General features: G+C 34.0%; 3 protein-coding genes, 1 long non-coding RNA gene and 1 pseudogene across 9 annotated transcripts in view; 3 read left to right on the top strand and 2 right to left on the bottom strand.

Moving 5' to 3' along the window:
- The window catches only part of Dad1 (dolichyl-diphosphooligosaccharide--protein glycosyltransferase subunit), a 10,541-nt gene extending 4,496 nt beyond the window's left edge, over positions 1-6,045 (top strand). For both annotated transcript variants that reach the window (XM_076476961.1, XM_076476959.1), the window contains exon 3: positions 5,899-6,045. The gene's annotated coding sequence lies outside the window, so the exon portion shown is untranslated. The remainder of the gene's footprint in view (positions 1-5,898) is intronic.
- Positions 6,046-21,791: 15,746 nt separating this feature from the next.
- On the bottom strand, positions 21,792-41,121 carry LOC143241064 (transmembrane protein 208). The gene is made up of 6 exons (XM_076484544.1): positions 40,832-41,121; positions 39,022-39,120; positions 36,746-36,805; positions 35,483-35,619; positions 33,946-34,030; positions 21,792-22,040 (listed from the first exon to the last, which is right to left on the bottom strand). Exons 1-6 carry the CDS (start codon positions 40,835-40,837, stop codon positions 21,918-21,920), a joined length of 510 nt encoding a protein of 169 aa, XP_076340659.1. The 5' UTR covers positions 40,838-41,121; the 3' UTR covers positions 21,792-21,917.
- A 1,711-nt stretch (positions 41,122-42,832) lies between these two features.
- Positions 42,833-49,220, top strand: Clp (Cleavage and polyadenylation specificity factor subunit 4). 4 transcript variants are annotated; one of them, XM_076484542.1, is made up of 2 exons: positions 42,833-42,938; positions 48,027-49,220. In XM_076484542.1, the coding sequence occupies exon 2, from the start codon at positions 48,059-48,061 to the stop codon at positions 48,896-48,898; it is 840 nt and encodes a 279-aa protein (XP_076340657.1). In that variant the 5' UTR covers positions 42,833-42,938; positions 48,027-48,058; the 3' UTR covers positions 48,899-49,220. The 4 variants fall into 4 exon arrangements, with proteins under 4 accessions (XP_076340657.1, XP_076340655.1, XP_076340656.1 ...); XM_076484540.1 differs by having other exon boundaries at positions 42,836-42,938; positions 48,047-49,220; XM_076484541.1 differs by lacking the exon at positions 42,833-42,938 and adding an exon at positions 43,067-43,314 and having other exon boundaries at positions 48,047-49,220.
- Positions 49,221-75,128: 25,908 nt separating this feature from the next.
- LOC143238460 (uncharacterized) lies at positions 75,129-92,168 on the bottom strand. The gene is made up of 2 exons (XR_013020587.1): positions 92,077-92,168; positions 75,129-76,353 (listed from the first exon to the last, which is right to left on the bottom strand). It is a non-coding gene; the product is annotated as an uncharacterized LOC143238460 (long non-coding RNA).
- LOC143238459 (uncharacterized) lies at positions 90,410-116,500 on the top strand (annotated as a pseudogene). Its single transcript, XR_013020586.1, has 2 exons — positions 90,410-90,941; positions 110,741-116,500. The product of XR_013020586.1 is annotated as an uncharacterized LOC143238459 (transcript).
- Positions 116,501-144,179: the final 27,679 nt, after the last annotated feature.

Genomic DNA, 144,179 nt, shown 5'->3' with positions numbered 1-144,179 from the left:
ACCAAAGACATGGTTCAACTTAACTAATATAATTAGCACAAACTAGCTTGCTAAACGTTGTGGTCTAAAGTGGTTAGTTTTATTGAGTTGGTGGTCCCATAGTAACTTGTATACTTAACATTTCTAATCTTAGTGGTACGTACTGTAAAAGTTAGATTCTAATGTCACAAGTTGTGTGGTCAGTTAACATTGTAATCTTCCTACTTTTGTTTATATTTTGTTATTACAGTTTATTTCGTAACATAATTTTTTTCTTAATGTCACCAATTGCCCATTTTGTGAAAAAAAAAAGTTTTACTACAAGGTTTTTGGAAAATGAGTAGGATATCTTCTATTAGGCAGATGAATACTTATGCTAACTAAATACCACAGTGCAATACCACAGTGCAGTCACTGTTGTTTTGCTGTATATATTATATTTGGTAGTCAGTCTCACACTTATCTTGTGTAAATATAATAAATTTGTAATTAAATAACTAAAACAAGCTTTACTATCACTTGTAAGGATAATAATGTTTTCCTTTACAGCATATCATGACTAAAATTCCAAGTAAATAAGTGGACATTTAGCCAGTTTACTTTTTTACATTGTTTGAATAAGATAAACATGAGATACCAGTCACCAGAGTATTTTCTAGTACACTACTGTACTTACTAAACTCTAACCTTAAAATCCTAGCAAATTGGATAGATTTAGTTATTTTATTTGAAAAACATAATAAAAACATTTCATGTTTACAAGTATTTCAAATGTTTCATTGCTGTATATATATATTTGTGAATCTAGAAAACTAATTCTACCTTATGATGGCAAAATATTCTCCAAACCTGGTACTTAGTACTGTAATAAACTTTTAAGAAAGTATTTTACCCATTTAAACCATCTCTTAAGTTTTATAAGCTTATCTTATCTCAAGCTGTCTGAAGAAAATTTCTGTAACTTTGAAACAAATATAATTTAGCAGACAAATACTTTCACAGTTCACAAATGAAAGAAATGTTTACAGAAACTATTTAAAAAAACAACTCTTAAACCTATATAATTACTATTACACAATAGTCTATGTTTTGCTCTATTCAGTCATTTGTAAAACTTCCTTTACAGCTGTTTCATTAGTAAATGATCAAACCAACAGATGTGGCACCATAACAATATTTCAGTCAAGGTCTGTACAAAAGTTTAGATAAAAGTTAGAAAATCAAGCAAGAAGTGAACAAAATATCATTGTGATGGGTTCTTAGCAAAAATAGTTAGAATGGGCAGAAAAATTGTTAAAAAAAATTGACAAGTGGATTTTGTTTACATGCAAAACTCTTGGCAGCTGTGTAGAAATAAACTTTACAATAGTTGCAATATTGTTTCATTTTTACAATGATGGATGATACCAATTAAGTTTTTAAAGTTATCTGTGTAACACTATAACCATATTTTCAGTATTTTCTACATGAAAGAAGACATTTCCTGTGTAATAATGTACTATTTTATATTAATCGTATAGTCCTTAAGTAACATAAATAGATCAAATTTAAAATGTTATGTTCTGTAAATGAGCAGATCAAAAGGTTATAATTCAGGTTTGAAGCTTGTCTTTTTCTAGTACTATAATTAATATAAAATTAAAAGAATGTTAAAAACAAATATTTCATAATTTTAATTACAGTTAAATAGTTAATTATGTTTAGGAAAATTTATAACATCGGTAAACAGAATGCCAGTTTCCAAAATCTTCTTTTAAAGGTGTTATTTATATGGTCATACTACTTCCATTTTTACTTGTTATAGATATCATAAGATACAAAAATATCTTCCTTATCGAAATTACAACTTTTTGACAATGAGAAACTGATTCTATAACAAGTTTGTTTTTAAGCAGTTGTCTTAAAGAACTCTTTGATGAAAACAAGTCTCTTTTTTTTTTTTTTAAGTCTAGTCACATTGTTAATGTAAAAAAAAATTACTGTTGCAATGTTTAATTGACATTCATATTGTATTAGTTTGGATATAATCAGTTATTGGCTGAAACCTTAATTGGATTGCTGTAGACTCCAGCAATGTTGATTTCAGTAAACATGAAAAAAAAGTTTATAGTAGTTAATAGTCCAGTGAGGTAATTGATAGTGTAAAGACAGGATGAGCTAGTTTGGTAGAAATGGAAATAAAATCTCAAATTATGTAACTTTGCACTTAACAACTAACAAACATGATGGCAATATTTTGGTTGGGTAGTTGGAATAATTGAAAACAGTAATTATCAGAAATCCTAATTTCAATTAGGTGGTCATTTACACATAATTGATTTAACCAACTTCAATAAATCTAGTAGTTTACATGACTCTAAGTGATTGTAACTCATACTTGATTGAATATATTAATTAAATTGTCCAGCTGAAGGAATCTGAAACTGACTAAATTTCATCCATTTGTGATCATAGCTGGTGTATCAATAATGGGTAAAACTTCATCTGTGAATGATTATAGCCAATGCTTATAAATCCTTCAACTGTAGCAAGTAGTTTTGCAAGTTGGTATCTAGTAATAACAAAGTTCTGCCAGCTTCAACTGTAGCATGATTAATATCCTGTAGTTTTGCAAGCTGGTGTGGTATCTAGTAATAACCAAGTTCTGCCAGCACCTATCGTAGTTAAGATTAAATTGACTAAGAAAGAACTTGTTTCTTTTTGCATGTAATTATCCCCCCCCCTCCTACCCTCCAACAAATATCACTATGGAGTAATGATATTCTTGTCATTCTATTGATGAAATAATCAACAGAAATAATTTTTTTTCCATAAATGAGTTGTAAGCTACAGTTATTTGAAGAACTTGGAAAAAACAGCAATGAAGTGTCATTGGTGTCTTTGTTTTCATGTACTCTACTTACATCTTTATAGAATTAGAAAACACTCTTTCATTACAACTGAAACAATATTTTATCATAACTAGAAAAAGATGTGTGGTAATATTTGGATTAATAATAAGAAAAGTAACACTTTTCAAAAAGACTTAGTTCTGAGCTCTGCATTTTTAATAGTGAAGTGCTTAAAAATCTAAAATGTTTATTGATCATTAGTTTGCTTTGGTTACTTGGTTTGGCCAGTGGACATCCTGGAGGGGTTGTTCAGCGTATCACAAATCCTCTCTGCCTTGACTCTTCCTGTCAACAGGAGGTCAAGTGTACTTCTGCTAATGTTGCCAGTGATCAACTGATTCCTGTGGCATCTGTCTGGGCCTTTGTTGTGACTGTCACGAGAGATGTCAAAAGGGGTCCTGAGGCTGAGAATTCTATCTCCCTCTTCTGAGTACATGAGGGACTCTCTGATGCTCTGGCATGCTGATTGCTGGCACAAGAGTGTTATATCTTGAGGAAAGAGTGACGTCTGGTCTGTTGGTTCTGTTGCTGCTGCAAGTTGGTCAGCCTTCTCATTGTACTTGACACCAGCATAACCTGGGACATAAACAAAGGTGGGAGATTTATCATGGAGATAAGGTGCAGCCTCTCTTCACCCATCAGGTAGCCAGCTACTCTAGATTCTCTGCAACACTGCCATGGAGTCTGTGGCAAACACAACTGTGGTGACATCGGGGGATTCTCAAACAAGCCATCCAAGGGCTTGCTTGACAGCCTCAAGTTCAATCCTGGTGCTACTTGTGTACAGGGTGCATGCTCCAGACTTCTCAGTTATAGATGTGCCATCCAGAAATGCAGCAAATCCCCAACCTGCTCTCATGATGTCTGGTGTGAATGAGCTGTCTGTTGCAATGATGAGATTTCCCTTGTTTTTGGAACATCTGGTATGCTGCTTCTGCTGCACCTTGAGGCCACTCTTTACAATCTCTGTTGAACTTGACAATAACTGCAGGTTAGCATGGCCATTTCTCTTCTGCAGACCAAAGCCATGGAGCTTGGTTGGAAAGGGAATATGAATTGCAGATCTTCTTACAAGCCAGTACATCTACTTCAAGTCACGACTTCCTCTATATATGAGACCTAGGTGCTACTTCAAGTCTTGGGTGGCATAGAGAACGTCTTTGTTAGTTGGATAGTTCAGCAGTGAAAAAGTACTTCCCTGTAAGGATGTGAAGTCCATGCCTTGGATTTTGTCAAGCCTTAGCAAACAGTAGGGCTATTTGTGATGTTTACCTGTCCTTGATACTTGGGGATCCAATGAGGTGATGGAGTACTAGCACTGGAGTAGATTTGATGCAACCTGTGATGATCCTGAGACATGCATTCTGCAGTCATTCTAGCCTTCCAAGTTGGTTGTTGCTGAGTTGTGCCAGGGGCAGTGCATAATCAACCACTGAAAGCACAAGGCTTCTGTACAGCATGCTCATGTGACATTCTTCAGCATGCCTGCCTACTGCAGCACAGGGCATTCATTACATTTGTGGCCCTGAGAATGAACTCATCCCACATGTTTGGAGAAGTTCAGTTGCCTCTCAAACACAATGTTCAGATAGCACAATGAGCCCTCCTGTGTTATTCCTGTGCCTCTGAAGGTTGGAATAGGAATATCTGATATGTCAGCACAGTTGTTGAGAGTAAGGAACAGTGCTTTGGCCTTCTGGATTTATCAGCATGCCATTATCTTTACACCAGTCTCTTATGTTGTCCAGCCTGGGTTGAATCCTACTTGTGATCATTTCTGTAGATGCCCCACTGGTATGAACCAAGATGTCATCAGCAAAGGTTTTGATTCTGATATCAGGTCTATCTAGCCTTGCTAGATCAAGGATGTAAATGTTGAATAGTACAGGTGATGGAGGTGAACCCTGTGGGAGGCCAGTGCTTATGGTTGATCAGTCTGACCTCCATTCACCAGGTTTCATGATGATATGGCACTGGCTGAAGGTTGGCATAACTCATCTGATACACAAAGTTGGGAGTCCCAAGTGCAACATCTTGTCAGCAATGAGAGGAAGTCATACCCTATTGTAGGCATCTTCAAGATCAAAATTAGCTTGCCTTAAAGAACTTACATTAGTACTTTTACTTAGACAAGGTTTTTCTTCTATTAGTTCATCCTTTTTGTGCAGTGACCAAAGACATGGTTCAATTTAACTAATATAATGAGCACAAACTAGCTTGCTAAACGTTGTGGTCTAAAGTGGTTAGTTTTATTGAGTTGATGATCCCATAGTAACTTGTATACTTGATAATGTTTCTAATCTTAGTGGTACGTACTGTAAAAGTTAGATTCTAATGTTACAAGTTGTGTGTTGGTTAGTTAATATTGTGTACAGTTTATCTTTCAAAACACCAAAAGTAAGATTATTTTCTTGTATTCACTTTGTTTTTTTATGCATTTGAAGTATAAGTGGACTTGTGATGTTTTTTATCAGAAGAGATAAAAATCTGTTTATTTATTTCATGTATATAACCACAAGAACTGAATATAGGAATGTTGACAACTCCTAGTGAGTTTCTTTATGAATTTCAAACATCCTGCTGCTTAACAGTTATTTAGTCTCAAGGCTAGATGTAACTGGGTATTGTTTACCTGTCATAGCTTGAACATCTGAGAAGAATAAATGCAATTTTACTAAAGCACAGACTTGATCAGAAAGGAATGATTTATGAGTATGGAGTTTATTTTACAGTCACTGTCTTGTCTTTTGATGTCATTAAAATAAACTTGATACATCAGGGGGGAAAAGTTTAGTACAGATAGTGTGCAAGATTTTCAGTAGTTAGAGGAATCTCAAATATGGGTAAGTTTTGGTTTTTTTAAAAAAAAGACATAGGTGATAAAGAAAGTGGATTTTAGGGAGATGTGGGTAAATTATTTTTATGTACTGTTAATTGTTAAACAAAGCAATTATTTATTATTATTTGTTTATCTTAAATAGAAAAATTAGTACAGTCTCTTGTAAGAATCTTTTTTTTTTCTCTACAGTTCACTGTCACCAGGAAGTGTCCGAGATGTATTCCGTTTTGCCTTTTAGGATGGTTTTCATTTTTCTGTATCTATAACCAGAGTTTAAAAAAAGTTTATCTTAAAAAGCAAATGAGAAAATTTCAATAAAAGTGATTTTGTATAGTAGATATTGAGTATCTTTCCTACTTATAGTAACTAACTATTATTGTCATCTGCATGAAGAGTTTACTTTGTAACCCTGATATTTACAATATAATTTGTAAACAAAGAAAAGAAACTGGTGTGTACTTTGATCGGTAGAAGTATTGTAAAAATTGCTGGTTCATCAACAGTAGTTTCTTATTTGTGGCAATTCTAATAACTAACTATAATAGTCTTACTCCCTCTGTTGAGAATTCCTTGATGATGCTTTTTTGCTCAGAAACAAAACTATCACTTCGTTGTTCGTATGCCAATTATGGTGTTTATACACAATGTTCATGTTGATTTCTTAAAAAGATTTGTTTTTTGTTCTTTATTTTTTTATAACTTTACTGATACAAAAATAAAATAGTTCAATTTAGAAGTTTCAGCAAAAAGCAAAATAAAATGTACTTAGTTGTGTTTCAACTATGACTTATATTATGTTTATGTATCAAATTAGACTGCAAATTGGCTGACCATTGCTAACATCATAGTCAGTATTCTTTGATAGATTGTTTAGGCAGAGTATTCATGATGAAACTTTGTAGTATGGATGGCAACTGCCTGTTGTGGAGACACAAGCGTAGAAAAGGATGTATTGAAAGTCTTCCACCATCAAGACGAAACACTTTCGAAATGTTGTCCTCTACACTTGTATCTCCACAACAGGCAGTTGCCATCCATTCTACAAAGTTTCATCATAGTCAGTGTTTATAAAAGTGTAAAGTGGTAAAGAAATATTAATTAATAAACATTCTTTTAGTATTTTAACCTGTTATCTAATTGGCCTTAAAACATTAATAAAAATAAACATTTAATACTAATAAATATGTTTTATCTTTGTACAGTTGAATGACTTGAAAATTTGGGTTGGCACATCCAAACTATGTTTTTTTTAATTCCTGACCCAGGATAGTGAAAAAAGCTCAAGAGTGCTATCTAAGTCTCTTTCAGAGAGCACACATGCTTTTGTTCACAATAGCATCTGATTTTTCTTTGTAGTTTTTACTAAAATCTGTGGTGATTGAAGACTTCAAGACTGATGAAATAACTGAAGAGTTGATGCATTTTGGAAGTTCAGACAAACTTTAGTTAAATTCTATAATTTTTGTTAATTATTCAGCAGTTACTTTCCAACATTCTTGATGGGCTTTTCATACTAATAATTAGTAATAATAAGGTAGAAGTTAAAGTGTTTGCTGCTGGCCTGTTGCCTTGTGGTCATTGGTTCAGATTGGGGATGGCTGAATATTAATATAACTGTGCACCAACAAATGTGGTGTTACAGGACTTAGTAACTGGGGAAAGGAGAGTTAGTGCTAAACTCTAACATTTAAATAAGTTAAAATTACTCTTATTGTTTATTTTTTTAATACAGTTTGCTATCCAAGTTAACTACATTACTAAATATTGAAATATTACATTCTAACATTCACAAGGAACTTAGCTTTCCTCAAGGAATTTCATCTTTTCAGTTAGCTTTCCCAATTTGGAATGCATGGTCCATACATATAGTATCTATTAGTTATGACCAACATAGGTGAACGTATTGCATGAATTAAATTTGAAAAATAAATCCAGAAAGAAATTCAACTTAATTTTCCTGATAGCTTTCCATTGAGTGAATGTTATTTTTTTCATTATTTCTGTCTCTGATTACTTAGTACATTTATCAAACATAGTCTGCATCCAAACTAGAATTATAAGGGTAGATAATTTAAAGCATAAAACACTGCACATGTCAATCCATTTTTCATTTCCATTCATTAAATAGTTGTAATAATCAGCATATGTAATTGCAAAGTTTTTGTACACAAAAAACGTTTTGCTACAACCTTGACAATGTTTGTTAACATTAAATAATATGGAGAATTACATCTACAGAAGTTACTACCATGACCACATGAGTCATGAAAACTATTGTTTGATGTTTTGATAAAACCACAATATGGTTAAAATGAACTGCTTTGATTGAACACCTTATACAGTAAACTAAATTTGTTGATAAAATGAACTAAATTTATAATAATGTCCAGTTCAGTTTCTCCTTATTTAAACATTATTGCCAGTAATAGCTTGTTTTTATCACTACTTCATTATTACAGGACTGTTCTCAAACTGTTTTATATCTTTTAATTGAAAACACCAATCAACTGTTGGATTATTCTAGCAGTTAAACTAACTAAAAACTTAAGAGCATTCATACTTTTTATGCTGATTTTATCTTCCGTGATTCAACAGTTTATATTATCATTTAACAACATCTCTACTGAGTCTTCAACTAAATTCATACTTAAATGAAACTGTCACAGCCAAGAATTTAAGACTGTCCAATTTTTTTAAAGAAATAAAGCATTAAAAGTACAACAGATGTGAGCTTTCTGACAGTTTTGACATCTTTGCTCCAAGATGAACTCTGGTACATTTCTGATAAGTACCTGTTTTTGTTCTACCATTGGCTCAGTATTTAAACAAAACAGTGAGACATAAGTTCCAAAATAATTAGAAACAAAGTGTGACAATTGAACTGTGCTTTTGTATTTGACTGGAGAGAGAGATCATCATTTATAATCTTGCCAATGTACTTCTGGAAAAATCTATCTTGTGAGAATATATCAGTATCTAGCAATCCCTATGAAGCCCTGTGATGGACCACTGTGATATAAATTTTTTTTGAGAAATGAACAAAACTAGTTGTGATAAAATTGATATAAACTTTGTGATAGAATGCAACAGTAATAGTATTTGTGATGTGATGCAGCAAGAATAATTTGTAATCAATGATTACTAGAAAATACCAGTTAGCTTTGCAATCTTATGTTAGATTTTACAACAGAAAGAGTAACCTGTGGTCATGCACACTAATGCACCCAGCACAAGTTTTTATAGTTTTTACTAAAATAACTTTTCTATTGTATGATCTTGTTTTGCTACTACACATTAAAGTTAATCCCCAATGGTAAACAGCAAAATGCCTTTCTGGGCAGTCGAAGACAACTACCATATTAAGAATAGTCAAAGATCACCAATTCCAGTCATTTCAATTATCTGTGAAAATTTCAACTTAAGACCTATTTGCTGATATTCTAGTGAAATGAAGCTTTCATAGATGTTTGTGCTCAGCTTGTGGGAAGTCTTGCTGTTACTTGAGAAGGCAAAAGGTTCATATATAGATAAATGTATACTTCATGAATTATACCCATTCTTCCGTGTCAAGTTAATTGACTATGTTAGCATGTCAGTTTTTATTTCCTGTATAAGATCATTTGTACCAGCCAATAAGTTAAACCAGTTACATATAATACTGTAGTGCCATACCATCTTTGCTTATTAGTTGTGTTTGCTTCTGTGCTCTTTTATCAGTATTTACATATTAAGCCATTTTTTTTTTTCCATATAATATTGAGCAAACATGTTTCATCAGTCAAGAAGGCACAAGTTCTTAAGGAGTCTATACTGATTGGCTAAGATAAACATGGCAATGACATATGGTTTTGGTGCATCAGATCCTCAAGAAAAGTGTATGCTAGCCATCCTATAGTTTGTGAAATTACAGGTCACGAGTTGTTGTTTTGACACTCAGAAAATAAATCACGTACCTCAGGTGTTGAAAGCTAATGTGATAAAAAAACAAATTTGAAACAGCTTAAAACTTCTCAAACTAACATTGTGGACTTCTCATGCACAGGTTGCCAAAAGTAGTTATTAGATACTATTAATTTCTGAACAGCATGTCATCTGTTTGTCACTGTTTGTGATAAAGTTCCAGTAAAGTTTCAGGTTCAAAACTTGCTTCTGTTATAGAATGTAAGTGTATTAAAGAAAGCATGATATTTTCTGAGAGACTTAGGCCTCATTTTCAAAATATTATTGAAAATGACATATGCAACTTGGCTCTAACATATACATTGGAGATTCACAAAACTACAAGTGTTAAAGATTGGCAATATTTGAACATTTTAGTTCCATATTACACGGATCAATGCCAACACAGTTTTTCATTTGGTATCAGTTACACTTGATAGAGCTCAGGCTGCAGTTTCTCTGGAAAAGATTGCCATTGTTGCTACTTCTCTTTATAATCAAAATTGTTACATGTGTAGGATTACAGGCCAAATGTAATAAAGGCTTTAGACAGAGATGTAAAGGAAGCCTAAACCAAATCTTGTTCAAGTTAGCACCTGCAATATCCATAAGGTTCACAATGCTTTTTTCTTCTTGTTGAATCTCTTTAGTATCAGTAACTACTTTAGTTATTCAAAGCATTGCTTGTGCAAAGGAGAGATTTTGATAATGTTCAGGACAAGTTCAATATTGCAAACCATGTTTTCCTTCAACATATCCCGAGTATATGGCTTACCCTTGATGTTGCAGGTCTTATAGAATAGTATCCTGCAGTTAAGCACTACACTACATTTTGTACTCAAATATTCTTTCAGTTGCTGATGGGCAGGATGAAAAAAACTTGTATATGTCACAAAGTTCTTCTCATGGAAATGCAATTCTTAAATCAATTATGCCCATTTTTACAAAGCTGTCTAGGTTGTTTCAGTGTGAAACTCTTTTTATTCATATTTTGTGTGATGATTTAATGTTGGTCATCACGTTAATCATCATTTTGTGAAACAATTTTATATAAGAAATGGAGTTATACAATATTTTTGTTATTACTGAAAACTATCTGAAAATTCTAGGCATTGGGCACTTTTTTTTAAGACAGCAAAACCACACATCATGAATATTCTTTCTTTCTTGAGAACTAAGACATTTTTCAAGAAAGCTGTTTCAGCCATACTAAAAACACCATCTTGACAGACATACAAATTTTGAATTCAATATTGAGAGGAGATTGGTTAGCTGAAGCTATTCGAATATTATATATTATTACATTTTTTTCTCTGATATAAGGTTGACTGCATGAAAAGCATTCTTAATGAAGATTTGCTTCACATTCTCATGCAGAGGGCGAGTGCTCTTTCAGTGAAAATAAACTGATAATAGCTTCAGGATGAACTTGTACATATGATAAGGCTTTGAATAGTTACAAAGCCACCATGTTATTCATGCACAAGTACAATAGGAGGCCTTAAACATTTCAATAAATACTTTGACCCTGAGAGCTGTTAGAAATGCCAGAGCTAATTACTTACAATGCCTTGAAACTCAGAAACAAACTGTTTATAAAATAATGCATCCACTATTGATGAGGAAGTCAGTGAGAAGAAAAGAATGCAGATGCTGAATGTTGGATATGCTGCCAAAGACTTCAATCAAGTAAATGCAGTAAATGTTATTCCAGAACAAGGGGAGGATTTAAAGCTATCAGCTGAGATACAAATGAGGAATGGTTGCAAATAAGTTGAAGTTTAACAATCAATTCACTTAGTATTTACCTCATGAAACCAAACAATCACATTATTCTGTATCACCCTTTATTATCTGTAGAGTCATTCATCTGTTTTTTATATGACGTTAAATGTAATGAGTACTTTGTCAGATTTTAAGTTTCATAAAAATCTAACTCAATTTGTATAATGTAATCATTTGGCTCTCTTCATTGGTACATATTTTATGGAGATAAATTTGTTTCAATTATTTTATAAAATAAAATATCAGTACAAAATATTTAACTTTTATCTTCATTTGAAATTTAAATACTGATATAATATGTAAGCTGTATTCATAAAATGATCCAATTTACCTCCTAAAGCATTTAAATAGATGGCAGCCAGTTCAACAGTGCTCGATTCACTGATATTCTCTAAGTTTTTTGTTCTCGTAAATTCACTACATCTGAAAGTTTTGTATAAGGACTTCATGATCTATTTGACATAAATTTGGGAAATTGCTCATACTGGTTTGATTTGACACTAATGCTTAAAATGTATTAAAAATTCAACATTTTAATAATGTGACAAAACATTAAATGAAGCAGATCATTCCTTGGAGTCTTTATAAGCATCATTAAGTCTAGTGATATCTCTACATCTTGTGGTTTATCTTAAAACAAAATAGAACAACATAAAGTTCTATCTGTTTTGACCAGAAACCAGTCTCATGAATAAAATGCATCACACCCTTGGGCTGTGTCAGAGCAGATCACTATTTATGTATAGACTTTTTTGATGATAACATACTCCCCTAATAGAGAGTACAAGATGCCCTTGGTGACTTGTACAGTCTCATGAATAACCAAAACAAGAGATACTTAATAGTTCTCTTGACCAGCATTCTATTAAAACAAAACCTGAAATACAATGGCAATTTAGAATCTAAGGGAATAAAAAATACATGACGTTCTCACCTATAATACTATTTTCCCCCTTTATTTTGAGATGATTCTCTATTTTATAAACTAAACCCATTTCAAATTTAACTTACACATCAATCAAAAGGTCAAAGTAATTTCATCTCCTCATAAAAGAACTTGTTTTTTCCCCTATTGTTATACTTCATAATAAAAACTACACATTTAAACAATTTAATCATAACATAAAAATAAAGGCCCTTTAACACTGATAAAGTCAGTGGCAGAACACAACTAAAACTTTCCTAGTCAAAAGTAATATTTATACTTTAAGTACCATATACATGATTCACTATCATAACTTTAACTACTTGCACTTATCTACAATAAAGCAAGTTTTTTTTATGTCATGGATTGCTGCTAATATCAGAAGCTTAAACAACAATATAGTATTGCCACAGATACAAATTGATCCACTTGTTACACTCACTATTACAAAGAAATAACTATACTATTCCATTCAAATTCACAATGACTTGCATTGTGTACTGACCAAGAGTACAACTCCTACCGGCTACAAATGGAGATATTACACCCATTCAAATACTTCATGGGTGATTATACAACTAAGATTGATTGTATTTCTCTTGAAGTGATGCTTAGAAAGTACAGGCCACAACACTATTTTAGCTGAATATTTTTAGTTTCTAGCAAAACATTTATTTGTGCAAACTGGTGAAATTCTAAGTATTGCATTTACTAACACCAACCATCTTAAATGTGCATTAATTGAGCAGCAATTAGCCAATATTGCTTGAACTATTTTTATAGCTGAGAAAGCAAGGATTCACAAGCAGTTTTGGCCCACTCAATTTTACGATCAACAACCATCCTAACTTACTGACAATACCACAAGATAGTTCAAAAAGCAACAGTGCAATGCATTTTCAGTAATTTTTTTTGAATTTTGAACAAAGTTGCATGCAGCCTTTTTCAAATGCTGATGTGCAAACTGGTACACATAATAACCATTGCATATATTCCATTGGATGCTGCAGTGCACTTATGGTTGGGGACTGACTGTAAATCATATATACAGGGAGTATTATTTCTCTATCAAATATATTTGTTGAACAACTTTTGAAACTGTGTTCATTTGTGCCTTATAACATTATCATGTGTGACAAGTGATTATACAAATCAAACTTTTGTTACTAAGAGACTCTTCAAGCATACACTTAATAGTTTCCATCAATGGCTTTGCCAAACTAGGAGTTATAAATATTTATTTACATTTTGCATGTGATTTTTCTGGTGTTTTGAATCTGGCTGTTCGTTGCTCTGTGAACACATTAACCATGAATAAGCTTTGGCTTGTGAAGTACTTAAAAATGACCAGATATATCACTTACCTAATTGTTCCTTGGAAAGGTCCAATAATATTTAGACCAATGCTTGCTAAAGGAACCCAATTATTTGTTGGGGTTTACTCCTAAGTCAGCTTTTCCCTTGGTAGTACACACTGTACAGTGCCAACACCTGTGCTTAATATCTGCAGTTCATTAAACCTGCTGTTGCATGCTAGCACAAGTATTTGTTATACCTTGATGGCCTCCAGTCCTTTTTCATGTAAGGTTTGAAGAATCAGCAGCCCCAAATTCTTAGGAACCACTAGTTGCAGTATAGTTAGTGTAGCACATGTTCAAGCACTAGTAACAGTTTGTACAAAGTGCCACAACCTGCATGTATCTGTACCACTTTCTCGATCTTTGGTAGTCATTTTTGTTTAGCCTTTTTACATGGCAAGAAGCATCTATGCTAATTTGGGGTCTCACTGTTACTAAATTTGGAGCTCTTCAGGTGTTAGTCATCATATTTGAGTAATAGTAGAATTCACTATCTGTAGGGTTGAAATGGCTTTCACTACCACATAGCTACAAGGATCATGTTATTTTCCTAAAACATTGTGATCCAACATGCTACTATCTTTTCTAGGTCCTTAAAGTTTAAAATCTATTTAAAAACATAATCTACATAAAGAATAAACGTTCTACCATACAGATAGTGACTGAAGTGCTTCAGAAATACTACAACTGTAAATAGTTCTTTCTTTATAATGAAGTATCTTGCATTTTGGAACTGTAAGCATTTAAATTCTGTAAGCTACTATATGTTCTACACCATCTTTCAAATGAGAAGACTGCTTTGAATTCCACTATCACTGATATTAGTATTTAATAACCCACAGCACTGGAGCTTCCCCTAAAACATGCTAAAGGGTGATGCTTGATTCAGACCCCCTTAAAACAATGGTGAGGCAATCTTACAAAAACTGGCCATAAAGTAGTGGTAATGTGAAGTAAAATAAAAAATTTCATAGTTCTTGCTGTGATCATAGGTTGAGGTGTAGGTCCATTTAGATGCAGTTTCTCCATACAAACTGGCTACTTGTATCCATTGCACACCATAGACAGTTTCAGAACAGCATATGGTCACATTAAAGAGTAACAACACACCTGATGTTATTCTAAGTAAATCACAGAACACAAATTACCAATGTACACAAAATGTGCTCTAGTTCCCTCTGTTACACATATCAGGTCATCCCTTAAGTAATCCCAATTTTAGGTTCAGAAAAAAAAGAGAAAAGATTTCAAATGCTTTTAATGTTATTTAATCAATAATGTGTATACCATTATTATTTATTACTTCCTGCCAATTATTCACAAACTTATGAATGCCACTTCTATAAAATTCTTGGGGTTTGGAGGAAAAGAATGCAGAGAGGGTAGTTTTGACATCTTCATGTGTTGCAAGCTCTTTTCCATCAAAATAGTTCTACAAACTTTGGAATAAATGATAATCAGATGGGGCAAGGTCTGGAGAATAAGGAGGATGTGGAAATTTTTTTCCAGTCTAGCTCTTCAATCTTTACAGATGTGATCCTTGTTGTGTGGGGCTGTGCATTATCCTGGTGTAACACAACACCTTTACAATTGATCAAAGCAGGCCTTTTTTACTTCAGTGCAACATTCAAGTGCTCTAACTGTTGACAACAGAAGTCTGATGTAATTGTTACATTGAGTGGCAGTAACTCAAAGTGGATCACACCAACAATATCCCACCAAATGCTTAACAAGACTCCTAGGGTGGAGGTCCATTTTGGGATGTGCTTTAGCCAAATTACCTGCACTGAGCCATTGTCTGCAGTAGTTAACATTTTTATATAACATCCATTTTTCATCTCCAGTTACTAACCTGTCCAAAAAAGGTGAGTTACGTTCACGAGAGTGCAGAGAAGTGCAAATGTCCACTCTTGCTCTAAGATTGGCTTGTGTGTAATCATGGGGGACCCATTTTCCAAGTTTTGACACCTTTCAAAGCTGTTGCAGATGATGGTGAACTGTTGAATGGTTTGAATTAAGCTTCTGTGTTAGTCCTTCAACTGTTACAGCACAATCTTCATCAAGTGCAGCCAGCAACAAATTATCATTAAACTCGACAGGACGACCTGAACATGGCGCATCACTTACACTGTAGTCACCTGATCTGAACTTCTGAAACCACCTTCAACATTTTCTTTCATTGAGAGTCTCCACATCATAAACACCTTGAATGTTTCGTGTAGTTTCTGTTGCATGTTACTTTTTTTAAACTCATAAAGCATTATATGCCTAATGTGCTCCTCAGACACATCCATCTTCATAAGGGTTTATTTGATTAATGATTTGAAAAAGTTGAGTTGGGTTCTTTTATTTGTCTGAACATTTTTATACATGTCCTAATAAATATTTTAGTCATTAAAGCTTTCTACAAAGACAGAAATGATGATGCACATTCTGTATTAAATTTGTGGACATTACTTGTGGGATGACCTGATACATTCATGCTACCTACTGTTCTTGGATCTATTCTAATTAAAACTGAATGGTTCTCAAATGGAAGAGAACACATAGTAGATAAAAACTGTCTACCATCCCCTGCAAAATGTCCATTCCAAGAATTCCTATACCAGAACATAGGTTAGCAATGGCTGTTTTTGTTCCATGCTTTGCATGACCTAGAAGCAATCAAAGACAAGCTTCTTCAGTAACATTTAACTGATTGTCATAACCATAATTAACTCAGTGTTAACATATTAAGATGCTAGCTTCATTTGATAGTCATCCACTAAGTTTCACCCAGCCTTGCTAACCATCACACCCTGCATAGCTAGTTGCATGATGCACTTTCTCAAGTTGCTAGCTAACCACAACTCTCTGAAGTAAGAGAGTAGAAAAAGCAGTAGCTATAGCATATTGTTGGTCCTTCTGCATCTGCTGTGTGATGAATCTGGTTACTTTGCTTATCTTGCTATATAGTAGTTGACCATAAACCAACAGTTACCCAAAGTATATGCATCAATTTTCCTTTTCAGTTGAAAGCACCATTGCCACAGGCTACAGCACAAGCATCATGTGAGAACCACAGTAACCCCATCCATTCACTGGGTACCAGTAATTGAATGCTGAGATGTATTTGAGGCTGGGGTTTTTCAAGATCTTTAACTTATTGCAGGGTGCCCACTTAAACAGAATGATCTGTTTTAAAGATAGATACTGCTTCAATGAAGGTGATAGTATCCCTCACTGTCAAAAAATACCTCATCATTTTACTGAGTAGATCTTCTAAGGACTTGTCAATAAGGATGTCTTTATAATTCACAGAGGCTATTGACAGGTAGTTTTTCCCATCTAACCAGCACATATCATCCAAGTAGGCATCCTCCTTCAAGCCTTGAAAATGACACAATAGAATACTTGGTTTTCTACTGTGTAAAAGCTAAGATACAACTCATTAGTAACTTTTTTCCAGTCTCTAAATTATGCCTGACTAAAGTGTTCAATGATTGAAGAATCTAAACTCAGGGTCATTGCATCACCTGGTCCAGACAGTGGCCTACTTGAATTGCTCTAGGAATAGTTGAAATCCTTCTTTGTCATTCCATTACATATTAGAGGCGAGATCTGTGTTCCTTTCCTTGCATGTGTCTTTGGTCTTCTCATATATTTCCCAACTTCCAAAAGGCTGACCAATCATGACTATTGGAAATATAGGGGAAATGAGTATAATATTCCAGCTCCCAGGTTGTGGAACAGCAAGATATCTGTAGTATCTCACCCTATAGTTCAATATGATACATGGCTCCTCTATGACTTGTAATCCCTCTGATTCAATATTTCCCCAAGGAATATCACTTTTACCTATTTAAATTTGTCTTTCACATGCTTCTGAAACAGTTCCTGCAGTTCAACTTTGTCTATCATTGTAACTCCAGTTGATCATTGGTAGTACTAGCCACAGCCATGGTGGTTCTGTTCAGGGGCCCTGTAGGAGCCACTCTGAACAGTCTTAGACCCACCAGACTATACAGCATCAGTCATTAAGAAAAAAACTTCCTTAGCTGGTTTGAATTCACAAGATGGTGGTAACTGTCCTACTTAGCTGGCAGCAGGGAGAAGTTGACAATCTTCACAGCATGGGCAAAGTCAGATGTGCAGAAGAGAACTTTTCCTAAACCTGAAAGTTCTTTCCAACACCTCCCCCCAAAGACCTCCTTGTCTATAATTTCTTCATTTTGTGGAAAATGCCATTTAAAGCAAAGTTTCAACTGAATGGTACAAGGGCTTTGAGGATCAAAAAAGAAGACATTTGTCAAAAAAAAAGGAGAGACCTCTGAAATAAACTGTTAAAATTCTGATCATGGCACCAAACTTCTCCTTCCTATCCCATGATATTTTCAGATTTCTCTCAGAGCAATCTGAAAGACCTGCAAAATAAGAGGAGGATTTGATGGATATTATTTCATGGAGGAATGACTATATATGCTTTACCTTTGACTGAGTCTTTACATCAAGGAAATATACTGAACACAAATCTTTATTAGAAAAAAAATCAAGTTTGTCATTTGCACAATTGCTTTTTTTGTTCCACTGGAAAAAGACAGGAAGAGAACTTTCTATGTGCTCTCCACTAGCTTACAACTGCTAGGAAGAATCTTGTGTCTCATTGTATATTTGTTTTGAATTCTCCATAAAGCTACACAAAGGATAGCTGCATTAGCTATCCCTAATTTAGTAGTGAAAGACTAGAGGAAAGACAGCTTGTCATCACCAACCATTACCAACTCTTGGGCTACTCTTTACCAATGAATTGTGGGAATTATCATAACATTATATCACCTCCATAACTGAAAGGGCAAGCATATTTGGTGGGATAGAGATTTGAACCTGCCTAACTCTTGTTTTATAAGAATTGCTCAATATCTAGCAATATGTATAGTGCTTTGACAAGCTTTAATAACTAGAAATCTGTGTTAACTAAAGAATATACAACAGTATATACAAAGTTCTCTTCAGACTCGTGCTCCATCCATGTAACCGAGAGCCATTTTCATGTCAATGTAGGATGTTACACCTTTGGTCAAATACATTTACCATCACAGTATATATCATTATTTCTATATAGAGCATCTTTCATATTATAGTTACCTCCATTAAAGGAGAACATGCACTGTCCTTGGTGACTCATGTTGTCCTGTGAATAATAAAGACAAGAAAAACTGATTAGTTTTCTTGAATGATATTTCATCTTAAGAGAGAACCTGAAATACATTAAGATTTTGAAAAATGTTACTACACTTACATTATTAACATGAATGTTTATTCTAATCAACTGTACAATAGGCAACGGTAAAATTTTCTGATTACTCTACTGCATATTTATTTAATATTGTTTTTAAGTTTATCATAGAAAAACAATATACATAAATAGATTAGCTTATAATTTATTGAAAAGAAACTATTTTGTTAGATATAAATCTAAATGGTCTCAACCAAGAATTTTATTAGCAGAAACAGTTACCTCTCCTGGTGACATCATTTTGAAATGTGACATTTAGGGCCACCAATAAATCCTTGTCAGTTTTGGCCATGTTTTTTAATGATTTATAATAGAAGCAATCATTAATGTAACTGCCAAAATGAAACATAATAATAAGTATGTTAATAGATATCAGCTTGGTTGAGAATGACAGGATATATATATATATATATATATATATATATATATAAAAGGAACATTTTGAACAATGATACACAAAAGTCACAGATATTTTTCAAAACAATGTATCCCAACAAAAATTAAACAATATAAAAAAATGATGAAAATATTTAATCAAAGTATGTGCATTTTTCAAGCCAAAACTAGATACTATTTAGGAGGTTTGTGTGGAGTTTCACGCAATTTGGTTAAGTATGACAACTGTAAGAAAAAAAAAGGGGATATTACTGATATTCCCACAGTCTGGACAGCATTAAAGTTCTCACTCACAACCATTCAAGAAGTGAAGGTTAATTTCAGTTCAGTTTTTGAAACTAGAGTTTAAATCAATCATGGTCAGAACACTGAAACACAATAGTCAAAGAACTGATTGACATTTGATGCTTTTGTACAATACCCGAGGAAAGAACAGAAGGAAATAAATAATTTACTAAATGTAAAAAGACAACGATAATTCCCATTTTCTGTGTTGTAGAAAAATATATTTTAACTGTACCAAAGTTAATTTAACACTTTTTCCTTGACACTCAAGTTTTTGCCCATCCAAGAGTTGTAGATCAGTTATCTGGCTACAAGCCTGGGTCATAGTATATACAAATAAAATCAACCACACAATAAAATATGAAAAATGTTACAAGCAAATTATAACAACTCATTAAATAAAAAATTTGTAGAGTTAAATATGTACTTGAAGGCATATTTGTGATATGCCATTCACAACTAATCCTCACATGTTTAAATACTGGATTCTTTAATGTATAAAATGTAAGGACACGTGACAATGAATAGAAAAACTTTTGAAAAAGGATTACATATATCTCAGTCAAGGAGATATCAGAGGGAAAGGGCCTATAAAGAAAAGAAAAAATGACACAATACCTACAGTTTAAAAGTCGTTTACACTCTGAGTTGGAAGGCATAGCTTTAGCACTTTTAATGCTGTAAAATCAAAGGCAATGCAAAATCTAAAGTAGAAATTTGAGTTGTTTGACTGATGTTTGATAAAAATGAGGATACATTTCCATTTACATTACAATAATAGATATGTATGTTTGTACTTACTACTCGAATGATTAAATACCTCAAGCTAATTGCAATAACCAAAATAATACCTTTGTCTATTCCATTTTACTCTGCTCTTGAAATACTCCTATACATCAAGCTTTTAGTTGCAAGAATTTAAACTTCATCTGTTGCATATTATATCATACACTGTCAAATTCTTTGACAGGATAATGTCTAAAGAAAAATCTTTTTTAGTTTGCTTCAATCATTGTGGCTATCAGTTTAGGTAGTAGTTCTAAAATCATACATAAGATGGAGCAATATTGATTCTAAGCAATACCTTAATAATTGATTTTTAATTTTCTATTCAATTATTTTATTCTACATAATAATTCCCTAAAATTCACCGAATCCAACCTCAATGTTTTTCAATCTGAAATAAAATATTTATACATTAAACAAAAAATTCTATAATTTTAATATTGATATGTAAAAGTATGTGTTAAAAATTGCTTAGAATTTTTTTTTTTATTAATTTATGTGAAATATTTGAAATGTGTTCTGCATTGACCTGACATGTTTGACATTTTAAACTTATGGGGGGGGGGGGGAAATGAATATGTTTGAAAGAAAAAATGAAGAATTTAGAACTTTGTTAAACTTTTGGCAAATATATATGAAAGTTTAGTTTTGTATCAAAATACATTTAGTTTGCTTCTTTAGCATACTTTAGAGACAATGTACAAGTATTGGCATCAATGATGTAGTTTTACAAAATAATTTACATTTTCAGTGTTAACAAACAATAAAATCTTGTACATTATACCTTGACAAGTTTTAAATTGGTTATACTGTAGCTCCGTCTATTTCATTAGAGCTTAAGCAAAGAGGATTTGGCATGGTCAGACTGTTTTCAAACAGTGCTGACACAAAACATTATATTTACATTTTACGCAGAAAAACAAATACTCATTGTTAAATTTCATTCCCACTGTATGGTGTGCATGTCACAGTTCTCCTGGGAAAAAAACAACAAAATAGAAATGTATTTACTTTTCATTTTTAAAGAATGTAGCCTCTTATTCATTGAATGCCCTTTTAAGTTCAAACTTTCCAGATTTTTTTAATTTCTCAATAACTACTAAAAGAAAGTTGTGTGACTAATAACTGAAAAATATTATTACAAGTATTTTACCATAAATGATACAAGTTAGAACCCTAATCTTCTCTTGATACACAAGCCAAAGTAGTACAATAGTAATTAAATTTTACTCCATAATTGTTTTCTAAAATGTATTGAAGTTCACCTAAAAGCATCTGAAGTTGTACCTGAATGTGGCTGTAAAAACGTGAAAAGAAAAAATTTACACATGAAGAGACAGCAAAGATTTAATGGGTGTCTGTCATTTTATCATAAACTCTTGAAACATGTAAAAAAATGATCAAAATATCCATCATGCTTATACAGAGTTACCAAGAAACAATTTACAAAGCATTTCAACTAATGCCGTTTAGCTTTTCTTTCTAGTTTTTTCTGCTTCTTTTCATCCACTTCAGGAGGTGGCTGAAAAATCCAAGGTCCCAGTATGTTGACCCAGAGTAAATAAAAGGCTCGACCTGGTGCCTAAAAAGAATGATGAGAAATGTAAAAGGTTACAATAAAAGTCTTTAAAATGTATGTTTAAAATTAATGTAAAATTTTGGAAGTTATAATTTTCCTACACTGAAAATATATTTCCATAGGTACTTACTTCTGCTTACATACATACACCCTTGTGCAAATTAATTGAAACAATATGAAAAATTACGATTTATTCAATTTTTTGCATTTTATTTTTGAGAATCCAAAAACTACTCACAAATTAATACATGATATGAATGCCTTGATTTTTCAGAAGATCATTAATCCGCTTTGGCATGGAGTCCACGAGTTGACTGCAATCTTTACTAATTTTTGGATCGCAGTACCACACCTCAATTATGGCCTCAATTAGCCTTTTTTTCATAGTACAGTCTTTTCTCCAAAGTCTTTCTTTACAAATTGCCCAAAGATTTTCAATAGGATTTAAGTCTGGAGAGTTTCCAGGCCAGTCCAGCACCTTTATTCATGTCATAGTCATAAAATTCTTCACTAGTTTTGATGTGTGGCACAGAGCCAGACCTTGCTGAAAAATGCCAGATCCATCTGAAAATCTCTTTTTCAATTCTCGAATGACTCTTCTCCACAAAACTTTGATGTACAGTGGTCCTCACATCATACCTTCTACGATACGTAAGCCTCCGATGACATAGTAGCTGAAAAAGCCCCAAAGCATCTTCTTCAAGGGATGTTTTACCTGGAGATCTGTGAACATGCAGACTTCTTTGACCCTGTACAAAAAAATGAGTCTCGTTACTGAATAACACCTTCCTCCATTGTTCTTGTGTCCAGTTCTTGTATTTCAGACCCCTTTGATACCGTTTTTTCTTCATTGAGTTGATAAGAAGTTGTTTTTGACTGATCTCCTTGCTCTTCTAACACAATTTCGAGTGGTGTAATATTCCTCAAAATTTCATCATATATCCCAAAAATAGATCTACCTTATTGCAAAACACAGCTAATGGCGCCATCTGCGTGAAAAAATGGCTATTAAAGGAAATCAGCAGGTCCAGCGAGCCTACACTGGCTACCATGCTGAAAATATTGTAAAATGACCATTTGTTTCAATTAATTTGTACAAGGGTGTAGCTATTCTTATTCAATGCTGCCCTCTATTTTTAAAAATATGTTTGCATACTATAATCCTTTCACTCCCATGCACCCCTCAAATTCACATGGTTTAACTGAAACTAATATGCAAATTATGATGATACAAATCTCCACCAGTAGTAGTACCACATCCACCCATGCGACTTTATCCACGTTATTCTACCTAATTATCATTTTGAGTTTAGCCAGAAGTGTAAACACCATTTGACAATGGGGAGGAATGGTGGGAAGTGTAAGAACAGGTAAGTACCTGTCACAAATAGAATTTCAGTGCAGAAAAATTATATTTCTTGTCAAGGTACCATACTTCTGCTCACATACAAAGCTAAAATCCCACATTGAATAGGTAGAGACACGGGTACAAAGAAGAAAGTAGAAACATCCTTTGAACGCATCCAAAGAACACCCTAATAAGGAAACCCTCTAATAAAAGGATTAAATATGGGAGAAGCACTGCTTCTGTACCAGGTATACTTTTCATTGAGATATGGATAAGTATAATAGACCCAGGAAGAAAACTGGGAGGAGTACATCCCCATGAGAGAGAAAACAGTTGGAAAATGATCCTAACCACAGTGTATTATAATTTCAATCTCCCTGATTAATAGAATGTGGATAAAATATGGGAATATTGGATGTGTTTCAAGGTGTAAAGTTGTAAAAAAGAGATGGAATGTACATGGTCAATCAACAGTGTCCAAAACTTAAATGCCAGGAACCAACACCTAAAGAGTAGGAGGACAAGGATCACACCATTGGTAAGTCAACTAAAATGTAAAATTCAACTGCTGGGAACCAACATCCATGTCAGAGTAGGAAAGAGGAACACACTGTCTTCATCTCAAGTTCAGCTGACCAGGGTGCAAAATCCCATCACTGATCTGTGAACAGAGTATATGTGAGCAGAATGAAATAACATAACTATACATCCCACTTAAGTCAAACAGACCAGAACCACCTCAAATGCAGTAACATTCTCAAACTTCAGAGGGTAGTGTAAGAGAAAGAAGTGGAGGAACCAACAAGTGCAACAACCACAACACACTGGAATACTGTACTCAAGCCAAACTGAGTGATAGACTAGAGACACCTTGAACACGTGTGAGGACTTATTCAACCTTGAATCCAAACCTCAAGCCCCGTTAACCAACATTCACATAGGAATAAGATAAGAGATCCTAATTGTACAACATGTGTGAAGGCATATGGTGATTGGTTCAGCCCTAAATCCAAATTTCAACCACCACAAATCAGCAATGTTGCAGGGGAAGGATGACTGATCTAAATTGCACTACATGTAAAGAACATAATGTTGATTGGTTCAGCTCTAAATCCAGAACTCAACTGTCTAGGCCTGACTTCCATGCAGGGATATGATGAGAGATCCAAATCACTATGATGGCACAATACAAAGCTATAGCATCCCCATGCAGAAATAAAGCATCCATCTGGAGGACATTCATTACCTACATCAACAGAATGTCATCGCATTTCTCTCAACTAAATTGAATCATTATTGCACATCTCTCATTCAAGAACATACCTTCACTGTCTACTCCCAGTGGCTTAGGACTGGAAACTGACAAGAACTTTCCTATTCCACTAGAAGACATAAGAGGGGGGGAATGTGGTGGAAAGTATGGATGAAACTTCACACCCAAAGCAGTACAATGGGTGACCACAAAACCCTATTTTAAAAAGCAGACCAAACCCAATTTATTCAATTTAAGGAATGGCAGGAATGGGTAGCAATCTTCTTCTGCTTTACTCACAAAATCCATGGGTTAGTATGGCCCAGAATAAGCTAACATATGAAGCAAAGATATTGCATGGAATAACCTAAGAGCAATGTTATGGAACATGCCATTTCTAGTTTATGTGATTGTAGTGAACAGTGTGTGTTTTGAGGTTAAGGAAAATATGCAAGTCAACATGGCCTTATAGTGTGGGCTTTAGTTCAATTCTACATGATCAAAGTATAGCTGTAAAGGCATCACTCACCACAAAGTGGGATCACAGTCAAAACATGAAACAAGCCCATGAAAAATAATAGATATAACAAAAGAAAGCTAACCAGTTACAGTCTAAACTAAGATCGAAAGACAGTGACAGGTAAAATATGGTATTCTGACAAGGAAAAAACAGCTTCCCAAAAAAGATAATGGGAGATGAATATATGGGTTTAGTGTTAGTACTCTACAGATAAAGTATCTCCAATGGATGATGAGGTTGAGACAGAGGTAAAAGGTAAAGTGTCTAAATGGAGTGAAAGTGGGGATCCCATTGCCAATTCATTTTATTTATAAAAAAAGCAAAACACTGTTAACCTGAAAAAATGAATTATTTACATACAACTTTATTAGGTTAAATATATCTATAATTTCAATTACTTAAGTTTTATTTTGTAACAAAATATTTTTGAAACACTTAACTGCATCTCTTGCTGGAACTTTTGCAAATAATGATTCTACATCAAAGGACACTTACAAATCTTCATTATTCAACTTTACACTTTTGATTTTCTCTACAAATTCTAAAGCATTTTTAACATTGCAGAGCCCATATTTCAGGTGCTCAAAGACAGAAAGCTAAGGGATGGTTTCTGAACCAAAACACCTCTATGGCACATGATGACTATCCATTTAATACAGGGAACATTCTAAAAGTAGCAAGAGGACAAAGAGCAAATAAGGGGTGATCCTATATGGCTCTGTAGGATGAGAACCCTGTGGTCTGAGACATCTGGGAAACCAAAGTATGCAAACTGTTAACGAGCAGACTCAACCTGGGTTTTCAAAGTATAAGGAATTTCCCAAGGAGATCTTGGTTCAAAAGAAGGGTACCTACTCAGAGGTCCCTGCAATAAGTCCAAGGGAAGCAAACACTCAAAAGTAAAGCATTTCAACTAAGTAACTCTAAGATACAAAGAAGCAGTTAATTGAGACACTGCAGAAGACTATATTGAGAACAAGGCAATAAACAGTTGAATGTGGCCATCCAAAGTGAAGAAAGTAGATAGTGAAGGAGCCATTATGATGTACAGCCTCCAAAAGAAGGTGAAGCAAAAGAAGGTGAAGCATGATAGATAGTGAAGGAGCTGTTGTGATGTACAGCCTCTGAAAGAAGGTGAAGCATGGTAGATAGTGAAGGAGCTGCTGTGATGTACAGCCTCTGAAAGAAGATGAAGCATGGTAGATAATGAAGGAGCTGCTGTGATGTACAGCCTCTGAAAGAAGGTGAAGCATGGTAGATAGCGATTGATTGATTAATTGATTGATTTAGTGTTTTATGGCACAAAGCAGCTAGGCTATCTGGAACAAATGCCTGGTAAAAAGGTAAAAATAAATTAAATGTAGTAAAATACAGAAAAGGAAATGAAGGTAAAACAAAACATCATTGAAAGCCAACATTGACACCTGGTTTACAATGGTAAGAGAGAAAGCAGAGTAAAAGAAGTTGTAAAGTACTTACTCTAGCAAAATGGTAATGATCATAACCTGCCAGGAAGACTAACAGGTAAGTTCAAGAACCACCGTCAGTCACCTAAAGTTGGCCTTTCCAGTTCTGGTTCCGAGTTATGTATCATAGCAGCCATTATCAAAATGTAAAATAATAGAAGTTTTAAAAGACACATAGCAAAATCCTAATAATAAGTAGCCAAATGTCCAGTAAAAAGGTAAAAGTAAAGTAAATGTAGTAAAATTTGTAAAAGTAAACAAAGGTAAAAACAAAACAGCAATTAAAAACAGAAAATTGCATAAAACCAATGTTGACATCCAATCTATAAAGTTGTAAAGAACTTCTGTACCAGAATGGTAATGATCATAACCCACCAGGAAGACTAACAGGCAAGTACCAGAACCACCGTCAGTCACCTGAAGTTGGTCTTTCCAGTCCTGGTTCTGGGTTATGTGTCATTATGGCCAGTACCAAAGGGTAAAGTAGTAAAAGTTTAAAAGACATGCAGCAAAATTGGAATAACAACTTGCCAGGAAGACTAATGGGTAGTTCAAACAGCAGCGTTAGTCACCTGAAGTTGGCCTTTCCAATCCTGGTGTCGAGTTATTTAATGTTCTGGCCATTTTTCAACGTCAAATTGAACTAGAGAGAATGAAACTGTGAAAAGGGAACCACAATTAAAAAGGTGTAATGAATAAATATCCAACACTTAAATGAGATTAAAAAGATTAATGGCCATTAAAAACTAAAAACTTTATCCAGGTGGACAGTGTCACCATCACCAATAACACTGTCCAATGTTACAGATAAACCCTGGGAAAAAATATGTTTAAAATAGTGCCGTCGTTGAGAATTGTAACGATGGCAAGAAAGTAAAATGTAGCTGATAGTGATTTGAGTGTTACACAAACTACACACTGGTGCATCAGTTCCAGATAAAAGAAAACGACAAGTTAAAAAACTGTGACCAATGCGTAGTCTAGTTAGAACAACTTCCTCCTTCCGAACCTTACGGAAGCCAGATGGTTAAAGCCCAATATAGGGTTTTATTTGAAAAGCTTGTTGTCGCATTGCTCACTCCAAGTGGACTGCCAGCTGGCACGGAGCCAAGCCTTGAATACAAGACCATAGTCCATGTATGGAATAGGCACAGTAATGATAGTGCCGGAGCAGATAGATTTAGCTGCCGCGTCTGCAAGCTCATTCCCGCGAATACCAACATGGCCTGGTATCCAGAAAAACTGGATAGAAGTAGCAGTTAATGAAAAATGGGCCAGTCGGTTTTGAATATCAGTGAGAACAGGGTGTGAGCCAACGTGTAGCGATTCCAGGGCAAGTATAGAACTAAGCGAGTCAGTATAAATAGTGCAGTGGGAGTATTGCTCAGCTTCAATATGATCCAGGGCAAGAGATATGGCGTACAGTTCAGCAGTGAACACAGAAGCTGTAGAGGGGGATTCTGCGTGCAACCACCGAACCGCAGCAAACCATAGCAAAGCCCACTGAATTACCTGATTTGGAACCATCTGTATAAATGGGAACGGAATGATTGTTTGAAAGATGTTCAGTAAATAAATGACGGTACTTCCAATCTGGAGTGTCTGCCTTTTTCAGATGACTGAAAGAAAGGTCACATTTGGGGGCTGTAATAAGCCATGGTGGGATGGGCTGACCTGTGGAATCTGCAACGTTATCCAAGGACAGACCCAAGTCATCCAATTGCGCCTGGATGCGAAGGCCAAATGGAGCAATGGCAGATCGTCTGTTCTGAAAAAATATGGCCCACTGAGGAAGAAAAACACATCCCCAGGTGGGATGCTTTGGTAAGGAACGAAGTTTTGAAGAATATAGTAAAAATAGTTGCAAACAGCAAAGGTTCAGAGTAGGTTCATGAGATTCAACGAATAAGCTTTGAACTGGAGAGGTGCGGAAAGCCCCAGTGCAGAGTCGAAGTCCTGGGTGATGAATGGGGTCTAGCATCTTTAAGGTCGAGGATCTGGCAGAGCCATAGACCATTGACCCATAGTCGAGTTTTGATCAAATATACCTTTAACATAGAACATTGATCTGCTCCCCATCTGGTAGTAGAGAGGACACAGAGGATGTTCAGTGCTCTTGTGCATTTGACCTGTAGCTGCTTTAAGTGTGGTATAAAGGTCAGCTTACAGTCAAAGATAAGCCCCAAGAACTTGGTCTCAGGGTCCACTGGCAGCGAAACGTCACCGATATGAAGTTCAGGATCAGGGTGAATACCCCGTTGGCAAAAAAAGTGCATGGAAACTGTTTTAGAGAGAGAGAGATTAAAGCCATTTGCCATAGTCCACTTCAGTACACGATTGAGGGCAGTTTGTAGTTGCCGCTCAATATATCTCATGTTCGACGACTGACATGAGATGTGAAAGTTGTCAACATACAGTCCATTCACAATAGTGAGAGGGAGTTGTTCAGTGATGGCATTTATCTTTATACTGAACAGTGTGACACTCAAAACACAGCCCTGAGGGACTCCAAGTTCCTGTTCAAAAGAATGGGAAAGTGTCGAACCCACACGAACTTGGAATCTCCTGTCCATTAAAAAATTTTTAATAAACATGGGTAAATGGCCACGTAACCCATATGTATGGAGGTCTCGCAAAATGCCATACCTCCATGCTGTATCATAAGCCTTCTCAATGTCAAAGAATATTGATACAAGATGTTGGCGTTTGAGAAAGGTTTCTCTGATTGATGTTTCAAGTCGAATTAGGTGGTCTGTGGTGGAGTGCTGTTGTCGGAACCCACACTGGGTGGACGAGAGGAGGTTGTTTGATTCAAGGAACCAAACAAGACGAGCATTAACCATCCTTTCTAAGGTCTTACAGAGACAGCTCGTCAAAGCAATTGGACGGTAGTTTGAAGGAATCTTGGGATCTTTCCCTGGCTTAGAGAAAGGTAAAATAATAGCCTGGTGCCAGGCATCAGGAAAAACATTCTCCTTCCAGATCCGGTTAAAGACAATTAGAAGGGCATCAAGAGAAGCAGGAGATAGATGGTGCAGCATGTCATAGTGTACATCATCAGGTCCAACAGATGTACTGCCAGACTGATGAAGGGCCATTTTCAGTTCCACCAGTGTAAAGGGACAATTATAGTCAAAGAGACAGTCAGTTCGAAAGGAAAGAGGTGAACACTCTGCCCGAGTCTTGATGGCCAAGAAGGTGGAGGAACAAGCAGAAGTGCTAGATACCCGACAAAAGCTTTCACCTAGAGTATCAGCGATGCTCCGGACATCAGCCACCTCCTGACCATCAGAGAGTAAGATCGAGAGGGAGAGAGAATTGTAGTGCCCACTGACCTTTCGAATCCTGTCCCATATGACCTTGGAACTGGTGGTAGAAGATATGCTAGTTGTGAACTTAATCCAAGATTCCTTCTGGCTTTGACGTCTTACCCACCTAGCATGTGCACGGCCCGTTGGAAAGCGATGCGGTTCCAAAGTGTGGGATATCTACGAAAAGTATCCCAGGCCTGTTTCTGAGCCTTCCTTGCTAAGTGGCAAGCAGGATTCCACCACGAACGAGGATATCATGGAAAATGTGTCGAGGTTTTAGGAATACACCGAGCAGCTGCTTGTATAATACAGCCAGTTACCACTGCCACACAGTCATCTATTGATGGCTGATTCACGATGGCAGGATCAAGTTCTGCGAGAGCAGTGAAAGTGGACCAGTCTGCCTGATCCAGCTTCCACCGGGGCACGAGGGTAGGGTGGCATCAACCACGGCCAGTCTCTCTCAAAAGTATAGGAAAATGATCACTGCCTAGTGGATAACTGTCAACCCTCCATGAAAAATGGGAGAATAATGAAGGGGAACAAACTGAGAGATCAATAGCGGTAAAGGACTGACTAGGTGCATGAAAATAAGTGGAAGAACCAGTGTTGAAAAGAGAAAGATTGTGATCAGAGAGCATATGCTCTACAGAGCGACCCCTCCCATCAATAGCAGCACTTCCCCAGAGGGAAAGATGTCCATTAAAGTCCCCCAGGAGTAGAAAGAGAGACGGCAACTGTTCAACGAGAGCATCAAGGTCTGATTGATCACATGTCTCTCCAGGGGACAGGTAGAGAGAACAAAAAGTGACGGTATGACCCAAGGAAACACGGATGGCTACGGCCTCCAAGGGTGTGTTGAGTGACAAAGACAGGGTGGGCACATGCTGATCAACCGATAGTGCCACCCCTCCATGCACTCGTCCATCACACAGTCTGTCATTTCTGTACAGAGAAAACTGCCAAATGGTGACTGTATCAGCAGGTTTTAGAAATGTTTCTTGTAAGGAAAGACATACAGGATGGTAGGAAGCAATCAGTGTTTTGATATCATCCAGATAAGAACGTAAACCTCGACAGTTCCATTGTATCAAGGTGGCCATTTTTAATGATGGGTAGGTGAAGTGGCTGGAGAACCCTTCTGTTTATGACCATGTCTTTTTTCCTTACTGTCCTTAGTCGGAGGAGGTCTATCAACCTCCAAGGATCCAGCCCTGGGTCGAGTGGGCAGGTCTTTGTTATTGGAAGGGGATTCCAGTGACTGAGGACGTAAACAAATGATTGTTTTGCCTCTTGGGGTGGGAGAAAAAGATGTATCAGAAGAAATGCCTGTACTTGAAACTGAAGGATGTGGATCTTGAGGTTTGTTAGAATGTATGGGAGGAACAGAGATGGGTGTGGAAGTCAATTCATCAACCTTTTTACCATGGAGGTCAAAAGGCTTTTCATTTGTTTTGAAAACGATTCTCTTGGAGGCACAGAGAGATCTGTCTGCACTCCCACTGTAGTTGTGGAATGAAGTGCAGCAGCATATGTCCGAGATGGAGTGGCGGGCAGCAATTTCCGAGCCTCAGGATAACTAATGTTATGAGTTGTTTTCAAACGCTGCACCTCTTTTTCCTCTAACCATTTTGGGGCAAGAACGAAAGTAGGAAGGGTGAGAACCATTGCAGTTGACAGAATGTGGGTCCATGTCACATTCATAGGCATCATGGTCCTTGCCACCACAACGAGCACGTCAGGGAACCACGACATGAAGTCTTTGAGTGGCCGAACCTCTGACATTGGAAACATCGAAGAGGGTTTGGAATGTATGGCCATACCCTGCAATTTAGATAACCTGCCTTGATGGTGGCAGGTGCACGTGATGATGTAAATGTCAAAATGAGGGTATTTGTTGGCAGTGTAACTCCATCTTTGCGAGTGGAGATGCGCCTCACTGCAGAAACTCCTTGAGTGGAGAGACCAGCGAGAATCTCTGACTCGGGGACGTTCTTCAAATCCCTCTCAACAATAACTCCTCGTGATGAATTCAAGGTAGCATGAGGGGTAACCTCAATAGGTATATCCCCAATTGCCAATGAATTCAACAGGAGTTCACTGTGGTGGGTTGTGGATGTTTCAACTAATATGTCTCCAGATCGAAGCTTCTTTACTGACTTTGGAGAGCCAGCAAGACCCTCTAGTCCCTTCTGAATAAAAAAGGGGGACAATTGCCCTAAAGGTTGAAGGGCAATTCTCTGAAAGAGAATGTAATATAAGAAAATGAGGTACGTGTATTACAGATGTTGAAGATTGCTGCTCAGAGTCTTCAAAATGTGGTCGCTTACCTATTGACTGTTTTTTCACTATTTTATTTAAATTTTTTGAAGGAGGATCCATAGGAAAAAAGAAAAATTTCGGTACCACTGACCCCACCCACCATGGAGTGAGGGGATGCACTATAATGTCATGCAAGGACAATGCAGCAATGCCAGGGTTTTGTGAGCACTATACCCAAACACCAGCATCAGGCACAATGTCCACAACACCCATTGAGAACTTCCAACACTGGTACTTGGTTGACTCTAGCCCAAGTGGACCAGCCGATTGACCCAAGGGGGCCACCCAAAGGCCGCCCGTCTACAGGAATTCAAGGCCAAAGTGGTGTGTTAGGGTTGGACCCCTCAACCACCAGGATCCTCTCCTCCCCTTCACTGGTCACCACACACGGCAAACACATGGGTGGATGTTTAGATCCCAGAGAAGGTAACCAGACAGAACAGAACCTTCCCTGGGAGGTCCCCTCATTACGTACAGGAATCCACACCGAGGGAGGTAGATAGTGAAGGAGCTGCTGTGATGTACAGCCTCAAAAGAAGGTGAAGCATGGTAGATAGTGAAGGAGCTGTTGTGAAGTTCAGCCTCCAAAAGAAGGTGAAGCATGGTAGAGAGTGAAAGAGCTGAGCATGATGAAGAGGGAGGAATGAAGAAAAAGAAGTGGGATATCACCATACTGCTAGAAGAGATTCAAGTGACAGTAGCTCAAAGAAAGTACAAGAATCTCAACCATACAGTACACAATAAGTTTCTCTAGGTTGTGGCAAGTGTGGTTCAGTAGGAAGCTTAAACAAAAAAATATCAGCAGGAACACATATCATGAGAGGAGAGAAAGAGAGGACAGAAGAAAGAGGCTGAAGCAAAAGGTAGCTTGTAACTCAGTAAAAGCTATTACAGAAAGAGAGAAATTATACACATAACTATGTAGTCAATGTCACAAAGAGAGAAAGGTGGGGTGCCTGTTTCTTATTAGGAAGAGATGAACCAGAAGCAAAAGCATGTAGTGATGTGGGATCACATCTGAAGACAAGAAGCACTGAGGAAAGAATGAACCTTTGTTGAAACACTATTACTGTAAAAGGAGTATGTATCACCCCCTTCTACTAGTGTAGGCCTACAATCTGATTATCATTACAACACAGACTGACTCAGTCCATGTTAATGTAAAGGTGGGAATTTTATTCAAGTTGTGGCACATGCAAAAGTCTTTTCAATAGTGGTGTGAAGTAATAGCTTTAGCTCTTTGTTCTGTACAAAAATTACCAGCATTTCTAATATTTACTTTATTAGAATGATTAGTGAATGGATTATTTAGCAAAACTTTTGATAAATGATTAGGTTTATCCAAATATTTTCTCAAATTTCAATTAACATTTCATAATTTTTCTTGTTATTAGTTAATGTATACAATAAATCCAGTTCACTTGCTTTTAACAATAAAAAAGCTTTAAATTTTTTTAATTTAGGGTTCAACACTCAGTGTGCAAAGTGCATACTATAGACAGCCCACTGTGTAACTTTTCACCTGAACCCATACACAAATTTATAAATCAAATATAAATGTTTGTTTAGAGAAAAAAAAACCAGAGGACTAAGTTTAAAACAGTTAAATAACAATATCCAATTTATTTATAACTTGTATAAGAAAAACATATCTACAGCATATTCATGGTAATTGTTTTCACAACTTACCAAAAGCCAGAGGAACCAGAAATAGTTGGATAACAGTGACAACAGTTGGACTCCAACGGTTAGGATAATTAGATCCTTTAAATGTCTGAAAATAATATATACATATAGATATAAATACACACACAAAAAAAAAAAACATCTGAGATTATAGCCATTTTATTAAGTGATATGACTTAGTGCAAGAGTTTTTTAAAGATATATACTTAAGAAAAAAACGTCTACCACCTCAAAGGTTTATTCCTTACTAGAGGTCCATTTTTTTTATCTTTTGTGTCTATTTGAGCCTAGTATATTAATGAAATCAAAATTGCTACCATAATGTTAGTTCTGTCACCTATTTACCCACAGTTTGGATTCAGATAGACAAGGGGGTGCAACATTTGGGGAATAATAGTTAATTTTAAAGTAATTCCTTATACCTACAACTGAAAATTTGCATTTACATATCTTTTTCATAATTAGAAAAGTTAAAATAACTGTTATTCAGTGTTATTTTACAAAAGGCTCTCTGTTACTGAAAAAATTACACTGATAGTACATTTAAATCATTGAGTTAAAACAGAAAACCTGCATTCAATGTTTACACAAATTAAAACCATATGTAACATAAATAATGTGTTTATGATGTTAAAACAAACTGAATAAACTGAAAATATAACATTTTAGTGCACATTTTTGGACAGATTGCAGTTGGTTTGGTATAATAAAAGGCATAAGTGAGTGCTGAAATATACACTGTTGTTCCTAGGGTACTTTAGACAGTATAGACATGACAGAGATTTGGTTTTATGAGGCTGTTCCTGCCTGTTTCTAAAGAAGGAAGACGTTTTAGCTTATAAACTGAAATGTTTTCCAAATCAAGAAGTTCCTACTCTGAAAATGACCAGAAGGATTTAACTCTAATATAATAACAAAATGGTAGAGTCTGTTAAATGACCTGTTCACATTCAAGGTAGTGATTGAAGTTAGCAATTAAAAATAAATTAATGTAAAACACATAATATTGAACTTATTAGAATTTTTTCTTTTTTTTGAAAATTTTTTATTATACACACACACACACACAGATATTATACATCTATACATACAATATGGTAACATATATATATGAAACATCTCAGATACAAACTAACTTATGGATTATCCACCACTTTTCAAATATAATTAATTCCCAACATCACTTACGGCTATTTATTCCTGCTAATGCAGTGTTATATCCAATATTTATCTATCAGGAAGTTATTCCACAGAAAAACCGTACAGTTGAAGACAAGGATTGGTTCAAAATACTGTTTTGTAATGATAAGTGTCTTAATTCTGTTAATTTAAAATTTTTTGTAACTACACATTCTCTTTGCAATCTAAATGCATACTGTCATGATGCTTGTTTTTCATAAAAGCCAACTAGAGAAAAATGATCAAAAACAGTGTTCTTTCACATTGTTCAGTAGAATTATTGGCCTCTGCAAAGTGTTCTTAGAGGTATAAAATGTTTAAATAGAAAGATATGAGCATACATATTGTACTAATCACTCACTCTGCTAATCCTGATTCCATGTTTAAGTCTATCCCTCCATCAAGCAAAGCACCAGATTCAGAATAAACTGCTTTTGCCATGTAGTTCATGAACTGAAGGTTACCAATATACACTGCTAATGTTAGACCTATGACCATCTGTTGCATGTACAAAATAAAAAATGGCAAGTAATCAATCAAAAGGTTACCAACATACACTGCTGTTGTTAGTCCTATGACCATTTGTTGCATGTACAAAATAAAACAAAATGGCAAGTAATTGATCAGAAATGTGTAACACAAATACTTAGTTTTGACTATTTTATTTTCTTAAATTCCTATTTCGTGTATCATCCTTAATAGTAACTTCAGAGTTACAGTTTTACATATGTTTTGTAAAACTATGTTTCTTCCTCATTAATAACAATAGCATCACAAACAGTTTTCTTTGTTTTATTTTATAAAACTTGAACTTTACGTATTCATTAATAACTAACTTTACAAACAGTTTTAAATATCTTGTGTTAAGCTTGTACTTTATTTCATCATTCATAGCACAAACACTACAATCAGTTTACATTGTTTTATTTTACAAAAACTTTATATCCTCTTCACTAATAAGATAAATATTATAAACAACATTTCAACATCTTAGTTCATATAATTTCTACTTTATATATCTTCAACATTGCTAATATGCTTGCAGTCTGTCCAAGCTATTTTAACAGTGTAAGTAATTAATAGAAATTAAACCCTCACAAACTCCTAACTAATACTGTAATGATACAGTTGTATCATGACTATATTATACAAGTCTTCATTTGCATATCCAGGCTATTTATGCAGAAATTGGTCACCAAGTTTATCAAGCTACTCGACATTCAAAATAACTGGAAAGAAACTGATCCGTGCAGCTGACTATATCATAACCATAATCAGCAGAAACCAAATCTGTACTCGTAATGTGTATTCAAGTTACAAACCAACAAACAATACTAGTTTCAAAAAAGTGAAAACAAAGGAGACAACATGAACATTAAATTAGATACAATAATAAGCCATTTTTGAAATGGTTTAAATAATGACAATGAAAAGCTTATTATTATGGACATCTATTTCGTAATGACTTTTCAGTGAAATACTTTTTGTTGTAAATTTTGTAACAAGTTATAGATATGTATTAAATTATATGTTTTATCAACAGGTTATGTATTTGAATAATATTTAAACAATGTACACCATAAATGTGAAATAGTTAAAGCCTTTAGAAACATAAATTACTCACCCAGTAGTAAAAGGAAAACTCTTCCCAAAAGAAGAGAATTAAAACAATTGAATATAAAACCTGAAACAAAAACAAAACAATGATGACTTAAGTGTATATCACATTTGTTTTTATAAAAAATGCACCTCAACTGTTAAACAGACACATTAAGTAATTAACATAAAATAAATTAGGAACCAAGCTCCAAAATTAAAGTTTTAAATAAGGGACAAACTGCAGCCTGTTGAGGTTCAATCTATATGGGTTACAGTTGGAAATTTTATGGGTAAAATGTGTTTAAATGGTAGTTGTTATTGTGATCAGACAGGTTTTGTCAACAAGTTACCTTTTTCTTGGGTATTTCTAGTTGTACTGAGGATGTTTAGGTATTCAACGTAACTTGAATCAATTGGTAAACTGAACATATTTCTGGAGTACAAACTTTAATTATAAAAAGTGCAATGTAACATATTTGGGTTATCATAATGTGGACCATACTCTCAGTATATAGTTGTTGATCGAAACTTACTCAGTAGTGTGACAAAAATAACGATCTTACAATACTAGTGCAGGGACATAGCCATCACTACATAGTTAGTGTTTTTTAACAAAACAACAAAAACTGGATCTTTATCAACACATAAATAATTTAAATTACTTTTTAAATAGAAGCCAAGTATTTATTAAAAGAAATTAAAAGATAGTTGACCTTTTACACTTTTTTTTAAAGTATAATTATATTGAAGTGCTTATTTAGCAGCCCCACATCTAGCTAAATTCTAGTGGTGGATAAGCCACTCAAACCACTGAGTTAGTGCTATTTTACTAAGAGTGAAGCTAATCAAACTTTAGAGTATATTTGAACAAAAATATGACTACAAATCAAAAGAGGCTAATATTTCTCTAAATGCAAATTACCAAAATACTATTTAGGCTTCTTTTGTAATATTGAGTCAAGTTTTAGTCTGAGAAAGGACATTGACTTATTGGGAAAGGTTAAAAGGAGAGCTCCTAGGATGATTATATGGATGGTAAAGTTATACTACAAGGACAGGTTAGGATCTCTTAACTAATTTTCTCTTGAGAAAAGACATGGAAAGAGGTACCCTTATTTAATTTTACCAGATTATCGGAATAATCAAGAGCACAAAGGTTTCTCATTTCATAATGCTGTATCCTAAAGACAACAGAAGATGACACTAGCTTAAGATTTGGATAAGACAGGCTAGGTTTCAATTAAGACATGTTTATATTTCTAATAAAGAATTGGACTTATGGAATGACTTTCCCTTGGCAGATGTGAAGTACACTACCTTACAAGAGGATTATTAAGAACAGAACTGATTATTTCCTAAAAAATAAAGGATTTGTTAACACTTTTATTTTCCCCAAGAATGTGTGCAAAGAAATCCTTGAAGTAACAAATGTTCTCTTGTTTTGTGTATGTTTAGTCCTCCAAGGCTGTCCTTGTATACCTACTCCACAAAAGAAAAAGGAAAAATTAAACCTACTATCACCTCAAACTACAAACTTGCCTTTTATTGTTCACTTGCACATGTGGAGTTTACATATTGAATTATATTGAGTAGTTCCATGGGTTTGATTGTTATGACACTCGGTGAATACAGTTGATAAAATATATTTGTGAAATTGCTCATATACACATGGAGACATTAGTAGCAGTAATTATTGGAGTTAGCTGGAATATTATGGTATTATTGTTAATTTTTTTCACTCATGTTTATGAACAAGTAACCAAAGAAAGTCATGGAGCCATAAGCATTTTAGAACATAAATCATTTTAAAAATGTCACTAAAAAGCAAATGGAGACCACACAAACTTCATTTGTAATTCTACAGGTTAAAAAGAATCATAAAAAAATGTCAACACATCATCACCAGATTATATCTTAGTAAATGACTGGTTTCACTACTTATTTCATTGTGCAAAGCTAAGAACATAAAGAAAGTAATAATGAGTGTTTGATATATTCATATCATTCCTAAAATATAAAAAAAATGAATATTAATCCATTTAAACTTCACATATTATATCACCAGGCACACCTCCATGGGTTTACAGTTCTAACCAAAATAAATTTGGAACATAGAAACATAGTAAATAAAAGTGATTACAGGAAACTCTAGGTGAAATTTGTTAATAATTTCAAACATATAACCTTATATGCTCTCCCAATTGTTTTTTTCTTCAACATTTCTAATAAGCTTCGGAAAGCTACACAAATAGCTGTATCACTTAGTAACTTAATGTAATTCTTCTATAAACATATACTTACCTCTGTTGTTATTGTCATGATAGCATAAAATTTTAAAGTTTCTTTATTTTCTTGAACAATTTGTTTCTGGCCTTTAGTGGCTTGCTTTCCTTTCTGAGGCTAGTTCATAGAGAAGTGCACATGAACAAAAACAATTTAGTACAAAATACTATGCCACTATAATTAGTCTAAAGCTCTTACAATTAAGCCAATTAAAATATGTAAACAATTTACAGCAGTTTGAATACAAAGTGTTTCAGTAGCTACTTATCATAATAAATAACAATCTTTTTTTATAATCATTAAAAATGGTGACATAAAATGTTTTAAGCAATAACAGGTTTTATTCAATGAATAAAACAGTTGTATATAAACAACACTGAATGATTGAATTAACCATAAAAACAAATTATGTTATTTTGTGTGATAGTTTCTAAAATTATGAAAAAAACCTTTTGTTTTTTGAATTTTGTGCAAAGCTACTCGAGCGCTATCTGCACTAGCTGTCTCTAATTTAGCAGTGTAAGACTAGAGGGAAGGCAGCTAGTCATCACCACCCACTGCCAACTCTTGGGCTACTCTTTTACCAATGAATAGTTGGATTGACTGTCACATTATAATGCCTCCATGGCTGAAAGGGTGAGCATGTTTGGTCCGATAGGGATTTAAACCTGTGACCCTCAGATTATGAGTTGAATGCTTTAACCAACCTGGCCATGCCGGGCCCTCCAAAAAAAGTAAATATATTTCATGTTTCCTTTAACCCTTTCAGTACAAGTTCTATGTTCTTAATGAATAATAAATACAAATACATACAAGATATTTAAAATAAATAAGGAATTCTTTCTATATTTTTGGAAATCTTTTCTATGTACATTTTTGAAAATTGAACATGGGACATATGTATCTCAACAGACATTGTTCTTAGGGTACATGTGTCCTCACAGTTATTTGTCTACCTGTCTTATGCAAATGTAACCAAACAATATCAAAAAGGTTAAGTCATGGTCCCAATTATTTAGTTGGGGTATATTGAAATGAAAATAAATTGTACAACTTGTTATGGCTGTTTAATAATTACCATTTGCTTTTAATGCCATATTCATAATTTCCATATATGTGAATGATGCTAATAGTAGTAAACACATGCACATAAAAATATATACAGTACAGTTACTCAAAGCCTTCCTGGAAAAGCATTAGTTTATCAATAAAATAACCTATGGTTTATAGTACCAACAAAAATAAGCTATAGTTCATAGTTGAATACACTAAATAGCACATAAACACATAATTACAAATTCACATGTACTGAAGAATATTAAATAATAATAAACATATTGGTGGTAATCACATATGTCTGACATCTTATCAAACGTGTGCACAATGGTATAACTACACATATTGTTAATGTTAGCCCAAAATCAAACTAGGTGTTATTTTTAGACATTTACAATTTTACGCACTGAATGGTAGGTGTAAAAGTTAAAAAAAAAAAAGAGATGGCTAGCCAAGTAACTGGGCTAACATAGTGTAAAACATCCAAAGCAAAAATTCATATACAAATCTCAAACTTAGACAAACTTCTCGAAGCATAGTAAATTACATATATTTAAGCGTCACGTTATATCAAATTCATAATATTGCGAGTTACTAAAAGGCTAATAGTAACAAGTAGGATAAAAATTCTAAATACGGTTACGAATATCGCTATTTTACTTTTTTTCACTGCCATAAATAATGAGATACAGTCATTGTAATTTTCTAAATTTGTTAATTTTATACTTTACATACGTTGCAGTGTAAAATTCCTATAATTAAGAATACCCACCGGCATTTTATAAAAACAAGCAATAAGTATCTAAATTTAATACAAGGCTACATATATTTCCATATATCTTTCTCTCCTGTCAGTTGAAAGGAGTTTTACATGTTTCGTGGCTCCACTGAATGTATTTACTAATACACCTTTTGCTTAAAGTGTTGACGACATCATGTAGATGGCGCCGACAAGTTATTCTTTTCTTATTTCAGTTGAAATATCATAAATACAGATGATAAACTTTTTCTTAATATTAATTCAACATATTATCAGTAAATTATAAAAATTGCAATCGAATCATATATCTGGCGTCATACAACGTTCTTAGATAAAAATGTAGTTGAGACTTTCAACAGGTTCTACTAGCTCAACTAGAAGTATGTTTGTTTTTGAATTTCGCGTAAAACTACACGAGGGCTATCTGCGCTAGCCATCCCAAATTTAGCAGTGTAAGACTAGAAGGAAGGCAGCTAGTCATCAACACCTGCCGCTAACTATTGGGATACCCTTTTACCTACGAATAGTAGGATTGACCGTTGTATTATAATGCCCCCACGACTGAAAGGGCGAGCATATTTGGTGCGACGAGAATTTGAGCCCGCGACCCTCAGATTACGAGTCGAACGCCTTAACCCACCTGGCCATGCCGGGCCAACTAAATGTAAAATAGGAAAACAAAATGTGAACGTGTACTTCAAGTGGGTGGACACATTTTTAATAATAATTTTTGTTATATTCACACACAAAATAAAACAAAAAATTTTTTATGGCAGATAAACTTCTTAGATTTGTTACTCCTTTAACACAAACAATGTATTTCATTTCAGAAAAAGTATTCATAATTTGTGCACCTGTAAAATACATCAAGTCCAACAGCATATTTTGTACCTAGCAGGTAGTAAAATAGTTGTTCTACGATAACTCAGCGATTCATTGGTGACTGTATATGTTTATGTTTCTACACCTGTAAACTGGTGAGAGGAGCATGAATCGTTCATTGTGTAGCTTTGTGCTTAACTTAAAAAAACAAACAAAAACATTTTAATGTAAATATTTCTCTGTTAGCAGTCGTTTTTGCCCCCCGCTAATACAGCGGTATGTCTTCGGATTTATAACGCTCAAATCAGGGGTTTGATTACCCTCGGTGGGCTCAGAAGATAGCCCGATGTGACTTTGCTATAAGAAAACACACACAAAGACATACCAGTCTTTTCGAATCATAGCGTCCTATATTGATAAAGTTAGATTTAACTTCAAACGCCACATTCCGTTCCATTCGATCTGTCTAAGTCTTCTTATAACAAAGCAAAATTATAGTAATTTTATATTTCTCTAAACATCTGATGTATATATATATATAGTTTAGTACAAACTACCAGATCATATCTCCTTATCATGTAAACAATTCCAAACATACTCAGTGACCGCAAGAGGTAAATAGAACTACTCGTATAGGTTTGTTTGTAGTATTTGTTTGTTAATAAACACAAAACTACCAATCACGTGTACTGAAAACCGATTTTTAGCGGTATAAGTACGCAGAAATACTGTTGTACCACTGGGAAGCTTCTTTGTAGTTAAGCACGAAGCTAAACATTGGGCTATCTATGTTGTGCTCTTCACAGGTCTCGAAACCCCGTTTCTAGCGTTATGAGTCCCCAGAATGCTGCTGTGTGACTGGGAGAAATCCTTAAAGGTGCAGCACTCGTTGCCTAATTTACAGCATATAAAACGTCGACTTCCTAATAATTTATATGTCAGTACCGACAAACTTATTTTATAAATTGTGTTTTAGATATCATTAACAGCTTAGTCATAATTCACGAATTACTTTTATATACATATACGTACACAGACACACATGATGTCAGAAAAACCGTGTAATTCGAGGGGTTCCGGAAGATGGACCTTTCCCTTTGAGGAGTAAACTGGGTAATGTAATAAAATATCTATATTTTCGTTCGTTTTAAATATATATAAATTAATATATATAAGCACATATATTGCACTAGAGGGCTCTAGATGTTGTAGTTCAGCATTTGTGGAATTGAAATTGAAAGCGTTTACAATTTTGAAAAAATTAAAAATAAATTTTATACGTAGTTAGGGAATTAATGTAAGTTTATGTATTGTTCTTATATTTTATATGATCGAAATGTCTGAGCAAATATAAAGCTTTTATTAATTGCCATAATTTTGAATTATTTTATGAAGTTGAAGACTGTCTTGACCGTAGTTTAAGCTATTCATGAAGTACGAGTCGTTAAGCCTACCTAATAACGTGTCTTCGTAATTCAACTCGTACTAGGGCTACTTTTAGAATTGCGTAATGGTTGGTTAATGAATTTTCCACTTCTGTTAGTTGATTAACAAAAAACTATATATAACGGATTGAAAGTTTAGTGCAATATGGGTGTAAATATCGGTGAGGTAGGTGCTTCACGAGTTGAATCACGTAGCCTCGTGAAGCATTGAAAGGTTAGCATTCTGAGGTAAATAAAATATATAGTAATATTTGTTGTTTCCAAGATTCATTTTATGATACCCAATCCTAGATTTTGAAACTTTGAAAGCTTACTTACAAGCAAGGATTGTTGGGAAATCTTCCCTCACGAGTCGAGTTATATAAGTTATAAGGTGCTATGTCGATAGTTTATTGTCTAAATTTTCGTGTGTCAGAACGGTTTAAACTTAAAATAATCTGATGGTAGCAAGGCACAAAAGGCAGAAAACTTTTGATAATAGAGGGAAACATTTCAATTTTTTTATTCTTCTTTTATAGCTTGTTTTTATCATCACGAAAATGTAAGAGAAAAACATGCAAAACAATTTTACATCTTTCACAGTTTTATCCAGGTTTCAAGTCTACAAAAGTGAAATTATTCTAATAATGAATTTTCACCATAACAAGCATTGCAACAGGCAATTCCTTTTGACTTTAAACAAAAGTTCAAAAATGTATAAAACCAAATTTATAAATATGTAAACAAGATGCATTGATTCTGGTTGTATTTTTTAAGTTATACAAGTTTTTCTTGCTTAAGCCTTCCTATATTAAGGTTTGTTTGTGAGCTTTTGTATCATAGAATGGTCCCATCATATACAACTACTGTAGTATGATTTTATTTTATGTACATTGTTTTGGTAGAGTCAGGCTGCAGGGGATCCAGATATTCTTGGCCTCAGAAGTCAGATATGGTTCTGGATTGAAATTAAAATACTGGGTTATAATGCCAAGTAAACCTCATACTTGCTTACCTTGCTGTTTAACAGTTAGTAACACACTAACATTTAGTTAATCACAATCTAACTTAGTGACTAACTGGACCTAACTTGTTTCTTCAGCTAAAATTGAAATTTTCAAACTTTATCATAGAAAGTTGAGCATATGATATCAAGGCTCCATTTTATGTTTGGATAACTTCACCTGGTAGTTCCTGTTATGTAACTCAGTTACATATAAGATATAGTTGTCTTAGTGCCAACCTAGGTAGTTCCACATCCTATTGTTATTGCTGGGGTTTACCAGAAAATTTGATGATGAGGTTACTCAACTCTAGAAATAGTTGTTCAATTTTCATATAAATAAAACATTAAGAACAATATATTTTACTAGCTGCACTTAATATTGAGTTTTAGTTATGGTCTTAGTAGATAGCTTGCCTTGAATAGAAGTTTGTATTGATTGAACATTTAATTTCTTGCCCAAATTTCAATGTAGTTCCTGAGTTTTAAAGGTCTGTTGCTTCATTTGGTCTCCTATTTTTATAAAATTTTAAATGAGTGTTTTTGAGTGTTTACAAGCTGCATCCATTTTTCAAAAATATCAGATTAACCTACTTTTTATTTTCAACTTCTTATCTGGTATATTTTACCTTTTTTTTCTCTTCTCTGCACAAGATTTTTGTTTTTCCAACCATTATTTATTTTTGAGATGCCTTTGAGTGTACCATATGTTCTGAACTGTATATCTTGTATGCAGTTTGTATAGCTGGGTAAAAACTGTTAGTGGTGTCACCAAAACTAAATGAGTGTTGTTTGTGTTAAGCTCAATTATAGGTCTTGTATCATCATTATAAATGTATGTTTAGTTTAGTGCAACTACTATTTAGTTATAGAAGAGAATAAAATGAAGGTTTGCTTTTGAACAGCTTGGGCTGTTTAAGGTTATCCCAATGATAATATTACAAGGTTTTTAACATATAGGTGTATTGTGTCAGTATGATTTGTAATCTTAATAATATTAAAGTTGTCAGCTGTGAAAATTGTCTCATGAAATTGCTTACAATCTTTGAATAAGGTTTGAATTATTCTTTAATAGATGTAGTTGTAGGTCAGTGGTAGTAAAAAATACAAGGGGGGAAAAAGACAAAAAATTACATAAACAGGTAAAAAGTAGTAAAAAGTATTAAGTTTTGGGAATGGTACAAAATGACAAATTTTAAAATAAGTATTTTACTTTTTTATTGTCATGTACATACATGTACCCTGTAAAACAAAGAAAATTACAGAAACAGGTAAAAAAGTGAAAACAAAATTCTATATTTTAATAACCATATAAGATGAGAATTTTCAAAATTAATCAGAAAACTAGCTGCATTAATAACAGCTTAATTATTAACTCAGTTGGTTTACTTGGTTTAAGTAATTGGCTTAGGCTTGACTTGGCTGTTGTTTATGCTGTTTTTCAATATCCTTTTGACTTTTTACCAATTTTGTAATTTTCATTTTCTTTTTAAGGCAGAATTTTTTCATTTGTCATTTTTTTAACATTGTTTTTCTTATCTAGATTTATAGCAAGTAGTCTGTTCACTGATAACTTTTAATCAACATCCATTACAATAACACATTTCTGACATTTTCAAGTAAAGTAAACAACACAAGCCAACAAAATATCTTCAGGTGTTGGATGTACATCTATAAATGTTGTCACTAAGAAATTCTGAAACGTTGTTTATCACATTCAATGTGGCTAGTAAAAATATATACAGTATTGTGCATAAAAACATTATTTTGATGCAAAATTTGTATGAAATGTATGAATCACAGTAATTTTACTACAGGATGAGATGTTAGTGCTAGATAAGTTACTTCAGCCCTAATATATTTTGTTTGTATTTTAGCTACTGAAAGTTAAGTGTCAGTACCAAGTTATTTCTCAGTGCAGTTTTTTTTACCTTGTAGGGTAATGTAATTATTATTGTTGTAGAGGTTTAACAATCTTTTATTTATTTAAATGTGATTTAAACATATTGACGATATTCTAATATAATTTTAATTTGGTTTTAATACTGCATATCTTGCAACATATATAGATCATTTATATAATCAAAGTACATAACAATACTGATAAGGTACAATTTGAATTATGTAACTATCAATTTCAGAAGTTTCTCTTCATATAATTGCTCTTGCAGTTGAATTTACCCCCATAAACTATAAGTATGTTCATGACTTGTATTTTTTCCATGTTTTATGAAAGATATCTAAATTGTCTTAATTTTTGTTGAGTTGCTGATATAAAAGATCTATTTGTAGATAGCTCTGTTTTGTTGTGCAGTGTTTTACAAGGTTGCATTTGACTATAAAATTAATGTAGGAATGTTTTAAATAAGTATCCTTCTTAAGTGCTTGTGGTGCTCAGCTGAATTAATAATTTGAATATTTAACAGTTGATGTTTAGATTAATTAGTGGCACTTTTACACACTCAATCAACCAAAATTTGACAAGATCCATACTAACAGAAGAAATATACACTTGTTAGTAAGGGTTCAGAAAAAGGTTACTACAGTGATAAGAGGGTGTCTTTGTGGGATTAATTAAGACATTGTATTTTATCTTGAGGAAAAAAAATAAGTGATTTTATTGATGTTTTGAAGACCACAGGATGAGAGGACAAAGGTTTGAGATTTGGAAAAGACAGACTAGGCTTTGGTTAACACAATTATATTTTTCTAACAAGGTGGATGGCTTATGGAATAATTTATTATCAATAATAGTACAGACCAGTACTTCATAACAATTTAACAGAGAAATTGATAATGCACTGAAAAGTAGGGGATGGATTTAAGTCTATACTTTTTAAGCTCAAACAAGCTACCTGATGTCAGGTTATATACTCTTCTTGCACTGATTCTTTCAGTTAACAGAAAAACTTCATATCCTGGAGTCTCACTACATAACTCCTGCCTTTGAGCCAGAACCTTTGTACCCTTTCTAACAAATATATTTTCTGTATGAATTAGACAAAATAAATAGGCATGGAGAAATGATTTGGCTGTGGTTTGCTAGATAGTAGATATGGACAGTGGGAATCTCATTAATCCATTCATGTGCATCACTAATTAGATGATGAGGCATTTGGCTACCTAAAGAGAGTACAGCACCAGACAAACATCAGTCTTTTGAAAGCAATTATAACATTTTATTGTGTCAGCAATTATAAATGCTCAATACCAGTGGCAGCAGCTATAATGTTCAACACTAGTAGCTACAACTACCAGTACTAGTAGTGGCTATAATTTCCAACACTGACAGACACTATAACTTCCAGTACTAGCTACTTCTAGTATGAGAATAAAATGCCAAATTTATGTATTTAATATATCATTGCAACTCGCACTAAAATTGCTTTCCAACATGAATGTTTCTGTTTAATCTATGATAATTTTTAAAGTCAGTAAAATTTTTCTTCTTTGTTATAGTACAGTTAAACATTTCAAGAAATTATGTTTCATGTGTAAATGAAATATGTTTAAATCAGCTTATGGTATAAGTTATATGTTTCTTGAAAGGCTCCTAAAAATGTACAATGTAGATGTTTTACTATCAATTCTATGTAACACACTACTAGTTAAGCATCTGTGCACTAAAATTACAGGGTGTTCGGAAAGTCACTGTGCACTTATATATTTAATAACAGACATGTTTCAATATAGAATACAGGAGATAAATATGAATGACAATTATAAACAATGTTGAAAATGATCCCCGTTGACATCAATGCAAGCCTGGATCCTTCTTATTTTGTTTCTAAATACTGCTATCAGTTGCTGGCTTGAAATAGATTGAGTAAACTATGATTACAAAACTGCACAGTGACTTTCCGAACACCCTGTATAGTAAAACTGTTAATATTGATGGATAAATTTAGAAGATTGTTAAGAACTATACTGTAACTAATATTTGATTAATTGGAAACAGTTTTGTCATTTCATATCTAGTTTCAAGCGATCATGGAGGAGATTGTGGCAGATGTAGATGGTATTAGGTTTGATATTGAAAATGCCCTGGAACAGCAGCTTGGAGCTCTCCCATTACCCTTTCCAGGAATGGACAAGTCAGGAGCAGCTGTTTGTGAATATTTTACAAGAGGATTATGTAGCAAAGCAGGGGCATGTCCTTTTCGTCATGTTCGTGGTGATAGAACAGTTGTTTGTAAGCACTGGCTCAGGGGACTTTGTAAGAAGGGTGATCAGTGTGAATTTTTACATGAGTTTGATATGACAAAAATGCCAGAATGTTATTTTTATTCCAGATTTAATGCTTGTAGTAACAAGGAATGCCCATTTTTGCATATCGATCCTGAAGCTAAAATCAAAGATTGTCCATGGTATGACAGAGGGTTTTGCCGACACGGACCGAACTGTCGACATCGCCACACAAGAAGGGTAATATGTATCAACTATCTCTGTGGATTCTGTCCTGAAGGTTCAAACTGTAAATACATGCATCCCAAGTTTGATCTTCCCATGCAAGACTCAACACAACAGGGGAAAAAACAGTCAATAGTTTGTCACTATTGTGGTGAGACTGGGCATAAAGCAGTTGCTTGTTTGAAGATGCCACCAGAGTTGAAAGAAGAACATCGGCATAACCATATACAGACCATCCAAAATATTAAAGCACAATCAGACCTACAGATGCAAGAGGGGCAGAAGGCTTTTCGACCACTAGATCAGGTAACATGTTTTAAATGTGGAGAGAAAGGTCATTATGCAAACAAGTGTCCTAAAGGTCACCTTGCCTTTCTCAGCTCAGCTTTGCAGACTACCCAACAATCGGAAGATAACTGAACAAATTGGACAGTGTGTATGATGAATGCCAGAGTTAGTTCAGAAACCATTCCTGAGACAAGAAATGTTTTACTGAAGATTTTTAATTATAGTACTGAACATAAGAGGAAGCCCACTTATATCAAGTGTATGAGATACATATTGAATGAAGATGAAGAAACAAGTAAAAAAAAAGTGGGTATTGAATATTTCACCAATAGGTGACTTTAGGAAATATGTTTTATGTTCATCTGAGTTTTAGTTTGTACAGTTGTATTTCTGTCATGTGTCTCGTGTATTTAAATGAAAGTGAGTATTTGAAATAAAGTATGTTCCATGTGCAGTGCTACTATTCCTGGTGGAGTCACACCTCAATTCTGACCAGGGGTGAATGCTGTTAGAGTGTTTTGGAACAGCATATGATGGTGGAGCTGAGTCTTGACACTTCAGAAACTAAAGTTGTTATAAAAAAATAAGTTGTTCTGTTTACCATCAAAGTTAAGTGGTTTTCATAACCATACTTTCATATAACACAGTGGCTGTTCATGTCTACTTAAGACACACACTCCTTCAGGAGTTGGTATCAGACACCGAAAGACCTTCAGCTTCAATAGCTGTTGTCAGAGAGTTAAAAATGGTGAAAGTTTTTTTTATTGTGTGTGTATGTGTCGTACTTCACGTGATTATTAAGGCACACGAATATGGCATAAAACTACTCAATGAAACACAGTTATACGATGTTTTTGAAACCTACACTGAAAGGACTCTGTTTACAAAATGTACTACAGAGGTCGCATTTTATATTTTTAGCTATTAGTATTGGCATGGCGGGAGATATGCAAAGCATTATAACAGTTAAATTATTAATACTGTAATACAGTTAGAAATATGATAAACTAGCTTAATCCAGTCATATAACAGGAAAAAGTGTCATTTTTTTTTTAATTCTCTGAGCCCGGCATGGCCAAGTAATTAAGGCACTCGACTCATAATTCGAGGATCGCAAATTCAAATCTCCGTCACACCAAACATGCTCGTCCTTTCACCCGCGGGGGAATTATAAAGTTATGGTCAATCCCACTATTCGTTGTTAAAAGAGTAGTCCAAGAGTTGGTGGTAAGTGGTGATGACTAGCTGCTTGCCCTTTAGTCTTGCCCTAATAAATTAGGGACGGCTAGCGCAGATAGCCCTCGTGTAGCTTTGTGCAAAATTCAAAGGCCTTTCAAACTTGGAGTTGTTACATTGTGGCATTCAATCCCACTATTGGTAAAAGAGATGCACCAGTGTTTCAGGTAGACGGTGTTGACTAGCTGCCTTCTTTCTGGTCTCTCATTGTTAAATTAGGGATGGCTAGTGCAGATAGTCCCGTGCAGCTTTGCGTGAAATTCAAACTTTTATTTTTCTGAAAATGTAAATGTTTTAGAACATGTTTTCTAAAATTTATTATAGCAACAACATACGTATGAAAATGTCTTCTAGTGATTCACGCAAATAACATTTTTTGTGTTTATATAATCATCTGTAAGTTGCCCTTGATTATAATTTTGAGTTGTGTATTTTCTTTATTCTCAATTGTCTGATCATGTAAGTATTTAATTGTGATGATGAAGACAACGAATGTTATCGGAAATGAATAAATATACAAAGGTATACGTTTTGGTAAAAAAATGTTCATACTTTTTTAAATAAACTTTAAAATTTCTTACTGAAAAGGAATAAATACTGTATTGTGGCGTCATCTATTAGGTTCAAGAGATATCTAAGTTGTATTTTCATACAAAGATGTTTGTAATGAAATACAATATTGTATTTGATTTAATCTGTAATTGCCCGAACATTCTAAGATCTTGTTGTAACTATGATAATGACAAATATAAAATTACGACTCGAACAGAATTTAACATGATAGTTGATACCCAGAACGACCGAGATACCCAATCTTTGAATATTAATTTAAATTCGTGATGGATAATTTCTATATTTGTAATTGACTCACAGAAATGGGAATTAGGTTTTAAATACAAGATATTTACACTGATGGTGACAACATATGCCTGAAAAATTTTGATAATAGTCCAGCATTGTAAGGCTTCTTAGTGACTTAGCTGGAAGACAATCGGTTTGTAACTCATATATATGCAAAAACGACTCGTTTGGGTTGATAAAATATTTTACGTAGAAGAGCGAACGACGTTTCGACCTTCTTCGGTCATCGTCAGGTTCAAAAAGAAAGAAAGAGGTAACTGAAACGGAAGCTGACCACATGTTTGGAAAGGGTTGTGTAACTGAGTGTCGGAATGTAGAGGGCGGTGTTAGATGTTTGAATATATAATTTTATATTATTTATTTTATTATATTTTAATATTGGTATAAAGGCGTTCCCTTATATTGGTTTATTTTGGGTTTAAGTTGTTGTATAAGTAAGGCTTCTTTAATTTTGCGTTTGTTTATGTTTGTTTTTTTCTATTTAGTATTTAAGTGTTTTCTATGGTTATGTTGTGTTTATTTGACTTGCAGTGTTCGAAAACGTGTGAAGGTGACATTTTATATTCTTTGAATCTGGTTTCCATTTTTCTACTTGTTTCTCCAATATACAAGTCGTGGAAGTTATCACATTGTATTTTATAAATAATGTTGGTGTGGTGTTTGTCAGTGTAGTTTTTACATAGTATAGACCTCAGTTTTGTGCCTGGTGTTTGAATAAATTGGGTATTAACTGGAATGTCATATTTTGTTACTAGTTTTTGCCAAATGTTGATTATTTGTCTGCTGATGTCGGGAATATATGGTATACAGCAGTATATGGTTTCGTGATTTTTTGATTCGTGAGATATATTTACTTTTGTTGGTTGATTTTGCTTTCTGTCTAGGTGTGTGCGCATAATGTTTTCTACGGTTTGTGGAGGAAACTTATTGATGTTGATGAAGTATTGTTTTATTTTGTCTAATTCATCGTTAATTTTATCTGGTGAGCATAGTTTTATGGCTGTGTTTATTTGGTTTCTTAGTATGTTGAGTTTTTGTTTTGTTTCATGTGCTGAGTCCCAAGGAATGTATAGTCTAGTATGGGTTATTTTTCGGTGGATTTATGTTTTGAATTGTGTGTCGGTTCTTGTAATTTTGAGGTTAAGAAATGATATTCGATTACATTCTTCCTGTTCACATGTGAAGTTAATGTTGTGATGTATAGAGTTAATGTGATTGAAAAATTTAAGTGTGTGTTCTGTAGATGTGAATACCGCAATCGTGTTGTCTACATATCTGTACCAGTATAGTGGTGGATGTAATACTGTGTTAATTGTTTGTGTTTCAACTTGTGTTATAAAAATATTGGCTAGAACTGGTGATACTGGGTTGCCCATGCTTAGGCCATTTGTTTGTATATAGTTGTGGTTGTTGAACATGAAGTTTGTCTTTATTGTGGTGAATTCTATGAGGGTTGCTAATTGGTTGCTGGGAATGTCTATAGTTGAGTTAGGGTCTCGGATATAGAGTTCTAAGGCTATCTTGCAGGCTTCAGTGGTTGGAACTTTGGTAAAGAGGAATATAACATCGAAACTGGTCATTAAGGCTTTATGATTAATTTTATTAAGATTAGACTTGAAATTAAAAGAGTCTTTGATGAATGAGCTGACTGATGTTACATATTTGGAGAATACCCATGCTATGTATTTATCAAGATTGTAATTAAACGACTCATATGTGGTTTGTAACTCAGGTTTAGATATTTGTGGTGGGCGCAGCAGAAATAGTTCTTCGTGTTAACTTTGCACTATGCAACAAATAAAATAAATCGGCAATATAAGATTGAACACTACAACTAATACCAGAAATGTCAATAAAGGTATTAGTAATACGTAATTTTCTTTATGGGCCCGGCATGGCCAAGGGCGTAAGGCGTGCGACTCGTAATCCGAGGGTCGCGGGTCCGCGTCGCGCCAAACATGCTCGCCCTCCCAACCGTGGGAGCGTTATAATTTTACGGTCAATCGTTGGTACAAGAGTTGGCGGTGGGTGGTGATGACTAGCTGCCTTCCCTCTAGTCTTACACTGCTAAATGAGGGACGGCTCGGTGCAGTGGGCTAACAACCTGCTCACTTAAATACTTGTTGAAGAATCCGCAAGCGATTGCGGCCATATGTTCCTAGATGGAATCTAATGGTGATAAGTAACTCACTAACTAACTAATTTTCTTTATGTATCCTGTGTTAAAAGCGCAAATGCATAAATGAAAAACATTACTGGGCTTATGTACAATACGTGACTGAGTGAGTGAGCGTAACCCCATGGGATATTTATAAACTATTCGAACCAAATACTGTGTACTGATTTTTATGATATTATTCTACTATTAATATTGCTTAATTAATGGCTTAAAATTCAAAATTCTCTACTGCACAACGTGTTCACTGAAAAATGTACTGTACTTTGATACCTGCAACTGATCTTGAAAAACTTTCTAAATGTAATGAAACTTGTGCAAATAATTCGAAGTAAATCTATATAGCTAAGATTTAGAAAGCTAGAGTAAAAGTTTCAGTTTAAGAAATTAAGCGATAAATGAAAATATACGTTTTATAGTATTATTATTGTTACCTATGTTGTGAATTTCGCACAAAGCTCCACGAAATTTATCTGGGCTAGCCGTTTCTAAGTTAGTAGTGTAAAGCTAGGGGGAAGGCAGCTAGTCATCCACACCCACCGCCAACTCTTGGGCTATTCTTTTTACCAACGAATAAGGGGATTGACCGTACATTATAACGCCCCACGACTGAAAGGGGCGAGAATGTTTGGTGTGACGGGGATTCGAACCCACGACTCTCGGATTACGAGTCGAGCGCCTAAACCATCTGACCATGCCGGCCTTTTAACATTAAAAGTTTTGTCGAATGCTGCCTAATGTCACCAATAGGTAGAACTAGTCTTTCTAATGTGGGTTTAAACTTTAAATTTTGGCAAGTAATAATAATAATGAAATAACTGTAAGCAAGTTGTTAGTACATAACGTTGACTATTACAAAACTGATTGGAATCTTATTGTTTTTTGTTGTCCATAAAGTACTTTGTAGAACGAGTCCGTACATTACACTACATGGCTAATTCTTGTTTGTTGATTGAATTTCGCGCAAAGCTACTCGAGGGCTGTCTACGCTAACCGTCCCTTATTTAGCAGTGTAAGACTAGAGGGAAGGCAGCTAGTCATCACCACTCACCGCCAACTTTTGGGCTACTCTTACCAACGAACAGTGGGATTGAATGCATGTTATAACGCCCCCACATCTGAAATGGCGAACATGTTTTGGTGTGACAGGGATTTGAACTCGTGACTACCATACTACTAGCCGAGCGACATAATAACCTGACCTGGCTATTCTTAGTGTATAAAGTGTTTTACCAATTAATATCGTCATTTGTAAAATGTTGAAGTAGTTTAAATTTTAATGATCATCGAGTTGTTTTTGTAGAGTTGATCATTTTTAAAAGGTAAAACAAAAACTAAAATAATTACCAAATTCAAACTGGTAATTATATAATAGCTTGTGGTACTTTGGGAGAGGGAATTTTTTTTCCTATCTAGGAAATTGCTTTTTTTTACGCACTGTTTATTATCCGTATGGTCTGCATATTGCATCATATGGAGTAATTTCATGTTTTTGCAATGTATAAAAAAACTGATGGCCTCCAGTTGCCCGACAACAAGTTTGAGGGCTAAAAATAGGGTTTCGATCCTTAAGGTGGACACATCATAATATTATAACCTATGTGTAGCTTTTCGCTTGACAACAAAGACTCTCTTAAGTGACACATCTGCGGATTTCTACAACAAGAAACCGGGTTTCGATACCCATGATGGGCAAAGCTCCGAGAGCCTTTAATACATCTTTGTGTTTAATAACAAACAAAGAACTGACCCACAAATTAGTAAAATCATTCATTCTCTATGTAAAGTATTTAGAATTCCCCGACTTTAATTCCAAAGTGATGGGTTCGTTTTTTGTTATTGTTAATAACGTAATTTAGGAACCGTGTAATCGACTAAGTCACGAACTTAAGAGCTGTTTGACGCATAAATAATTCAGAAAAAAATGTATTTAAAAAACTGATGACGTGCACGAGCAATTCAAGGATAAATTTGTAAAGTTTTCCACTGGACTTTATTTTGTATGGTTAACAAACAAGCAATTTGAAAATAGCGTTTCATCAAGTGTATAAGTTGGGCTGGGACTTAATGGTTAGAGTATTGAGCCTATATTTTAAGGCCCAAGATTTACGTGGCGATGCTGTTTATCGCAACCAGCTGTGAGTGCGTTATAAGAGTAAAATACAATCTCTTATTTAAGTCAAACGCCATAAAGACAGTGGTTTACGTGTTACCTCCGTTCAATAATTCAAAATTAGGGAAGTTTGTACCTTAAACCTAGAGATCTTTGGTCTGACATAAACGTTTAGTTGAGCCATGTGGCACATAAAATAGTTTCCCTGCTGATACAACGGTAAGTCTACTCATTTACAACTCCAAAATCAGGGGTTGGATTCCCTCGGTGGACTTAGCAGATAGCTCGATATGGCTAAAAGAAAACGTACACGTAAAGTGGCGTTCACGTTAAAATATTAATACTTAAGTCTCAATGTGACTTAGAACAATGAGATACCCATTCTCCCCATATTATGACATTGCAAAAATATGATTTACCTAAATTATTACAAGTTACTGTTTGAAATGAAAAACAAAGAGAAGCAATATTTGAATTTATACACGAAAAAAAATGTATGTTGCAAATAGGTTATCGTTAAATGAAGAAAAAACGCTTTTGCTCTACTAATAAATTTTTGTTGTGCAATGTGGTATTAGGTTTTGAAAGTTTGCAAGATACACCAGATAAAACACATTTAATGAGGTTTTCTATGTATTTTTAGTATAATAGAAGTTTTTACTGTTCTGTTGAAAAACTAAAACTATAAAATAAGACGAACTTTTCACTGTTGATGGGTAATCAAAAAGTGAAAAATTATAAATTTAAACGTTTACATAATATATTTTATAAGCTATTTCGTAATTTATTATTTCAGTTTCTGACGTTAGAAAAACGACGAAGTGAATTTATGTCTATGAAGTTATTACGTCAAAGTTTTACTAGTAATTTTCAGAAAAAAAAAATCGATTCGTCGGTTTTATTTTTGGCAACCATTAAAATTTCTTTTAGTCTAGCGCTCCTGTTAAATTGTAAGGAAAAAGTCTGATCAAGAGATCCTAAATACGTTTTGTCCATTTAATATCTCTCTTAAATAACTTTATCAATACAAGTACCGAGTCATTAAACGACTTTCATTGCCTTTTAAAAATAGGTGGCACTAGGTTCACCGAGTGCTAAATTTTTAAGCGCGCAAAAAAGTGTGCTGAGTTGAATTCATGCAAATATTGCCAGATTCAATACGATTCATTAAACCCAAAGCGTTAATGAAAAATGAGAAAAGCTCCTATTATTGTTTTCGATAATGCTTAGAACATAAATTAACAAAGGATCCAACTGTTTAAAAAAAAAGCACAACAAACAAAAATTAGATCCTCATAAAATATTTTATCGTTCATTATATGTTGGGAAAGTAGTATAGGTAATTACACCGAAATGTTTCATTCTCTAGCATTATCACTTGAATATTATTTACAATTAATAATATTGCATAACTGTGGTTAGATCTATGCTAAGTTTAATATAGCCTTAGTTCAACATTATCTAAATATGGCTTTCAATAAACTATCGTTATTTTTTAGCCCAAACCATAAAATGGGCTCACTGTTCATCGCGGAGAACCGAGCTCCGAAATTTAACAGTGTATGTACGTAAATTTTATATTAATAAACTAATTTTAGGCTTTAATACATGCATTTATTACAAACCCATTTTTAACTGTAGAATTACGCATTTGAAACATTTTTTTCTGAACTACGTAAGTAACAACTTATTTGTGGGCTTATGAATTTGAGTTTCCTATTGGTCAGCAGTAAGTTTATGAAATTAGAATGCTAAAATTTGGGGCTCGATAGAGCGCAGGTAGCCCAATATGCATTTTTGTTAGCTTCCAAATAACAAGCTTGTTGCCCCCTGCCCAAACAAAAATGAACAAATATATCAGTGTTATAATTATTTTCACTAATTACTGCTATATATATCTGTCGTAAAAAACGAGTGACTTTATCTAATTCCTTTGGTCAGTTTTGTGTGGTTTGTTTAGAATTTCGCGCTAAGCTGCACGAGGGCTATCTGCGCTAGCTGTCCCTAATTTAGCACTATAAGAGTACAGGGAAGGCAGCTAGTCATCACCACCCACAGCCAACTCTTGGGTTTGGTTTGAATTTCGCGCAAAGCTACACGAGGGCTATCTGCGCTAGCCGTCCGTAATATGGCAGTGTAAGACTAGTGGGAAGGCAGCTAGACATCAACACCCACCGCCAACTCTTGGGCTACTCTTTTACCAACGAATAGTGGGATTGACCGTCACATTATAACGCCCTCACGGCTGAAAGGGTGAGCATGTTTGGTGTGTTGGAGGATTCAAAAATATGAAGAGTAAGAGAGACGAGGCTTAATATGCTCAGAATAATGGCCAGAATACAGCTATTCAGAAACTATAAATTTCGAGTAGTTTTGCACGAAATTCAACAGGCAACAACAACAAAAAAACCTTTATTGACAAAATCTGAATGATTTGAAACAAACGTATTTATGTTGAAAACAGAAAGTAATGGAAAGTTAAAGTTGAACTAATTAATAGCTAAAGTACAAAAAGGAATACATGTTCTCGAATTTATTTAAATAAGTAACAGAAACAAGGATACAAATGTTGTCAGTACTAGTCAGCTTTGTTTGTTTTCGGATATTCCTAACTCTACTTAAGTGCTAATTGCGCTTACCGTTACTAATTTTGTGCTGATAGATTAGGGAAAGAGGCAATTAGTCAGCAACAACCTCCGCCAATTATTGAGCTGCTCGTGTCTGACAGAATAATGGGATTTAACTGTCACCTTTAAAACGCACTCACAGCCCCATATTTCGGAGCAGCTTATTTGTATTTTTAGCAACGTGAATCATTCGTGTCCCTTTCCCGTGTCCCGGTATGGCCAGGTGGTTAAGGCACTCGACTCGTTATCCGAGGGTCGCGGATTCGAATCCCGTCAAACCAAACATGTTCATTCTCTCAGCCTTGAGGGCATTATAAAGTGACGGTTAATCCCACTATTCGTTTGTAAAAGTGTAGCCTAAGAGTTGGCGGTGGGTAGTGATGACTAGCTGCCTTCTCTTTAGTGTTACACTGCTAAATTAAGGACAGCTAGCCCAGATAGCCCTCTTTCAGCTTAGTGCGAAATTCAAAAAACAAAAACAAACCCCTTCCCGTAAAAATAAAAAATATGTCATAGTTTTGACTGGTTACTATTACTATTAGTAGTATGAATACAAATATGTCCTAGTACTGAATGGTTACTATTATTAGTAGTAGTCACACTGATTCAGTTTAAGTATCTTGTTGTTATTATTATCATCATCGCAGTCTTGTAGTATGAAAATATGTTCACTGTTATTAGTGACCTTATGTATTACTGCGGCATAAGAATATTGTTACAAGTGTTATTATTAATAATAGTACTGATGTTAAGTATATGGTCACTATTGTTATTAATAATTACAATATATTCGCGCCTAAGAATGATTTTATGATTGACTTAGACCGGATTTTCGTAGTTTTAAACTAGTACACCAGTAAACTACGACAGAGAGTATAGATGCAGTAACTAAATGATTATAGTTGTAAATTTCTGGCATAATAATACTCAGAATGAAGAGGAATACGCAGTCATCTGATCACTGCAAGAAGACAAGTATTGATTTGTCGGCGGGTTCAAGTACAAATAAAACAAACTTTATTGACAATGGATCGTTTAAGACAAAGTAAAACAATCTTAGTGTAAAGTAGATGAATACAGAAAGTGGTTCTGAGTAAATAACAATGAATCTATAGTCAGTAGAAAAATAAAACTGGATTTAAATTAAAATTAGCTTTGAAATGAAATATCGAACAAAAAAGTAAAGTAAAAACAAGTCTGCTAAATTTTATCAATAACAGAACTAAATAAAGGAACAGATAGCATTTCGAAAGTGAGTCTTGTCTCGACTCTTTCTGAGCTGAGAAAAATGTGTGAAAAAGCTAAAAAGGTTTTCTCGATTTAAACACACACACACTCAGTAGTCTAATGTTTGAGATACCTATATCTGAGTTACCCACTCAGAAGTCTAATGTTTGAGTTATTAATATTTAAGTTACTCACTCAGTAATTTAATGTTTGAGTTACCTATAAATTAACCTAAAAAGTGGCTCTCCTGAAAATTTTGTTAATTTGTTATATCTTTTATTATATAACGCAATAAATGTGCAAAACTATATGTTTTTAGAACTTACTCAACGAGATCTGTTCAAATATGATCTCAAATCCTAATTTTCATACTGGCTTTTGTAAATAACGGAACTATTCATTAGGTTAGTCAGTTATTATCATAATACCTGCTGTAGTTTCTTAGATCTTATTTAAATTAGCCTACAAAATGATCAAACAAGTTTCTCTGTAATTGTTGAGTTGTTAAAAATCTCATAAATAAGAGAACTTATGTCATGGAATGGCCGGGTTAATCATCTGATATCAATCCGATTGAAAATTTATGGGCTGAATTCAACTGATTAAGGAAAGATCGCAAGCCAAACATGGAAGATGAACTTTTTGATATACTCATAGAAAGATGGCAGTCAATCACTCAGGAATATCTGCACAAATTCATTGAAAGCATGCCATGTTGATGTGAAACAGTACTGAAATCCATTTAATCTCATTTCTTGAAGTCGCACACTCAATTTTTTGGTCGCGTCTTTTTTTTTTTTTTTCACACGCTAACAAACAGGAAGTAAGAAAACCTGACACTCAATATCAACCAACATTAGCTTTAGGATCGCAACCTTATTACTCGGAACAGACCTATACGTTACAGAACTAACCAGGTTATTTATAAAATATATGTTGGTAGTTATTTCTCTCTAAAAGAGTCTTAATAACTTTCTTTATAGTAACGTCGTGGAAACTAGATTAACAGTTTCATGTCATCACCCGCATACACTTGATACAGCTGTATAAAGTATCGTCATTTACACTAATATCACGTGATGCTAAATGTTATTTAATTAGAATTTAAGTCATCCTTCTTTAATCAGAATAATAAAAACTTAAAAAAGGCCTACCTTTGCTTTTAAATGAAGCTGTAGTAAAAATGTTAGCCTAATAGCTGACGTGACTTTTTGCGTAGGTATGCGTAAAACAGTTGGTGAAAATTTAACAGTTTTTGTTGAATAACTTTGCACATGTGGCTTATATTTATATTTAATTTGACACCTAAATTGTCGGTCGTAAATATCCACCAGTGTACTAAATAAAACAAATCCATGAAAGTTTTACTACCAAGTAAAGCTTCAGTATCTTTGGTACCAAGAAAAAGAAATAGAAAGAAATTTAACCAAAATTCGAGTCCTTATATCTCGTGTATTTCTCTGGAAATATGTGAAAGTTTGGATTATCACAGAAAGAGTTGAAAATCGCTAAACTTTCACCTCTGTTAATAACACATACTGTGTTACTGTTTAGACCGCACGACACACACGATGTGCCTTGATACACATCTGACTAATCACATGGTTGATTACAGCTGTTTGGAAGTCCCTCTGCTCAATGTGAAGGACTTAAAATAACATCACATTAAAGACGATTTTGGGAACGTTATATCATATACATAACATCTCTGATCCATAATTCTTACAAAGATTAACACGTAAGAGTAACATTAGCGCGTGGCTGTCGTATTTATCGAGTTTTGAGGCATAACCCTAGAAAAGGTTAAAAATGTTGCTACTTGACTGTAAATGAGCTATAAGAATTTGATATATATGATATATGAACACAACGAACCAACTGATCCCCAAGCATGAAATGAAACTTGTAAGTAACCACAGATTATTTTCAAATTCTTCAGCATCTATCCCCACTACATGTCTCTCCCTCCCACACTTAAACAGGAAATTAAAAAAGAAATGTTCAAGTATAAATGTATTTTGTGATCAATCATTTTAAACTCATATTTTTATTTTTCAACATAATTCCATATAATTCACTGAGAGTAAAAAGTTAAGCGTATTACAAATTCTCTGTTCTCCCCTCTCCTCAGTGGTTCAACGGTCAGTTCGCAGACTAACAACTGAGTTTCGATACAGTGACGCACGGAACACAAATAGCTCATTTTGTAACTCTCTAATAAAAACAACCCAACTAATACTAATTATTATGATAATTTATATACGCATATATTTTATTAATAGATTGACCGTGCAGGGCTTCATCATGCCATTGAAAAGTTAATCAGTCACCACCAAATAGCATAAAAATCACCATCCAGGATATTACAACCTTTTTTTATCGTGCTGATTTATCAAAGCGTTCTGAAACTGTATTCTAAATTGTGAGTCATAAGAAAGTAAATTAAGAAAGACTTTAATTTTTTAACATTCTGTCAACAGTTATTAAACTTTTATAAATTAAATAAAAGAGCGTTTGTTTTAACGTAAAGCTGCACAATGAGATACTTGTCCTCTGATCAGTCAAACCCACTATTCAGCCAGAAAAGGTTAAATGAACTTTCCGTTGACCTTCCGGAGGACAGTTCAGTAAATACCGTTATGCTTTATGTTAACAATCATAAAACGATTATTATGTTTTTCGTGATTATTATTATTAAATAAAAAATATAGAGTTGAACAAAGCATGCCGGACTAGGGATCAAAGTGTTCAGGTTTCAAGATATGTTTTATACACCCGATTTCAACATTGTTATTTAGCCAAAAGACGCAGATAAAGCCCTTGGGGCAACGGGTGTTACTAACTATTGATTTTTTTCTATTAGTAGCTCAAAATTAGAGACGGCTATAAGTAAATTCTAGCGGTATCTGAGTTGGTCGTTCATGTTGAAACAGTCCAATTACAACATAAAAACAAAACGTGTATTGTATTAACCAATAAAAACATCTGTTTACTGAGTGATCAATTTTTAAAAACATTTTCGGAAACTAATTTTTTGAGAGTATAAACGTTTTTCTTCTCTTTTAGAACTTTCGAGAGTTAAAGAGCAACCTGCTTTTGATAATTTGAAATAATTTTGTTGGGTTAAAGTCGGCCAGTGAGTTTAGGAGAGAGTTTAAATTCGTTCCACACTAAGCTGTGCTAATTCCAAAGCCACTTCGTTTTACATTTGTTGTGTTAGTAACGACATTAAATGCACACTTAAAGTGAGAGAAGGCACTTACTGTACGCATTAGAATTATGATTTTCAAACTGTTAACATTTGTCTGTTTAAAAAAATATATATGCTGTAGCTTACAATTTGTTTGAATTATGATATAGATATTGAAAAGGTGTGTGTCTAATCTTACGTAGTCGTGCCTAGAAGAATGAATATTGTTTGAAAAGTGAAAAGTACTGGTCCTATGATGTACATAGGATAAAGGCCTAGAGAGGCTAGGCTCAGTGTTATTGGATATATACGTATCTTTCTTTTGTATAAAGATAGAATAATAATAAAAAAGAAGGACTGAAAGTACAAACCTGTGAATGTGTGTAATTTGGAAGACTACCATTGCCGCGAAATTATAGGGTAGTTTACCTTAGTTATTTTATATTTCGCCTATGAAATGGCTAGTGTAAAACATTTTTGGTGTTAAGAGAGGTTTTTGCTTGTCGAACTGTAATCAAGGTGAAAGGAACTGATATCAAAGATGCATGGTGTACTCGATTAAAGTACCCCTTGCAGATGTCACGTTTCACACACGTGGTAGCAACAAATGTTGTGTTTGATCAACATGTTTCAATGTGAAACAAAAGAGAACGGGAACGATTTAGTTTGTTACAGCTAGTAAATTGGTTTATACATTTCCAACCAGACAAATGAAACTGCTATGAAGTCAATTGTAGAGTGATAGAATCAATTTATTTTTCCTTTCGTAACTGAAAATTTGATGTACTGAAGGAATGAGTTTTGTTTTTCTCATATCGAGTGTGAAAATATTAGAATACCGGGTATTATGTATTGTAAATTGCAATCTCATTATTATTTTGTAAATTACTGCAGTCAGGTTATGAAAACTTCCACACTCTCTCACATTTTCTATTAAATTACTATTACACGAGCATCTCCGAAACTCAGCGAGAAGTTTAGATCGATTTCAAATATAACGAAATTACTTATTGTTCAGCATTAATCACAACGAATTAAGAACCTGTCATAATGTAGAGAAGTTAATATTTGTTCATCCTGACAGCTAATTTTCACTTCGAAATGAAGAAACAGTTTTAATTAAAATACTACGGGCAAAAGCTTTTTATTAAGAACCTGAAGTTTTTCTTGTATTTTTCACATATTACATTCATAAAGTAGAAATGTTCGCATTAGGTGGATTGTGATGATCTCATAAAACTTAACGTCATAGTGATATTAGTACAGTGGGCTCTAGCAAGTTTCAAGTCATGTATAGAGACGTTCACAGCGGCGGAGAAAAGGAGTGACTGCAGCTGTCACACGATACGTCACTTTGTTACCAAATCTCCATCCTGTAACTGACGTTAAAAGAGCAAAGTTTTAAGAGTAATTTTTTCTTATTTTTTTCACTGATTGGCTGATAGCAAGAAACTCGAGCACTTGATTGGTTGAGAAACTTTTCCGCTTAATGCGTATTTCAGAAATAACAAATGATCAATCCCTTAAAGACTCGTCTTCAGCATATTTTAGTAATTTTTTTTACGAAGCACATTAACCTGGACTCTCTACTGCATTATGTGGATTTCTTTACTAACAATGAAGTTTAACCGCACGTTACAAGAATGATGTTCCAGGTCCCATGCTGCCCTTGGAATTACTTTTTCGTCGTCAGATGGTGCTCTATTTGATGGTCATGATTACGCAATACCTCCTGTCGTTGAAAGTTCCCTCTTTACCAGTTTCGATGAAGGATAGCAGGTCAATCTTACGTCTTGAAAAACTTTCCATTGACTTTCCACTGCTCTTCAGGGTCGACATCGTTGAAGCAGATGAAATGTACAAAGGTATCGTGGAGCTACAATGGAGAATTTCATATGCACTAGACTAATGAGGTTGCTATGATTCCAGTTTTTGACAAATCTTTCTTATCAAAATAGTCATTAATTTCGAGGTTTGGATGAAAGTTTGCGAGCTTTTGGTTTCTGACTCACTGTTAGTTTCAAACCCTTGTTTTTTAATCGTAGACAGAAACGTTTTCCAATAGGAGGGATCAAAGTAGTATGAAACTGTGAACTGAATTAAAATTTCCCATAAATGTGCCGAATGAATAAGGAAAGAAATATGTTTCTCGTTTCCACGTGGTAATATGTGCATATTCTTACTTCTCCCTCCCCCGCGGACGCCTATGTTTGTTACTTTGTTCACTGCCAACCCAACCTCAACACTGTCATTTTTTCTAGAGGGGTGGAAGTTTAAAAAAATTGTCCTCCGTAACACAGTCTTAACTTTACAGATGATGGTACTTCTTCAAATATAGCCCGGCATGGCCGGGTGAGTTAAGGCGTGCGACTCGTAATCCGAGGGTCGCGGGTTCGCATTCCGGTCGCATCAAAGATGCTCGCCCTTTGAGCTGTAGGGGCGTTATAATGTGACGGTCAATCCGATTATTCATTGGTAAAAGAGTAGCCCAAGAGTTGGCGGTGGATGGTGAAAACTAGCTCCTTCCCTCTAGTCTTACACTGCTAAATTAGGGACAGCTAGCGCAGATAGCCCTCGAGTAGCTTTGCGCGAAATTCCAAAACAAATTTCTTGAAATTAATTTAGTGTGTGGTTTCGGTTTCCATCGATGTCTCAACTACTGTGCAGTAAGCAGCCAGTTGTTAACAAATAAATCATGCTGAGATTCAACTGACTTACTTATTTGGTAGTAAGAGAAAAAAGATCACGTAATCTTACGAATTTTTCTCTAGTGACAAAAGCCAGTAGAGTTTGTAAGCTTACTTATACGTATATGTGGCAAAAAAACATCCGATGTATTTATATGTGAACTCACGAAGCCGATTGATATAACTCATTTGATCTACTGACAGTAAGTGTAATGACTTTTGTGAAGTATACATTTCTACTACTTATACTGATTCTTTTCAGATATTCTCATAGAAACTTAGGAAATGTACATACTACGTTTTTATCATTAGATTGGTCCTGACAAGTAATGAGTTTTAATTTTTACAACGTGTGTGCTTTAAGGAAGTAAACCTAACTTTATTTCTTATCTGAGTTCAGTGTTTGTATAACCTTCATTATTAAGGGCGCTGGGAGTGGTCCAGTAAATAGCATGCTCATATTTTAAATCCAAAGATTCGTGGTTTACAACTCATTATCATATACTCATCTCTTCAGATTGAGGCCGTGGGGGCATTATAATAGGGGTGATCGAGTTCAGCTACTTGGCCAGACAAAAAGTGGCCCAAAAGTTGACGGTGGGTACTATCAGTACAAAATTACGGAGTATTATGCGTAGTGAACCATTTTGTAACTTTGTGTACAACTCTGAAACAAAGTACCAAATGTTATTCAGAACTGATCCCTTCTAAGATACCACAAGGGTAAAAAGGGTTTGGTTTGATAAGTCAGTGATGAGAAATCAAAGTATTTATTGTTTCGGTGGTCAATACAACCCAGAATTATACTGAAGTTCAAGTAATAAGAAAGTATTGAAATATAAACAAAGGTAAAACTCTAGCGTCTGCGATATAGGTGTTATTATTCTGTTTTTTTTTCCTTCTTATTCTGTTTACGTAACATGCTTTTTATTGTGTTCAGCAAAATCCCTTCCAAGCGTTTATATTATCGTAAAAATTAACCGACAGATGGCGACACTATATGCTAGTGATTCAAAGAATTTCTTTGCCGTTTTAAAACAATACAGATTAGATAAAAAATGAAAGGTTATATGAAATAAACTGACACTTCAACATTAAATATTTTGCCCAGGGAAGCTTTTCTAAAAAGGAATTTTAGCTCTCTGGACATACTCTAAATGTTTCGCCATCATCAGGATAAGCAAACGTATAAGTTCACAATGTGTACTGGTTAATTGACTCTTATCGAACACACTTTTATCACCTAAGGAAAGTTATGTAGATAATAACACAAATTAGTTCAATATATATAGTTATATTTATGTAAAATATGCTAATATACCTAAAATATCGTTTATATCCTGTACAGAACTTTTAATCTAATGTTAGTTTTTAGCTTTAAATTATGATTATGTGCTGAAAATGGCGAAATAGTTATCTGTTATCGAATTTTTATTTACCTGCATGAACAGATGATAAAAATGAAGACGTTAAAAGTGAGTTGAAAATACCAAAAACGAACACAAAAAAGTCTGATGTTCTTATGCAACGGTATCGAAGTCCATTACGACCGCTACCACTACTGTGTTTACATTTTTGCTTCAAATAGTAATTTACACTTTTTTAAAGCCTTTAATTTATAAATTTGAAATAATTCGAACGTACGAGACACGCTTTTTTTTTTTGCGTTTCTCTAAACAGATCACGTGGTTTTCAGATAGTTATATATTAATTATTAGATTATTGCGATTCTGTTTTGAAACACCAAATACTTTAGTTTATTGTCAGTTTAATTAAAAACATGAGTATGTTAATTACCCTGAAATAGATAAAACTTCAAAGAAATTAGTGTTCTGTATGGGCAACTACATTTGTAACATCCTGTTTCAAAAAGAAATTATAACAATTCGAGAAGCAGATATGGAACCCCCCAGGGTACAGCGGTATATCTGCGGATTCAGACCGCTAGAAACCAGGTTTCGATACCTGTAGTGGGCAGAGCACAGCTAGCCCCTTGTGTAGCTTTGTGCTTAATTTAAAACAAATAAACAGGGAGATCTTGGTCAGGTTTGGTTTTAGTGAAATGTGCTTGGAAGAAAAAATTCGAGCAAATGAAGTCCGCTAGCATTCCATGTATCTCGTGTTTTATATTTGTGTTCCTCATTACTAGTGGTACTAATCTTGTTTTCATCAGAACATTGGTATTAAAAGTATAAAAAGTGAAAACTTTTGAGAGAGTATTATAAATTTTTGTACGATGTTTGTTTCTTTGTATGTGAAGCACAAAGCTACACAATGGGCTATCTGTGTTCTGCTCACCATGGATATCGAAACCTGGTTTTTAGCATTGTTATTCCGCAGAAATGCCGCTGCGACACTGGAGGATTTCAGTGAAACAAAAAAGGCTTTTGAGGAATCAGAAATAGCATAAATAACACTATGATTCACTATTAAAACGGAAAATTTGATGATAAAACACATATCTTGATAAAGCACGAATAGTTTACCAAGAGTTTAAAAATTTTACCACTAATATTATTTTCAAAACTTGTATCTGTTTTACCTTAATAACCAATCTGGCCATGAAAGCCCAACATCACTAATTGTCGATTCTTATCAAAACATTGTCCTGGTAATAACAAGAAAACCTGTTATACGGTTCTACTAAAATCACGAATGCAGTGCACAAATTATTAAGCAAAGCTTGGTCCGTTAAAAGTTGCTTCTCTGCAAGGTAGAAAATATAGGTAAATGTCCACTTCTCATCATTCGCTAATATTTAGGGAATTGTTTTTGGAATTTGTAGTAGAAACTTAAGTTGTAAAGCCGAGAAAATAAGTTATTGTATTACGCTTGACTTCATTTGTTCCAACCAAGTGTGCCACAATCTCGTTTGTTTTGAGATTTTAACAACGTACGAAACAAACAACTATAGTCTGTTGTCGTTAGTTTTAACAGCTTCGTATAAGAAATGTCAGCTGCCATTCTTACGTAATGAATGTCGAAGGAGGGACTATGTTTTCTTTTTCTTATCAAGTTGATGATATGAGTCATTTCAACAACCCTTATTGCATCGTTTAATTATATTCTACTGTTACCTTGTGATTAACTTTCTTCCATATAAACAAACGTGCTAAGCCTAACGTAACGTAACTGTTGGTTATTTTAGCATAAAAGAGAGTTAACCAGCCTGCGCGGCACTGACGCTTTCAATAAAGTCGTCTGTAGCTGTAGTCCAACTGTTGCTGTTATTTATTGTTGAACAGTGTTGCTTTAGGAGTAGGCAAGCAGTCGCTTGTTGTAATCTACAGCTTAGAGCGACAGACACAAAGGGGGAGGGATAATGTTGAGGAGGGGAGAGAAAGCGAAGCTGTATTCTCATACTAACGCATGACTCAACTACGCAAATAAAGGTATTATACCGTGATCTGAAGCTCGTGGCTCGTGTTCTGAGAAGCGTGACGTGAGAGTGAACCAGCTGGCCTACAGTGATCTTTGCTTGCTTTGTTGATCAACACACAGGCCGATTCACAAATCTTTCAAAACCTGTTGCCACGAAGCAAATGTCGAATCCGTCGTTGATACTAAGTTTCTTGAAATATTAAATTCTGCCGTCTTGTTAATCTTGCTTCTTTGTGCCCACTTGTGCGATACCAACATGCAAGCTGTAATCCGTAATCCTAGTTGATGAAACAAAGTTCGCCGATATCTGTACGATTAATAATAAAAAAAAAGAAAACCAGCGCAGTTGAAACGTGGATAAAGCGTACACGTATACTGGTGAAAACGTTTAACGAACACTAGATTTATCATGGAAATTGGTTATAAAGAAAGTAAAATCAACTTTCATTTTAAATAAAACTAAATCGAAACTGTTCTAATGTCCGTTGTTTTTCAGGAAGTGATTATGTTCTCATGGAATTGGGAAATATCGTAATAAATAAATATCTTCCAGTTTTTCCAGTTTTAGTTTATGACTGGCTATGATGTTTTGTTTTTTAAGTATCGTTTATTTTTCATCAATAAAGCTTTTCATTTCATTTTAAGAAATGGCTTTATGTACCGAGAAATAATTTTTTGTATGAATTGTTTGTTTGTTTTGAATTTCGAGCAAAGCTCACGAGGGCTAGCTCCACGAACCGTCCCTATTTAGCAGTGTAAGACTAGACGGAAGGCAGCTAGTCATCACCACCCACCTTCAACTCTTCGGCTGCTCTTTTGACCGTAACATTATAACGCCCTCACGGCTGAAAGGGCGACCATGTTTGGTGCGACCGGGATTCGAACCCGCGACCTTTCTGTATGGAAGCATTGCTACTTAACAATACAACAACAGCAACGAAATACAAAACTGTAAACATCGAAAAGAGTTAACAAATAAATCTACCTAAAAACTACGTTGTTATTTGAGGAGGAGAGACCAGCAAAACTTGTTAAAACAAAAAAAGCAACTTTGAAAATACGTAATTAGAGCAAATATAACGTTCTTGTTTTAAATTCAATAACTTTCAGAAGTTTCTCTCTAACCGTGCGCTTTCATTGAGTTATTCAATCACGTAGATTTTTATCGTAGTCTTTAACTGGGTTATCCAATCACGTGGACTTTCTGAAACTTTCATTCCTCATCACAGAAAAGTCTGCGGAACTTTGAGATACTTTTAATATTTCGACATTTTCTTATGCGACGCATGAGTTCAGAGGTTCAGACATTGCAATTCATTATTTGGATCTAATGATTTGAAAGAGAGAAACTTTCGTCACTTATCGGCTACTCTTAACTGAGTAACAGGATTAATTTTGATGGTTATATGCCTCTGTTATTGAAGACGCGAAACGTGCTAGGTGACTCGAACTTTGGACCTTTCAATTCGCAACCAACCAGTTTGATAGTTTTAGTTAGTAATAAAAAATTAACAGTTAAGAAGATTGGCTGAAATAAATGAATGTTTATCTTTTTTTAATACAAAGTACATTTTTCAAGGGGGTTTTGTTGGTTCAAAGGTGGATTATTAATATTGTACACCATTATGTTTACATTGCAAACAAAAGTTGAAAACGGAATTAGTTCCTCCCTGATAAGCAAAAAGACGAAGGTATTAATGGCTATAGAAATCGTATTATAATTTATAATATTTGAGAAATGTTTCTTTCATGCTTGGTATTTAAGTTTGATGGTGGGATTTTTTTTTTTTTACATTCTTTAGCTTTATATATTAAAACATTTTGTTCCATCACCATCATCATATCAAACCAAAAAACCAGTAGTTCATCTGTAAATTTCGGTTTTTTATAATAGTAACCATAGAAATAATAATATAGTTACGCTATCAAGAAAAGTTCATTGTCACAAAGTTTCAACTGGCTTTGTTTTACGTGTAACATTTTTCTCTGTTATGACCTCAATCCGTGATGCTAATAGCGATCTCCCTCACACTGTATGAAATTGGCAATTCTAAAACATACGTATGCTGTAATGCTAATAATTGCATATTCTTTTAGAATTTACATTTTTATGTTTTCTTAAGTTCTGGGGGAAGTGAAATAAATACTAAATAAATTATAAAAGAATAAACAAATATGATACTTTGAGAACATATTATTAAATTGGAGTACGAGTTAAACACAAATCAGCAGAAGTGTGTGTGTGCGTATTCATATAGTAAAGCCACAACGAGGTATCTGCTGAGTCCAGCGAGGGGAATTGAACCCCTGATTTTAGTGTTGTAAATCCGTAGAAGGTTAAATGTGAGACAAAAGAAAAGCATTGGAAAATAAACGCAAAGTAAGCAAAGAGTAAGCAAAGAAAACATGAAAAATGTAACCGAGAGAATAAGAAACAGGACAGCTGTAGAATGAAAACGAAAAACAACAACTTATGCATGTTAATAATAAAACATGTTGAAAAATACGTAGAGGAGACAAAACGTTAAGAAGTTAGTTACTAAAGTGCTTGTTCTTATCGATGGGTTAAACAAAGGTAAATTACACTTTATGTAAAAGTGGAAGGAGGATATTTATTTGCTAATCTTTACAATTTGACGCCAACAAGAAACAGATGAAACAAATGATGATTTAAGTCAATACGCACAATGACTTCAGGCAGATTGACTTCATTTTTGTCAGTCAAGATTTGATATTTTATTTTATTAAGAAAAATAGGATATTTTGTAGGTATTTCTGATGGTAAGAATCTGAGTAAATGATTAATATAAAAATACCGTTATATGTATATATATATATAAAACGTATGCATATAGAAACATACACAACGACACCGATCGTCATACTTTTACTGTTTCCTATTTTTGTGACCAAGGAAACCACGTACTTCTCAGACAGAATAATAAAACAGTGAATTAATTAAGTATTAAATAAAGTGATTTATTCTCAGTTCTATTTATTAATTTTACTGCATATTTTAAAGCATTTAGAATATTAAATCTTTTTTTTTCTTACTAAAGATGAAACAAACATTTTATATTCGATTGTATAACATTCTTCAGCTTGAGAATACAAAATACATTAACTTTTCATAGTTTTATTTACTAATTAAACGTTAACAGTTAAACAGATTGGTTGAAAGCAAGATAATGTTTACTTTTAATACAAAATACATTTGCAAGGGGAGGTTTGTTGGTTCAAAGGTGGATTATTAATGTTGTAGACCTTTATTTCATTCTTAAAATTCTGAGTTTTCGGTTTCTATTGCATGTCTTGATTCCTTTTCAGCCGTTACTTATCATAGTTCAGCCATTTAAGTTATAGTTTATTACACTAGGATATGAATTGAATTCTTATAAAACTATTCTGAAGTATCGTGATGACCGTTACTCGTATAGTTTTCATTCAGTATCTAGAAACAAATGTTATTATTTGATGAATCAACAGTTTCTTAAATAATTATGTCATCATCGGATAGAAGAACATAAATTTAGATAAATAACGTCATCTTTCGGGTTTGGAAATAGATCCTTATGGATACGAAGTTATCGCATGAGAAACAGATTATTAAGGTCATTAAGAATCATGTGAGTGTAGCAACAGCCGAGTTCAAGTATTGTTTAAATATATTTCACTAATTCATGTTATGAACACATACCTCGTACTTCTTTTCGACAGTACAGCCCCTGTCAAAGCAGTTTCACCAATAAACAATCTTGTAATATAATTAAGCCCCCATTAAACAGACTGACGATCGCATAGGTCTGAACTCTAAACGTTCACAGCATCACTAGTGATTATTAAACTTTTATAATAAGAGGAAAATGAACTGTGCTATTTAAATATGTTTTATGAACAAGAAATTCACTCTATCGTATCTTATTTAGCATAATGGACACTAGAATAACGTATGTTTAGTATTTCGAAAGTAAAATCAGTCTTGAAGACTGGTTATACAAATAGGTTAGAACAAAACAGATGTTAGGGTTAAGATACATTTTATTCAACTTAAGTTTATCTCAGCTTGGTATTTTTAACTAGAAGGTTTTCAGAATGAATTTCAACCTTTAACGTTTCTGTATAAGTTGTAAGATAATTTATCTCCTGTTCCCAGGTGGATTAGCGGTAAGTTTATGGACTTACCGCGCTAAAACCCGGGGTTTGATTTCTTCCGGTGCACAAAACACAGATGTAGAAACTGTGTAGCTTTGCGCTGAAAAAAAGAACACACCAACACATTTCTTTTGTAGTTCAAGGTTCATTTCTATCCTACTTAAACAAGCTGCTTCTTAAATGTTTGATGTTACAAAGAGAACGATAAATTTTGCTTTGTATTGTTTTAGTACTGAAATTTCGAATAAGAACAGAACATAACAGTTTTCGTCATATTAATTTTGTTATAAAAGATATAAGATATCATTGATACAAAACTCCTGGCACAAAAGGCCTTTAATACACGTGACACATTTAGCTTGTTTCATAACGTGCAGCTGTCCGTGACACATAATGTCCTCAGCAGAGTGGCAAACGTCATAGACAGACAGTTAATTAAGCTTATCCCTAGGCAGGTGAGGGGGATACGAATCTCTGACGTCATTACAACATCTGTGAGACTAAGGTTATTTGTAGCTTTACAATTTACAGCGATGTTCGAACTTTTATTAGTCGTAAACCTTGCAACTGAGCTCCATAAATATCGATATACTCAGATGTTAACGCCGGAAGGAAACAGACTAAAAGACTATGTGGTGAAGGAAACGTACTTGGAACCACTTTGCTTGAGCACTTGAAGGTCGAAGAGCGAACGTACAATAGTTCGTTCATACAAATATTATATGTATAATGAAAAATGGTGCTATATGATCTTTAGAAGGATTAGCTGGAACAAAACCTCTCACAAAATTTATCAACTTAAGTTCTGTAAATGCCCATGATACTTTACTAGAAACTAATAATAATTTTTAAAAATAATTATTCTTATCAGCATCTGTTGATTATACAATTCTAGACATTTCGTTCATTTAGTGTTAAGTAGTATTTCCCATCTGTCAGTGATGCTCCGTATAGTGTTAAGTAATATTTCCCATTTATCTTTGATTGTTCATATAGTGTTAAGTAGTATTTTTTCTATCATTGATTGTTCATATAGTGTTAAGTAGTATTTTTATCTATCGTTGATTGTTCATATAGTATTAAGTAGTATTTTTATCTATCGTTGATTGTTCATATAGTGTTAAGTAGTATTGTTATCTATCGTTGATTGTTCATATAGTATTAAGTAGTATTTCCATCCATCATTGGTCGTTCATATAGTGTTAAGTAGTATTTTTATCTATCGTTGATTGTTCATATAGTATTAAGTAGTATTTCCATCCATCATTGATCGTTCATATAGTGTTAAGTAGTATTTTTATCTATCGTTGATTGTTCATATAGTGTTAAGTAGTATTTTTATCTATCGTTTATTGTTCATATAGTGTTAAGTAGTATTTCCATCTATCATTGATCGTTCATATAGTGTTAAGTAGTATTTTTATCTATCGTTGATTGTTCATATAGTATTAAGTAGTATTTCCATCCATCATTGATCGTTCATATAGTGTTAAGTAGTATTTTATCTATCGTTGATTGTTCATATAGTGTTAAGTAGTATTTTTATCTATCGTTTATTGTTCATATAGTGTTAAGTAGTATTTCCATCCATCATTGATCGTTCATATAGTGTTAAGTAGTATTTGTATCTATTGTTTATTGTTCATATAGTGTTAAGTAGTATTTTTATCTATTGTTTATTGTTCATATAGTGTTAAGTAGTATTTTTATCTATCGTTGATTGTTCATATTGTGTTAAGTAGTATTTCCATCCATCATTGATCGTTCATATAATGTTAAGTTGTATTTTTATCTGTCGTTGATTGTTCATATTGTGTTAAGTAGTATTTCCATCTATCATTGATCGTTCATATAATGTTAAGTTGTATTTCTAATCTGTCGTTGACGCGTTGAACGTGTCATTCCGTTGATGAACTAAAACACAAACTATGACATTCTAGATACTTGTAGGTTCTACCGAAAAACACTGAGTCAATATAAATTTCAATCAGTTAGTTAGATTTTTCTGCTTGAGAGCTATAATCATGTTACATACCAACTCAATGGTCGTTATATACCATATAAAAGCCTGGAAAGGTAGATGACGTTTCGACTGTTTTTATCCAGGTTTTTCTGAAGTACAAGGTATCTGAAGAAACAGCATCACCACATGTTTGAACTTAAACACTGTAAAACTCATCGTTCCTTTAGATCTTTTAGTACTGTGAGAATACCGTTTTGTGACTGGTGGTGTTGTGATATAGAAACACTCCCTTGTTATTTATAGAATATGGTACATTAGTTATTGCACATATTTTAAACAATCACATTACGGCCGAAACTGACGTAGACGTTTATCATGGTTGTCGTTGGTCAAGTTTCAACAGCTTCTAGCTTTTCAAACCCTCTCAACTGTCTTCTTTATCTCATCGTATAATTCTTTATCTTTCTTATCGTCCGGCGATTACTTTCTCTTCCTACTCTTAGGCACATTTTCTTAAATTCATCTTTTATCAAACATTAGCAGTAATTTTTATATTTTGACGTTTCACAGATTTACCAAAACTTATAAATAACTGTTCATAAATACTTTCGTTGAAAAGAATCTAAGAATTTCAGATTTCAATATGTGTATCGACAGAAAATCCTTGAAGTTCAACAGGGTTGGTTTTAACTTATTTTGAAAAGTTGAGTGCTTGGGGCGCCGAGACGTGTTGGCACCAGAAAGTAAAGAAAAGCAACAGTTTTTTTTATTAATTTAGGTTCTAAAACGTTCATTAGTTATGAACTACAAGAACCACGTTAGTCACTGGATACAAAACACAAAATTCTCCTCTTAGCTGGGTACATAAAGCTTCACTTCAATATATTCACAAACGTAGTTAAGATCTGTCTCATTCTCAAATCACATTGTACTAGAAATACCGGAAACATACAACTGGAAGTGACTAATCCAAAAGTTACATAGGTATTTTACAGCTCATACCACCGTTTTTATGGTCCGAACAAAAATAATTAGGCTTGTCATTTTTTTTAACGTAAGTTAATCCTTATTTCTATGGGGCTCAAGAAAATCCAATTTAAGTCTTTCCCTATATATATATACTTTCCAAAATGGACTTTGACCCTTGCACAAAAAAAAAAAACAAACAACTGAGATTCATAACTAGAAATCATTGAATTACATTGCACAACAATTTTTCGAAAACTTTTGCTTCCTGAAAAGATTTTGCTGATTGTGACATGTACCTGGTGTGTATGCACAAATATAGTTTTGGTTTTGCTACATCACGTAGGAACTCTGAGAAATAGACAGTTAACTGTTTACCGGCAATAACGTATTTAATTGCGTTTATGTTTCTAACATGCTATTAAGTTTAACATAATTAAAAGTGTTTTGCTCCTGGTTTTCGTTTGTTTTCAATGTCCGGTGCATCACGTTGCAGTGTCCAACAGTAGTCAGCAAGCATTGACGGATTCCAGTTGCCCTGATATTGTTTTTAAATTGTAACAATGTCCTGGTGAAACTGAAGATTTCGATGAAACGGTACGTGATGGGCAAATTTGGATGTGATTTTCGTGATCAGCAGCCAAAAATCTATAAGGAACACCCAACAGTGTTCAAGAAGCAAAAACTGTGTTTTGCAGTTTTATTTTGAATAAAGTTCAGAACTGGTAAAAAATCTAATTTGGATATCCTGTGAGGGTAATGTTTTGTTTATAAAACAAGAGTTTGCTTATCTGAACATCACATTCACGCTGAAACCTACACCACCAGGTCACAGAATTCACGACGATCCAGGCATAGCTAACCCTAATTTAGAGCTGTGGACCAAAAATTATGCCAACAGTCCTCATCAGTTGATAGGAAACACACTTCGTACTTTCAGTTGTGTTTACGTTATAAGAATGACTCTCAATCAGACTATTCGGATTCCACGCTAGCTTCTTGGCCATGCTAGAAATATAAGAGCTTTCATCAGCTAGATATATCCTTTATTAGTTAATTTAAGCATATTTCAGAAACTTTATAACTTACCCTTAAGAATAGCTCGACCTCTATTTAATGTATTGTAATGTACAGCCAAGAAGCTAAAAAACAGTTAGCATTCAATTTTATAGTATGTGTTAGTTATAAGACATCCTTCCCTCTGAACACTCGATTATTGGATATATCTTCGACAACTAATTCTGTTCCTTTGAAAATTTGATTATGCAGTATACCGTCTACCACTAAATCTGTTCCTATGGGCACTTGATTATATAATATACTATCGACCACCAACTTTATATCTTTTGACGCTTGATTATATAGTATACCGTCGATCATCAACTTTTGATTTTTGAACTTTAGAAACACCCACTTATCGTTTATACCAACCATTAATCTGGTTTGGTGAGAGAACCTTGGCTACTTATGATAATATATTCATTATTTATTTTCCGAACAACTCAAACCGAACAGATAATGGAATAATATAATAAGTAAATCAAACTTTCATTAAATATCTGTGTGTTAAGAGCTCACTCATGTTAATATAAATAATATGTTAAATTAAATTCGAAATGGTCGAGTCACTTTATATAGATGTATGGTTAAGCCTCAAATAATAATAATATTCTTATACATTAGGCAGGGTCGAAGGAGTTTGGATAGAAGTAAAACAAGAGAGTATTAGAAATTAGAATAAACAAGATTATGCTACATAACAAACCAACTTTAATTAACACGTGTAGAAAATGAAAACATATTTTTCTTAACGTGTAATCTGTTGAACATTTCAATAATTTATTTATCTTTATATATGTTCAAGTTTTTCGAGGCTTTAGAATTTAGTTAAAAAGGCTTAAGATAAGTAAACTATGTAGGCCAACTTAACTTTGAAGAACCATGAGAAAATTGAGAAATAAAATAATCTTGTTATTTTGAAAACTGAAGGATACAGTTCTAAAAAAAAGCAAAATGATCCCAATGATACAAAACATAATTAACGACATCTAGAAAAAAAGCTAGGTAAAGTTTAAAAAAATTCAAAAATAAATTAGTCAATTTCATAACTCAAAGTATTGTAGCGTTTTGTACAACTAGCTCTTCGATAGATGAAAGTAACGAAAACGGACACTTTGCTTTCTTAAACGATGGAACCTATATTTTTAAATAGTGTTCCAAACTTAACAGGCAACACCCTAAACTTAATGTTATTTGTAACTAATGAGCATAATTAATTTAGAATTTCTAATGCTGCTTTAAATAAGGATTTGTATAATTAATTTAAGTTTCTTTATTGTTATTTGTTGATTTTCGCGCAAGTCTATATGAGGGAAACCTGCGTTCTCACGTCCACAATTTTGAAGTGTTAGAATAGACGTAAAACAGATAATAATATTATCCACTGCCATCTGCTTGACTTCTCTAATTGTGGGTCTCGACTTTCACTCTTATAACGCACTCATGATTTAAAGTGCGGAAAATTTTTTATTTATTTTTGGTAGATAATGGAGCTTGAACCAAGAAACCTCGGATTCACAGTCCAGATCAACAATTTAGTTATTTTTACCTCAAGACAGGACACTGACTAAGCTCTCAACTTCTGGCCTTATACGTACTTTACAAGTTTACATTGCAGAGATATCAAAAAGTGAACGCCCGGCATGGCCAGGTAGGTTAAGGCGTACGAGACTCATAATCTGAGGGTCGCGGGTTCGAATTCCCATCGCACCAAACATGCTCGCCCTTTCAGCCCTGGGGGCGTTATAATGTTACGGTCAATCTCACTATTCGTTGGTAAAAGAGTAGCCCAAGAGTTGGTGGTGGGTGGTGATGACTAGCTGCCTTCCCTCTAGTCTTGCACTACTAAATTAGGGACGGCTAGCGCAGATAGCCCTCAAGTAGCCTTGCGCGAAATTCAAAAACAAACAAAAAGTGAACGTATGATTGAGCTCTATTTTAATCTATCCTGTACTATTTTCTTTTGAATTTATTTATTGAAAAGCTATGCTTTATAAATATAGGAGTGCTTTCAATTTATTCAAAAGACAATAAATACAAGAATGTTATAAAAAAAGTAAAGTGTTGTTCAATTAAGAGTTAGTGAAAAATATTTTTTATGAATTATTCCTTTGTGTTGGTTAGCATAAAAGTAGGCTTTACTGAAGTTAGGCCTAGTTGCACTCATTAATTTGGTGTGATGTTGTTCTTGGCTTATTAATTAATAAAGAAACATATGCAGTAATTGCTATTTTGTTTTAATAAACAAATGAGACTAAATTATTCGTATGCCATAAATATCAATATTGAAAAACCTTAAAGAATACTTTTACCAACTAATAAGAAATTCTTTATATTTTATAAGCATTGTGCTGTTGCTTTCAGCATACTCATATTGAGTTATACAGTGTAAAATTACATCCTGTCAACACAGCTTCACAATATTACTTTATCGATTTATAACTTATGTTCGCTAGAACTGACGCGAAGCCTGATGCAACTGAATCTATGTCTGCACAACTGATGCTATATCTCACATGATTGATATTATCTGGTACAATTGGCATGATATCAACAAAATGACACTATTTTGGTACAACTAACGATGTATCGAGATAAATGATGCTTTACATGCTATTACTGACGTTGTCTGGCACAAGTAATGCTTTATCGGCACATTAACTAAAGTAACTGACGCTATAGTCACATTTGGTACTGTTTGGTATAACTGACAATGTATTGACATTATTTATGTTGTATATACTACAACTATCTGATACAATCGACAGAATTGATATATACCTATACAACGGTCACAATAGCTGGTCGGTATTGAAGTTAATTAGGCAGCTGCTTAAGGCAGCCAGTGAAGCGTGTGTGGACAACGTTTTTCGAAATGCACTGCTCTGATGGGAAAAAAGACAGCAAAAAGGCAAAACAAAAGAGAGAGAAAGATATTAGTAATGTGGTGTATTTTATATCACTATGTTACATGGGTAACACCATAATATAATGCGACATTAATATTATGCAGAATAGTATATTTTAAAAAGAAATTTTATATAAAGTCTCTGTATTCTGGGGATACTTCTAACTCTCCCTAATAATTTCATTTGTTGTCTAATCTTTCCTCGGGCCTGGCATGGCCACGTTGTTAAGGCACTCGACTCGTAATCTGGGGGTCGCGGGTTTGAATCTCCATCACACCAAAGATGCTTGCCCTTTTAGCCGTATGAGCGTTATGGTGCAACGATCAATCCCATTATTCATTAGTAAAAGAGTAGCTCGAGAGTTGGCGATGGGTGGTAATGACTAATTATCTTCCCTCTAGTCTTACACTGCTAAATTAGGGACGGCTAGGTGTGAGCGAAGTTCAAACAAGTATAATCTTTTTCCACTTCGCGTTCGCTGTTGCAGTTTGCTTTTACTTTTAACATGCCTAAGGCTCAACAGAAATATAAATTCGGTCTTGCATTGTATCTGGTAAACTTGACGTTATATCTGGCACAACTGATGTTGTATTTGGACCAGATGACGTTATATCTAGGGTATATGATGCCCTTATAAATACAATTGATGCTATACCTAGATGCTAATTTGTACTTTATTGACCTGCCACGATAACGGTGATGCAAAAAGCTTCATAAAATATTATAATGAATTATTTAACAACGACAGACCGACAGCTTTACCCAACTGGAAATACCCTTAAAAAGACGATGGTAATTCTGTCTCCATATTTAGCCAGATCGTAACATAGTTAGTGTATAACTCGACTAGAAAAATAAAATAACGAACGAAAAATGAATCAATACTAACTGGATGAGCAGCTGCCATAAACAACTGCTATTGTTTATCGATTAAAGTCGGAGAAATCCAAATATTGGACATTAAAACATCTATCTCATCCACACAGGGACAATTATTAGTGAAACGTACTTGATTAGTTCCAAGCGTTTCATGTTGATGGCTTATGAATATAAATTTTAGTTTATATATATATCTTCTTCCAACTTAATGCTTAAATTACTTTCAAAAACACCTAACGGGCTTGCAGGAATGTGAAATATTACTGCTCATGCATCTGTGTTCTTAGACATCACGCTAACAGCATTGTTGTAGTCATTACCTTTTCATTTGTTTACCACCATGACTTATAATTCTGCTACGACACATGCTCATGACAGAACCTACACGTCGATGTCTTCGTTCAAGGTATGTCCAACTTCTAACGAGCGCCGAACGGAATATACAGGTTGTTGTGAGTTTAAGGAAAAAGATGGTTGTACGTATTTAAGGAACACGAGTCATTCCTTTCTATACACGTTAAATCAATGCCCATATGTACATATACACACATATTATGTTACCTAGCTCACTGTCAACTTTACGTCACGTTGTTATTGTACGACATACTAATGGTTGAAGAGTCGAAAATTAACACCAAATGTGTTTTGAGGTGAAATGCAATTTCTTATATTTTAAAGGTTGTATTTGATCAGAATGTTTTCAAAGGATTCTTGTTTTGTTTGTTTGTTTTTTTTTATTTTCGAGCAAAGCTACACGAGGGCTATCTCCACTAACCGTCCCTAATTTAGCAGTGTAAGACTAGAGGGAAGGCAGCTAGTCATCACCACCCACCGCCATCTCTTGGCCTACTCTTTTACCAACAAATAGTGGGATTGACCGTAATTTTATAACGTCCCCACGGCTAAAAGGGCGAGCATGTTCGGTGTGAAGGGAATTCGAACCCGCAACCTTTGGATTACGAGTCGAGTGCTTTAACCCCCTGAGTATAACGGGCCTCGAGGGATTATAGGCCTTTAAACAATGTGAGGCCTGACGAGGTGAGTGTCGTGAGTTTTCGTGGTATGTTTGTATTTATAGAGAAAACACAATCTTATCGAGAACGAATGGTCATGTATATATCCTACTAGGAATATTTATAGAGTATATATATCTTAAGCCTACTGAAGGATATTAAAAGTATAGTATAATATATAATATAAAATGTTTGAGTCATATATTATCATTCATAACGACTTGATGTAAATACTAAAATAATAATCTGTCTACTTTTCTTCACATTTCTTCCATACACCTGATAACACTGAATTAAACAGGAATAGGTTGAATCTGTTCATTAAATGTTATAGGGGGCGTTATATATCAACTTTTTCTATTACATAATGGTAAAAGTAAAACGGGATTGTACGTTTAGACAATGGCGTATTTAGGTAGGGGCTAGAGGGGGCTCAGCCCCATGGCCCATGATCTTAATGGGGACCAAATGACAATTTTATTTTATGTAAAATTACGTAGGATGCAGGACCCATAAAAATTATTAGCTCCTGAGCCCAATAACCTTAAATCTGCCACTGCGTTTGGAAAGAATTTTGATGTTAAAAAAAGCCCAACTTTAAGTTTATATTGGTTAACGTATTTGCATTATAGTTGTTTCTGTATCCAGTTATTTTCATTTATCACTAACATGGTTATATTTTTGATATCTTCAATATTTTTTCTGTCTGTTTATTTGTCTCATTGTTTGTCTGTTTGCTTTCTTTAACCTTTAAACGGCGGCCATCATGAACTGATTCTGTTATCTACAACATTCCCGCTGTTAATTTAAGGGTTAAAAACGTATTCATGGTTTCTCAACCTTTTACTTGTATTACATACAAGGCATTGTAGTACTTTAGTGCCCTACACGTCCTCGTTATTGTAAGTAAAGAAAAAGTGATGTTATCAGTACTAAAAACTCTAAAGGAAAACGGCTTAAATATAAAGCAAAGGAAACCTCGCTGAGGTGTCAAAAATATAAAGAATACTGTAAACATTAAAAAAGCAATGTTACTGTAGTCTTTCTTTACAAGGATAGAACAGAGAACAAACTCTTCCATCTTCAGCTTTGTAATAATTTGTCCTTTCAGCTTTTATTCATGTTTGAGTTGATTTAAAACAACAACAACTGAGATTGAGTGTTTTCGACTCGTTTTTTTTAGTGATACATTTAAAATACTTTTGGTTCTCTTCCATGATTGGGGAGATTCTTGAAATTCTCTCTTTACATTGTCGTAATTCGTACCTAATTCGTGGAAAACATATTATATGATAACTTTCTCTTACTAAGATGTTTGAATGTGTTTACTTGTTATTACTGTAAAAGTGAGCCTACAGAGGAATTTTTGATTTCATATTTTGTTTATTTAAGCTATTAATGAAACTATCACCTTATGTTTGGTACTATTATATCTTTACATAGAACGACCCAGTATGGCCAAGTGATTAGGGCGTTTAACTCTCGATCTGAGAGCGGTGGGTGCGAAATATTCTCGCCCTTTCAGCCGCGCGCGCGCGTGTGTTTGTGGGGGTGGTGGTGGTGGTGGGTATATGTGCGGTCAGTCCCATTATTCGTTGGTAAACAGTAGCCCAAGAGTTGGCGGTGGGTGGTGATGACTAGCTGCTTTTCCTCTAGTCTTTCATTGCCAAATTAGAGCAGATGGTCTTTGTGTAGCTTTGCGCGACATTCAAACCAAACTTTACATATAAATTAAACTTCTGTAGCGTAAGCGAAGGTGTTAACAACACATGGATGTAATTAGTGACATTGTTTTGAAAGGAGTTAGACCTGAATCTCTAGGCCTTTAAGGCCTAAATCTCGACAAAAGAGACAGAAAAAGAAGATGTGTTATCTGTGTCTTTTTACTTATTGCCAAAATAAAATAAATGATCATAGAAAAAACATTTGAAATATAGCTTAACATTTTAAGTAACATATTTAGCAGTTGGATGAAACGATACATAGTAGATGTTAGTACCGATCAAAGAAAAAATGTCTTCAGATTCAACGTGAACACATTATCTCGTTTAAAATTATTCTAAGATTTTCCTTAGCTTCTTTCTTCAGTAACAGAGAAAATGTAATCTCGCGTTACGTTTATTTTAATTTTCTGCGTTATCGAAAATTGGGATAATTTGCAACATAATATAATACCATAAACGTGGGTAAAATATTGCAGTGCAGTTTCCACCGTAACCCGATTAGAATTAACTTATTAATTTTTACTTCTCTGAAATTTGAAAACTAGATTAACAAATTGAAATATATCTAAATTTCAACTTCTTTGTACGATCACGTGCTCTAACATGTGTTTGTTTGCTTAGAGCAAACAGTTCCCGATTATGGACTTTTTTCCTACTACGTGACGTTGAAATTCCCATGCGTACAGTCTAGTACTTTGTATCTAAGTCTATGTAATATTCATTATGAAATGGAGACACAGTGGATCTTTGGCTCGCTGTTGAAAATTATCAAAAACTCAAAACAACATAGCAGGGGGGGTTCTACTCTGAAACTAAACACAGCCTCGCAATCAGATAAATCAAATTAGCGTGGAAATTCACTGTCCAGCACGTGCCCTTACGTAACTACGTGCTGGAAACAAGCGATCAATAGTTTTATTACTGGTTGTATCGACGCAGAAGAGAAAGAGCAGGAATTGTTCCAGCGTTTGCTTAATATCTAACAACAAGAGGAACGTGAATACAGTCTTCGTTTTCACACAAGCTCTGTTTCCCCCTAGCTTCAGGAACATTTACAAATAAAGAGTTGTAGGACACATGGTATCGAACTGACAACTATAAATAAACCAATCTAGAACTGTAGAATTACGTAACAGTACGTTATTGACTGTATTTAAATATAGGCCTATGGGTAATTCAGGTGGGGTATTATATAAACGTATTTTGTAATAGTACGTTATTGACTGTATTTAAATATAAACCAATGGGTAATCTAGGTATGGTATTATATAAACGTTCTGTTGTAATGGTACGTTATTGACTGTATCTAAATATAGACGTCTGGATAACTTAGACGGGTACTATATAAACATATTATTGTAATATTTTATATTATTGGGTGGGTTCTTGTGGATAATTTGGTACAAAATAATACAACCATGGGTGTCCGCAGAATTTTTCTGGGAGGGTAAAGTCATGTGAAATTATGAAGTGAATTAGAAATTTTATATACAAATGCTGAATAAATAAATAAATGTTTTTTTTTCATTTTCTAGGGGGACAAACTCCCTGCCCATGAATACAGCGTTCATTTACTTACTGATAAAGACAGTGTTTTATTTCTCCAATTACGAGTTCTACTCTTAAACGGTTTCACAGAATTGCGATAGTCTTAACTTTACAAACAATGTAAGCAGTCAATTGTTAACTTTCTCGCATCCTCAAACACACAGTAGTTTGTTAAAACACAAACTCACATAAATGAAGCAAAATTTCGTTTTGTCGTTTTGTTTTTTGAATTTCGCGCAAAGCTGCACGAGAGCTATCTGCGCTAGCCGTCCCTAACTTAGTAATGTAAGACTAGAGGAAAGGCAGCTACTCATCACCACCCACCGCCATCTCTTGGGCTACTCTTATACTAATGGATAATGGAACTGATTGTAACGTAATAACACTCCCACGGCTGAAAGGGCGAGTATGTTTAGTGTGACGGGATTTCGAACCTGCGACTCTCAGATTACGAGTCAAGCGCCTTAATCACCAGGCCATGCCGGGCCAAATATGAAGTGAAAGAAAAGCCGAGTAACAAATTCCCTAAACTCAGTAATCCATCAAACACTTTAACAAACTCATTTATTAATAGATCAATACTCTTAAATGTGCTCGACACTAACTGGCGTTTTGTATCGCCTAAATTGTTTCTTAAACTTTAAAGAAAATTATAGTCTTTAGTGTTCGAATCGAACACATGACGTTAAAAGCTCACGCTGGGCAAACAATGATATAAATGACTGAATTAAAAACAAACAATAAAAAACATAATCTTCAAGAATATTACATGGGCAAGTATTATCGAATAACTCTGACTGGAATAGTTAATTTAACAACTGTCATAAATAATTAGCATTAGCTTGCAGTCATATACCAGTGAACTCAGGCCATAATCTACAAACTACCTGGAAACTTTGGGGCTGAAAATAATAATAAAACGGGAATTTTCTTTAACTTCCCCTCAATATTTATTATTGCATAGTTTTAAAATACTAGTGACCTAGGTCATAATCCCCTTATAATTTTTTATATTTTACTTTTATTGGAGTGTGTGTAATTCGAATCCCATATCTCAATACACTACCGTTAATTATCTGGGTCGAAAATAATAATAAGGACCATCTTCCCTTGTGTGTATGTGTGTTAGGGGAGGGTGAAAATACAAGTTACTCGGACTTTAAGTATTAATAAATTACCTTTAATTTCGGGAGATAAAATATAAATAACAAAGATACTTAACTTTCTCCCCAAAAAACAAACAAATAATATTTTATTGTGGGGATTGAAAATAATAGTCCTCAGTAATGTGCCTTTAGTTGTAAGTGTTGTAAATACAAGTAAGTCAGAGCCCGAATTCTTAATAAACTACTTTTAATTGTGAGGGTTCAACGTACATGTAATTTAGCCCTAATCTCCAATAAACTACTTTTAACTATAGAAGGTAAAAACAACTAATAACACATATCCACCAATAAACTACCTTTATCTGTAAAGGGTATAAATTAATAACACATAACCACCAATAAATTACTTTTATGTTTAGAGAATAATAATTAACACATAACCATTATTAAACTATGTTTAATTATGGAAGGTAAAAATAACTAATAACACATATCCACCAATAAATTATCTTTATCTGTGGAAGATATAAATTAATAACGCATAACCACCAATAAAATACCTTTACCTGTGGAGGATAAAGATTAACAACACATAACCCCCAATGAACTACCCTAAATATAGAAGATAAAAATAACTAATAACACATAACTACCAACAAACTTTACCTGTAGAGAATAAAATCTAGTAACTTATAACTACCAATAAACTAACTGAAATTTTGAGGGTTGAAAATACTAATGAAATAGGCCCCCAAAACTATCTACAATTTTAGAGGTTTAAAATACTAGTAACATAGGTCCTAACACTATCCCCCTAACAAACACTCAACAAGAACAACAACAGACAGCAACCTATAATTGTGTGGGTTTGAAAATACAAGTAAGTTGGGCTCTAGTCCCCAATAAATTACATTTAACACAGAGTCCAAAAATGCTAATAACACGTGCCCTAAGCATCAATAAACTAAAATTAACTCTAGGAAATAGAAATACCAGAAACGCGAGACTTAATCCTCGTTCAGCCATCTTTAATTATGAGGGTTTTGAAAATACCTCGACTCAGATCCTGATTTTCAGTAAGTTATCATCACATATAGAGAATGCAAATACTAATATTATTCAACGAGCAATAAACTACTCTTAACTACAAGAAATAAAAATACAAAACCACGGGGCTTAAAACCCCAAAACTTTAAATGAGGGGGTTGAAAATACAAGTAACACAGGCCATAACCCAAAATAAACCACCTTTAATTGTGAAGGGGTTAAAATATGGGTAACACGAACCATAACCCACAATAAAATATCTTTATTTGTGGATGTTGAAAAACAACAACAACACACACAAACAAAAACAGTGCAATTAATTCTTAATAAATTATCTTTTAGTGTGAAGAATATAAATATTAACAACGTGATAACAATGGCACTTTAAGTGTTGGGGACACTAGTACCTTTGTCAATATTTTACAACTTAAAAATCTCGCTCTCTAAACATAGGGTATAACGTATTTTCACATAGTATAACGTAATGAAGATAGTTTTAGAAATAAATCATGAAAGATGCAACTGTGTATGAGATCTATCAAACAAAGTGACCGTGATTGGTAATGCACGCTCGAGGGAATACGTCATGTCACGTGAGTTGCGGAGAGGAGACGTCATTTTCTGAAATTCTACTTTCATTGGATGAATTTCTTTCCTATTGTTTGTCATGTTCGTTTTATCGGGTCAGAATCAGATCAATTTGGACCCGATAGCTCATCAGGCTTGAAGCAAATAGAATCGAATATAGACTAAAAAAAAAAAAAAAAGCCAATAAAGGAAGGGGTGGTTATTGACGTCAGACAGTAAGATCTGGTGTCACCTGCATTTAAGTACTGTGTAGATTTAGGCCAAGAATAAAATAGACAGTCTAAGGTTATAAAAAAGTAGATTAAAAAGAGCAAAAAAGTTATGCTTTCATGTTATTATGCAACAGTTAATGTACTAAATAACAACTGTATATTTATTTATTAAATATACCAAAGATCTAAACCAAATAACAACTGAGCCATTTATAAAAGATGTAAGCAAGCTAGTGATACATCCAACTTATAGAGGTCTGAAGATTATCTAAATATATTAATAAAACTGTATTAATTGCACAGTCTACATAGTTTGCCAGAGTTTAAATCGAATGGTTTTTCGTATTCTTTAAATTGTAACTATCATTAAACTATAAAAAAGTAGTCATATCGAAGACATCTACATTACCAGAAAGAGAAAGAATATTATAATTCGTTGTATTTAATTATTGGAAAACATTCTGTAATGTTAGTTAATGAACTTAAGCGAAAGCACGTACACGATAACTGAAATCTCACCCTTTCACTGATTTTGTCCTAGGAGTAAACAACCAATTTCTATGTTTTTTGCAATGAAATTACATTCACCATTTTTGTAAACTTATTTCTTTAATGTTATTAATTATAATATTTTTATAATTACTCTTAAATATATACATTATTATGATTTTGATTAGTAATGTTTAAATTTTTTACATTGTTAGTTTAGTGTTTAGATTTTAGAATAACCTAAGTCTTATATACTGGTCAAACAAACTTTAATATATTATTAGGATTACGGCCGAGAATGTTGTCAGAAGAGATACTCATCTGCCGATTTGACGCATATTGTTGATCACAGGTTTTGTTTTCATCATGTACCAATTTATAACATTATTCATTTTTAAACAGTTTCTCATACAGGATTAGTTTTGATCTACATAGCTTAGTTTAATTAAAAGTTCTCGATAAGCTCGTATTTCGTTATAAAATTTCCTGAGAATGTAGACACTTATAAAAACATTTAAAGAAAAACCTGAAGTGAAGTGTCTTAATATTGTATGCGTTTCTAATGCATTGTAAGTTTTAATGTTTTTATCATTTTATTAAAATGCTGTCAACTTGAAGAAAACACATGAGTATTCTTATCTAGGCGACAAAATGAATTTCAATCGACATCAGAAACTTAACCTGACTAGCTTTGATTTAAGTAACAATGAGAACAGATACAATTCAACCAACCCATTCATGCTTTAAGCACAATTAGTGGAGAAAGTGCATGTTACCACGATATTTCTTGTCGATTTCAATGTGATTCTGGTTCAGAGGGGAAGGCTTTGATTATTTCCACTGGTTTTCTTGTATTGTTATAAGTCAAGTGTATGTAATTAGGTTCTAGGAAAGGGGGATTTCTATGTTTCCAGTGCATATCTTGTGGAATTTCAGCCTTTATTTAACCTGTGATTAAGTTCTAGAAAAAAAGCCATGACTATTTCCATTGTATTACTTGTTCAGTTCTCTACTTGTTCAGTTCTCTAAGTGTTTTCTTTTTATTATGATTGACGATTGTTTCATTGTAATGCTCTTAGCCTTTATTTCTATCATTGCATTCTAAAAGAGAAGAGCATGTACTCACTGATTTTCTTGTAGTGTTCTAAGGCGTTTTCTTGAGTTCCACGAAATCAAGGCCTGTTCATATTGACTTTATTATAGTGTTCTAATTTTTTACCTAATGATTGCCTCCCTCTTTCATCATAGTGTTCTAAGCCTTTTTTTTCCTGCAACCGATGTGCTATCACAAGTTTTCTTGTGATAACGTTCTAAGCCTTTTTTTCCTATTGATTTGTTTTTTTTTCATTATAGTGTCCAAAGTTTTTTCCCTGTAATTGAGTTAAAAAGAGGAGAACTTTTTTACACCGACATTTGAAAGGTTCCAAGCCTTTTTTTCATTGGTTGGTTTTCAGAGCCTTACATAGCTTGTTATCTCTAAGTATTTTCCCATGTTTGAGTATACCTGAGAACCATATCAGTAGATTTTGTTTTTAAATGCTACGTTAGTTTGTTTGTTTTTGTAATTCCTGAAAGCTACACGAGGGCTATCTATGGTAGCCGTCCCTAATTTAACAGTGTAAGACTAGAGAAAAGGCAGCTAGTCATCACCACCCACCGTCAACTCTTTTACCAATGAATAGTGGGATTGACCATAACATCATAATGTCCCCCACGACTGAAAGGGCGAGCATGTTTGGTGGAACGGGTATTCGGACCTACGATTACGAGTCGAGTGCCTTAACCACCGGGACATTCTGAGCCTACTACGTTAATATATTTGTTGTTTTAATTCCGGGTTATTTTTGTAAGAATAATCTCTTATTAATTAATTGGTTACGAGAACTTATTTTAAATGTTTAAATTTTTTTCTTCTATAAATGAAGATGTCTGTTTTGGATAAGTTACAATTTATTTTCAACCACGAAATTTTGAATGAGAACAAAAAAAATTCGGAAGAGAGGTAAGGGGAGGAGTGAGCTTCAAAAGAAAAGCGACACAAGCGACATGTTAAGAGACTTTGTCTTATTTTTTTGGTCATAATAAAGTATTTCTTTTTTCAAAAGATTGATTTAATTATTGAATTTGAAACAACAACAAACTGTTTGTTTCAAAATAATAGAGTGCGTGCATAGTTTCGGTACCCATGTACTAATGTACACAGACGTACATAAATAGATACATGCATATATATTGTACATGTAAATTCTAAAGTTATTAAGAGATATCTTTTAGCTAACAACCATGCTGAAAGTCGTGGGACTCCTGTTCCAGTGCAAGCTGTATTTACCGTCCCTAGAAGACAATAAAATCTGGTCCCAGGGAACCGTGTCCAGCTGTTACCCTGCGCCCCTGACCATGCGCCAGCTGACGTCGTCCTTGCAGAGGAAGCAAAGAGAATAATTAGGATCGCGCGCTGTGCGTCGCGTGCTCAGACTAGGCTTGCTTGTAGACAACAGAAGAGTAGCTCGTGAGGGTGCGAGCAACGCGAACTGGTAGAATTGTTGATGATAGCTGACCTAATAGCCAAGCAGACATTTGAAACTGTAAGGACCAGCCAAGTGTGGCAATCCATATGACCGGCGGAGGGCGGGGACATTTCGCTAGGACAGAGCCGCCAAATCGTGGTAGATGCTGGCAAAAATCGACCACGGAAAACTTGTGGAGTAGACTCGCTAGCTGAAATCTAAAAGCGTCATTTTCTACAGCACACATACAGAGATAGAGCTCAGCGGGTTTTACGGTGTTTCGACAACTACTGTCTACGGAAACGCTCTCCTGTTGCTAGTCGGTTGAAGTTGCTAACCCTAACGACCATAGGGCTGTGTTTGGGTATTGGTCAATATGCCGCGGTCATTTTTAGTTAAGAAAGTGAAGCACCTTATCGACTATTCCTACCGATGGGAGGAACGAGAACCTCCCAGCCCCACAGAGGCAGCCCCAGCTCCTAGTCCTCCGCCCCTGGTCATTCCACTTGGTAAAGGTAAGCAATGCTTTAAGTATTGGTTACCAGCTTTACACAGAGTTTATAAACCGTGCACTGTGTTAAAACCAGGTGTTAAGTAGAATGTGTTATTTACTCATTAATTACCGAATCTCACGTATCAGTACCGTTGTTAACTCGTGTTTTTCGTTATATTGTTCAGTTGCTTCCGGTATAGTCTTTACCACTTACTCTAAACCTTATCTTTAGTACGCATATTAACCTATGATTATATATATCTATTTGCGCCATCCATAGAGTTAATAATAATCTTTTTTTGCGATGGTAGATGAAAAGTTAATTAAACAATGAGAATGTTTCTATTTTTAGAATAATAAGGGAAATACGAAGCTGTAACTTCATAAAGTGCAGAAATGAGTTTTGTTTAAACATAATAACGTCGTATTGACATTCAAGTATCGCAACGATTTAAGCGAAATTACAGTAAATTATCTTAAACTTTTTCTATGAGTAGCGTACTTTAGTGAATTTGGATAATTTTTTGTACATATTTTAATTAAATAGTTTGGTTTTCAATCTTATTAAAGTCTTGTCTTAATCTACTGAAGTACTTAGCGTAGTAAGCTAAGCAAATATATCTTAGCTCGAACACAGTCTTTTGTGGATTCTCTTTTGATGGCTCTCTTTAAGATAAAGGCTTTATCCTTATTTGGAATTTTCTGAAAAGATCAGATCTAACATTGAGATTGGTGCGACTTCCGCGGAGTGATACATGACTTCACAGTAAACCTTTAACGGTAAATACAGTGTAAGCTATCCAGTGAAAGGCTGCTGAATTACAAACAGTCGCGTGCTATAATTTCGGTAAAAATGTAGTTGCCTTAATTCGCTGTTTGATAAATCATTGAAATAAGAGTGATTGGCTATTTCTTTAGATAATTAAGCAAAATCATATAGTTTTTGATACAGGAATATTTGATAAAAGAAAGCGAGTCCACTTTGCAAAGTTTCTCTTCTCAGATTATACGTTCAAAACACTGCAAATTTAATACCTCCACTATTACTATCCATAACGAAACATTCACCGTACATGTAAAGAAACAAAACTACACTCAAGTTAAGCTAATCGTATATGTTATCTAGAAGTCTGAAATACTCAGTGCTCGTGACTCACTTTGTCTCGATCAGCGTTTACTACGTCAGTCTTTTGTACAAGTTCGATTTGAGGGTCTTCCACTTGTTGATAGCCTCAGGCTGGCGCCGGCCATATTGAAATTGCTTGCTTTCACAGACGTTCGTGTTACGTAATGGTGTAAACATTTCTGCACCTAATCTGTTTCTCGATGTTCGATATACATTTACGTTTACAGCGTTCGAAATAATAAACCAAGTAATATTCACTTATTTTGAATTGTCTTCCTATGACATGAATTACGTTATCAACAGTATGTCATTGAAGGTACTAAACAACAACTAAAGTATTCCATAAATTGGTTTTAAACCTTTAGCTCTATTAATGGGAGCCTAATGAAAAAAAAAAAATCATTAGATTTATTTTCTTATAACCAGTTATATCGTCTCTTGGTGTAGTACTATATATATTTTTGTAGTTTTTATTTTACCTTTTTAAATGATATGTTATTTTGATACATCCAGGTAAATAAATATTCACAAAAATTAATATTTAACATGCTGTGCGCAGTCATAGTAACTAATTTGCATCTGATCTAACAAACAATATTTCCTTATCAATAACGTACCAAACACTATTGATTTTAGAAAAGCTTTCATAATAGTTCAACGTTACTAGGTGCCAGAGAATGTTCGAACACAATGCATTACTGTCTGCCTGTTGACTCATTTTTTATTACTAATTGTTCACAAAATAAACGGTTTTGGGAAATTTAATTCACACAAGACGTTTACCAAAATCTTTGTTTATTTAATAATATTGAAATTTAATAACACGTTCAACTTTTGACACCGAAACCCCGACATACCGTTGATAATACTCCCCTCGAAACTAGAAGCTATAAACAAGTAACATGGAAAATTCTCAATAAAATATGATTTATTGTGTGTGTGTGTGATTTCTGCTATAAAGCAAAATTAGTTATTAGAGTAGATTAGATTTTCTGTTTTGTAACATTTACTTAGGATTTCAGACATTTTAAGAATAATTTTGCTCAAGTTAAATATAGAAAATAAATTAAATTAGAATATTTCAGGTGAACTTGAAAACGTTTTTTCTTTACCAGCAGACCTTAATAATTATTGCACACTTTGAAAAAAAACATGGGCTCTAGTTGTTATAATACCTTACAAATAACCATAGGCTCTAGTTGTTATTTTACCTTACAAATAACCATAGACTCTAGTTGTTATTTTACCTTACAAATAACCATAGGCTCTAGTTGTTATAATACCTTACAAATAACCATAGGCTCTAGTTGTTATTTTACCTTACAAATAACCATAGGCTCTAGTTGTTATAATACCTTACAAATAACCATAGGCTCTAGTTGTTATAATACCTTACAAATAACCATAGGCTCTAGTTGTTATTTTACCTTACAAATAACCATAGGCTCTAGTTGTTATAATACCTTACAAATAACCATAGGCTCTAGTTGTTATTTTACCTTACAAATAACCATAGGCTCTAGTTGTTATTTTACCTTACAAATAACCATAGGCTCTAGTTGTTATAATACCTTACAAATAACCATAGGCTCTAGTTGTTATAATACCTTACAAATAACCATAGGCTCTAGTTGTTATAATACCTTACAAATAACCATAGGCTCTAGTTGTTATTTTACCTTACAAATAACCATAGGCTCTAGTTGTTATAATACCTTACAAATAACAATAGGCTCTAGTTGTTATAATACCTTACAAATAACCATAGGCTCTAGTTGTTATTTTACCTTACAAATAACAATAGGCTCTAGTTGTTATAATACCTTACAAATAACAATAGGCTCTAGTTGTTATAATACCTTACAAATAACCATAGGCTCTAGTTGTTATTTTACCTTACAAATAACCATAGGCTCTAGTTGTTATTTTACCTTACAAATAACCATAGGCTCTAGTTGTTATTTTACCTTACAAATAACCATAGGCTCTAGTTGTTATAATACCTTACAAATAACCATAGGCTCTAGTTGTTATTTTACCTTACAAATAACCATAGGCTCTAGTTGTTATTTTACCTTACAAATAACCATAGGCTCTAGTTGTTATTTTACCTTACAAATAACAATAGGCTCTAGTTGTTATAATACCTTACAAATAACAATAGGCTCTAGTTGTTATAATACCTTACAAATAACCATAGGCTCTAGTTGTTATTTTACCTTACAAATAACAATAGGCTCTAGTTGTTATAATACCTTACAAATAACAATAGGCTCTAGTTGTTATAATACCTTACAAATAACCATAGGCTCTAGTTGTTATTTTACCTTACAAATAACAATAAGCTCTAGTTGTTATACTACCTTACAAATAACCATAGCTTCTAGTTGTTATTTTACCTTACAAATAACAATAAGCTCTAGTTGTTATACTACCTTACAAATAACAATAGGCTCTAGTTGTTATAATACCTTACAAATAACAATAGGCTCTAGTTGTTATAATACCTTACAAATAACCATGGCTTCTAGTTGTTATTTTACCTTACAAATAACAATAAGCTCTAGTTGTTATACTACCTTACAAATAACCATAGGCTCTAGTTGTTATAATACCTTACAAATAACCATAGGCTCTAATTGTTATAATACCTTACAATTAACCATAGGCTCTAATTGTTATATTACCTTACAAATAACCATAGGCTCTAGTTGTTATAATACCTTACAAATAACCATAGGCTCTAGTTGTTATAATACCTTACAAATAACCATAGGTTCTAGTTGTTATACTACCTTACAAATAACCATAGGCTCTAGTTGTTATAATACCTTACAAATAACAATAGGCTCTAGTTGTTATAATACCTTACAAATAACCGTAGCTTCTAGTTGTTATTTTACCTTACAAATAACAATAAGCTCTAGTTGTTATACTACCTTACAAATAACCATAGGCTCTAGTTGTTATTTTACCTTACAAATAACAATAGGCTCTAGTTGTTATACTACCTTACAAATAACCATAGGCTCTAGTTGTTATTTTACCTTACAAATAACAATAGGCTCTAGTTGTTACACTACCTTACAAATAACCATAGGCTCTAGTTGTTATTTTACCTTACAAATAACCATAGGCTCTAATTGTTATAATACCTTACAATTAACCATAGGCTCTAATTGTTATATTACCTTACAAATAACCATAGGATCTAGTTGTTATAATACTTTACAAATAACCATAGGCTCTAGTTGTTATTTTACCTTACAAATAACCATAGGCTGTAGTTGTTATATTACCTTCTAGGGAAACAGTAGCACCTAGTTATTATTATTGCATCCTAAAGTAGCTATGAAAATCAGTTACCGTTGTTATTACCTTCTCATTTAATAGTATGGTTTAGGTATTATTACTATTTTCTGAGTTAGTGATATTGTTCTGCTATTATTATTATTTTTCTGAGGAAACAGTAGACTTTAGTTGCTATCACTACTTTCTCAGAAAGTAATGTATTTCATTTACTTTTCAGTTACAGTTTAAAGATTATTATTAACTTCTCATATAAAAATACACTTTATCTTTGTTTTTAGTTGAAGCATACTTAGTAACTTTTCAGATAACAACAAATTTAATTATTATTACTAATTTTTACGGAGATATCGACATACGCTGTTTTACTTCCTCAATTTAACAATTTGTTACTTTATTCTCAGCTATTATTATTGAAATCTAGTTACACCGTTCTTACAACCTGCTCAGATAATGGATTTTTAGGTATTTTTACTCCTACAGTAGTTTAATAATTACTTTTTTTCATATAATAACAGCATTCACTAATCTGTTAAGTTATTTGAACTTGTTTTTAACAACGAGACATTGATTATCCGATGTGATGAACACATAAGACAGAAAGTCACAGCACTGCCTTTTGTAAGTTGAACGTTTTAAGTATTGCAGAAACAAAGTTTCAGTACATGACCGTATAAAAACCAACAGCCTAGAAATATTCCTTACCTAATTCGTCAAGCATGTCTTAAGATAATGTTGAAACGACGTCGTAGTCTTGAACTTACTGTAGTTAAATAAAATACAACCACTTCACGGACAAACAAGCATTACATAGATTCCTCCAGAACTACTGGTTTAACGTGGTTTTGTATTTACTTTTTCGGTTAAAATGTTCCAAGGTGAAAGGATGCATAGCAGCGAAAATTCTAGATAATTGAAAGAGTGGTGTTTTAATTAATTACGAAGTGAATTAAATACAAGAATAGAAAAGATGTATCTCATTACACGAAGGGAAAGGAAGGGGGTATAGGATCACGATAGTTCTCACTTAATGATATTTTTAAATACAGTAGAGGCTTTGCTAATTTAGTTCTATGTTTCCTTTTCTCTATTTAAAAGATAAGCTCCGTGAAAGCTCAGAAATTTCACAATGTTAATTAAAGTAAATTGTGTATATATTTATTTGTTCATACACAGAAAGAAAATGCTAACAACTGACCAACATATATCTTCGAGATTTCTACAAAGAAGAAACATAAACGTAAAATTATTCCACTTCGTGTTTTAATGAATTTAATTCTAACACAATGACTAGTATTATAGCTTTTAGAGAGAGTTAATGAAACACGTTTATCTTGCAACAACCGTATTTCTGATTTGCTATAGAAGAAAGGCGATCAGGAATTCTATATAGTGATAAAAGTGCACAGACCCAACGCATTATGGTATAGTAGTCTCAGTGAGACGAAATGGAATGCATAATACATCAGCATTGTTTAACTGGCGTGTGGACTTGCATACAATTTAAATGTACTTTATATTAATTTAAAATTCATGTTTGTATTTTGAGTCAGAACGTTAAACATGTTAAGCGTATAGTACAGTGTATAATCTTCATCCAAATCAAACTGGATCTAAAGCCTCGTGAATAAATAATAACACGAGTCGCGGATTGCTTATATTCTCGTATACTGCAGGTATTAATTACAACCGTAAGAAAACATTTGATGTACCGGCTGTAGGCTGTAGTAGTCAATAATAATCTTTTGAAGAGTTTTAAATAAATTATAGAAATTTTGCGTTGACGCGAATAAAATGTGACGAAAAGTTTATCGTTGTTAGGAAGATTACTAGTGTTGATACGAAGAAACGTTGATATGAAGTAAACCGTTGTTAGGAATGCAGCTTGCGTTGAAGTAAAACGGTGATGAGAAATCTAATACTGTAAGAAGAGGAATTGTTGGTAGGAGAGAAACAAGCGTTGACACAAGGAAACGTTGATGAAACATTGAAAGATGTGAAGAGAAAGTTTGAGTGGACATGAAGAAAGTCATTATTTGTTAGGAAAGCAGTTGTAAGTAATCGAAATACCGAAGACTATTTTAAAATAAACATACAGAAAATAATGAAACATAACTATCAATTTTAAATGTGTTTATCAGAGTAAACGATTTTTTTTTTGCTTTATAAAGAAACATTTTGCTTTTTACATGCTACTACGTTTCAAAAACATTTCAGGACACTTTTTGAATTAATCTTACTGCACAACTAAGGGTTTGTCATAAAATGTTTAATCTGTGATTTACACTTTTCATGTGACATTGCTTGGAATATGAACTGAAGGAAATAAAACCAGTCATACAACAGGAAAAACGTTTATCTACCCTCGAAATATCTTCATGTTACTTTCTTTCTTTCGTCGAGAAAACAAATAAACAGAAAATCGCTTATGAAAGTTTTAGAAGTCTTTTCTCTGTGCCTGTGTTCATACCTGTTTAAATCCGACGAATTGTCACCTCAATGAGTATATATTTTTTTCCATTCTCGGTCTAGTTAATCTGATGTTCTCTGAAACAGACACTAGTATCGCTACATGACGTCGGTTTATACGTTCTTACACAGTACTGAAAAGAATAATTACAATTTGCTTTTTGTGCTTTTCTTGGTTCCTGTAATTTTTCACAAAACTCTGAATTGTGAAAAACGTAACAACTAGTGTAAACCGGTTATGTACATTGTGTGGTGTGAGCTGATCCGTATTTCACTCATCCAAAGACAGGTGTACATATTTATTTACAAATTCGCCGTGACAAACGTGTTACAGTGAAAAATAAACAAATACTTGGCAAATAAGAATATGTCCTCTGGGTAAGAAAACCTAGGTTTAAAAATAACACCATTAATATAAGTAATTACATTATATGTTCTTTTTTTAATATTTGGTTGTGACTCATCTGATTTTGATAAATGCTTGACGTTGTCGTGATATGAAGTACACGAGGGACTGAATGTAGGTGGGAGCGAGTTCATGGTACCACATGTGGATTAAAGCTTCCTTCACTTCCAAGGTGCTTCTTCTCTTGCCCCTTTTTATCTATTATCTTCCAGAAGTCTTCCATATGGTTTAGATGTGGACTGCTGTCTGACCAGTGTAGTGTCTTGATCCTTCCCTTTCGAAGATAGTCCTTCACTTGAAGCAATGAAATAAATGTAAGATGTATTTTGAAAACACGTAGAGTGAATGTTCCTTTTTATTTCATGTATACAACACAGATTATATGAATATTTCAAACTTTTGTAGCCCTGTGGCATTGAAGAGAATCAACCTGAAATGTTTACTAGTCAGCTCCACTAAAATAATCTTCAACTGGGATTTTAGAATCTCAAGGTACTTGAAAGTGCTTTCCATAGATACGTCCTCTGACTTTGCGGATGATTCAAGTTTGCATTCAAACAAATATCCTGCTTGAAACTCTTTTTTACATCGGCATCGTACAAAGTGCTTCTCATCAGATCCGTGCAGGTTTAACTTTGGTTCGTCCGATTTTTCAACAGACCCTTACAGGTTTAACATATGTTCGTCCGAAAAGATCGCTTTGCTTCATATTGCTATGCGATCTAGTTGAGCCTCATCTTGTTGGAGTGGCTAGGTTCCTTTCTCAGACGTCTTATTGGAAGGCCGGTTGAACAAAGGCTACAATTAACGGAGCGCGAGACGACAGTGACTCCTGACATTTCCTATCATATTCTTTAGAAATCGGTGGACGACACTTGACGATTCTGCAGGCTCACATGTTTGAGAATACAACTCTCAAATACTGTGGAAGGTTTCTTCCTAACTTTACCCTTCTGTTGTTTTACACAGCCAGTCTCTGCAGACTGGTTAACTTCAACTGTTCTAGCAAGCCTACAAATCTGTTGATCTGACAATCAGACAACCGGTACGATACATAGACAGTCTACAAATCTGTTGATCTGACGATCAGACAATATTGCATTGTTCATTAAAAACTTTTGCATCCATTTGCATTAGGGCCTCAAAACTAACGATGTTCTTGAAGGAAAGTGTGAAAAAAGTAGGATAATAAAATACACCTTTCCGTGACTGTAAATAGTTATATACATTTTATAACATTATCAGACCAAATACAGTTTATCTCCCGTTTCTTGTCACGATAGATAAAGTAAATATACCTCTTCAAACTTTGTCTCTTCGTCATTAGATTAAAAATCTAATAACATCAAAGTAAACAATTTTCTACAGCGAAGTGAAAATAGAAACGTGTAAGAATATTAAGGAAAGACGACTATACTTTTCATATCTATAAAGAAAGATATCTGTGTTCCAGAGCTACACAATGTAAGATATCAGGGTGTTAGATATAAAAGTATTATGTTGAAGAAAGGTTACGCCTGTAGATTAGCATTTTCTGTATTACGCTATTGCTTTGTAAGAAAGTATCGACTTGACTTACAAACATGTATTGACATTATGTATATTAATAATTAGCGATTCATAATATGTAAATGTTTAAAAAAGAATAGCATCTGGTTCCATGAAAAGGTTTTCAACTCTGAACACTGATTTTGCATATATTAACATTAAAAGTAGCTCTTGTGGGTATTACTCCATTGTAATACAGAAACGGTTATTTCCTACAACAGATACTTTCCTCGGCTTGAATATGTAATTTAGAATACGTTATATGCAAATTTAACTTATATAACGACACCTTAAGTAAAAGACAGTATTTGTCTTCTTTATTGTATTTTTATTTGAAATATCATTTTAATACATTTTTCTTTATATTAGAAGTAGGAACCATTAGTACTCTGTGATTTTTAAGTCACGGGCGGTACAAGAAATCTTTATTGTTAACACAGGAAAAATATTTCGATTCAGTTAACCTGGTAACAAATAAAACCGAGAAAATCGATTCCAAAACACTGTTATAAAGATCATATGGTATATGGTATAAATATGATTTAAAAAGAGAGTTTTTCCAGTGCGTCGTTTTTCTTCCTGGTTCGTTTGTATCTTTGAAAAGTGTCCATATCGTATTGATAGCACCAAATAAAATAAGTCTAAACAGTACCTTGATGAGATACATAATGGATGTTTCTTTCTGCGTAAATATTCCTTTTTTCATTCCACATTCTTTCTACAGTTTCAGAGACCCGTATGAATAATTCAAATAACCTATGGTTGATAGCGCTACTACGACTGTAGACCATTGAACGGAAAATTCCAACACTTTTCATTTTTCGAGTGCATTGAATTATGTTTAGTTGATTGGTAAAAAAAATCATAAAAACATTGGCTTGATGTACGTCATTTTGACGTCATGAAAATATTATTCAATTTCAAACGATGCATTGTAAATGGTAAAGAATACAAGAAGAAATAATTTTATTAAACAAAACGCAGGATAAAACGTAAAATTCCTGCCAAAGATTTTAATTTAATAATATAGCAGAAAGGTAACGCTTAGTAATCAATAAGAATATCATAAGTCACATGAAAATTGAACGATCTCATTAAAGTTTGAAAGAAATGGAATATCTTCGGAATTTTTTGAAACAAAGGATTTCAAAGATTTTGTGGTTATTATTGTTGGTTAGATAAAATTTTCGCGACGCTCTTCGTGCGCTCGGACGTTCAGTTTTGTTTGTAGTTTATTTAATCATCACACATTATTTTATTAAATTGACAACGTGAACATTAACGAAACGGTGAATTTTGAAATATCTTCTCACAGATTCTTCTTTACTACGAAACAGCGAACGTCTGATCAAATTAAAGGAAGAGTTGTAGCCAAAATACAGTAAAGAGAAACCTGTTGGTTCATACCTGTAACAACTGGTTAGGTTGGTCTTCTGTCACGGAACTGTCCTATTCTTATTCTCGCTTCACACAATTCATTTGTTGTTTAACTAGTAAATGAGTAGCTATGCCCTCAAGCGGTGTAATATGTAACAAAATAACCTTTGTAAGAAAATTAGAATGTTATTGAAAATGCACACATTTAACTTGTTTGATTTCCGGTAATCCTTTTTTTTTATGTATTACTTACAACCATAAAGACAGAGAAATGTAGTCATATATGTAAGTAGACAGACAGACTTGTAGCCTCATAGATAGGTAGATAAATACATAGGTAATATAAAGATAGACAAGTGTGTAAGCATAAATAAGTAGATAATTAGGTAGATTCATAGATAGGTAAGTAGGCAGATAGATAAGTAGATAAGTAGGTAGATAATTAAGTTCATAAAAGGTAGCTTGGTAAGTAATTAGATAGGTAAGGAAGTATTTAGGAAGACTGATAGCTAGGTACATAGGTAAACATATAAATAGGTGGTTAAGGAGATAAATATTTAGGAAGGTAGGTAGGTAAATAGGTAAGTGGGAAAAAGGTAGGTAGCTGGGTTTACAAATACACATTGTATTGAAAATAAGCGAGTTTACAAAGTTGATGCACAGGAAGTTCTTCCAGCAACAGAACATACTCTTTACTATATTGAAGTAAGTGATACCTAAGCAGACATACCTGAAAACATACTCTACAATATATAAAGTTTACACTATTATATTGTGAATGATGGTATACTCTCTTTACAAAGTATGTATAAATTCATAAAAAAGATTTAACACGGACATACAGTCTATATTATTATTACATTTTACAGGTAAAATATTCACAATTATTACGTGATTCTAACATGTTAATAAAGCTCTTTTCAATATGTTCTTTAATGATGTGAAGATGTTAGACAAACTGGTCTCATTGTGTGTTTCACAGTAAGAATTAATGACACTTTTATCTAAAATAAAAATACAATTATAACTTTTTTAGAAACAGTTTTCTTACAAATATATAAATACCAACAACACAGACTTCCGACGGTTTTACTGTCTTAAAAAGTCTACATGTTCTATAATAATTGTTGTACGCTTAATCCGAAAATGATATCCATTTTTATCCATCACGTACAGATTTTTTACAAAACGCCATATGTACTTTTACATAATCGGGCCACAATTTGTTATGCTGTAGATGTCTGTAGACCAATCACGACGTGAGAGTCTTACCGATCGTTCTAGAAACCACAAGAAATACACCACTAGTATATAAACAGTTAACAGGCTTTTTCATTTCTGGATAGTATATGTTTGTGCGTGCACTTTGATATTCTTTTTTCTTATTTTCAATATTATTTATTCATCACTATGTCAACAAGAGGTTGTGTAAATGATCCAAACAAATACTGTTATATTTATGGTAAATAAGTTGTAAATATGATCTGTGTATAAATTTTTTTTCTTCCCGATTTGTAAAAAAATCTTTACGTGATAAAAAAAAATCATGTTCGAGATCTTGTATCTGAATTAAGGAAAATCAGTTATTAAAATTAAAACAATTTTCATGAAGTTTAATTTCACAGGCCTCTGTAATCATAAGTTCCGAAATAATAAAAAAAATATATATAGAGGCATATGTCAGAAATGTTAGTGAAATTTAATTAGCTGAAAATCTGATGTATCGAAGTATACCACAAATGTCCAGTTGCTGGTAGGATGGCAAAAGATAAGTCTACGAAATTACAATGCTAAAATCCGAAGTTCGATTCTCCACGGTGGACACAGCACATAGCCCATTGTAGCTTTGCTTTAAAACTAACAAATTTCAATTTTAATTATAATTATAAGGATGATATAATTTAAATTTAAATCAATACTTTCTAACTACATTGGGAAAGGGAGTGAACGTGTATAAGTCTCCATTGCTTGTATTGATAGGAATTAAAAACATCAGCTTATATATTTCCAAAAACGAAGTCTACAGTTACAGAATTACCAAAAATTGTCTACTAAATTGTTTATAAAATTAATTAACCAAACTGATTAGAATTACGAAGAGTTTAAAAACTACAACACAAATTTACAAACCTAACAACTTTTAGTTACCGAAGTCATCACTTCAAAACTAATAGTGCTTTAATTACCGAAATCATCACTTCAAAACTAATTATGCTTTAGTTACTGAAATCATTACCTTAAAACTAACAAACTTTAGTTACTAAAATCATCACTTTAAAAGTAATAATTCCTTACTAAAGCAAATTACCAGCCGTAGACTAAAATATTTCAAGCTTGACAACACACAACTTATTAAAAACACCACCATCAAAATTTAATTGTTTATTATTACTTCATGTATTCATCATTTCATTGTTTAAAAACAAGGAATACTTTATTTAACATGTTTACTTGTTCAAGGTTTTAAACCACATTATACTTTGTTTATTCAACAAACTAGCAGTTCAAAACTAACAGTACTTTACTGATTTGTTGATTGAATTGCTCGCAAAGCTATCCGAGGGCTATCTACGCTAGCTGTCTCTGAAGTAGAAATGACAGACTTTCGGGTAGACAGCTGATTAACATAATCTACCACCAATGCTTGATCTACTCTTTATCAACGAAAAGTGGGATTGACCATAACTTTATAACGCCTCCACAGTTGAAAGGACGAGAATATTTGATGATGGGATTCGGACCCGCTCCTCGCTCGTCGAGTTTCTAGTCACCAAACCGTGCTGGGTCTAATAACGTTTCAGTTAGTAAATGAACTTTTTAATATTTCAAACCTAACTCCAACTCGTCTAAAACCTTTTGAACCTTTCAAATTAATAACGTTTTATTTGTTTAGCGTTAACATATCAAAACTAATACCACTATTTTATTTTACAAACCATCTGAAGATTTGAAACTATTGCGTTTATTTAGCAAATAAGCTACCAAATTTAGCATCAGCTCCTTTAAAACCAGTTCCCCGCTGGGACAGTGGTAAATCTTTGGATTTAAAACGCTCAAACCAGGGGTTCATTTACCCTTGGTGGACACAGCAGAGAGTCTGATGTGGCTTTGCTATAAGAAAAAAATACGAACCGTGTGAAAAGTTTCAACTAATGATATGTAATTTATTTATTTTATCAAAATTAACAATACATTTCACTTACTTGAAACTCATTGTTACAGAACTACCGACATTTCATGGAAGACATAAATCAAGAATTCTAAGTTTTGCTCACTCTAATTGTAACATGATATCTCTTAAAATAATCGTGTTTAAGATACCTGAAGTTAAATTGATAGTAGACAGCAAAATTGTCAAAGGTTAAACAGTTCAAACCTGAGTTAATTAATCATTTATATAGACAGACACATGAAGCAATTTTATATATCTTAAACAAGTTGTAACATTTTTCCTCGTACTATTCTGCAATCGCATACCAAGAGATGTGTATTTTCAAACCTTTACTGTTTGAGTTACACGAGTAAGGATTAGCAAAAGCTGAGATGTTATTGGTATTGACACAGATAAAAAATATACCGTCTCTATAGACATAATATTCAGTTCTACCAATAGAATAAAGCTCCTTCTGCACAGCCATTGAATAGAGTGAGAAAGATCGATATTTTCGTATATCTACAGATTATCTCAGTAAGGTTTCTCGCACGAGATAAGGTAAGCATGGGGGATGAAAGGGGTATATTTGCTTTTTGCAGTTTTTTTACTTAGTAAATAAACGTACACCGCACAACAGAGAAAAGCAGGAAAAGAGGAAATTGTTAAACGATCGGAGCAGAATAAAAATCTACGTAAGGGTTTGAAATTCTTTAAGGATTTAAGTTATACTATCTATTATAGTTATGTTGAACTTATACCAGCTGTTATAGAACGCTTAAACTTTAAAAATATACCGAATAAACATGTGAATAGCAGCAACAACGTGTCAGGATTTGCTAACCTTTATTCGTTTGTTCAAATAGGAGGGATTAATAGCCAGCTCCAGTTCTCATGACATTTAACTGCTGCTGAGAAAGTGTTACACTACCTAAAATTAAAACAACATGATACCAGCTATTGTAGGATACTTAAACATGTAAACTTTAGATGGTGTACCCTTTATTGTAAGACAATTAAACATATTAACTGCAGAACTTGTACCGGTTATTGTTGGACAATTAAACATAAAAATATGTTGAAGTTGTACCGCTTGTTGTAAACATAAACAAAATGTTGAAGTTGTTACAGTGTTTGAGGATCTAACATACGTTTCGAAATAAACTAGTATCTTTCTCAGTGACTACTAGATTCAGTCGACTCCACGTTTTTAAGTCAGAACAAAGCCTATTTGTGGTATCCCATAATTCTAGACTACTTATGTTAGTAATTGTGCTCATTTTACGTATTCAAGCGAAGATTAACGCCCAGCTGATACAGTCTTGTTCATACCTCTGTATCACCCATACATACTCATATGGGTATGATCCACGTTTCAGGGACGTGGTGACGTAGACACTTGGCCAATCCAATATAAGATCTATGGGGCGACTTTTATGATATATAATCCTAGCCTGCGATTAGAATTAATACAAGTTTAAAGATACTTACATATTATCCACTAACGTGTTAATTAACCATCGAGCATATGCAAGAGAAAATAATAAAAAAACCACGAAACTTGAAAGTACACAAATAAATAAACACTCTTTCCTAGTTGTTAAAAGGTAAACTACAGATGTTTCAAATGTTACGGAGATTCAGGTTTACCTAAGTTTCATTGAAGACGACATTGTAGTCAAGGCAACTCTTAACTAGACGATAGCAGAAGGAGTGTGTTTTTTATCTACTATTTTTTGATCATCCTTTACTGATATGATGAATATAATGATACACAGTTACAGTTTGAGAAAAAAGCCATTGCCAATAATTTAAAACTATTTTAAACAAAATTAGGCCCAGCATGGCCAGGTGGTTATGGCGTTTGACTCATAATTTGAGGGTTGCAGATTCGAATACCTATTCCACCAAACACGCTCGCCCTTTTAGCCGTTAGGGCGTTATAAAGTGGCGATAAACCCCACTAGGTGTTGGTAAAGGAGTAGCTAGCCAAAGACTTGGCGGTGGATGGTGATGACTAGCTGCCTTCCCTCTAATCTTTTACTGTTAAACTAGGGACTGCTAGCGTAGATAGCCCTCATGTAGCTTTGCGATAAACAAACTAATAATTAATTTAACTATTAAAGCAACAACAAATAATTAACTTAACCTTTAAAGCAACAACAAGGGTTATAAACATCTCATCCTCCTGTTATTACGACGAGTTTGTGGGTCATGTATAACGGTAAAAATATTTACATGAGTTGCATGAATTAATAATTAAAATTTTAAATAAAATTTACAAGTAATATAGATGGCGCTGTAACTTAGGTGCCTCTGAACTTGTTTATGCATGGAATATTCACGCACATTTGACAACTCAATGTGTCACAACGTAAAATCTACCTTTCATTTTTAATCAAATGGGTACATTAATTTTACACACTTTCAAAGACTGAAAAGAAGGATTTGGGTCTTGTTTGAGTTATTTTTTTGAGTAATTTAGTACTTTATTCGAATGTCATTTGAATTTATATGTTCTGCGCATGTAATTCTATAAGAAGGACTGATTATGTTACACGATAATATTCGACAATTCTGTGATGGTGGTTTCGCTAATGGAAGAACATTTCCGGATTTTGTTAGAGCTAACGTTTTCTACACAAAATCGCTCGAAAGCAAAAACATTAAACTTTCTTTGTTCTAGCAAAGAGCTACAAAATGAGCATTCTGTGATCTGTCCACTGCTGAATTCGAATCTCGTATTTTAGCGTTGTAAGACAGTAAACTTACAACTGAACCACCTGCGAGACAAACAAGCATATTTAGTGACAGATTTAAGGCTGTGTGAGCTCAGAGATTAATAATTTCTGGGGGCCCCACATTCCATGTAAACTTACATGGAATAAAGTTATCGATGGGCCTCCATTAAGGCCATGGGCTCTGGGGCTGAGCCCCCTCTAGTCCCTACCTAAATACGTTACTTAGCGTATTTCTTAATGGTAGATTCTTTATTAAATAAATTAAACAAGATATTAGTTCTCGTTCTTTTTTTTTTAAAAAACCTTTCCTTAAGCCTACTATGCTCTAGTTTAACTCCCAGTATAAATTTTCTCATCTTTTATTTGTAATCAGTAAACAACTCGCTCATGATGCCTTTACCGATTTAGAAGGATTAAAAACATGGAGGTTGTATCTCTTTTTTAATCTTTTTGCCTCTGTTGCTCTGCATCAGAATGTCTTCGATGAATTCATTGGTTACTCGGTATTTCAAGCAAAGGCTAAACCAAGGCTAACGAGATTGAACAAAGCTTATTTATTTAAAGAGGAGTATTCGGTTCTTGCGAACAGCTTTTAACGTACTTTCTCGCCGCTAGGTACTCTAGAGATTTAAAGGACAGCTACCAATTAATTCCTTGATACCCTTAACAGGACATTACATTCTGTGAGATTTGCTGGTGTTTTCTTTACATTCACGGGCTCGTTACACGAACCATACAAGTGTGTAATTACCACCATATTTCTTTCATTAGTAATTTAGAGAGTGTTTAAGTTAGTAAGACAGTTCTATTGTCAGGGATGACCTAACAAAATAATAGGCAAAACAGTTTGTAAGTATGTGGAGAATTTTCCGTTTGTCTAGATCATTTTTAACTTTTGAAGTTACCTAGACGACAAAATGGGTTGATTGAAACTTGTACCACTATTTTCATAACCTGTGATTTATACGCAAAACTTATATATAGGGCACCATATTGTGTTAAACATGATATCTTTTCATATAATCGTGTAAGTATAAATAGTTAATAATATTATACGTCTTAAAGTGTCCTTGTTATTGGATTTCTTTTTTCTGATTCTGTGCATTTTCTGTTGATTTTGAATATCTCGAATAGATTTGTAGCAACATTGAGCAAAGTGAACGCAAAATACATCCGATTCTTTACATTTTTTAAGTAAATAATCTTTAACCAGTTGATGTACTTACTTAACTGATAAGGTGGATACACGTTACTTTACGGTAGGGCTTAAGAGTTTAGTGATATTAAGTTTAGAGTTCCCCCCACTCGCACAGCACTATGTCTGCAGGCTTGTAACGCTTAACTACAAAAATAAAACAATCTCAGTGGTTTGAATGGACACAATGAACGGGGAAGACATAGGAACTCCCGGAGGGTGGGGCAAAGGGAAACTATCCGAAATTTGACCCTTCTACACCATTAATTGGGAAGCCTTAAGAATATATGCCAGGTTTGGTGACAGTAGGTCTATTGATCACCAGTTACAAGCATACACAACACTCGGAAATAGAAGGGGGGGTCTAATGTTTACAATGGGAAGTCGGATTCGAACGCAAGCCACTTATGTCATTCCGCGGGAGGTCGTAAGGGTAAATTCTAAACTGGTTGACAGTCGGTTGAACTGTTCTTCAATTATAAGGGAAAATATACACACGCACAGACGTTTGCTAAATAATGTAACGTTTTATTTTACACTGTATGTGGAATTTAACGAGTCTATGTATGGTACGTCTACAAAAGGTGTATATAGAAACGTATACGGCAGGGTTACGGAAAGCGTAAAGATGCATCTTGCTATATGTAAGTTGTTGGTTGAGTCTTTCTGATTCATACAATGAATATAAGTAGATGTAATTATAATAACCAATAACTATAAATCACATATTAAGAATAATTTCTCATAAAGTTCACATATATTAACAAATATACATGTCATGAGCAATTTCCGATAAGGTTCGTAAATGTGAATGAATGTATATTTCATGAGTAATAATTTCTCATGAAGTTTACAGATATAAAAAAAACACACATGTCACGAGCCATTTGTGATGAAATTCATAAATGTGAACAAACAACTTGAGTGGATATCACGATATATGCGGGTAACGTAGTATGGGGAGTTGGGCAAAACAGGCGTTCGAGGAAAGAAAAACCGAAATCACCAACCTCATTCCAGGTTTAAAAGTTCGAAGTTATTTAATGTTATTTATGTGCTGGTCGATAAAATTTATTACTGGCAGGAGTTGTGCGTGCAAGCTAAAAACACATTGATTTTCTCTGTTAGAGTAAGGATTTGTAGGCCCTTATGACTTCCATTGCAAGAGAGTTAACACCTGCAAACCAAATAAGTCAGAAAAAATATAGGACACAGGAGCATCACTCATTTCTTATTCTATGTAATTTATCTCTTTACGTTAAAACAAACTAGATTCTTATAGACAATGTCGAGTACATTGTGGAGAAGATTTGTGAAACATTGGTAGACAAAGTGCTTTGTAAACGTATCTAGTGAACTGTGTGTTTTAGTTTCCCTACCAAACGCATTGTATAATTATTTTTATGCAAAAGAGACAGCGAAAACCAAGCTACGTAGGAAGTGGCCAGATCATTGTTAAATAATCGGTTGTCTTTTACAATAATTTGCATTTTAAAAATACAGTCAAGACAATCTTTCACTTTGATGATATGTATGGATTTCTAGTTCTTTACAGTAAACAAACAATTGTGATATATTATTAATTGATATTAGGAAATAATTCACTGTTTACTTTCAGATATTAAAAGTATTTATAAGACACAACTGGCCCTCATCGCTTTCTACCCTAAACTGAAGGCAACCCACGGTTTCCATAGTTTCGTCCCAAGAAAAAAACAACAAAAAACTTTTGCCCTTCCATGCTTCAAAAGTGTTTGAGCTGTTCAGTATAAACATTAGTTTTATTGAACTATATAGTATAAATATGAGTTTTATTGAACCATATAGGATGAACAATTGTTCTGTTAAGCTGTATTGGATGACGACTTAGTTTTGTTGAACTATACAATAGATTGATGGCGTTAGTTTATATCTGTAATCATATGTATATATTACACCTTCTAGTGTTTTATTGAATATTTGAGCTAATAGTTTTGTTCTTGATTTTTCATTTCCGTTTTTTTTTTTTTCCTGGAACTGCAAATCCTAACAAACATGACAACCAAAGCACTGGGTAAAGACTGCTATGCACTGCGGCAGTGCGTGTACTTGATGGTGTGTAGGCTACATGTACTTAACTTATTTTAAATAATGAAACTCGAATGTGCAGTTTGCAAGCATCTAACTAGGGTGAACTCTACATTCACACCAAAAGGAGCAGACCTAGCTAAGTATGTACTTGAAGAGGTAAGTGTCACCACATGTAGGCACTGAATATTAGTAACTTGTCGAAGAGATTTGCTGAAAGTTGTGCTAGGATATGATTGTGAAGTGTTCGCGAGCAAATTTAATTATCTCGCAGTGAAGCCTTGCGTGACTACTTGCTTTTCTGGAGCTATAAGAAAAAACGCCTTGCACGGGGGCGTACTGGTTCTTTCAGGACTGTGGAATGTCATTGGTTTGGTGTTCTGTTCAGAATATTCAATAGTGTGTAACAACTGCATCTTTATTTCTTTATAGGATACAGTCAAAATGTGATGGTTACTCAAGACGAAATGAAGGAAAAGATTGACTATAGGTCCACAAATAAAACGATATTATACTCACCGTCTGGAACCTCTGTCAGCTCTAGAGACAGCGGAGAGAAGGAGTCTTACGGTGGGGAGTACTCTGCTGTAAACGGAAGTCTTGACATCGAATCACGGCGGTATTGTGGGGACTCCGAGTGTTCCCAGAGTTCAAATTCTAGCGGCGATAGCCATTCTACAGCTTACAGATACGAATCATTCCTCATTAGGGACGGGAGGTCGCGCCGAAGAAAAGAATCGAAGAACCAAAATGAAGAACAGACAACAAGACCCCGATATATGTGCACCGAGTGTGGGAAGCACTATGCCACGTCGTCTAACCTGTCACGACACAAGCAGACCCATCGTAGCCTGGAGTCTCAACTGGCAAAGAAATGCCCGACTTGTGACAAAATATACGTTAGCATGCCTGCTTTGGCCATGCACGTTCTCACACACAGCCTCAGCCACAAGTGTTCTGTATGCGGGAAAGCGTTCTCTCGACCTTGGCTATTGCAGGGTCACCTACGCTCTCATACGGGGGAAAAACCGTTCGGATGTGCCCATTGCGGCAAGACCTTCGCCGACCGCTCCAACTTGAGGGCCCACATGCAGACGCATTCCAATTTCAAACACTTCCGCTGCCAGCGTTGCAACAAGACCTTTGCTCTCAAGTCCTACTTGAACAAACACTACGAGTCCTCCTGTTTTAAAGACTCAAAGGACTGCTGAAGTTGGATGATCAAACAAATATTGCCACTTCGGTCACTTTGCTGGTTTGTAATCGGTTGTTTCGAGTGAGCACAACCCACAAACAAAAGGAAAGTTTGCTTAGCCTTACATAAAACAAAATTGGAACCTTTACAAAAAGTCAACCAGCTAAAATAGAGAGGTTTCTGTTTTAGTCGAATGTTACATTTCTTCTCCACAATTTCGGGCGCCCTCTGTTTTGCTCTGACGAGAAGGTGAATCAATGCTCAAAATGTCTTTATGTTTCAGTTTAAGTTATTTGATCACAAAAACCGAAACAAAAAGCCCCGAGAATTATTCAACGAACCGTAGTCGATCATCTATTGATGTAGCAAGTAGCATATAAAACCACGCAAGTAACTGTAAGCAATAACAAATCATATAGTTTTTGAGTAAAATTAACTAAATGTTTTATGTCATTTGTTGTTATCTTTTGGAAAGTTCCACCGTATGAAGGGTTACAAGAATCACCTGGTTTGCTGACTGTGTTAACTTATACAAGAAAGGTTTACGTTTACTGCCCATTTCACTCAACCATCACAAACCGTCGGATGAATACAACAACTTCTATTCTACGTTAAGGACGAGTTTATTTTAAACACTGATTGGTTAGAGCTGAACGATTATTTTTAATGCATGTGTTTAAGCCTAATTAAATACTACTGGTTGCGTCTGTTGCTGCGAAGGAAATAAGTGCGAGGTGGACACTTGAGTAGAACAGATTGTGTGTACTGTAACGTCTGGTTATTTTAGTCAGTATAACTATTGGATAGTGTGTATTTTTCAGTGCCCGATAGAGAAAGTTACATTTGAAGGTAAGTTAAGTTCTTCCTGTACGTAAATCCAAACTACTTAATTTAATAATTTACCTCACAAGGTGAACACTTCCTCACATTCACCTGACACATACAGGTGTATAGCATACGTCATCGAAACTCCTCAGGCTGCACCGTTGATTTCTGAAACACTTTGTCAATAAATACATTTAATGCACATCTATAGACATTATATTTGTTCATACACGTGCATCTGGTTTACCTCCATTTTATACATGTGTGTATTTACGTACATACAAAAAAGTTATACTAAAAAGTGCGTGAAATTCTCAAGACACGCATGTTATGTAATACTTAAATAATTCTATTAATAGGGCTATGTCAGTGTAGCTAAGTAGCGAGAGTGAACATTTTGGTTAAAATTGTTTTTAAAAAAAAAATTCAAATCCAGAATGTTATACCAAACATACAATAGAAGTAAGAAGCAAGCTCAAGTTGAAACTCTAGCATATTTTAGGTGTTAGTGCACATTGTGGTACTTCAATACCAGATTAGTTCATATCAACTTAAGGTATTATGACTTTCACCAATATACGTCAACACTGCTATACTCGCTGACTGTAGGGCGGCAGAAATGTATGTGTTTGTAAGTGAAAGTTCGGTCATTGCGTGACGGGATGGTTTGTAATTAGGGTTGTGATTCAAAACAAATTCAACCAAAAATGAACGAATAAGAGATCTCCACGTAAGCACAAATCAAAACTGAGACATTCAGTGTACAGTGTGATTATAAAAAAAAACTAAATTAAAAAAAAACAAATGTAATATAAGTTGTCACCGAAATAGTGATGTCCATTTTGCTCACTGTAGACACTAGTGTTAATATCACTGAAAATATACAATTAGTTTTAACACATTTTCGTTTACCCTCGCTTCAAAAAAGGGCTGCTTTTGGAAACTCATCTCTACGTTAAAATAAATTCTTTTTGTTCAATAATATCTTTCCCCAAATCATTGAAGTAACAAAATCAAAACTAAACTTTGTCAAACTGTTGTCTTTCGTCTTGCATACTTCTCTTGTTTTAATTTTTTTGCCACTTAATATTTCTTATAACTTAAAACTATCGCATAACAAAATGGATGAACGTTGCCAACAACAATATAATGACAATACAAGCATAAGAGAAAATAGTTCTGCAATATAATTGTTATATTTTAAAAAAGTCCATTCTAAAATGTATGTAAACACTAACACTTCTGCTTATATCATGGTTCTGACCGTATTGTCGAGTCCTGGTGTTCGCATCAATTATATTGGAATCTAATTATTTAAAAAAAGGCAAAGTAAAACAAAACAGAAAAAAGTAGAAGATATGTAACAATACTGGCTACAGTGTTGTACATCAATTTTTTTTACAGCATCAAAAATTATTTTGACTGAATCTTTTCTGCATCCAACGTTATTTATATTTTATATTTGTTAATGATAAACGCATGAACGATTTAATATTGCATATCCGGTATTTTTAATTTTATGGTTCAAAATATGGACACAAGTGATATTTCTACCATCACTCTTATTAATTAGGTATCTTTCCAAAATTCATTTATGATCGGTCACATGATTAAAGCAATACTGTAGCTACAGTATGTAAAACAATTATCAACAAAGCTAAATTACAGTTTTATGGACTTGTTTATTTTTTGAACCACATTAATTTCTTTCATTTCCGCTACTGCATGTGATTCACTGTCTTTAAAGAGCATAGAACGCCACAGCATTTTCCTTCTTTTAATACAGATGACTACGAAACATGTTCTTTAAACCAAATTGACACTAAATTCTGCATTAATAGCTTAAAATTATAATAAGAAAAACACACTTCGATAAGATGGCTACCGTTGCTATGGAAACGCTACTGTAGCCTGATTATTAAATTATCCAGTTATGCATACATTGATGCGTCTTAGTTTCTGCACATCAGAAAAGGCGAATTAGAAACCAGACTGTAGTTTTTATGATGTTTTATTATTAGTCAAATCGAAGCCAATTCATAGCAAATAGCAGCAACATTGCATAAATCACAATGGAAAAAATATTCATAATAAAACAGCAGTGAGAGTGAGTAAAAAAAAGAGGAAACATTAGCCTTAAAAACAAATAACAGGTTTCCACATAGAATGGTCCTGTAAAATGAAATGAAACCTTATTTTCTTAAAATAGTCCACCAAACAAAGAACAAGAACTGATAAGCTAATTTGTTTACGAATCTCTTCATCTCGACCCGTGAGGAATATTAATATTTATTGTTATATTTATGTATTTAGTTTGTATTTTTATTTGTGATGTATATGTATGTATAACCTCTTTTGATACTCTGCTAGATGTATGACAAATATTTTGAACCATTTTCCCGTTGTTGTTTTTATACTACTTAATTTATCGTTAGACTAATCTTAGAAACAGGTAACTCAAGGTTTATTATCAACGTTCTTTTTCTAAAGGTCACCTACTTACGTTTATTAAACAATCGTGTTTTTATCGTTCAGACACTCTAGACAACATACAGCATTCATTGTACGGTCACTGTCGCTAGCATCCAGCATACTGTTATTGTAGCAAGTATCAGTATACGGTTAATAGAGCTAGCAAACAGCATACAGTTAGTATAGTTAACATTCAGCATATAGTCACTGTAGCGAGTACTAGTATACGGTTAGTAAAGCTAGTAAACAGTATAGTTAACATACAGCACACAGTTGGTGAACAGCGTAGTTGTAAAGACTAGTAAAAACACACACATATACGTTTCAACAGCTGTTCATTTCTGGAAATATTTAAACACATTTCATCCTTTTCAGCCAATAGAAAAGTTTTGCAGGAAATGAATGCATCATTTGGTAGAAAACGGGTTCCCATGACAACAAATGCAATTTTGAGTTTGAGAATATTTTAATACTTTTATGAAGCAATTTATAAATTATTATTATATCCACAAATTATTTATATATTTTCATTTTTATAGATGAGTGTACAGATGAATATATTTTCTATTATTTATTAATTTATCAAAATATTTTCGTTTACTGAATCAGTTATGGCTGTCGTTTTAAAACGTACTTAATTTTCGTTGGATTAATTTGTTTTTTTTGCCATCGGAAAACAAAAACAAACTAAGTTTAGAACTAAAAGGAGAAAAGATTCTCTAATCAGTCATGAAGTTATTTGTATGGTAAAATTTTAAGATGTGAAGATCTTTTGGGCATTCGTATGCAAGACAAGGATTGAAAAGAATGCATTTCTTATTATAATTGACTTTGGCTCAACGTGTGTTACTATTCGTATTATAATGAAGGGCTTGGTGCGATTTACGTGAGGAAATGTGGTTATTAACTTTATATTTGTACTAGTTTTTATTCATTATATTTAATCTTTACGAAAATGATCAGATTGAATGTATAGCAATAAATAATACGTTTAACTTTGTTACTAGTCACCTTATATCCATGTAAGTTTTGCAGATTTAAATAAATATTAAAACCCATTATACACGCATCTAGTAAAAACTAGAAAATAGGTTTAAATCATTGTGAACTTTCAGAATTGAACAAAACGTCTGTCCTATTTTTGGCAATTTGCCAGATTTATGAATAAGGAGTTGGGGGAGTAAGATTGTTTAATTGTGTTTGTGATATGCGTGTTTTTTTATTGTTCTAAATAGTCTTCCTTATATTAACTTGTGTACTTGTTGGCGCCCCTCAATGGTTTTTTTTTATGTGCTTATTTAAAAATAAAACAAAAGTGTGATAAAACTCAGATGAAAATCGAAAGTAAAATGAAAATCAAAGTACCACGCTCATGATGGATTGTATCATCTTTGTACGTTTGGAATATACAATAACAAACTGTAATATTTGATGATTAGCAAATGCTTTGTGAAAGGACTGATTTTTTAGATATCTAAAGTCTGATGACTGACTACTTAGCCATAAAACTTTAAAGTTCTTCTATCAATAAAAGTTTAAACATGTTAGCATCAATACCTTGTACATGCACTTTGTAGAATGTTTTTACTGCCCATTTAATGTATCAGAATTGAAGCTTGTAAAATGAATCTAGTCCTATGCAGCTATAACTTGTGTATTCTTAGAAACCAAATTGAAGCAATAAACTAGTTTATTTTCTGGAGACATGGTTTGTTTGTATTAATTATTAAATTTTATTAGCTCATTTTACAACCACATTAACACTGAGAGGCGTTGTTTGGTGTATTCAAAACAATTTCTAAGCAATTAACCAGACAACAACATGCTTATTTCCCACGTTTTTGTTAATCCGAATAAGAATTACAGAAAACTTACAATCGAGATTTAATTCTGTATAATTATAGGCTTCAAACCAGATGGATTAAGAAAAAAATTTTTTAGAAAAGCCAACAAGTTAATAATAATTACATTTCACGGAACTGTGACATTACGTGATATCGTATCTATTATTACCTAAAGGAACACGAATTACAATAGAATGCAATTAGAACAAAATAAAACCTGAAAATTAAATAAAAGTGAATTTTCAGACATTTCTATGAGGGAAAAATATATTTATGAGACTCTTGTTTCGGATAAACATCTATTAATTAGTTGAAATGTTAGCCCTATAACTATTGTCTCTTTGAGACATTTCTTTGTATTGACGAACTTTAAGGTAGTTCAAGACAAAGTATTCCTAAATAGAAGCGGAAAGCATTCCTTTCTACAAATGAAAATCTCACAGGATCAAATACACTGATTTTTTTAACATTTTAAATATTATAAAGTACAAATAAACATTAAGGAAGACAACCGTAAACGCAATATTCGTGTGGTAAAAAGCATGACTGTATAATACTTTTATTGCTTTAGATAAAATACAAGTCGTATTTGTACTTTATAATATAAACATACAAAGAACACCACAGATGTTTTTACTCTACCGTATGATACAAGGTTGAAGTTACTAATAATTCGGTGATGTATTTAAGGTAGAATGTTAGATTTTTGTATTTTTGAATTGGCAAGCCTGGTTCCAATCCGTGCAATACCACAAAATATTACCCTTTTTGAAGTTGTGAATGCTAAATGAAGTTGAGAGTCAAGTCCTTATATGGGATGGTGAGCAGTAGAGTACTGCTAATTGGCTGGATTCTCTTTGGTCAGTAGTTCAAATTTAAGAACGTGACAGAAACCCTCAGTAGCGTCACCAGAAATAAAAAAAACTCAAAAATCAAATATATAAATCCAAAGTGACACACTGTTGATGCAGGTGTGTATACTTTTATGTGAATGTATGCTGTATTTTAGTATCGAATACAGTGTCCACTCTGTGAGTCTATTCATTTATATTCTGTCCTTTAGGTCTCTTTATTTTCATTATATATAGTTATATATTTTACTCTTTCTGTGAACACACACAGTTTACTTTTTCATGTGTATGTGTACGTTATTTTGTTGAGGGAAGGCTAAGTACACTTTGATCTATATTTTGTTAAAGATATTATAATCTTTATATGGATATTCATTCTCCCATTTGGGTCGATATGTACCTTATTTTTTAAAGATGATATATGTATATTTCCTTCTGTATATGAATATATGTTATTTTCTTTAATTGGTTATGTACACTGAGACATATTCTCGTTTTTAGGTTGATACATATTTATATTCTTTCTGTGCATATGTACATTATGATCCTCTTGTTTATATACGCATTATATATGAATTCCGCTATTTACGTAAACACACATATTAGATAACTATTGTGAATATATTCATTAAACTCTCTGTATTTTACAATTTTGCTTTTACTATGTACATATATTCTATTCTTTATTTGGATGTGTGAACCATGGCCGTCATGCTGGAATGTACATTTTATTAGTCGTATACATATATTATGTTTCTCAAGTCAATATATATATATATATATGTTCTGTCCTTTGTGTAGAGATATACACTTTGTGCTTTATGTGGATATATGCATTCTATTTTCTTTGTGGATGTATATATTTTTGTCTGAATATGGATATAATTATTTTGCTCTCTTCGGGGATGTATACATATATTCTTTATGTCTTTTGGATATTTACATGTATACATGTACTTTCTGTTTTTATGGCAGTGTGTATATAAATATATATTCAGTTCTTAATAGCATATATCTATTACGTTCTTTTTGCTGATGTGTACACTTGTTTTCGTATATAAATTTACATATTCCTTTTCTTATATATACTGGAATGTATACTTGTCTTTAGTTGGCCATGTTCAGTTTCATCTACAGCAGATAGCTCAATGTGACTTTGCTATAAGAAAACACACACTCATTCTCATCTGAAGGTGGATTCACATGTTCTGTTATTTATGGAGCTATATGAAATGTGTTATTTATATGGAAATACAGATTATATATATATGTGTGTGCTATACTTTATGCGGACGTATGCGGCCAAAACGTTTGAACATTTTGTAACAAATAACTTCATCATTATTAAGATGGAATGCAAATAAACTTAGTTTTATTAAACTGAGAAATGTCTGTTATATTCAACCTCTACATATACAATTTGTATAACGAGACAGGTTTCGTGGACTTTATGAACGAGTTAAAAAACAACAAACAATTTTATCAGACGCTTGTAGAAAGATATATAATTCAGCATTTTACCTGTCACAACAAAACATCACGGAAACGTATACTATGAAAAAATAACACCACATTAATATAAATAGTGTCTATAACCTGATATCAGTTCATATTAAAGCACTTCATTGGTTCTCCTTGTGCTCTAATAACTTTTGCAAGGCGACTTGGCATGCAGTATATGAGGTTATTGATGCAGTCTGATTTCATACCAACTTGTCAGTAGAAAGCACTTCAACGCAGCTGGTTTAGGGTCATGAGTAGCATTTTCCCATTAAGTTCTGCCCAACAGTTCTCAGTGGGATTACAACTTGGAGGTTTTGCTGATCATGGAAATCTCATAACGTCTTTTGGGTCGAAATAATACTATAAAATACACGCACTGTAGGCAGTGGCATTGTCATTATAGAGCACAAAGCTATTTTTAAATCTAGCCCTAGCATATGTCAGAAATATCGTTTGCATGTGATTCCTTAAGGATGCTTCATTAACCTTTCCCCACAGGATATGAATTGCAGTTTTGCACCACGATGAATAGTTGCACAAACATGTACTACAACACCTTCTGTATGTTTCCTATGGGAAAACAATCTTTCCTCATGCGTTCTCCAGCCAAACGACGAACACAAATCTTATGGCTAGTCTTAGCAAACTGTGAACTGAACTCATCTGAAAAGTTGACATAGTGTCCTAGCCAATTTAGAATGCCGACGGTGGTGAATTCTCATTAATATCGGTTTTCATACAGTTTTTCTTGTAAAATAACCTCGTTTGATTAGTCTCCCATTCACTGTTCTCCTAAACACTTTGGAATGAACGTTTTATACTATTGTTGTCATCAAGTGTTGCAAGACTTCTTTAGACCTAGATGTGTTAACCTTGTCAAAACACAGTTATATCTGGTAGTAATTGTTTGGTGTCTATCAGAAGACTTTCCTGGAACAACGTTTCCTGTGGTCTGATTGCGTTTATGGATTCGAGATACAGTACAATTCTGCATACAGTACAATTCTGGATACAGTACACTGGGGATACTCTACTGTTCTGGCAATGTACATTTGCTTCATACCATTTCTGGATAGTCGAACGATTTAACGTCCTTTGTATAACTTCAGGTACCAAAACCACACCATTTTATACCAAACAGGTGTGTATCTGAGTTTCGACGAACAAATGTTCAAAACAGATTGTAGAAACCAGAATAACAACTCGTTTGCCCAGTCATATACTACCTTCTCTGTTACTACTCGGTCATTTACTCGATAACTACTTTATACATGTACACAACTACATCAATACAGAACAATATGTAAACATTTTGACCAAGACTGTTCACTCTGGTTTCAATGTCGATATATTCTTTTTCTTTTTATTTGCACATACATTTTATGCCTTACGTAGATATGTTCACTGTTTATGTGTGGATATATATACTTTTTACTCTTTATATGTAGATGTATATATATATTATGTTTTTTATGTGAATAGATATGTTCACTTCTTTATAAATATATGTTTTTAGGTTTATATATATTTATCCATTTCTTCGTGTCGGAATAGTTATTATCTTTTAATCTAATTTTATATTGAAATGTTATATATCTTTACGTGGGTATATATATTATATTCTTTAGGTGGATAATATAAACATTAGATTTTTAAAGTGGTTGTAGGTTTTTATATATTTTCTTATTTATATAGGCATATATTTGTGTTGCTCAGTGTGTGTATATATTCTTTGATTTGTATGGATATATACATAGGTATGCACATATATTGTTTTTCATCTACATTGGGTTTTTTGTGCAGATTTATGCATTGTGTTCTTTATATGCTTACTTAACTTTATGTTGATATAAATTTATGTGGATGTAGATGTTGCATTGTATTGATGGAAATTTACTTTAGACATTCTCTTCTTTTTTGAAAATATATATCGTATTATTATTAATCCCATTGGTATAGACCATCAATTCTGGAAAGGTGTCATTGGGAAATATGGAATTGGCAAAAATAATAGAAGGGTTCTCCTGCTAATGATGAAATGCATTTAATACTAGCTCGCTATTGCCCACAAACGCCATAGTCAAGTAACAAAATATGTCCAAAACCACCTTGCAGCACCTTTGTTCTGTGTACAGGCATCTATTTGATTATGTGATTGTTAGTCATAAAGACTTCAATGAAGTGAGGGCCAATATGGCTATGAGTGTTGGACTGATTATCCTCTTGTCTGGTCAAAACTCAGCCATCTGATAGGTCACTTAGCATACCTCAAGGTTAAAACAACCAACAAGAAGTTGGAAAGTGTGCGTCTGTTTTTTATATAGCAAAGCCACATCAGACTGTCTGCTGTGTTCACCGAGGGAAATCGAACTCATGATTTTATCGTTGTAAATCCAAAGACTTATCGCTATCCCACTGGGGTAGATGTTGAAAAAACCAGAATAAGTGAACAACCCATTACTGGTTTGGCACATGGAATTAATAACCGCCTTTATTCCATCAATTTATAATGTGGGAACATAGAGTTAGACTGGAAAAAAATTATAGTTCTCAGTACAGCACTCAAGACTTTAAGATAAATAACCAGGAATTGATAAAACTGATTTGAAGGTAATCAATAGCTTTTAAGTAAGAATCACACTGCTTATCTGATTCTAAGAAAGCTGTGTTCCAAAACACACATAAAAAAGTATAAATTAAGCTTAGAAATATGTGTGGCAAACGGTGAAGCAATAAGGCAAATGGGATTGAAGGTTATACTGACAACATATACAAGAAAAGCTTCTATAATACCTTACAAACAGTCTGTTGTCTACAATCTAGCATCTCAGTACCTGCGGATGGTAATGCACTTACAAGAGATAAACTACAAATCCTAGACAAGTAGGCAGATCACTGTAGCAACTCGCTAAGTTGTAACTCTAACATCGGCAATGAGGATCTATCTTCCACAAGTCTCCTGTAAGATGGACCTTGCAGAAGAGCTAAGTCACGCGAGACTATCAAGATGACTAAACTCCTCTCAAATGGGAAGCACCAGGTTCTAATAAGATCCACGCTAAGATATACGAGTATAATGGACAACATCTAGCTGAAACAGCTGGGTGAGCGTTTCAGCTACTGTGGTTTAAATAAAGTGTTCTGTAAGACCTAAAAATGTCTCCATTTAACATTTGTTTAAGCACAAACAATAACCACTGGCGTGTGACAACCATAGGGGGATTTCGCAACTGGTCTAACTGGGACGGTCTTAGCTTGGGCAGTATTATGGAGTGACAGCTAAATGATTTTTGCGTAAGAGCCAGTGTGGATTTTGACCTGACAGAGGCACCACTAATTAGCTATTTGCTATCAGACAGCTACAGGAATCTTTACTTCATATTTGTAGATGTCACCAAGGTTTTTGACACGATTAGCACAGGAGGTATACATGCAAACCTTTTCTAAAGTTGAATTTCCTGAAAAAAATCATACATATGATATTCCAGTTTCATTTCCGTTTGATGACAAGAGTAACTGAAGATGGAGGCGTCTTCAGAACTTTTCAATTGAAAAATTATGCGCGACAGGTTTGTGTGTTGGCGTCTACTGTATTCAGCACACTGTTTGCTACTGTGCCACTGCACACTTTCAAAGACAATAACATGTTTATACAATTCAAAAGTGGTGGCAAAAACTATTCACCATGTAACTACTCAAAGTTAAATAAAAAGTCTCCGAAGAACTGGTGCAAGATTTTCTGTTTGCTAATGACTGTACTCTTGGTTCCCACACAAGGGACGATCTACATATTATATTGATAAGGCAATCCACATATAAGGCAAATCTACGCACTATAATTGAACTGGTAACTCCCACAAGGAAGATCTACAAACACCACAATCGTTCAGTCAGCCCACACGCGGGGATATTTACAGATTATAACTGATAAGGCACCACACACAGAGAGATCTAACGATTGTAACTGGTCAGGCTCGCCACACACAGGGATATCTGCATATTTTATCTCATCAGACATCACACACACAGATATCTACACAGACAAGGACATCTACAGACTATAACTATTCAGGCACCAAATACAGCAATATCTACAGATTATAACTGATCAAACATCACACGCAGGGATATCTACAGATTATGACTCATCAGACATTACAGACAAGGATATCTACAGATTATAAATCATCAGACATCACACACAGGGATATCTAAAGATTATAACTGATCAGGTATCACGCACAGGGATATCTACATATTATAACTCATTAGACATTTCACACAGGGATATCTACAGATTATAACTGATCAGGCACAACACACAGGGATATCTACAGATTATAACTCATAAGGCACTATACACAGGGATATCTATATATTATAACTTATCAGACACCACATACAGGGATATCTACAGATTATAACTCATTAGACATCACACACAGGGATATCTACAGATTATGATTGCTCAGAAATCATGCACAGGGATATCTAACGATTATAACTCATGAGACATCACAGACAAGGATATGTACTGACTATAACTAATCAGACACCAAACACTGGGTCATTTATATGTTATAACTCATCAGACATCACACGCAGGGATATTTACAGATTATAACTGATCAGACGTCACACACAGGGATATCCACATCCTATAACTTCTCAGATATCACACACAGGGATATCTACATATTATAACTTATTAGACATCACACACCGGGATATATACATGTTATAACTCATCAGACATCATACGCTGGAATATCTACAGATTTTGACTGATAAGGCACCACTCACAGGGATATCTACAGATTATAACTGATCAGACATCACACACCGGGATATCTACATATTGTAATTGGTCAGGCACCACACACAAGCCTGTGAGCATATTGATGTAACAATCAGCTTAAAAAAATCAAGTTGTGTATGAACCAGTTCCCGCAAGTCTCACACTACCACAGTCGAAATCCATCAAAATCGATGGTCACGGGCTGATAGCAATATAAAAAAATCATCCCAGGTTATTTCGAGTTGTCCTCATAGATGAGAAAGTAAACCTTAGGATAACTAAGACTAGTTATGATTTTGTGAGCTTACGTTAGAAAGAGAATATATATTGCTGTAGTTTTAACATATCTATTGTTTGCTAATGAAACCTGGACTCTATATTAAAAATCAAACAAACTTGAAGCATTCACCTAAGTTGTCTGAGAATAATTATGAAAATTTACTGGAAGGATAAGATCCCTGATGTAGAGATACTACCAAGAGCTTAACTCCCAGTCTTGAAACAACAGCCATGAAAGCACAGTTGAGATGGGATAGTTATGTTGTTTGAATGCTTGATAACAGATTTGCCAAAATCATTATTTTTCTCTGAGATAGTCTAAGGATAGCATACATAAAGAGGCCAGACTAAAAGATATAAAGACTGTCTTGAAACCATTCTTAAGAAATATATATGCAAAAACGGCTCGTTTGGGTTGAGAAAATATTTTACATAGAAGAACGAACAACGTTTCGACCTTCTTCGGTCATCGTCGGGTTACCTGTGGCAAGTTGAAAGCACAAGGGATAGGATAAGTGCATGGTGGGTGTTATCATAAATAGTGATCTATACTACATCTATAGCTACTGGTCGTTTAAATAAAGGAAAATTGAAGGGGATAATGACATAAAAAATTGTGGAAATTCTGAATATGAATAACCAGTCTCAGTTTCCTGTTGACTAGAGTATGGAAGAAAGGTTCTATATTGTCCTCTTTAGATTCGTGGATGCCAAAATTAGTCGAAATAATTGGAAATGGATTATCTGATTGTCATACTCGACTACGATGGACAACTAACCATCATCATTACATTTTTATCTGTACATGTATGTACAGATGACTAAGTTAGTTATATTAAAACGACTTTGAAGTCTCGCCGCTCGTTACATTTCATGACGTTGCATCTAGTGAACTGGCCAGGTTGAATACGCATTGTGTTTTCTAACAACCTGAATTATTTTTCGTCAGACAGGTGTTATTAGTGGAAACCTTATTTTGTTGGCCTCCTTTCCATGGAAAAGATTCTTCCTTATTATGACGTGTATTGTTACCTGTGGAAAGGGAATGGCTTTTACCATTGACCATTGAATTCGGAGACTCTCAGTTGTTACATGACTCCATATTTTGCTTACCATGATTGATATACAATACCTTTGTTGTCTAGTATCATTAAGTACAAGATATATTAAATTAGTGATAAAAATCACAGTCAACGGAGTTAACTGTTCAAACCGAAAAGGTACACGAACGTGTCGAACCTCGAGTCTAGTTTCTCTAACGTCAAGTATCCTAATAGTTGTTCAATTGACTTGTAGTTTTTACTGTCACTAAAGTTTTAATTGTTATACACGATATTGTGTTAGTTTGTTACCGAAAAGGACATATCCTACTTAAAAGCGATTAGTTTTTGGTAGCACAACGTTAAATCATGTCCTAATGTAGCTGTGATACATGTCATTCCATGTATATCGTAGTATATGTGTATTAATTGCATAATATATATATTGATGTGTATTCCATTCTTGTGAATGCATATTATGTTACTTTTTGTAATTTTATATGAGCGTGCATTGCACTCATTGTTTTATATACCTTATACAAGAGGCCCGACATAGTCAAGTGATTAGAATGTTCGTTTTGTAACATAAGGATCACCAAAGATGCTCGCTCTTTCAGTCGTGGGACGTTATAAAGTGAGGGTTAATCTTATCATTTGTTGGCAAAGGAGTAGTCCAAGAGTTGGCGGTGGGTATTGATGAGTAGTTGCCTTCCCTATAGTCTTTGCTAAAGTAATGACGGTTAGCGTAAATATACGTTTGGGCGAAATTCAAAATAAACAAAACCTTTATCAAGATTACATTTTTAAATCTTTTTTTTTTTACATTTCAGTTTACTTCGAGGGCTACTAGCCATGTGTGTGATCTGTTAAGGAGAGTGCTGGGTACTTACTAGCCATGTGTTTGATCTGTTAAGGAGAGTGCTGGGTACTTACTAGCCATGTGTGTGATTTGTTAAGGAGAGTGATGGGTACTTACTAGCCATGTGTGTGATCTGTTAAGGAGAGTGCTGGGTAGTTACTAGCCATGTGTGTGATTTGTTAAGGAGAGTGCTATGTACTTACTAGCTATGTGTGTGGTTTGTTAAGGAGAGTGCTGGGTACTTATTAGCTATGTGTGTGATTTGTTAAGGAGAGTGCTGGGTACTTACTAGCCATGTGTGTGATCTGTTAAGGAGAGTGCTGGGTACTTACTAGCCATGTGTGTGATTTGTTAAGGAGAGCGCTGTGTACTTACTAGCTATGTGTGTGGTTTGTTAAGGAGAGTGCTGGGTACTTATTAGCTATGTGTGTGATTTGTTAAGGAGAGTGCTGGGTACTTACTAGCCATGTGTGTGATCTGTTAAGGAGAGTGCTGGGTACTTACTAGCCATGTGTGTGATTTGTTAAGGAGAGCGCTGTGTACTTACTAGCTATGTGTGTGATTTGTTAAGGAGAGTGCTGGGTACTTACTAGCCATGTGTGTGATCTGTTAAGGATAGTGCTGGGTACTTACTAACCATGTGTGTGATCTGTTAAGGAGAGTGCTGGGTACTTATTAGCCATGTGTGTGATTTGTTAAGGAGAGTGCTGGATACTTACTGGCCATGTGTGTGATCTGTTAAGGAGAGTGCTGGGTACTTACTAGCCATGTGTGTGATCTGTTAAGGATAGTGCTGAGTACTTAATGGTCATGATTGTGATCTGTTAATAAGAGTACTGGGCACTGGCCATGTATGTGGTCTGGTAATAAGAGTGCTGGGTATTGGCTACTTGTGTGATCTGTTTATGAGAATGTTTGGTACTGGACGTGTGTGTAACCTGTTGATGAGAGTGGTGGTTACTTACTGGCGTTGTGTGTGATATGTTAATGAGGGTGCTTTCAACAATTTGTAAATATTATGGAGAGATCATAATATTTGATCAATGCACAGTAATTGAGGTTAGTATTTCACCACAAAATATCTACAATTCATTCTCTTTGCAGGTAAGAAAAAGAAACGTAATAAACTTAATAATTTCAACTGAAAGCGAATATCAAAATGTTCTAAAAACATATATGATATTACATCATAGTTCACAAATTTTTTTGTCATTGAACTACAAGAAACAAATCCTTCAAAATTATTTGAATCAACTAAACAAATTATTTTTACGTTTACATTTTTTTTTACCGTATATAATTAAAACATGTAATGTGAAAAATAGTAAGAAAAAGAAACTCAACTATTCACTACCTAAGCCTCATATATGTTTCGCTTTATAACAATCAGAATGGAATTTTTAGCACTTATAAAAATACAAAACCAAGATAGGTACAGGTTACTAATTTGCCGGACGATCTTTTGTGTTGTACGTCATTTGAAAATCACGCCCTTTTTTAAGAACCGGCCTATCAAAGTGTAAATGATTCTCATAAGATCGATTGAAAGACTGACACGTGATCTGATTATGCATTTTTACGAATAATAAAGACCAGTATTAAGACCTTCAGGGATTAGTTTGTGAATAAATCAGCTCTTGTTGTTCTTGTGTAAACAGGTGATTCAACAAAATATTTAAGATTAGTTTGTATTCTTTGTTTTGTATCTCATGACGGCAGGTATGGGTATTAAAACTTTTATTAAAATAAAGTAGAGAACAACGTTTCGATATTTTTAGGTCATCTTCAGATTAACAAAGTTAACCCATACCAGCCGTCTTAAGGTACATTTTTACTTCAAGTGGATTTCTCGTCATCACCAATTATATTCTTTGATTTATTTTTCTATTTTTCTCTCTTCGAATAAGTGTGTGTGCGTGCGTGTGTTTTCTTATAGCAAAGCAACATCGGGCTGTCTGCTGAGTTCACCGAGAGGAATCGAACACTTTATTTTAGCGTTATTAATTCGTAGACTTATCGCTGAATTAACACATAAATAACACATGGTAAATCGTCTGAAATTCAAACTTCGTACCCTCTCATTATTTACTTTCTTCAGCGGTATGTCTCCGGATTTACAACGCTAAAATCAGGGGTTCGATTCCCCTCGGTGGGCTGAGCAGATAGCCCGATGTGGCTTTGTTATAAGAGAAACAAAACACATTTACTTTCTTTTTCCTCAACTTTAAATTGATCTGTACTAAACAACGAAAATACAGAATAGGCTTTACTGCTCTGAGAAATCTAATGGATTTTTTCAGTGCTTTCAACAGTTTCCTCCCATTCCTTGTCGTGAAGAGATAGAGCGATCCTTTGCATCATGTAACAACAAAGAACAGTGTTTGTTTTTTTCTCATACACATTTATTATAATATTTAAAACACATTTTAAATATTTTAGAGCTTTGATGATACAGTGAATGTTCAGAGCAAGAAAGTACTCGTTAAATAACTGTAAAAACAATATTTTAGACAAAAGTTCTGTTGTTTAAAAAGGCATTATAACACTAGCTTCTGTCCTTAGTTCACTTTTCCTCATGACAATCTTATTGAGGCCCGGCATGGCCAGGCGGGTTAAGGCGTGCGACTCGAAGTTTGAGGGTCACGGGTTCGCATCCCCGTCGCGACAAACATGCTTGCCCGTTCAGCCGTGGGGGCGTTTTTATGTGACGGTCAATTCCCCTATTCGTTGGTAAAATAGTAGCCCAAGAGTTGGCGGTGGGTGTTGATGACTATCTGCCTTCCCTCTAGTCTTACACTGCTAAATTAGGGACGGCTAACGCAGATAGCCCTCGAGTAGCTTTGCGCGAAATTCGAAAGAAATATACAAACAATCTTATTGAATCACCTTAACAAAATACATTTCCAGATAATTATTTTACCATGTGTGTGTTTTTTTTCTTATAGCAAAGCTACATTGGGCTATCTGCTGAGCCCACCGAGGGGAATCGAACCTCTGATTTTAAGCATTGTGAATCCATAGACTTACCGCTCTACTAGCGAGGGACTTATTTCAACATACAAGTATAATTTATTCTCGCACATCAAACATCTCTTTTTTTATAACTCAAGTTTTACTTATGTAGGAAATATTTTGTTTTGAATAAATAACAAATCAAATGATTTCAAGTCTTGAATTTATAAAGTTTGTTTACATTTGCTCTGAATGCGGATAAAAAAATCGAAATCAAATGTGACTGGAATATTCATGCTGTCTACTCTTCAAAAAAGTCATTCGATCTATTCGTGGATTCAGCGAACCAAGAAACGAAGCAAACCAACAGCACAGAAACGTATTTTCGTCCTCAACAACATAAGGAGTAAAAATATTAAAAAACTATAATTTCAATAATTTTTAAATAGCATTCAATTTATCGGTTGTGCTCAAGCATGGAAAAGTTACTGATTATTTTGCTACAGTATTTAATACACCATTCTTTTAGATCCTGCTTTGATTTCTTTAATGTATAAGTTTCCATTCTCCGTGTAATGGTATTACAAAGGAACCTACTCTTAGGATTAACGAAAAAAAATGTTTTTAGATGTCATGAAAAGTCCCTGAGTCTGAGCCTCAAGCTTTACTCTTGTTAACATGTCTTACAGAAAGTCCATTATGTATGAGTAGAAAATATATAATTCATTATATTAAAATTGATCAAAAAGTCAATATTTTAGACGTTTAATACAATATCAGAAACTCTTGTTCAGTTCTTTAGATCACAAACCAGATAAAACTAAACAACACATAGAATTCACACTTGCAACATGAAGTGTCGCTACCAATTCGCAACAACATCAAAAACTTGCGTGTCTATTTGCAAGAGTAACAATTAGACTGGAAAGGATCATTCAGGATTTTCGAAACCTTTCAGCCTCTGAATTTGTTAGCGATTCAAGTGGAAATAATATGAATGCTAAATAGGTATAGCAAAAAATAAAACTCGATTTCTTAACATTTGCAGAAGTAGCTTATCAGAGAAAAGTTCGAATATCAATAACTACTTGATAGTCTAAACTTTAAACTGATGAAGGAAATAGAAATCTGATTAACATACTTTGTCTTTAATTCTATTAAAATACATTCACACAAAAAACAAACAAACTCGTTACGTTGTTTTACCCGACAGAGTTAAGGTTCGCTTACTCTTAGACAAACTTCCGCAAGGTTTAAGATTGACTCAGTAATGCATCACATATTTAAAAAAGAAACAGCTGGAAAACTTTGAATGCATCGGATCTGTAAACAAAAAGATTGATGTGAAACGTAAAGAGAAATAAAAATAAAAATAATAAAGTGGATAAGAATAATTAAAACAATACTTGGGAAGTCAGTAAATCATATGTAAAACATATGTAAATAATATGTAAAACATATGTATATCGCGCCTATTTCAGCACGAATCACGTGTCAAGAAATTATATTTGGCATCTAGCACATGCGCACTTCACCAACATAGTGGCGGAGAAGATGGTTGGATGATGCTTAATTTCTACTTTTTTGGAATTAGGTTGGAAACTTCTATTATATGTTGTTGTTGTTTTACAATTTTTATAACAATGCTAATTTTTTGTCTAGACATGTTAGTTTTTATTACGTTCTTCTTGTTGGTAGTGTGTGATCAGTATGGCAGGGAATTGTACTGAATTTACATAAGGATTTAAGTTTTTACTTAGTTACCCCGCGGTCTCGTTGTAGTAGCCTCTAATGGTTCTTTATTTATTTTTAACTGTATTATGCTTTATTAAGAGGAACTACTTTCGAACTAGTGGCCGCAGAAGACAAATGCTACTTTTACGGGTAGGATGTTGGGGGTTTAAGTTCCTCTTTCTCCATTATTTTTGTTTATAGTTGTTTGTTTGTTTTTGAATTTCGCGCAAAGCTACATGCCCGAGGGCTATTTGCACTAGCAGTCCCTAATTTTGTAGTGTAAGACTAGAGGGAAGGCAGCTAGTCATCACCATCCGCCGTCAAGTCTTGAGCTACTTTTTTACCGACGAATAGTGGGATTGTATTATAATGTTCCCAAGGCTGGAGGGGTGATCATGTTTGGTGTGATGGGGATTCGAACCCGCGACCCTCAGATTATGATTATGTTTATGTATTTTGTTTTATAGTCACATGTGAATGCAGCTTAAATTTAGTAGACAGTGTATTTTTACTATCGCATGGGTATTATCACCGTACATACGTCTCACTAGAGTATATTTTACCCTTCGACATCCATTTTTGTATCTCAGTTTTCGCTGTTTGTCGTTTAAGCCTTTTGAGTATTTAGCCTAGTTTTCTGAAAAAAGTTCAATTAACATCACAATTCTTTACTGCACTTTCAGAGATGTCCAAAAGATGCTGGTTCTAAGAACTGTTTACTTTGAATGTTAATTTTTAACATCACTGGTTTACAGGTTTTACAAAAATATTAAAGTATTGTTATAATGTGTTTATGTTTTGTTCTTGTTTCATTATGATCATTCTAACAGTTTTTATAGGCTGTCTAACATCATTGTATGCACAATATGCTGTTTGTACTTAAACGCAAAGCTAAAAAATGAGCTATCTGTGCTATGCTCACTATGCGTATCGAAAACCGTTTACTCTATAACTCTATACTGTGGAGTCTACAGACTGTGTCGCTGGGGGACCACAAGATTCTATTTATTTTAAATATTGAAATTAGCCAGATTAGTACGATATATTGCTGAGTGGCGTTTTTTTTATACTAATTGGAAGTGATTGGATGCTCTTCTTACTTTATAGCATAATGTTTATTGCACAACGAATTGCCCAACTTCGCCTACAATGCTACAACACCTGTAGTGTCAATTTATAAATAAACAACAGTAGAACACATTTAAACGAGTGAACACGCACTTCTCCCTTTCTGCAACAATTACAACATGTTTTTAACTTAGTAGAAAAAACAGAAACATCCTGAAGACCGAAGTATGGAAAAAGGCAAAGTAAGGTTAAAGATATTTCAATGTTGTGATCATGTGGTCGTTTTTATTCTGGCTGTTTATACACAAGGCGTTTCAACTTTTTTCCATTGCAATATTTTAAGCTCCGTAAGTTGTTCACAGTCAGTTGATTACATCTACTTTTATAAGTAACGTTTTTTTTTGGTTTTTTTTTTAATTTTGCGCAAAGCTACACGAGGGATACCTGCGCTAGCTGTCTCTAATTTAGCAGTGTAAGACTAGAGGGAAGGCAGCTAGTCATCACCAACCGCCGTCAACTTTTATCTACTCTTTTACCAATGAATAGTTGGATTGACTGTGACATTATAACGCCCCCACGACTGAGAGGGCGAGCAAGTTTGGTGTGACGGAGATTTGAATCCACGACCCTCGGATTTAGAAGTCGAGTGCCTTAACCACCTAGCTTAAACAAACTAATTTTAAAAACTATGAACGATTAGTTACCGAATATTTCAGTTGATTTAAGAATTTAACTATCTGGTCACATTAAATTAAAATATTCATATTTTTACTTTTTTCCCTTCAGAGTTCTTACTATCTTCGAATTCAGCCTATAAAGCTTAAACATTTTAAAAGAAAGAAAGTAGAAATGTCTGTGGAACTTTATTCTTGAACTCTTTCAAATCTGTGAAATTTACTGATGGAACGTGAAGACATCATATGAACAATTCAGAAGTAACACTTAAAATTATGCATTTATGTTTTACTTTGTTTAGTGCCTAAACGTAATAATAAACTAAGATATGACGATCTAACACGAAGTATGATATTTGTTGTTTAGATTACCTTTCAGCATAATAACATTTTATCGTATTGATACGTGCATTTGATATTGCATAGTAAAGTGATTTGCTTGTTTGTTTTGAATTTAGAGCAAAACTACTCAAGGGCTATCTGCGCTAGCCGTCCATAATTTAGCAATGTAAGACTAGAGGGAAGGCAGCTAGTCATCACCACCCACCGCTAACTCTTGGGCTACTCTTTTACCAATGAATAGTGGGATTGACCATAACTTTATAACGCCCCCACGACTGTTTAGTGTGACGGAGATTCGAACCCACGACCCTCGGATTTAGGAGTCGAGTGCCTTGACCACCTAGCCATGTTAAGCCCAGATCTAAAAGAAATTGGAAAACAAATATTTGAAATAAGAGACTTTACGAAAGAGTCAGATCGAAGAAAGAAAACAAGATGGTGATCTGAATGGAGAAACGACGGAAAGAATGAAAGCAAGCATGACACTTAAGATAAGAAACTAGAAGATGTTCGATGTATTGCTATCTGATTCTTTTTTAGTACAGATCGAAAATACTTTTATCAGAAGTTCATAGAAAAAAATCTATACAAGAGACAAGCTAATAAACTTACGAATTAGTCTTCACTTTCGTGGGTCAGTCACTATTGCTCGTGCGTTTATAATTTATCTGAATGACCGATTTTACCGAGTGTTAAACTCGATGAGCCTAAGCCTTTATTGATAAAACCTGAAAGCCTTTGCTAAGCCTTTGCTCTCCTTTTTCTTTCTTACTAAAGATATGAAATACCTTGGAAATTACTTTTCAGATAATGAAAAGCAACTTTTTATAGTAAACAAAAAAAAAAAACTACAACAAAGAGAAAATTCTAGAAACTTTCATTATAAATCGAAACAAACTGAAATTTTAAAAAAATAAAAATAAAAATAAAAATTTCTTCAAAACTCGTTGGAGCTCTGATAATAATTGGTTTTATCATTGCTGTTATCCATTTTTCCATTTGTTCCGTTTAAGGGCATTGTTTGAAATGTTTATGGGACAGTTTCTTTGTTTTATACAAAGAAAATTGGTTACAACATTTTTTTTTAGACTGGAAACTTGAATTTAAGAAACTGCAATTGGATTTGGAATGAATCGTGTAATTTGGAAAGACAGTATGCTAGGGTTAAATACTTACGTCCAAAATTTGAAATCGCAAGAAAAGTAATAATTATTTATCTTAATTATTAAACTCTCACTTTACTCCTGCAAACCCGAAAATAGTATTTTTAAAATAATACATCTGTGTGTAATGTGGATAACACCATCAGTGTCTCACTATGTATAGTAAAGCTAATACTATTAGTGTCTCTCTGTGTACTTAGGATAACGCCACCAGTGTCTCAATATGTATAGTAAAGCTAATACTATTAGTGTCTCTCTGTCTGTCTCTGTACTTGGGATAACGCCACCAGTGTCTCAATACGCGTAACAAAGTTAATACTTTTGATACTCATGGTGGGCAAAGCACAGATAGTCTATTGTGTAGCTTTGTGCTTAATTCTAAAAACTCACAAACTGACCGTAGTTTTGGCAATATTTTCTAATCGGATGAGTTTACATAACGCGCGCGTGTGTGTTATTTTATAGCATAGCCACATGGGGCTATCTGCTGTCTACACCGAGGGTAAGCAAACTCCTAAGTTTAACGTTATAAATGTGTAGACTTGCCACTGTCCAACTGGGAGACTACATAATGCTATTACATTAACGTAGAACTGGATAACATAATGTCTTATTCAAAAAACATCAACTTAATTGATTTCGAGAAATATGCGCCCTCGATATATTTTATCAACAAATACCAGAAAAAACCTTTTATATCAAATTCTTGTACGCAGATTTTCAAACAGCAAAGATATAGGTTCTTATCGTGATTGTAGATTACCTAAAGTAAAACATTTTTTTCAATGTCAACGAGAAGAGTTGCTCAGTACTCAACTATTCAGTTGATTTAATATAGATATTATTGCAATACTATAAAATGTTTTAGAGGGCGTTAGGTAGTTTGTGCATAGAAATTCCCGTGAACAATGTATTTGATTTTTATAATCTGTGTCACGGAATTCTTTTAATGTATTAAAGCTATATTTTGTAAATGGTTATCATTTTTTTACCTGTAAATGTGACCTTAAATGTATCACTCTAGATATGATCCTATTGTATTAAAATGATTTTGTTGTTGGTGTTTTGAATTAAGCACACAGCTACACAATGGACTATCTGTGCTCTGCCCACCACAGGTATCGAAACCCGGATTTTAGCGTTGTAAGTCTGCAGACATACCGCTGAGCCACTGGGGGGCAAACGATTTTGAATACACAAACTAACAAGTTAGTGACAATCATTCAAAGTAGATACAAAGTACATCAGAATTACATTTTTACATTTATATTTCATAGATAGTGTAATGTCACCGGAATTTACTTGTTTTTGGAACTGACACGTAACAGTTGTTTTAAAAACATAATTAATATTCTTATGTTTTCATTAAATTGATATGTTGAAATCGGAGATTAACAATTTTCATGATAGAGATATCACGTATACTAAATCACATTATAAAACAATGGAATATGGATCATTTTGGGTCCTAGGGACCCTCCGGAAGGAGACCCAGAACAAATATATTATCCTAGGCGTGATAAGCAAAATGTGATTTATTGTAACAAATGAAAATACGCGAGCACAAAGAAGAGCAACAAAAGTTGTTCGGTTTATCCAGGCAACAATACAGAACACAAGTCATGTGTACACTGGTACTTCTTCAAAATATTCAGAGAAGGAAGACCAGCTGTAGATAACGGTATGAGCAACATTCAACGAATGCTGCGTGTACCATCGCAACGGTAACAATTCTCGGGTCATTTTGTACCAGTCATTTGGTTGATAAAAATTCGAAAAGTGGTATACGGCATGCGAAACGTTTTCAAATTAATTAATGATCATCACTGGATGCTGGTGTCAGGAGTAAGTTAGTGTATAGAAGAATAGATACAAGGTCAAGATGATTTTTGCTTACTATCAGACAACTGTAATTGACCTTTTGTACCATTCAAAAATACCAGATTTCTATAGAAACGTGGCCAAAAGTAATATATTTCAGTCATATCTTCCCTTCAGCCATTGCATATCTCTAGCAACTGAAGGAAAAAAACGGATATCTGTAATATTCCATAGAAAGACATATCTACCAATTCGCTTGACGCAGCGTATATGAAAATCTGTGTATTCGGACTGTTAAAGCGAGCGCTGGAAAACCTTTGTCTCCTAGATGATTATGGGAAGTCAGCAAAAAGGAATGATATGTTTTACACATGACAGTCTCATAACAAAGACTTTTACAATGGCAACTTCGCTGCAGAGCTATTGTCAAAATGCACAGTCGTTAGATAGAGCATGACCGGACGCTTACACGCACTGTAGCTACGTGATGAGGCTTTAGAATGATTTTTAACATAATGTGATGAACCCTTGTAGTTGTTGTTAGTTTCGACTGTCTGTACTTACTCATTAGCCAGGCAAGCCTTGGTGAGAAGAACGTTGACTTTATGAGTTTGTTAGATGACACATTTGACTAATTCTTAATTTTTGAATTAGTTTAGCTACAGCCTTAAATTTCAACAATTGGAATGGTGTCATCAGTTGAGTTACTGAGAATGAAAATTTTTTATTAAGTGTCTCAGTGATATTAGAGATATTGCCGAATTATCCACTGAAAAAAAATAGTAAAATGCCGTTAAATTGTTGGTTTCGACATTCCGTTCAGTTGCCTGTTACACAAGGCTGTTAATAAAGAGTGTCTGGCAGTTTTATTGCGAACAAAACGTCATTCCAGTCTATAAACACAATAAAATATCTGTATTGTAAAGTAAAATTTGTCTAGTAATACAACGAGATTGATCCTTTAAGAAACATATACCCCGAATGTAGATTTTATCTACCTTTAAGACTCTAAAAGTGAATCTGTAACAATATATTCTTTATACTTGTTAAAAGGAAGTTGATTTATAGATCCTATTTCGATAGCCACGACAGAAACTGAAACTTTGACTTGATAGAAGACAGTTAAGCCTACGCCTGCAAGCTGTTTTCCTGATGATATCCAACTAAGGTTTAAGGATCTGAAATTGCCGTGACTGAGTAAAACGACAAAGTTTGATGAAGAACATTTGTTGTAGCTTCAAGGAAAGAAAACTTTATGAGAAAAAGTTAGCTTCTTAATACATTTGATATTAAAAGTACTTTCCTCTGACGACTTCCTACTTTTTCCCTTCCAGCACGAAGTACTGGTTCACTAAAACTTTTTTGATTATTAAGTCCTTAAAGGGGAAAGGGGAACTCCATTTAAAAAAAAAAACGATCTCCTAATGATGGTTTCATATCACTTGATGTTTCAAAAGCCTGTCTAATACTCTAGACTACAGTTCCTCTAAAGATAAATCTAATAACACTAAAGCATTTTGTGACGTTATTGTATTAATACAAGTTAATAAAAAAGTATACGTTAAATTTGTTTAGGACCTAAAATAAGCACATTAACATGACGTTTAACTTGGATACTACTATTTCCATAGGATTAGTGTAACAGCTTCCTACTGTTTTATTTTCCCAAATTCGTGAGAATCACTTATTGACGATGTGTTAAATGTGTAACAGTTATGTAACAAGAAATACGTTTTTACAAATTACTTTTTCTCTCATTTTAGCAAAATTAGAAATTAACGAAATAAAATTATTATAAGCGAAAGCGTTTTTATTTTCAGGTCTAAGCAGTTAGAGTTACTATTATAATTAGTTAGGGTGGTAGTACGTATAGCTAACGTATATTAGTGAGATATCAATCACATTTCGTGGCACATAGAATTACTAGATATCTACTATATTGTTTATGTGTAATTTCTTGTAAGCAGAAACATATCTAAATAACGTTATATACTAATGACTAAAAGATGGTATAGAATATATCTTTTTTATTTTGCACCATATCATTTGTACAATAATTTGTATGTGTTACAAAATGGAATATATTGCACGTTGCCTATTTAATTTCATTCCAACAATAAAAGTTCTTTATAGAAGTTTATTTCAAGACGAAATTCTAGAAGTTATTCTATTACTAAACCGAAAATTTAACTAAAACCTGATCAGTATATTATACTTTGACTTACAATGATGTGAGATTTAACTAACACCTGATCAGCATATTACACCCTGACGTATAAAGATGTGATTGTGATTATTTTACCTGAGATTTTTAAGTTTCGAATAATTAACGTACACTTACAGTAGCAAGAGTTGTATTCTTGTATCGCCTGTATTCATTAATTATTATAAAGAAAAGCATTAAGCTAACGCCACTAAAGAATATTACTTCATTGGAAAAGTGAAGTGTAATTATTTTATATTTTCTCCAAACTGTTCGACTGTGTATATAAAGAACTATGTTTGAATTCAGTCCCTATATATCAATTGATAAACTAGAGGAAATACAGATAGTCCATCTTAGCCACGACCAACTCTTGAACCAATCATCGAACGGTGGAAATTCAGTTACTCTTATAGCCACGAACTCAATGTGCAACGGATTTACAGTTCAAGCACGCAAATAACTGGGCAACGCTTCACCCAAAATTTATATTTACACAGAGATCCATTTTATTGTGGTTTTAAATTCAAAATAACGTTAAGTTTTGTAAACGAACTTTTATTGTTCTTGTTTGTTAGGTATTAAGAGCAAAATTACTCACTGCGTTATCTACGTCGAGCTCATTGCGAATATCAAACATGATTTGCAGCATTGTAAGTTCTCAGACTTAAACGCTGAGACACAGTAAGTCGAATGTTTACTATTTCGATTTAACATTTTATTTTGACAAAAGTACAGTTGCAGGAAAACTAATTTGGAACCTAATGTTTTATAAAAAATAAGATAAACGTGCCTTTTTACATTTTTATTCTAAGATTTCTTGCCTAAACAGTGTAATGTATTATTACGAATCAATGAGATACAATATTACAGGAAAAATAATGTTTTCAATCGCCTTTATACAAAGTAAAAGGGCCAGCGTGAGAACATACAGTCACACTGATGCATATCCTCAGTAAATGTCACAAAAGTTTAATTGAGTCTCATTCTTTAACGTTAACGTAGCTTGTCTCAGAAGAATAGATATAGATTGGCAGTGTTGTAATCAGTTTAAGTACCGATTCAGCTTGTATAGAACTTTGATTCAGCTGTATTATGAGAGTGGAACTAGCTTCATAGCACCAGGGTTCCCGGTTTAAAAGTTGGTTCAGACGTCTTAAGATAGAGGAACTAACAGTTACAGGTGTGAGAGATGGATCAGCTTTCAGCTGTCTTACGAGAGTGGAACTAGCTTCTAAGTACAGTTTCAGGTTTGCAAGTTGGTTCAGCTATCTTATGAGAGTGGATCTAACTTCATTGTACCAGATTTCCTGGTTTGGAAGTTGGTTTAGCTGTCTTATGATACTGGAACTAACTTATGAGTATAGTTCCAGGTTTGAGAGTTGGTTCAGCTGGGTTATGAAAGTGGAAGTAACTTCTCATTATAGTTCTTAGTTTGAGAATTGGTTCTGCTGTCTTAAGAGGGTGGAACTAGCCTCTCAATACAGTTTCAGGTTTGACAATTGTTTTAGCTCTCTTAGGAGAATCTTCACAAACAGTTCCCGGTTTGAAAGTTGGTTCAGCTGTCTTATGAGAGTGCAGCTAAGTTCATACTATTGTTCCCGGTTTGAAAGCTGGTTTGCCTGTCTTATGAAAGTAGAACTAATTTCTTAGTACGAGAGGTCCCGCTTTGAAAGTTGGTTGAGCTGTCTTATGAGAGTGGAACTAACTTCACATTCAGTTCCCGATTTGAAACCTGGTTCAACTGTTTTATGAGAGTAGAACTAACTTTGTAGTACATTTCCCGGTTCGAAAGTTGTTTCAGTTATCTTATGTGAGTAAAAGTATCTTCTCACTACAGTTCCATATTTGAGAGTTGGTTCTGCTGTCTTATGAGAGTAGAACTAAGTTCACACTACAGTTCTCGGTTTGAAAACTATTATCAACTGTCTTATGAGAGTGGAACGAATTTCACAGTACAGTTCCCGAATTAAAAGATGGTTCAACTGTCTTATGAGAGTGGAACAAACTCTCAAACCAATAATTATAATGGGAAATTAGTTATCCTCTCATAAGACAGCTGAACTAACTTCTCATTGTAGTTCTTGGATTGAGAGTTGGTTCAGACTTCAGCTGTCTGTTGGGACTGGAACTAACTTCTTAGTACAGTTTCAGGATTGAGAGTTGGTTCCGCTGTCTTATGAGTTGGAACTTGCTTCTCAATACAGTTTAAGGTTTGATAATTGGTTGAGCTGTCTGATGAGAGTGGATCTAAATAAACATTTAGTTCCCGGTTTGAAAGTTGGTTCAGCTGTCTCATGAGAGTGGAACTTACTTATCAGTATAGGTTCAGATTTGACCATTGGTTCAGCTATCTTACGAGAGTGGAATTATCTTTTCAGTACTTTGAGAGTTGGTTCAGCGGTCTTATGAGAGTAGAGTTATCTTCTTAATAAAGTTTCGCTTTTGAAAGCTGATTCAGCCGTCTTATGAGAGTAGAACTAACTTCTTAGTACAGTCCCAGGTTTGAGAGTTGGTTCAGCTATGTTTATAGAGTTGAACTAACTTCATATTACCAGAGATTCTGATTTGAAAGTTGATTCATCTCTCTGATGTGAGTGGAACTAACTTCACACAAAAGTCCCGGTTTGAATGTTTGTTGAACTGTCTCATGATAATGGAACTAACTTCTCAGTACAGTTCTCGGTTCGAAAGCTGGTTCTGATGACTTATGTGAGTAAAATTGACTTCTCAGTACAGTTCATGGTTTGAGAGTTGGCTCAATTTTCAGCTGTCTTATGTGAGTGGAACTAACTTCTCAGTACAGTCCCAGGTTTGATTGCTGGTACAGCTTTCAGCTGTCTTATGTGAGTGGAACAAACTTCTCAGTACAGTCCCAGGTTTGATTGCTGGTACAGCTTTCAGCTGTCTTATGAGAGTGGAACTAACTTCTCAGTACAGTCCCAGGTTTGATTGCTGGTACAGCTTTCAGCTGTCTAATGTGAGTGAAACAAACTTCTAAGTAGAGTTTCAGGATTGAGAGTTGGTTCTGATGTCTTATGAGAGTGGAACTAGCTTCTCAATACAGTCCCAAGTTTGATAATTGTTTAGCTTTTTAATTGAGTAGAACTAACTTCATAGTATCAAAGTTCCCGTTTTGAAAGTTGCTTCAGGCGTCTTATGAGAGTGGAACTGGCTTCTCAGTACAGTTTGTTTTTTGAATGTTGGTCAGTTGTCTTATGAGAGTGAATCTAACTTCATATACAGTTCCCGGTTTGAAAGTTGGTTCAGATGTCTTATGAGAGTGGAAATACCTTCTTAGTATGTTCCAGGTTTGAGATTTGGTTAAACTGTTTTATGAGAGTGGAACTAGCTTCTCAGTACAATTCTAGATTTCAGAGTTGTTTCAATTGTCTTATAAGAGTGAAACTAACTTCATAGTATCAGAGTTAACGGTTTGACAGTTGGTTTATCCGTCTTATGAGAATGAAACTAACTTAATAGTACACTTCTAGGTTTGAGAGTTGATTCAGCTGTCAAATTAGATTGGAACTCAGTACAGTTTCAGGTTTGAAAGTGAGTTCAAATGTTTTATGAGAGTGGAACTAACTTCACACTTACTCTTCCCGGTATGAAAGCTGGTTCGTCTCTATTGTGTGAGTGAAAGTAACTTCTCAGTACAATTCTAGGTTTGCGAGTTGGTTCTGCTGTCTTATGAGAGTGGAACTTACTTTATAGTACCAGTTTCCAGGTTTAAAAGTTGGTTCAGCTGTCTCTTAAGAGTGGAACTAACTTTTCAGTACAGTTGTTGGTTTAAGAGTTGGTTCAGCTTTTAGCTGTTTTATGAGAGTGGATCTAACTTCTTAGTACAGTTTCAGGTTTGAGCGTTGGTTCTGTGGTCTTATGAGAGTGGAACTAACTACTCAGTATAGTTTGAGGTTAGAGAGTTGGTACTATTGTCGTATGACAGTGGATCTAACTTTTCAGTACAATTTTTGTTTTAAGAGTTGGTTCGGGTTTGAGATGTCTTATGTGAATAGAACTAGCTTCTCAGTACAGTTTCAGGTTTGAGAATTGAATCAGCGGTCTTATGGGAGTGAATCTAACTTCTCAATACAGTTCTTGATTTGAGAGTTTGTTCAGCTTTTAGCTGTCTTATGTGAGTGGAATTAACTTCTCAGTTCAGTTCCAGGTTTGAGAGTTGGTTCAGCTTTCAGCTATCTAATGAGAGTGAAACTAACATCTCAGTACAGTTTTAGGTTTGAGAATTGGTTCTGCTGTCTTACGAAAGTGGAACTAACCTCCCAATACAGCTTCAGGTTTGAGAATTGGTTTAGCTGTCTTAGAAGAATGGATCTATCTTCACAAACAGTTCCTGCATTCAAAGTTGGTTCAGCTGTCTTATGAGAGTGGAACTAAGTTCACACTACTGTTTCCGGTTTCAAAACTGGTTCTGCCTTATGAGAGACGAACTAATTTCGTAGTACCAGAGGTCCCGCTTTGAAAGTTGGTTGAGCTGTCTTATGAGAATGTAAATAACTTCATAGTACAGTTCCAGGTTTTAGAGGTGGTTCAGCTTTCAGCTGTCTTATGAGAGTTAAACTAACTTCTTAGTACAGTTCCAGGTTTGAGAGTTGGCTCAGCTGTCTTTTGAGAGTTGAACGAACTTCATATTACCAGAGATTCCAATTTGAAAGTTGGTTGACCTATCTTATGAGTATGTAACTAACTTCTCAGTACATTTCCAGGCTTGATAGTTGGTTCAGATTTCGGCCATCAAACAAACTTCTCAGTAGAGTTTCAGGATCTATAGTTGGTTTTGATATCTTATGAGAGTAGATCTAGCTTCTCAATAAAGTTTTCGGTTGTCAGCTGGTTCAACTGTCTTATGAGAGTGGAACTACCTTCCCAGTACAGTTTCAGGTTTGAAAAAATGGATCAACAGTCTTATGACAGTGGATCTATCTTCACTGAGTACAGTTCCGGGTTTCAAAAGTTGGTTCAGGCGTCTTATGAGAGTGGAACTAACTATCAAACCAAGAGCTATAATGAGTTAGTTGAGCTGTTTTATGTGAGTGGAAGTAACATCTCAGTACAGTTTGAGGTTTGATAGTTGGTTCTGTTGTCTAAAGAGAGTCGAACTAGCTTCTCAGTACAGTTTCAGGTTTGCAAGTTGGTTCAGCTATCTTATTAGAGTGGACCTAAATTCATAGTATCAGTGTTCCCGGTTTGAAAGTTAGTTTAGCTGTTTTATGAGGGTTGAACTAACTTTATAGTACAGTTCTAGGTTTGAGATTTTCTTTAGCTGTCTTATGAGACAGCCAAAGAGACACAAAATTCGAAAATATTTATTGATATAGTAAGTTGGTGATCACTGAGGCCCAATATATAAACGAGAAAGCATAGAAAGCCTGGAGTGGCAAAAGAACAGAATCTATCCTCTCTCTCCTTAAATATTACATTTACAGGTAATTGTGGACTTCTTCCAGAAAATAAAGATTAGTGAAATGTGTAATAAGGGCGTGAATTTTTGTATAAGGTATTACGTACACAGAAACAATAAAACTATAAGCTTTACAAGGAGTTTTTACTATTATAATATATTATTTAACACTAACATATGTAAGGCTGTTACTATATGTGTCTTTTATTATCCACCCAACTTTCCATTAGTATACTTGTAACGTTTTTATAACCCTACAATTCCATCTAGGCCTATTTAGTAATACTCTTTCGTATCTCAGTACCTGTACAATCAATTTCAAACGTGATCTTAATTGTTATCGGTATCACTTGGTTTACAGACTTATATTGACCTAATCTGTACGCTAACCGTGTTGATTCTTTCATATATCTGCGGTTTACTCATTTGTTAGCAGTAAATTTACCAATTCACTTAAAAATAATCCTTTATTCCGCCAGCTGGGTGAAAAGAAACGACACTTTTCGATCGCCCATGCATATCTTTCAGGCCTGAAATAGTCTTAAAATATTTTAAATCAAAATTACTTCCAAGATATTGATGCTGACGATACTATTATTATATCTTTTCCTCTTCCAAACTTCTATTGATTCAAACTCTATTATTATCTTTATTTCTTTAGAATTCTGTTTAATGATGCGTTGACCTAATTTTACTCTAACATCTTTATGGTTTTAACTAATGTTCTTTTGTTTCATTTTCCAATTGTATCTTTTTGTCTTTACAATCTGTCTAATGTTGCGTTGATCTAGTTTTAAATTAGTTTAGTTATTTCTTTACAATCTGT

The sequence above is a fragment of the Tachypleus tridentatus genome, chromosome 13, assembly GCF_004210375.1.
Source record: "Tachypleus tridentatus isolate NWPU-2018 chromosome 13, ASM421037v1, whole genome shotgun sequence".
NCBI classification, from domain to species: domain Eukaryota; kingdom Metazoa; phylum Arthropoda; class Merostomata; order Xiphosura; family Limulidae; genus Tachypleus; species Tachypleus tridentatus.
Note: the sequence above shows the minus strand (reverse complement) of the source record. Positions and strands in the feature narration are given on the sequence as shown.

Bases quoted from the DNA above. Each gene is read 5' to 3' on its own strand.
- Clp (XM_076484542.1), top strand. From the start codon at position 48,059: ATGGAGGAGATTGTGGCAGATGTAGATGGTATTAGGTTTGATATTGAA.
- LOC143241064 (XM_076484544.1), bottom strand. The intron at 35,620-36,745 runs GTGAGTAATTTA...TACATGCAACAG, and splicing joins AGTTTTCCTTTTACTACTGG to ATGGTCATAGGTCTAACATT. The intron at 22,041-33,945 runs GTAAGTTGTGAA...CATTCTTTTTAG, and splicing joins TCTGGTTCCTCTGGCTTTTG to GCACCAGGTCGAGCCTTTTA.